This window comes from Myotis yumanensis, unplaced genomic scaffold (assembly GCF_028538775.1).
Source record: "Myotis yumanensis isolate MYYU_CA2020_CCGP unplaced genomic scaffold, mMyoYum1.0.hap1 SCAF_6, whole genome shotgun sequence".
NCBI lineage: Eukaryota > Metazoa > Chordata > Mammalia > Chiroptera > Vespertilionidae > Myotis > Myotis yumanensis.
Window position 1 is genome coordinate 86,337,611 of NW_027223757.1, and position 120,435 is coordinate 86,458,045.

General features: G+C 44.4%; 6 protein-coding genes and 1 pseudogene across 15 annotated transcripts in view; 4 read left to right on the plus strand and 3 right to left on the minus strand.

Moving 5' to 3' along the window:
- The window catches only part of TREM2 (triggering receptor expressed on myeloid cells 2), a 5,223-nt gene extending 191 nt beyond the window's left edge, over positions 1–5,032 (plus strand). The window contains exons 1-6 of the mRNA XM_070419400.1: positions 1–19; positions 474–577; positions 2,175–2,525; positions 3,826–3,916; positions 4,596–4,786; positions 4,911–5,032. The exon at positions 1–19 is cut by the window's left edge and continues 191 nt beyond it. Of these exons, the coding sequence (XP_070275501.1) occupies positions 1–19; positions 474–577; positions 2,175–2,525; positions 3,826–3,916; positions 4,596–4,786; positions 4,911–4,927 (773 nt within the window). The 3' untranslated portion in view covers positions 4,928–5,032. The remainder of the gene's footprint in view (positions 20–473; positions 578–2,174; positions 2,526–3,825; positions 3,917–4,595; positions 4,787–4,910) is intronic.
- Positions 5,033–8,149: 3,117 nt separating this feature from the next.
- TREML1 (triggering receptor expressed on myeloid cells like 1) lies at positions 8,150–12,528 on the plus strand. Its single transcript, XM_070419401.1, has 6 exons — positions 8,150–8,204; positions 8,393–8,725; positions 10,505–10,637; positions 11,020–11,105; positions 11,575–11,627; positions 11,983–12,528. Exons 1-6 carry the CDS (start codon positions 8,156–8,158, stop codon positions 12,283–12,285), a joined length of 957 nt encoding a protein of 318 aa, XP_070275502.1. The 5' UTR covers positions 8,150–8,155; the 3' UTR covers positions 12,286–12,528.
- An 8,906-nt stretch (positions 12,529–21,434) lies between these two features.
- On the minus strand, positions 21,435–62,046 carry LOC139012930 (adenylate cyclase type 10-like). Its single transcript, XM_070419128.1, is given in 33 exon segments — positions 21,435–21,463; positions 21,466–21,531; positions 22,040–22,253; positions 22,765–22,963; positions 23,404–23,521; positions 23,781–23,899; positions 24,485–24,581; positions 24,667–24,871; positions 26,915–27,071; positions 27,651–27,823; positions 29,523–29,648; positions 29,994–30,213; positions 33,082–33,145; positions 35,706–36,035; positions 36,866–37,138; positions 40,073–40,201; positions 40,859–40,995; positions 41,454–41,725; positions 43,134–43,220; positions 44,794–44,983; positions 45,146–45,299; positions 46,022–46,077; positions 46,550–46,739; positions 46,845–46,921; positions 50,716–50,837; positions 51,510–51,701; positions 52,274–52,362; positions 52,456–52,546; positions 52,836–53,041; positions 56,968–57,111; positions 57,849–57,887; positions 61,003–61,107; positions 61,890–62,046. Coding segments are annotated over 33 exon segments (4,827 nt in total).
- A 985-nt stretch (positions 62,047–63,031) lies between these two features.
- Positions 63,032–91,831, minus strand: NFYA (nuclear transcription factor Y subunit alpha). Of its 7 annotated transcripts, none has more exons than XM_070418627.1 (10): positions 91,749–91,831; positions 83,749–83,896; positions 81,941–82,024; positions 79,054–79,200; positions 74,344–74,475; positions 73,828–73,933; positions 72,217–72,383; positions 70,368–70,541; positions 69,064–69,165; positions 63,032–65,581 (listed from the first exon to the last, which is right to left on the minus strand). In XM_070418627.1, exons 2-10 carry the CDS (start codon positions 83,821–83,823, stop codon positions 65,528–65,530), a joined length of 1,041 nt encoding a protein of 346 aa, XP_070274728.1. In that variant the 5' UTR covers positions 83,824–83,896; positions 91,749–91,831; the 3' UTR covers positions 63,032–65,527. The 7 variants fall into 7 exon arrangements, with proteins under 7 accessions (XP_070274728.1, XP_070274729.1, XP_070274730.1 ...); XM_070418628.1 differs by having other exon boundaries at positions 81,944–82,027; XM_070418629.1 differs by having other exon boundaries at positions 72,217–72,365; positions 81,941–82,027.
- A 239-nt stretch (positions 91,832–92,070) lies between these two features.
- On the plus strand, positions 92,071–98,098 carry OARD1 (O-acyl-ADP-ribose deacylase 1). 4 transcript variants are annotated; one of them, XM_070418634.1, is made up of 6 exons: positions 92,071–92,261; positions 93,098–93,177; positions 93,496–93,640; positions 94,619–94,677; positions 95,677–95,789; positions 97,420–98,098. In XM_070418634.1, the coding sequence occupies exons 2-6, from the start codon at positions 93,139–93,141 to the stop codon at positions 97,520–97,522; spliced, it is 459 nt and encodes a 152-aa protein (XP_070274735.1). In that variant the 5' UTR covers positions 92,071–92,261; positions 93,098–93,138; the 3' UTR covers positions 97,523–98,098. The 4 variants fall into 4 exon arrangements, with proteins under 4 accessions (XP_070274735.1, XP_070274737.1, XP_070274734.1 ...); XM_070418636.1 differs by lacking the exon at positions 92,071–92,261 and adding an exon at positions 92,300–92,370; XM_070418633.1 differs by lacking the exon at positions 92,071–92,261 and adding an exon at positions 92,384–92,512.
- Positions 98,099–99,923: 1,825 nt separating this feature from the next.
- APOBEC2 (apolipoprotein B mRNA editing enzyme catalytic subunit 2) lies at positions 99,924–112,822 on the minus strand. The gene is made up of 3 exons (XM_070418632.1): positions 112,536–112,822; positions 103,044–103,607; positions 99,924–100,346 (listed from the first exon to the last, which is right to left on the minus strand). Exons 1-2 carry the CDS (start codon positions 112,682–112,684, stop codon positions 103,064–103,066), a joined length of 693 nt encoding a protein of 230 aa, XP_070274733.1. The 5' UTR covers positions 112,685–112,822; the 3' UTR covers positions 99,924–100,346; positions 103,044–103,063.
- On the plus strand, positions 104,480–104,657 carry LOC139013414 (U2 spliceosomal RNA; annotated as a pseudogene).
- Positions 112,823–120,435: the final 7,613 nt, after the last annotated feature.

The following is a 120,435-nucleotide window of genomic DNA, read 5'->3' on the forward strand; positions in this document are numbered from 1 at the left end:
GTGACTGCACACACAGGAGGTAAGAAGTGACCTAAAGCCACAAGTCTGGCTCCAGCCCGAGTTCTGCACGCTCCTCACTGCGGGGACGCCAGCCAGAGGGAAGGACTAGAGGGGCTGGGGCGGGTCCTGGCTTCTTCCAAGAGGAGACCCTTCTCCAGCCCTTGCAAGGCTGGAACCAGAGGATGCAGGCAGTGGCCCTGGAGGAGGGCCTGAGCCCGGCTGTGAGGTCAGTGATCCCCGGCTCTCAGCCTCGGACCCTGCCCAGCCCCAGCCATGCGGTGACCCTGGCTGGCATAGACGGAGGGGGCTGGCCCCTCAGAGGTCTGCAGCACCAGCTCCTCCTCTCCTCTCCTCCCCTACCCGCCACCCCTCCCTGAATCACAAAGCCAGACCCCAGTCCTGATTATTGCTCAACCCCCAGGAGCCAGTTCCTGTGGGCAGCGCCTGACTGCCCGACCCTCTCCTTTCTGCAGTTCAAGGGAAAGACGGGATCTTGCACAAGGCACTCTGCGTCTGCCTCCGCCAGGGCAGGCTGCCATGGGGCCTCTCGGGCTGCTCGTCCTGCTCTCCGTCACAGGTAGGGTCCCTCCCTGCCCCGCGGAGGGCTTCTTTCCTTCCCCTCCCTTGAGTACCTGGCAGGTGGGGGGGGGGGGGTGAGGGGGGGAGCACTGGGCAGAAGGAGGTGGAAGTCCCCTCTCTCCCACCACCCCACATCCTCCTGCCCCCCCCTCCCTCCTGGGCATCAGGGCCCGCAGTCAGAATCTACCATATGCACTGGCAGGTGTGAAGGCTGGCGGGTTCTGGCCGAGTGGGAGGGGAAGGAGTTCTGCTGGTGGCATCTCCAGCACTAGCTAGTGGCTGGGGGAGTTTGGGGGCACTGGTAAGAGCCCCGAAACTTATAAACCATGTAAGCATACGACTAGCCCCAGAGGAGTGGGGGGGGGGGGGGAGAAGGGGGGGAGGAGAAGAACCTGGGGCTGAGATTCGTGTCCTTTGGGTGCCCCCTTCCAGGCTCAGAGGGTCCTTCCGTCCTCAGCCCTGGGAGGGAGGTGGGGGGGGGGGGGCAAATATTTCTGTCTGTGAGCTGAGGGGATTGGCACCCCAGGTTCTTGCCCACAACAGTCTTTCCTCCTTGGGGGAGGGGTGCCTCTCACTCCCCAACAATAGGCAAACCTGGGTGGGAGGAGCCTGTCCCATGGAGACTGGCTCCTGCAGTTTATCAGCTGGGGGGCGTGGAGGAGGGGGGCACCGGCCTAGAGGCAGAGGGGTGAATGGGAAGACGTGTGGAGGGGCCACTGCTCACCAGGTCTCTCTGGCTCCAAAAGGCAGGCCACCAGCCCCCCAATCCTAGCTTTCAAGTGTCTGTCCCAGATGGGTGAAGATGGGTGAAGGGAGAAGGGCCGAGAGGGGAAGTTGAGGCAGAGGGCTCTGGGTGGCTCCCCTGCAGTCCCTGCCCTGGAAGTGGATGGGTGCTCTGAGCCCATCTCCCCACCCCAAGGAGGACCCCAAAATAGCAGCCTCGTGTCTCCCCCAAAATAACTCTGAGACGAGTCCATCCTGAAAGGGGAACAGAGCCACAGAAATAGGGAAGCTGGAAGCTAAAGGTCAGAAAGAGCAGAGCGCAGAGCCGGCGTGGGCAGCGGCACGGGAACAACATGGCCAGCGCGGGGTGCTGCCCTCCCCCGTGGAACCAGCTCCAGGCCCGAGAGGGTCCCCAGCCGTCTCTCTTGGGAGGGAGTGGGGTGAGGCGAAGCCTCGTTTCATGTGATGGGGAGAAGATGTGCAGAAAGAGCTGGAGAGGCCTCTGAGACCCAGTGTTTTTGGAAACAGGCCCTGAGAGGGTCCATTACTTCAGCAGAACCGCCCTCGGGCTTCCAGGGACCTGGGAAAGCCCCACCGAGGGCCCCGTGGGTGGCTGTGCGATTGCTCACTGCCCACGGGGCCCCACCCCACCCACTCCTCTGTCCAGATGACAGAGGCAGACCCGGACTTGGATTTCATGGCTCCCAGTTTCCCACAAACACAGCCTGGACTGCGCCCCCTTCCTCCAGCTTCTCTAGGAACCCAAGCCCCGTGAGGGCAGGATTTCTGTCTCTTTCATTCACGGCACATAGTAGGTGTTCAATTAATACTTGGTAAATGAGTGGAAGAGTGAAGGAATGTCTCCTCCCCAGAGCTGTCCCGAGGCCTCAACACCACGGTGCTCCGGGGCCTGGCAGGCCAGTCCCTGCGGGTGTCCTGCCCCTATGACTCCCGGAAGCACTGGGGGCGCCGCAAGGCCTGGTGCCGCCAGCTGGACGCCGAGGGCCCGTGCGGGCGGGTGGTCAGCACCCACAGCTCCTGGCTGCTGTCCTTCCTGAAGATGCGGAACGGGAGCACGGCCATCACGGACGATGCGCTGGGCGGCACGCTCACCGTCACGCTGCGGAACCTCCAGGCGCAGGACGCCGGCCTCTACCAGTGCCAGAGCCTCCGTGGGGGCGAGGCCGACACCCTCAGGAAGGTCCTCGTGGAGGTGCTGGCCGGTGAGTGGGCAGCGGGCGGCCCCTCGGAGGTCCCCAGGCCGGGCTCATGCCGTGGGTGTCTGTGCACAGGACCCCCCCTCTGGGGCCCGGGGCCCTGGGAAAGCCCCACCGAGGCCACCGTGGGGGCTGTGCAGGCTGCTCACTGCACCAGGAGCCACAGTCCCACCCGGCTCCCCCGTTCAGACCACCCCCTGCATCACCCGTAGGAGGGGACCCGTCTCTAATTCGCACAGGGCACCACCTGTGGTCCTCCTTCCATGCCCATCGGTGGGAAGTGAACACTGTAGGGGGTCCTGAAGGAGTAGGGGGAGATTCCTGAATTCCCTCACCTAACCACCCAGGGGACCTACCAGCATAGATTAAGCCCCAATCAGGTGCAGAAAAACAAGCAGGTGCAGAAAGGAACGGCCGTGTCCCTGGGCAGCGTGCACACCTCTGTAACCCCCCATTTTAAAGTGGAGATGATGGTGTGAGTCCTGCTGACCTAGGGCTCCTGTGAAGCACACGGGAGATGCAGTTAAAGGTGCGGGTGTGTGTGTGTGTGTGTGTGTGTGTGTGTGTGTGTGTGTGACAGCCCCGCCCCAGCCTCCGGCTGTGAACTGCCTGGCATCCTCACCCAGGCTTGCCCAGGTCCTCCCCACCCAAGCTTTGCCTGGGGGATACCCTCCAGGGAAGCCTCTGGGGGAGGGAGAACGTGAGCGTGCCCTAAAGGAAAGATCTAAAGGAAAGATCTAAAGGAAAGATTGGGGTTACCATTCCTTTTCTGACTCTCTTCTTCCCGGCTCCTCCCCCAGCATGTGCTTTCTCATGGGAACGAGGTTCCAGGGTAGCATTTGTCTGAGGAGGGAGCTTAGGGGCACTGTCTGCCCAGACCCCAAGCCCCACTTTCACCATCTTTCTAAGTGGGAAGAGGGAGTAGGGGGTGAGGACACAAAAGTTCAGCCTTATCTGGGTCTAAGGCCCAGCCGACCCCCTAGATGGTGGCAGAACTATGATAATAATAATAGTAATAATAACAATAACTCAAGGCTGGTGGCTTAGCACTTCACGCAGGACTTGCAGATACATCCATTATTCCACACGATCTTCCCAAAGACCCCGAGACTTACTGAGCGCTGGGAGGTGGTGGGCCCTGCGAAGGCTGTTCCACTGAGTCCGCAGCACTGTTACTGAGGGGGGCTCCTAACTGCCCCACCTCACAGGCGAGAGAGCGGAGGCTCAGGGGGCTAACAACTTGACCTCCACAGGCCTCACCCCACCCAGAAGGTCCTCCCCAAGGTCACCGGCTCTGTCTCCACAGACCCCCTCGATGGCCAGGACCCCGGTGAGCTCTGGACCCCCGAGCAGTCCCAGAGCTTTGAGGATGCCCAGGTGGAGCACAGCATCTCCAGGTACAGTGACAGGTCTCCCCTAAGATCCCGCAGGCCCCGCCCAGCAGAGGGCTGGGGGGCGGGGGGGGGGGGGGGTGGGCTGTGGGTCCCAGGACTGGAGTCCAAGGCAGTCAGAGCGGGAAGGGCCGGGGATGGGTCTGTCTAAACAGGCTGCCGGCCTGTGTGTGTTGGCCTGACTGCCAGGCACTAAAACGTTGAAATTTTTTCACAACAGTTTGTAAATAGCGGTGGCTCCAAGAATCCTGAATGGTCAGCCCCCTGCATCCCCACAATCCAAGAACAGTGAAGTTTTAGTGCTTCAGTACAAAACTGGGGTCCCCAGATCCGCTCTTTTGATGGGACCAGAATCAGTCTGATTGGCTCATGTCCATGTACTGGTATTAAACACATTAATATAACCATGGAGCACACGTGTGCCCCTCCACACGCTCACACATCTCATACCCCATCACGCAGGGCAGACACTGTGCAGCGAGGGAGGTGATGTGTTGCAATGCACTCGGCAGGCAGGCCCGGCCTAGAACTCGGGTCTCCTGACTCCAGGCTTCCTGAGCCCCACGGAGCTCCATCCCAGGGGTGGGTAGGTGGGGGTACTCTAAGCCCCGGAAGCTCCTGGTGTCTCCCCATCCTTCTCTGAGGCCACACCGAGGCCTCCCACATGCTCTCCTTGTTCTCCAAGGAGCCTCCCGGAAGAGATCTCCTTCCCACCCACCTCCATCCTTTTCCTCCTGGCCTGCATCTTTCTCGGCAAGCTGCTCGCAGCCAGCGCCCTCTGGGCTGCGGCCTGGCATGGGCAGACACGGGGGACACCCCCGGCCAGTGGGCCTGACTGTGACTCAGGTGACCAGCTCCAGACTGTGGCCATGACAGGTGAGCTTGGAGAGCAGTGAGGCTGGGTGGGTGGGGCAGAGAGGGCAGACGGGGCAGAGAGGGTGAGGTGGGGGGAGAGGGCGTGGTGGCTGAGAGGGGTGAGGGAGGACTCGGTGTGTTGCAGGGCTGAGAGACACCTGAGAGGAGAGGACCCCACGTGAACAAGACGCCTGGAGGGGTCTGCGGGGACCACCCTGCCTGTGCACTCGCCCCTCGGCCACCAAGATTCCTGGTTCTGCTTTGGCAAAACACCACTTTGCCTGTCCTCTGCTTCCCCGGGCCCAGGGCTGTGTGTGTGTGTGTGTGTGTGTGTGTGTGTGTGTGTGTGTGATGGACAGCAAACATTCTCACAAATAAATCTGAGACTTCATGTTTAACTGGTTGTTTGGGGCATCATGGAGTTCTCTTTTGCTTCAGGGTTAGGAGAATAAATCTTGATGAGGAAAAGCGACTGGCTCGTTGGGACCTAAGACCTTAGGGTACCCTGTCCCTCCATTCTCACAGGCTCCAAACAGGCCATCTTTCTGTTCTCTCTCCCTTTCCTAGAGCTGACTGCCCAGTCCTGCCTCCTCTGGGATTTCTCTAGCCTCGTCTCCCTCTCCTCCTCTTGCCTCCCGTCCACAAGTCCCCAGGATCACTGCTGGCCTCCCTGCCCCAGCCTCCCTCCTCCTTTCCCACCCCACCCACGTCCATCCAGCTCCCAGCTGACTCATCCCTTCTTCTCCCCGGAGCTGCACTTTCATCACGCTACTTCCCTCCAGGACTTGAGTCACAGAGGGCAGCACCCCAGAACTGGGAACTCCTGACCAAAACCCCTCATTGCACAGAAGGGAAACTGAGGCTCGCACGGGTGAGGGTTACCCAAAGGTCCCAGTAGAGCCTGGACATCCAATTGCACTTGGCGTTCAAGGTGCCCTCCCTCCAGCTCAGTCATTTATTCAACAGATCTTTTCTGTGCCAGGCATTGGAGACACAGAGCAAACAGAACAGGCAGTGATGTCGGCCCCCGAGGAGCCGAGTTCTAATGGAGGGAGAGGAGCCGACAGTAGACAAGTCGGTTAGCGGTCAGGGGTCCGGGGTGTGCAGAAGGGCCGGGCCGGTGCCGTTCTAAAGGTGGTCAGGACACTCTCCAGCAGTTACCGGAGCGTCACCACGGACACAGCGACGCCCTCCGAGAAACGTAGCAGAAGAAAACACCCGTCCACACACACACCTGTGCAGAGAGCTCACAACCGTGTGGTTCCCAGGTGCCAAGAGGAGAAATAACCCAAACATCCACCAACTAAAGCACGTCCACCCACACCACGGACTGTTATTTGACAACAGGAACGAAGCGCTGGCACGCCACAGTGTGGAGGAACCTTATGATCAGCGCATGGAGCCGGTCACCACATTGTACAATCCGTTGCTGGGACGTGTCCTGAAAAGGCAAATCCACAGGCAGGAAGGAGATGAGCGGTTGTTGGGGGCGGGGAGTGACTGTGCTAAGGGATGTGGGTCTTCTTCCTGGGGTGATGACAACGTCCTAAAATTGCGAGTGCTCTAAAAGCCACTGAGTGGTACACATTCAATGTACAATTTAAATGGATGAAAAAAAAATAAAGGTGTCAGAGGCAGCGCTGTGGGAGGTGAGGGGGTGAACCTCAGCTCTCCCGGTACCCACACCCACCAGGCCCCGAGGGATGGGGAGCCCTGGCCGAGACCACCCGGGAGGGCCTCGGGGCGAGGAGGAAAGGCATCCTTCACATCTGGGGTAGGAGCTCCCGCCCGCGGCCACGTGGCTGCTTTGCTGCTAACCGGGGCTGGGCGCCTGGGGCCCTGAATCCCTGGTGCAGCCTGGAACCCTGCCCGGCCCCGCCCAGCCCGGCCCCTCCTCGCCCGCTCCCCAGTGACGCAGCTCCACTGGTCCCATCTGTTTCCCTGGCCTCTGACTCGGGCAGGGAAACTTCCTCCTCATGTCCCCAGGCAGCACAGGACAGAACTGACTGGTGGAGCCCGAACTGAGCCTGGTTCCACCTCCCGGCCGCCCCTCCCCAGGCACCGCGCTGATGAGATGGCAGGGAGGCTGCCTGGTGGGTGGACCCGGGGCGGGCCCGGGCGGGGCGCAGGCGGACCTCTCCTCGCCATCGGACTCTCTGGGGGCACCCTGGGCTGAAGGGGGTCAGATACTTGGGTTTCAAACCTCAGCTTTGCCTCCTACTAAGAAACTTTAAGCAAGTTCCTAACTCCCGAGGCTCAGGGTCCTCTTCTATTGAAAACAAAACAAGTACCCACCTGGTACAGAATAATATGGAGTGTAAACTGCCATTGAAAAATAAAATTTAAGCAAAACCAAACCACCCCACCTTCCCCAGGGAGGGAGGAGAGGACGGAAGCAAACCTCGCTGGAGATGAGATGGTCTCTTGGCATATTCGCTACTCACCCACCTGGACACCCTGGTTGGGCCCTCGCTCAGGAGGCCCCGGCCAGGCAGGAACGGGAACATCTTTACAAAGAACTGTCTCCCCAGCAGGGTGGATAGTGCATTCCTGAGACAAAAGTGTGATCTAATGAAGAACTGCTTGGAGAACAGGAAATCTGGTGAATGAAGAACACTAAAAAAGAAAACTTTAAAAGCCAGTAGTAGAAGGGATGGAAGAAAAAGATGAGGCTATCTTCCAGAAATCAGAATGAAATGGACCACAAGAGAAGGAAAATAAGAGAGAAAGGGTATGAAAATGAATGCATTAGGTTTCATATCCAACTAATTAAGGAGTTCCAGAAAAACACGGGGGGAGGGGGAGAAAGAAAATGGGAGAGTCATTATCAAAGAAATAATGCACTTCCCAGAACTGAAGCCATGGGGCCACCTTGGAAAGGTCTCCCAGCGGACCTATCAAACAAGACAGGCCCTGCCCACATCAGGTGGGGCTTCTGTCCTGAGGTGGGACCTCAGGAGAAGGACAGTCTCCTGAGAGCTGGGGTGGGGACACTCACACAGAACTTAGGACCAGAAGGCCTGGGACCATGGGCAGGACACTCCCTCCGTCCCTCCCAGCTCTGCAGCCTCAGATTCTGTTTGGAAGACCCCAAAGTCATCTTTCCTCCTTCCCTATTGCCCTCCAGCTGCCTTCATCCTCCTGCTTATTCCTTAGCTGGGCCCAGCCCTGCCCTGCCCAGCCCTGCCTTCGGGGTGGGGACTGTTCCTGAGCACTGAGCCAACCAGGGTTAGGAGGCTCCTTATCCCCACCCATGGAGGCCCCACCAGTGTCTGTCTCCCACCCTGTGGTCACCGAGAGCCCCATGTGACAGAGGCAGATGTTTCCTGCCCCAGGGGAGTGCCGCGTCAGTGCCCAGCAAGGCCCCAGCCAACATTTCCCAGCCCAGCGATGGGTCCCAACCTGCTCCTGCTGCTGCTACTGCTCCTGGGACTAGCAGGTGAGGTTCAGAAGGTGCCGAATTCTGGGCCCCCCTATACCCTGCTCCATGCCTAGAAATCATTGACATGATTGTGGCAACAATACCGTGTGTAGGGCCTGAGGGATCCCTGTGCCCCTAGGCCAGTGGGTGGGCTGGGAGGTTCCCCCAACGCCTGTCTAACACCCCTACGTCCTTTCCTTCCCTAGGCCAGGGCTCCGCTGGCAGCCTCCCCGAGGAGCTGCAGGCGCGGGTGGGCAGCTCCATCCGGGTGCACTGTCACTACCGACCCCAGGACGGCAGGGCTCGGAAGGTGTGGTGCCGGTTCTTGCCGGAGGGGTGCCAGCCCTTGGTGTCCTCAGCCGTGGACCGCAGAGCCCCAGGGCACAGCCGCACCTTCCTCACGGACATGGGGAGTGGCCTGCTGCAGGTGGAGATGACCTCCCTGAGGGAGGAGGATGCCGGGGAGTACGGCTGCGTGGTGGAGACGGCCACTGGGTCCCAGACGGTGCACAGGGTGGCTCTGAAGGTCCTCCCGGCAGGTGAGTTGCCTATCCCAGGCAGGTGAGTTATCTAGCCCACGTCGCCAACATCAGACCTGCCCTTCCCACTCCCACCTGCAGCCCCTGGGTCCTTGAGGGTGGTGGCCGCTGGGGGAGAGGACTTGGGAGGGGACATCCTTCTGACAGCTGTGCAGGGAGCGGAAACCAAACTGGGTGAGCATCTGAGATAAAACAGCCAGTGCAGCCCCTCCCCCTCCTGCACAGGCAGGTCCCCCAGGAAGGCGTGGCCTCTTCCGCACCCAAGGCCTTGGCCTCCTGGGAGAATGAGGTCATTTTTTTCTTAGAAATGTAGTAAAGTTTGAATTCAGGCATGTCAACTTGAATTACTCTTTTATATCATCCAGGTTTGTGTAAATTTCTGTAGTAATGGGTTTGATGGCCTGAAATACCTTACTCAATCCTCTCAGTCCTCACGGAGCACCCAGTCCCTGCTCACCCACAGGCGGGGTACGTGCAATGCCTCCACTACCCCAACCATCCAGTCCGAAAGTGTCCGCAGTATGTAAGCGAATATTCTCCACCCTAATTTCAGTGGGGAAAGCACTTTATTTTTATAGGTTTAACTCACAAAGCCTGCAGCCATCTAACATCTAAGCATCAATTTAAAGAAAAATTTAAAGTGTTAGAAACTTTTCCCAGTAAGATGGGCTGTTGGGAAAAAGCTGTTCGGAGGGAAAAACCGTCAGCCAGCAGCTGTGGGGCAGAGGCTGCTGCTGACGTTCTCCCGCGGCTGCTGACAGTATTCGTTCCCACGGCCGCCTTTTCCCAGGACTTTGTGCCAATTCCCAAACAACACGAAGACAGGCGCTTTCCTTCTGCTTTCCCCGTCTGTTAATTAAGAAGGTGATGGAGTTGCCATGAGAATCCCTCCTTGCTGGAGTCCATAACCACCGTTTTCTGTTATAAATACACTTCTGTTCGTCCCCTCCTTCCCTGACACACTGAGGTCTGGGAAGTCAAGGTGATAACTCCTCTGTGGGACAAGACAGAGGCACCGGAAGAGGGGCAGGGAGGCGGGACCTGCAGTGGCAGGTGTGGCCCGACAGCCAAAGGTGGAGCCTGGTATCCAGGGAGGATGTGGGGCAGCTCAGACAAGGAGCTCCAGGGAGGCCCACCCATGGGGGCTTAGAAGGCACATGTGGCCAGAGTGGGCCTCAGCACCTCCATTTCCTGGTTTGGCCTGGGGTGGGGTGGGGAGTAGACACGGTGAATCTCCTGAGAACGGGTGAGGCTCCCATCCCAGAGGCTCTAGAAGGACTGGCCAGGCTCCCAAGGCAGATCACCGGGCTCAGAGGAGCCAATGCTGCCTGCCTCCATTGAGGACGTTGTCACCAAACTGAGTGTCAGGGTCCGAGCAGGTCCCCCAGCAAGGTCAGTTGGCATGTATCACCTTAGAGCTGACCCTGGAGTTCCTCAGGCCTTGAGGGTAGAGCTCGGAGGGGCTCAGGGGCCTGCAGGGGCCACGAGGCAGCAGGGGTGTTGGGAGGCCTCGCAGCCTGTGCGGAGGAGCCCATGTAGAGCCATGCAGGGGAAGCGGTGGGCGCTGGAGCAGAGGGGAGAGTGGCGTATTCACAGTCAGGTGAAGCATGAGGAATGCCATCCCCTGGCGCCCAGAGTGCATGCCGCTAAGGAAGACCCCAGCCCCTTCTTTGTGTTCCTTTCTCCTCAGCTCTCCCCCAGCGCTCACCACTCACCCCCACAGGACCATAAGCTCTACCCACAGCGGGTATGTGCTCATTAAATATTCCTTCTGCTCAGCTCCTGACCTGGCAGAGGAAGAGGAGGAAGAAGGGGAAGAGGAGTTCTACAAGGTTGCCAGTGAGACTGACGCTCCCTCCTCAGACCCCCTCAGCAGTGCCAGCCCTCTGGGGCCCAGCCAGCATGAGAAAAGGTACAGACGGGACCCTGGGTGGCTGGGACAAGGGTAGAGGTGAGGTTACAGCTTGTTCAGAGCCCCAGAGGAAATCAAAGGGAACCCTATGTTTTTTTCCTTTCCTGGGGAACTTCTGATCAGGTAGGTAGACAGACAGACAGACAGACCTCTTCGTTCAGTTCAACAGCGGTCCCTTCATCCCTCGGGGTCCACAGCCATCGTCCCTCGATAATGTCTCTAGTCTGCCCCGCCCGAGCCTGTCCTCCTCACTCCATTCCAAACACCTCCTTCTCCCAGCCATGGCCCACCAAGAACTGCACCCCGAGCCCCTGCTCAGGAGTCCTGGCCTGCAGCTCCCAGCCTGTCAGGGCCCAGCTCACCTGTCCCTTCATGTTTTCAGCATCCCTTTCATCTGGGGCTCTGTGCTCCTGCTGAGCCTGCTGGTGGTGGCGGTGGCGCTGCTCGCTGTGGTGGCCAGAAGGAAAGGTAGGTGGTGGTCCATTCTTCTATCCCAGCATGGCCGCCCTGGGCCTGTCAGCCAGTCTTTAGACCAGCCCGGGAATCTAGACCATCCCTTACAAAGGAATTGGCAAGGCTGCCCAGACTCTGGAGTTCCCATGGCTGAGGGGTGGAGGGGAGGAAGGCGTTCAGTGGGAGCAGGCCTGGGGGAAGACAGGACCTAGAAAGGGTGGGGGAGTGGGACTGAGGACAGGGGACTGGAGAGGTGGGGAAAGGGCTCTGGAGTTGGGGTGGGTGTCCAGGCAGGTTTGGCCGGGAGCTGTGGAGGCAGCAGGTGGGCGGGGAGTCAGGGCAGGCCGCATGGGGCTGTGGGTCCGAGGGGGAAAGGTTCAGTGGTGGGAGTGGGGAAGGTGAGCCTGAGGTTTCTGAGGGGATGAGGGCTAGGCTTTGAGCTGGCACAGGAGGCGGACTGTGCTGCTGTCCTCTGTGTTACCAGGGAACAGGCGTGGCGTCCCTGGCCAATCCCACAGCAGCCGAGGTCCAGGCATGGTAAGAGGGAGGCCTCTGCCGCTCCCAGCCAATTTGCCCAGGCTCTCCGCCAGCCACGCTCCCTGGGAGGTGCCAGGTTGCTGGGGTGGAGGGAGGACTGGGACCCAGTTGGGGTCCAAACCATTTTCCTAATGGTCCTTTGAAAATCCTTTGTCCTGCCAAGGAATAATATTGATGCATGGTCCCACCTTCCCAGACTTGGGGGAAAAAGTAGGACTTGGAAATCTTCAAGGAGTCCTCTTGCCCACTGACATATTCAGGATTCCAGAGAAGAGGCAGCGTGGTCCTGGGCTTTGCCCCAGGGGGCTGGGGCCGAGGAAGGCGTGCTCTGCCTGATTTGCCTGCTTTTTCACAGGCGCTCTCCTCAGTGGTCCACACCGATGACTCTGGACTGGCTGTAGATGTGCCGTTGAACGTACCATACGTCAGGCTCGACTCGCCACCTTCCTTTGACAGCACCACCTATAGCAACCTATCTCTTGAGCCCCCGTCAAGGAAACCCCCAGCCCCAGCCCCATCCTCATCGCCCCCTCTGCCTCCTAAGGTCCTGAGCTGCTCCAAGCCTGTGACGTATGCCACGGTCATCTTCCCTGGAGGGGAAGGGCCCTCCCGGGAGCCAGCGCAGGATCCTCCTCAGGGCCAGGCTCCGCCCAGCTGAGCTGCTCACCACACTGTGTGCTCACAGAGACCATCAGGGTTCTTTCTGTGCGTCCACCAGCCAGCCTGTGCCCTGCATCCTCAGTGTGTCAGAGCAACTAGGGACTTTAGGGTCCAATCTAATGTCTAGACTTCTGACCTGCAAAGTAATGACTGGTGTGACCCGGGTGTCTTGGGGGAGCCTCCCACGCTGGCACCTCTGCCATTACACCACTGGGCTAAATAAACTCTAAATGATGATCTATGCGCTCTTGGTGGTTGAGGGGAAAGGAAGGGCCTGAGTTTGACTATTTACTTGGCCTGTGAACTGAAAAGACTCCAGCTGGTGCTGCGTGATCTCCTGCCTGTCCTGCCAGGGGCGGGGGCTTCATTCCCTGGTCTGGACATGGCAGTGCAGTTGAATTCAAGGGGCACAAAGAAGGCTTTTTCAAAAGTATGTCCTGCCTTCCTCATGATACCTGAAAGTACAGATTCATTTCCTTGCAGCTAGAAATCTTTTCTGCTCCTGCTGTACACCTTGCAAACAAATGACATCTGTGTGACAATATATGAGAGGAGGGGGGTAATAATCCAAAGAGGGCGGGGGGTAATGATTCAAGGAGACTCAGGACAGATGGGGTGTGAGAGGAGGCTGAAAAGAAGCAGGAATAAGGACAGAAGTGGAAATAAGCATCAGTATTATTCCTGGATTTTCAAATGCCAGGAGAGAAGGCTCTTTGCAGACCTTGAGCAGAGCTGCCTCTCTCTTGGGGTGGCTATCCAGCACTATTCCCTTTGGCCAGAACTCAGGAGCTTGGGAAGAGCCCAGTGGAGAAAAGGCATGGGGGAGGGGGGCATGGACGGTAAGGCTGTGGTCATGGTTAAGTATAAATGAAAGCTAATCTAGGCTGTGGGTGGAGGGCCTTTAAGATTCTGCTAGGATTTCTCCTGAAACAGTTCAATTTGAAAACATTTGCCCATATTGAGATGAGAGACTTAAGTGGAGAGGAGGAGGTGCTCAGGAATCCAGTTTTCTTATAATCATGGAGAGCTAGGCATAAAGAGTTGCCACCATCTGGAGGGGCCCTAGCTTGTTCTAGGCCAGCTGTGGGCAAACTACGGCCCACGGGCCGGATCTGGCCCGTTTGAAATGAATAAAACTAAAAAAAAAAAAAAAAAAAAGACCGTACCCTTTTATGTAATGATGTTTACTTTGAATTTATATTAGTTCACACAAACACTCCATCCATGCTTTTGTTCCGGCCCTCCGGTCCAGTTTAAGAACCCATTGTGGCCCTCGAGTCAAAAAGTTTGCCCACCCCTGGTCTAGGCACCTCAGGAGAAGGGACAGAGCAGGGCTGTGCCCTGGGCTCCAGCTGTGGAAGCCTAGTGGTGCTATTTTTAGGGAGCTCTGGCAGGATGTTCTGAGTGTCCCTGATAGAGTCTCAGTTGGTGACAGAAGCTAAGTTTACTTCTGTCCCTTATGGAGGCAACAGTCCACCAATCACTAAGCCCTCATTTTTCCCTGGCTAAGACGACTGAGGACTTGCCTGGTGGGGAGGTGAGGGGGTAAAAGGTGGGGGGAGAATGAGGGGGAAGGGCAGAAAGAAGTCTAAAAAGAACTCTTCTGGGTAAAACTTACCCTGACCTAAATGTATTTTGAACTTTTCAGAACCCGACAGAGGCAAAAGCATATTTAGCAGTACAAAGGAAAATACTAAGGAAGAGGATCAACTGGCTGGGGGAGAAGAGGGAAGGGAAATACATTAATTCTATCATTGCTCATGATAAAGGAATTAAAAATAAAATTAAATTAAAAGTACCCATTTAATATAACAAAAGACAGTGGTGAAATAGAGGGGAAAAATTAAGACAAATAGAAAACGTAAGATGGTAGGCATAAATCCTACCTTATGAGTAATTACATTGAATGTAAACAGATTAAACATTCCAATTAAAAGAGAGATTGGCAGATGAATTAAAAACTACATGATCCAACTATATGCTGACTATAGGAGACAAATTTTAGATTAAAAAACACACGTTGGTTGGAAGTTAAAGGATGGAAAACATATCATGCAAACTAGTTAAAGAGACTTGGAATGACTATATTAATATCAGATCAAACAGATTTTAAGACAAAACTTTTTACCAGTGACCAAAGAAGTACAGTTTCTAATGATGATGGAGTCAATCCATCAAGAAGATATCTATTCAGATCCTCATCAGTTCCTCATCAGTTCCTAACCAGAGCTCCGACCAGAACTTTGGCTGGAGATCCTGGCTAGAGGTCCTGACTAGGCTGCTGATCAACTGAAGGCTGTCTTCATGTCATTCCTTCTTCGCTGACTCTGTCCACACCTTTGGGGACCCCTGGACCCGCTGGGGTTGGACCCCAGCACATACACACACACATATATATGAAAAAAATATATATTTCAGAGAGGAAGGAAGAGGGAGAGAGAGATAGAAACATCAATGATGAGAGAGAATTATTGATTGGTTGCCTCCTTCACACGCCACACTGGGGATTGAGCCCATAACATGGGCATGTGCCCTGACCGGGAATTGAGCCATGACCTCCTGGTTCATAGGTCGACACTCAACCACTGAGCCATGGCAGCCGGGCTTGATTGGGTTTGAGTTGAATCTATAGATCAATTGTGGGGTGAGGAGAGACATTTAACATCTTAACAATGTAGAGTCTTCTAACCAATGAAAAATGTGTATGTCTACATTTATTTAAATCTTCTTTAATTTCTTTCAGCAACGTTTTCTTGTTTTCATTATACAAGTTTTGCACATATTTTATGAGATTTACTCCTAAGTATTTCATGCTTTTTGATCCTATTGTAAATTATATTTTTAAATGTCACTTCAATTGTTTATTAGCATATAGAAATCAATTTAAATTTTGTATTTTGGTCATTTTTTCTAAAACTTTTAAACTCACTTATTAATTCTAATAGTTATTTCTGAAGATATCACTGGGTTTTGTAAATAGATGATCATGTTGTCTTTGAAAAAAGATAGTTTTATTTCTTCCTTTCCTATCTGGATACTTTCCCCCTTTTTTTCTTGCCTTAGTAAAGTAACTAGAACTCCAGTACAATGTTGAAAAGAACAGTGAAAGCAGACATCCTTGCCTGGTCCTGATCTTAGGGAAAAGCTTTATTTATCACCATTGTACTGGGATGAATTTTGTGCTTCCAAACCTCATATGTCTAAACCCTTAGTGCCAGTACCTCAGAATGCAACTGGATTTAGAGATAGTGTTCTTAAAGGAACAGGAAAAGTAAAATGAGGTCATATGGATGGGCCCTATTCCACTATGACTGGAGTCTTTAGAAGAAGAGGAGATTATGTCACAGATATGTACAAGTACAGAGAAAAGATCATATGGAGACAGAGAGAGGGCCATCTATAATCAAGGAGTGGCCTCAGACTAATACTAGATTTGCTAACACCTGGATCCTGGACTTGTAACCTTCAGAACTGTGAGAAAATTAATTTCTATTGTTTAAACCACCCAGTCTGCAGTATTTTGTATGGCAGCCTAGCAAACTAATACAATCATTCAATATGATGTTAGCTGTAGGTTTTTATGGATACTCCTTATCAGGTTTTAGAATTTCCACTATATTCTTAATTGATTTTCTGAATCTATTGAGAAGACCATGTAGTTTTTATTTCTTAGTTTGTTAATATGATGAATCAAACAAATTGCAACAGTGATTTAATATGCCTGAAAAATTCTTATGTGCAGAAATTAATGATATTTTTTAGCTCTTCTGATGGTATCAATGAATCAAAAACTTATTAGATACAAATGAGCCTATGTAGGTTTGGTAAAACTCTCAGTGGGGTTTCATAAACTAAAAAAACAGCAACAGTGAGATTGAGTGATAAATAATTATACCTAAAATTGATAGTAATATGAAACATGAATTAACTAAAAAATGTCTGCACTTGCCTTCACCATAGAAAGAAGATAATAGGAAAATAGGAAATATAGCAATGACAAATAAATCTCAAATATTCAAAAAAAAAAGAAGATATCTATAACAATAAAAGCATAATATGCTAATTAGACTAGACAGCCAAACAACCTTCCCAAAGTCATATGGACATCCTTCCAGATGAAGCCGCAACAGCGGGGCTGAGGCAGAGGTGGTTAGGGGTAGTCAGGCAGACAGGCAAGCAGTTAGGGGCCATCAAGCAGGCAGGCGAGTGGTTAAGGATGATCAAGCAGGCAGGCAGGCGAGTGATTAGGGGCGATCAGGCAGGCAGGTGAATGGTTAAGGGTAATCAGGCAGGCAGGCGAGTGGTTAGGGGCAATCAGGCAGGCAGGCAAGCAGTTAGGGGCAATCAGGCAGGCAGGCAGGCCAGCAGTTAGGGGCCAGCGATCCTGGATTGCAAGAGGGATCCTGGATTGCAAGAGAGTGCAGGCCAGGCTGAGGGACCCCACCCTATGCACGAATTTCATGTGCTGGGCCTCTAGTAATAATATAAATATATGTGTTTCTAACAAAACTTCAAAATACTTGAAGCAAAAACTGACAGAACTAAAGGGAAAAATAGACAAACAGTATTAATAGTAGACTTCAAGGTCCCATTTTCAATAATGGAAAGAACAAGTTAAGTGGTATATCAACAAGGAAATAGTAGACATGAACGACATCATAAATCAACTAGACCTAACAGGCACCTGTAGAACACTCTAACAACAGCATGTACATGCAGCATTCTCCAGGAAAGACCATATGTTTGACCATAAACAAGTCTCAATAAATTTAAAAGATTGAAATCATACAAAGTATGTCTTCTGACCACAATAGAATGAAGTTATAACTTTGGAAACTAACAAATATGTAAAAAATTAAAACATTTCTAAATGCCCTGAACAGGTAGCTCAGTTGGTTGGAGCATTGTCCTGTACACTAAAATGTTGTGGGTTCAATTCCCAGTCAGGGCACATACCTAGGTTATTGGGTTCTGTTCCTGGTTGGGGCACATATGGGAGGCAACTGAGCAATGTTTCTCTATCACACCTATGTCTCTCTTTCTCTGTTTTTAAGACCCATTGAAAAAGATCAACGAAATTAACAACCTTAGATACACTGGCCAAGAAAAAAAGAGAAGACTCAAATTACAAAATTAGGAATGAAAGTGGAGGAAGAACTACGGACCTTATGAGATAAAAAAGGACTATAAGGAATACTATGGACAACTGTATACCAACAAATTAGATAACCTAGATTTTAAAAACCAGTCCTTTACAAACTCTTCCAAAAAATAGAAAAGGAATACTTCCAAACTCATTCTATGAAGACAGTTTTACCTTGATGCACAAACTTGACAAAGAGATTATAAGAAAACATCCCTTATGAATGTAGACCCAAAAATCCTCAACAAAATACCAGTAAAAGAAGACCGAGAAACAAATAGAAAGGATTATACGCCATGAAAAGGACCAAAAACCACATGGTCATTTCAATAGATGTAGAAAAAGCATTTGACAGAATTCAACACCCTGTTATGATAAAAACATTCAACAAACTAGCAGGAAATTTTCTTAACCTGATAAAAGGCATCTACAAAAACTCACAGCTAACACCATACTTAAAGCTTTCCCCCTAAGATTGAGAACAATAAGAATGTTAACTCTTGCCACTTGTATTCAACATTGTACTAGAGGTCTAGCAAGTGCAATCAGGCAAGAAAAGGAAATAAAAGACATCCAGATTGGAAAGGAAGAAGTAAAATTATCTCTATTTACAGAACATAATCATATACACAGAAAATTCTAAGGAATCCACAAAAAAACTTAGGAGTTAGTAAATGAATTCAGAAAAGTTTTAGGGTATAAAATCAATATATAAAAATCAGTTTTATTTCTACACACTAGCAATGAATAATCCAAACCTAGGAGTTTGGGTAAGGGGTCCTGAGGAGTGACTACTAATGGGCACTGAGTTCCTTTCCTGGGGTGCTAAAAATGTTCTGGACTTAGTGGTGATGGTTGCACAGCTTTGTGATGTACTAAATTGCACACCTTGAAAGGATGAATTTTATCTCAATAAAATTCTTTTTCCCCCTCTTTAAAAATAGTTTACTGTTAGAAAACATTACCATGATATAGCACATCAAATGAATAAGGAAAAGAAACATAACTACATCTGCATAGATGATTAAAAGGCTTGATAAAACTCAACAAAAACTCATCAAGAAAGTTCACTTCATTCACATGTTAGTAATTATAATCTTTTAAACTAACACTTTTATTAAAGTGATTCAATATCTTATGTAAGATTATATTGCTAGTTTGTAGCAGGTAGAAATTAAGCCTTTGTTCGTTTCTAATCAATGTTATTACGATATCAAACAAATTATTCTGTGTATGTGGAGAATAAATTTCAGAATATAAAAGGTGGTAAAGAGTGGTATAAGCTGAAACCGGTTTGGCTCAGTGGATAGAGCGTTGGCCTGCGGACTGAAAGGTCCCAGGTTCGATTCCGGCCAAGGGCACGTACCTGGGTTGCGGGCACATCCCCAGTAGGAGATGTGCAGGAGGCAGCTGATCGATGTTTCTCTCTCATCGATGTTTCTAACTCTCTATCTCTCTCCCTTCCTCTCTGTAAAAAAATCAATAAAAAAAAATATAAAAAAAGAGTGGTATAAAATTTGTTACTTTTTAAATTAATTAATTAATGTATTTTTTATTTTTTATTGATTTTAGAGAGAAGGAGGGAGGGGAGAGAGAGAGAGAGAGAGGGAGAGAGAGAGAGAGAGAGATCGGTTGCCTCCGCATGCACCCTGACCAGGGATAGAACCCATAATCTAGGTATGTGCCCTGACCTGGAATTGAACCCGTCACCTTTTGGGTACCGGATGACTCTCCAACCAACTGAGCCACACTGGCTGGGGCTTAAATTTATTACTTGTTTAGAATAAAAATTACAGATTTCCTTTGTTTTTTGTTCTTTGTTCTTCATTGTTTTTCTGTTGTTTTGAGTTACTGATCAAGAATATGCTATGATGGAATTTGATAAAGGATGATGAAGGGGTTTGGAATTTTTTAACTTTATTTTTGTTGTTTACACTATTACAGATGTTCCCATTTTCAATAAAATTCTTTAAGAAATTTCCAAAAGGGAAATAAATGCAAAAAAGGAAAGACCAATGTCTTATTAGTACTGTTGTGGGAAAGAAGGGTGCAGCAAATATATACCGTAGCTTGCACGTGCATAGAATACTTCTGCAAGGACACACAGAAAGGGTAACACACCTCAGCTCTGGGGAGGGAGACTGGTGGCTGGAGGACAGGAATGGGAAACTTTCACCGTTACATACTTTTGTTCTTTGAATTTTGTACCACATAAATGTATTATCTATTTTTAAATATAAAAATTAAATCGATAACAGCTAAGATCTCTTGCGTGCCTACTATGTGCCAGCACTGTTCTAGCACTTTATATGCATTTAATTTTCACAATGACAATCTTTTTAATCCTTATTTACAGACAAGGAAAGTGAAGCATAAAGAAAATAAATTATATGACGAAAGTAACACAGCTAATATGTAGGATTTAAAATTTGACCTAGGCTGCCTGGCACAGAGTCCTTGCTCCTGACCACAACTCTATACTGTCTCTCAGAAATTTAAAGGAGTAGAAGAGGAGAAAGGAAGCGGGGGGTGGGGTGGGGGGGGGGGGGGATAAGAGGCGGAAAAGTGGAAGGGAAACAAGAGGGGAGTGGAGGGGGAGGAAGAAGAGTAACAAGAGGAGGGAAGAGGGTATGTGCAGACTAGACAGGACAATTTAAAAGAAGTCCAGGCCTCTCTTTCCCAAACATCCTTAAAGTTCTGACTGTGGCCATTTGAACAGAATACTGAAGCCTGGGCGCAGGGTAGGTCCCAGGAAAGCCAGTGAGCCTAGTGGTGAAGAGCATAAACTCTGGAATTAAATTGGAGTTGGAATCCCAGCTCCACCATTTTGTGGCTGTTTCTTAGAGCAAAACCTTTCTAAGCTTTGGCTTCTTCATCTATAAAATGGGAATAAAAATACTTGCTTCACAGAATTGATAATGGGATTTAAAGAATGTACTTCAAGCACAAAGTGAGGGATAAGTGGTAGCTATCATATCATTAGTTAACTGGCTTTATGAACACCAATGATTGAGTTATAAGCATAAAAATCAGTGGGAAGGTTGTACTCTGTGGAAGAAAGACCATCGAACAGATAAAGGCCAAAGACAGCAGCTCCAAAAGGGGAGAATAAAGAAAAGAGCTAGAGTCATATACCCTCTGGCAGTTTCAGTTTCTTATGGAAATGCCCAAATCATATACCACAAAGGAGAAATGAATTCCCACTGTGTACCTCAAGATTCTTTGGTTTCTTTTATATATATAATTTATTTTTATTTATTTGAGAGAGGAAGGGAGAGGGAGAGAGAGATAGAAATATCAATGATAAGAGAGAATCATTGATTGGCCGCCTTCCGCACACCCCCCACTGGGGACGGAGCCCGAAACCCAGGCAAGTGCCCTTGACCAGAATCGAACCCGGGACCCTCCTGTCCACAGGCCGATGCTCTAACCACTGAGCAAAACCAGCCAGGGCATTCCTTGGTTTCTTAGCAGCCCATTTCCACACCTGTGCCAAAGTGGTCAGCACCAAAGCACCCACACTGCCAGCCTTCCTTTGTAATGACAACCTCTTCATTAGGGCTCCCAGACTGCTGGTCTATCCCAGTTTTATTTCTCTACAGTTGTGCAATTGACAGTCCAGAGTTAAGAAAGATCTAAATTTCATGCTTCAGAAACACAGGCTTTTATATATATATATATATATATATATTTTTTTTTTTTTTTTTTTTTTTTTATTGACCTCAGAGAGGAAGGGAGAGGAAGAGAGGTAGAAACATCAATGATGAGAGAGAATCAATGATTGGCTGCCTCCTGCACGCCCCCACCCCCACTGGGGATCGAGTGGGCAACCCGGGCACATGCCCTTGACCAGAATCGAACCCAGAATCCTTCAATCCACAGGCTGATGCTCTATCCACTGAGCCAAACCAGCTAGGGCCAGAAACACAAGCTTTTATTAAAATATACAGTATCTTAAAAAGGAGAACTTGAGGCATTTCTTTGTGTTATATACAATAAGAGAATCATGATCCCTTCAGATGATTTTTTTTGTTTTAATATTACATTCTTGAGTTTCTTCTTCATCCCTGTTCTCCTTGACATCAGTCACTCTGTCAAACCCTAGAACCAGGAACATAAAGAAGATCACAAACACAAAGAATATTCTCAGCAATTACAGATTTAACTCATGACCCTGCCAAAGGAGCCGATTTGCTGGGCCCTGAGGCAAGATACCATATTCCTTCCCCTCTTTTTCTTGTCCATATCTTACCATTTACCTTCACAGACATTAAGACATTACACTGTGATTTCTAAGGCCTTCGTTCTCCCTTAGTGACCTTTGAGGGAACAATCTTGTGTAAGCTGGGACCGGGGAGGAACTTCCTACACTTAAGGATTCCAGATGCTGAACAAAGGCCTGGGAGAGGCTCTTACATTACTTAGCAATGGGTCTAGGCTGGGCCCAGCACTCGTGAGAAGACAGTAACCACCTCTGGAGCAAGGACTAACTCCTTACACCTGTGTGTCCCTTCTTACTTTGGAGGTGAAGCCTTTGGCTGCTCGTGAGTAGGAACTGGAGACTGTTCTGTGTGTCTCTCAGACAAGGGTTCCAGGAAGGAATGCTTACTCTGAATTGCTAAATTTCCATCAAAGGACTTGTTTTCCTCCAGGAATTCTCCCTCTATCCAAATACTGGCCAAGCAGGTGTCCAAAGGACTGATGATGTTAGTCAAGGACATGACTTCTCTCTTTCCATATCTCATTACAGAGGCTTTCAGCTCTGAGACCCACCGGTGATAGACAGGGCAGGTCACACATCGAGAGAAGAACTCCTTAAAGTACTGAAAGGAAAGGAGGGTCCATTAGCTCAGGGATTAGCACTTTCCCTCCCTCCACCCCACTCTGTCAGCACTTACAACAGCCCCCACTCAGCACGCTCACTCAGGCTGGGGGAACAAGGACGAGTTATTGGTGGCAAAGTAGGCACAGAAAGTTGGTTTGAACAGAGGAACTAGAAAGCAGGGCTGTAGGGAGATGTGCCAAATTACAGACTAGCCAGAATGGGTCCACTGAGAAGGGCTGATGGTTAACGTTTCAATGGTGTTGGGCAGTAGCTGTGCAAAGGTTTCTCCTGCCTTTGGGATCCAGTCCTGACCTACGTGCAGGAATATCCGGGAGGGTACGTGAGGTAGGCAGAAAGACTTTCTAGGTGGAGGGACAAAAGAATTCAAGGTGACAAAAGAGACAGGCAACAAAGAGAAGAGTAAGGGACAGATGCAGGTGGCAGAACGAGTATCACAGGGTCAAATGCTACCTTAACTGTTAGTTGAAGGACAGTAGAGAAACAGGTACCTTTAAGACCTGACTCGGAGTCTCTGGGGGAATGTGCATGAAGACACCCTCTGGCACTTTCTGTAACATCAGCACATGGCACTCTAGGAACCGGACAAAGCCGTGTGAACCAAACAGTGAGGCATTGGTTCTTTCCACCAGCTGGCGAGCCTTGGAGAAGTGGTACTCAAACAGGTTCCACTCTGAGTCCTGGGCAAACCTGGAGGGAAAAGCATCGCAGCTCTGAGCTCTGTCCCCTGCTTACTAACCATGGCTATTTCATAGAAGCCTCCTTTTCTAAAGCTCTGAGACCTTCTTGATAGTGAGAATTGTGATGCTGGGAAGTGGCCAAGGTTACTAATTCGAATATAAGTTACTTTCTTGCATGTAAGTCGCAAGCAAAACTTAAAAGGAGACTATTGATATTCAGCCTTGCCATGGGTTATCTAGCACTTACACGTAACCCCAAACTTAACCCTCAACCTATAGGCCTTAGACCTGTTGAAGAAAAAGAAGAAAAGAAGATCTCTTCTAATAAGATGGGGATGGGAGGTGACAGTATTTAGAAGTGGGTCAGAGATGTGAAATAATGACTTCATAGTGTCCTTAAATTTCTACCCTTTCCCACAGACCCGGAGTAAGACTGGCAACACACATTACCACATGGCCAGAGAGGAGTGGACCCCCAGCATCACATTGCTCTGAGAGGTTAGAACGCAGCTATGCTCATAGTATTGAATGAAACGTAGACACTCTCCAAAGGGTCGGCACAGCAATCCTGTGGACAGAGAAGGTAGCCAGGCTACTAGAAGCTGTCCATGTAGGAACAGGTTTCGAAGGTGTGTGGTACAGGGGAGGAGGTATATGTAAGGCAGACACCCCTGAATCACAATGTGGTTCCTAGACTTTGCAGAGCCAGGAGCTGGGAGCAGAGGCCATGCCAGGGGCCAGCTCATGACTGCCTGTGTTCCCAACCTCAGGCCCCATCTAAGGTCTGAATCCCTCAGGAGTACAAAAGAGCCATGCACAAGATTTACCTTTCCCGTAGAGCAGCAGATCTAAGCAAGCAGAATAGAAGCAGGCCAGGCCAAGGATATCATGACCCTGGGAAATGAGCGCCCACTGACTGTCCAGCACATGGACACACAGATCAAATCTGCCGAGAGACAGAGCCACTGGGACCAGCTAGGGAGTGGGGAGCACAATGCAGGACGGGAGGGGATCTTACACCTTCCAAACAGCCTAACATCCCGTGCACCTCCTCTCCACAGCTCTATTTTTATACAGAGAGCATCTGTACCTGGGACCAGAGCTCTCTCTAAGCAAAACAAGTGGGAAAATGCCTCTAAGACAGTTTCCTGAGTCTTGAACTACTGCAATTCTCTACCCCCCTAAAAGAAAAGAAAGAGAGAGAGAGAGAGAAAAAACTCATGGACATAGACAGCAGTGTGGTGATTGAGGGATTGGGGAGTGGGGGTAGGTGGAGGTAGAAGAGGGTATAGGGGGATAAATGAACATAGAAAAAAATAGAATGAAGAAAAAATTTTATTTTAAAAAAAAGGAGCTCAGACTGCACTTCCCACTGCTAACCCCCACACCTAAGACAGTGCTTCCTGTAGTAACAGGAGAAGAGACAGCTGTGGGAATGAACAGCTGTCTCTTCTCATCTCATCTTCTATGGGAGATCATACCATCCCCTCTTAAGCAATAAATAGAAATGAAAAAAAAATGATCTTAATACTTCTTCTTGAGAAATGCAGATCTAAAGAGAACGGAGAGAACCAGATTCTGCAGAGCTGGTTTCCGGAGGTGCCTGCATATCTCATGAGCTTGAAAACCTGAGGAGGTAAGAGCATTGTGAGGTGTGGCTGTGAGTCTGGCCTCTCTGAAGGCCTCAGGCCCACCAACCCCAAGTCCTGTTACCCAGCTTGATGGAGAGGTCAAGGTGGCCGAGACAGAGCTTGGTGTAGGCCAAGGTCTGCATGAGCTGCGCGGTGGCCAACAACCCCTCTCTGGAGAACCAGCACAGGCTGCTTTTCTGAATGGCCATCTGTTCGCAGTGCAGCCACTTCTCCGTGTCACCCACGTTCTGGGAGAACTGGGAGAGGGCCACGTAGGTAGAGACAACCTGCGGGGCAGAGCATAGGGCAAAACATTCTGATTGTGCATTTACACTACATTCCATCTCGTCCCTCTTCTGCATAAGTGCCCATGCTGGTGCCATGCTGCTCATTCGGTCAGGACTCCTGGTGTCCCTACACTCACCTCCACTCCAGCTATGAAGACATATCCTCCTCACCCTTACACTTCTAATGTGATTATTCTCACTGTCTGTTCTTTAGACAAACCATTTTCTCAACCTGCCCCTCGTCTTTTTCTCCAATCCCAGACTTTCCCTTGGAGAACACTGGCCAAACCTCATCAGTGTTGTCTCTAATTAAGGTCTCCGATTTTTGCTCTTTAGAGCTCTTCAGCATTGCTGCTAGGTTCCTGGTATAACTGTGTGCACATCTGACATGGTTGATGACTCTCTTCTCAAAGTAGTTTTCAGTAGGTCTTCAGGACATCATACTCTCTCAGTTTCCCTCTCGTTTCTCTGGCAACTTCTCAGGTTCTTGTGCTGGTTTCTCCTTATGACTGACCTCTTCACACTGGAGCTATTAACTCAGTCCTTGGACCTTTTCTCATTCTCTTGGTGATCTCACCGAATTTCCTGGCTTTAAATACCGTTTATACACTGATGATTCCATATTTCTATTTCCAGCCCAGACCTCTCTCATGAACCCACAGTTTATATTCAGCTGCCTACACATCTCCACCTGGATGTCTAATGGACATCTCAAATTAAATCTGTCCAAAACCTTGCAGCCAATCTTCCCCAAAATCTGTTCCTTCTACAGACTTCCCCATCCCAATTAAGAGCATTTCCATCCCTCTGGAAGTCCACACTGCAAATCCTGGGATTATCCTTGACACTTCTCTCTCACATCTCGGAATTAATCTGTGAGCGAATCCTGTTGGCTCTCTCTTGAGAGAAGACCACTCCTCCCCACTTCCTCTGCCACCACAAGCCAAGCCGACCATCTCTTGTCTGTGTTATTGTAATGGCCTCCTAACTGGTCTCCCAGCTTCCTCTCTTGCCCCTTTCAGTTTATTTTCAATATGGCAGCCGGAATAATCTTATTAAAATATAAGTAGATCCTGTCCTCCCTCTTCTAAGAACCCACCAAAGGCTTCCCATCTTCTTTACAATAAAGGCTGAAACCACTACAGTGGCCTATAGGGCCTGCAGGATCTGCCACCCACCTCTCCCTCTGACTCATCTCCTTCCTCTCTCTCATTCCCTCCTTCCCCTCTAGTCACACTGACCTCCTCACTGTTCCTCAAACACAGAGGGCATGCCCTATGCATTCACGGTGCCCTCTGCCTTACACTCTTCTCCCAGATAGCCATGTGGCTTACTTTCTCCCTTCTTCAGATATGCGCCCAAATGTTACCTACTCAGTGAGGCTTTCCATGACTACCTTATTTAAAACAGCACCCACCACTCCTAGAACCCCAGGTCCCCCTGCTTCCACTTATTTTTTTCTCCATGACATTTATTATCACCTAACGTACCATATATTTCACTTTTCTATTATCTATTTCCCTGGAACCAAGATCAGTGCCAGGACCTAATAGGTGTTCATCAAATATTTTTTTGAACAAATGGAGAGAGAGAGAGAGAGAGAGAGAGAGAGAGAGAGAGAGAGAGAGAGAGAGAGAAGCTAAAATTAGGAAGACAGACTTCTCTTCCTTCTTTTCCCTAAGTTAGCAATTCAAATCCTTTTTTTAGATCATGAACTTCTTTGAGAATCTGATGAAAGCTACGACCCCTTCCCGACCTTACACCACTCCCCAAATGCTCTTTTGAACACACACACACACACACACACACACACACACACACACAGTTCTACATTCAGTTCAGTGAGTTCCAGGCGGCTTCATGCCTGGAAAACGCATCTATAAACTGCAAGTTGAGAAACCCTGCTCAAACCCATGGTCAGTGGCGTGCTATTAAATGTGGGTCATTGTGAAACCATGCAAAACCCAGGAACTTGGCAGCGTCTGTCTCCCTAGCATTTCAGGTTTCTGAGTAGGTCTGGGGGTAAAGCAAGGACTGGTTTACCTGGGCTTCATTGGCAAACTCCTCGGCTGAATTCTTCTGCATCAGCGTGGCCAGGCAGGCAAACCTGCGGCTGCTGGCTGTGGCCTCCAGGTTATAGAGCTGCCAGAGCAGGGAGAGGCACTGCACCTGCTGCTGCAGGACTGCCAACTTCTTCTTACTGTTGTGAAGCACAGGGTGGTTAGCATGCCTTATTCTTCACCAGTGCCCAACTGTCCCTTCCCACAGAAATCCAAGTCTACTCCTCCGTGGGCCAGCTACAGACTTCCAAACTCAGAAATGTTTCTGGGATCCAACTACTTCTAACCTCTTAGACCTTTTTAACTCATCCCTCTTGACCAGGAAAAGTTCAGAGAAGTTTTTAAATAAAGGTTTACTCTTTGAATTGCTATTTTGATTAAATATATTTCTTTTAAATGACTATAGCTCAATAACTAGGTAGCAATTTTTATATCAGACAAATATTAAATTGCTACCTAGTTACATATCTGTATATCCATGTATGTACACACACACACCTATCTTTATTTGGAAGAGACAGGGTAACACCACACTCCCAAAACCAAAGTCCTCCTTCTGTTACATCTAATTGGCTAGAGAAGTAAGGCAGAACTAGAACTGTCTGTGATATGCTTAAAAAAAGGAGTCTGAGGTCAATATGGCAAAACTCTAGGCTGGGTCCTACTTTAGTTTCTCTGTGGCCCTAAAGGGGACCAGCACAACTTGGCCAGCTTCTCACTTCTCACTAGGGTTGTCTGCAGGTTGGCTCAGGGAACGGGGATGCCAATATTTTTCCAGGAATGTTTGGAAAAGGACACCAAACCAGGTCCAAGGGAAATTCTTTTTCAGCAGTCGGAGAGCTTGCCTAGCCAGTTTTTTGGCCAAGGTGATCTGTCCCATGTTGAAACAGACCTAGACATGGGAAAATAAGAAACAGTAATGCAAATGTGGGAAGAGCAACCTGGACAAGGTCGTTGATATAACACATTGGCTCTTCTATTTTGGGATGTGCACTTAGGGCTAATGAGGTGCTAGAGTGAGTGCATTGAGTTGGAGCAGAGCCTGGCTACTCTATCAAGCACTAGTAGGGCCAAGAGCAAATAAAGGAGAAAATAGGGTTAAGGAGAAAGTACCCCCCACATTGTCAGTGAGAAGTAGAAGAAGGTTCTGGTTTAGAAAGTGATGCTGCTAGACTGAGGTGGGATTGTCATTTGGGCAAGGATTCAGATGCTGCGGAAAGCACCTGAAATATCACCTCACATATAAAGATACATAACACTGGGGGAGGGACACTGGGGAAGGGACACAGTGGCTAAGTGACAGGGTTGGGGAGATTTTCAACTATATGGTTTTTTTCTTCTAGCTTTATTGAATATATTAATGTGGGCAATGTGATTTTTTCTTTATTGAGATCTAATCAACATATAACATTGTATTAGTTTCAGTTGTACATGATTCATTATATGTATATATTACAAAATAGTTGCCACAATAAGCTAATGTCCATCACCACACATAGTTAAAAATCTTCTTTTTCTTGTGATGAGAACTTTTGAGATCTACTTTCTTAGCAACTTTCAATTATACATCACAGTTTTATTAACTATAATCATCACACTGTACATTACACCCCATTACTAGGCAATTCACAGAAAAATCAATGACTAATAAACATGTAAAAATAATGTACCATATTTCATAGTTAAGATAACTTTCATTTATGTATTAGCAAGTTTTTAAAAGACTAATAGTATCTGATGTTGGTAAGGCTGTAAAGAAGTGTAGAAAAACTCTAATTGATATATTTTTGGTGAACAATTTGGCAATATATTTACTAAATGTAAAATCATATCTTCTGCCTTACTATTTCCACCTCTGGAAATTTCTTTTACAGAAACATTCTCACAAAAGGAGAAAGAGCTATTTCCAAGAATATTCACCATAGTGCACCTGAAGAATGAAATGGATAAGTAAACTTTGATATATCATACAGTGAAATACTTGGCAGCTACAACTGTGATTGATGTACACCAATATACAAATATGTTCAATCTTCATTATTAAGAATAAAAGTCAGCTACAGAAGAGAATGAGGAATATGATTCTATTTTTAAAATAACAAAATAATAACGATATGACTGTGCATATAGCCAGATTATTAACCGTTTGAGTCCCAAGCAGCGCGATTGCGCTGCTGAGATTTTATGTCGAGAAAACATACGATTCGTTTGAGTCCCAGGGGGTATTGAAAAAACACTGTCGAAGAATCCCAAACAGGGCAACCGCGCTTTCTCTAAATGAGTACGAAAAGATCCAAACAGCGTGATAGCGCTTGTTTTATTTTATGTCGAGAAATACCAAGCAGCTCGCGCTGCTTGGGACTCAAACGGTTAACTATGCTGGGGGTGGCATAGGATTATGAAGGTTGTTTCACTTTTTACATATTATATATTTTCATGTTTTGAATTTGTGCACCTTTTATCATATTATCACATTTATAACTGCACATACACAAACACACACCCAAAAAAATCAAAGGGATTTTAAAAGAAATGATAGGATAACTGTCAAGGAGAAATAACCCAAACTTCAAGGTCACCTCCGCTCTCACCTCTGACCGAAGACGGCAGAAAGTGGCCTCCTCAAACTGACAGATCTTCACCTTGTGCCTTTTCAAAAATGAGAATGCAGAGGGCTGGCCCCGAAGACTGCTTGCCTTCCTCAAATAAAAGAAGGCCTTCAAACCAGATAAGGGATGGAGGAACTGGATTAGGATTCAGATGATGCTAGAGGGGAAGACTGGAGTAAGGATATGATGCGGGTCAAGATATGCACGTCAATCAGGTTGGATTTCGAGTTAGAAATGGGGAGCTGGACTGCACATGGCTGGGGGTGGGGGGAAGAGGGGGGCAGGGCCGGCAGCTTGGTGTTCTCTCATTACCACATTCCCACTCATGTTTTCTCCTAAACCCTTTCCAGGTCTTTTCTCGCTCCCACTCTCTCTCCAGGTAACTTGATAGTTAAGAAACCCAATCAAATCCCCAAGTAAAAGGGCTCATCTCAGAAAGCAGAGCTTGCTCACCATGTAGTTATCTGACAGGTCCAAGGAGGCAGCAGCAGCCTCCAGCAGGTAATAAAACGCACAGGTGTTTTCTCCAATGACCAGGCAGTGCTGGATGAGGGGTGAGAGCACTAACTTCAGGATTTCCTCACAGCGACAGGGCTTCGTGGTCAGCAGGTCGTTTTCGGGGCTGGCCTGAGCCAGCTTCCTGCTCACTCGATCCAGGAACTCTTCCTCTGACCTTTGTGGAGAGATGAAGAAATGAGAGTGGCCAGGTGCAGCCACTTTTGTCAGGCATTACCGGGTCTCCAAGCCACTTTCCCAGGAAGCTTTCCTTTAGAACTCATTAATTCTATGTCTATCCTTCCCCTCCATCACTCTTAAAAGTCAGAGGCCTAATCTATAACGGCAAAGTTCTATTACAGATTTTTTAAAAACCTAAAGTCAATCTAATACCTCACAAACTAAATGGAGAAACGACCACACCTGAAGAGTAAACTAACAATGTGTTAAATAAATAAAATCACCAAAGTGATACAAAGCAATAAGTAATAATACATTTATCTCTTAATGTATTTGAACTTTGTCACAGTACATTTGAACATTATCTTATACTAGAGCAGCCGTGGGCAAACTACAGCCCGAGGGCCAGATCCGGCCCGTTTGAAATGAATAAAACTAAAAAAAAAAAAAGACCGTACCCTTTTATGTAATGATGTTTACTTTGAATTTATATTAGTTCACACAAACACTCCATCCATGCTTTTGTTCCGGCCCTCCGGTCCAGTTTAAGAACCCATTGTGGCCCTCGAGTCAAAAAGTTTGCCCACCCCTGTACTAGAGGCCCGGTGCACAAAAATTTGTGCACTCGGGGTGGGGGGTGGGGGGGGTGGGTCCCTCAGCCCGACCTGTGCCCTCTCGCTGTCTGGGACCCCTCAGGAGATAACGACCTGCTGGCTTAGGCCTGCTCCTGGGTGGCAGAGGGCAGGCCCAATCCCTAGGTGCAGCCCCTGGTCGGGCTCAGAGCAGGGCTGATTGGGGAGTTGGGGCGCCGCCCCCGTCATGCACAGAGCAGGGCAGATAGGGAGGTTGCAATGCCACCCCTAGTCACGCTCAGGGTAGGGCTGATTGGGGGGTTGGGGCACCGCCCCCTGTCACATTCAAGGCAGGGTTGATAGGGAGGTTGTGCCGCCACCCCCTGTCACACACACAGCAGGGCGGATCAGGGGGTTGGGGTGTCGCCCTCTATCACCCACAGAGCAGGGCCGATCAGGGGGTTGGGGCGCCACCACTGTCACACTCAGGGCAGGGCCAATGGGGAGGTTATGGCTCTACCCCATCACACACAGAGCAGGGCCCGTGTAGGGGGCGGGGGGTTGGGGTGTCGCCCTCTATCACCCACAGAGCAGGGCCGATCAGGGGGTTGGGGCGCTGCCACTCTCACACTCAGGGCAGGGCCGATGGGGAGGTTATGGCTCTATCCTGTCACACACAGAGCAGGGCCCGTGGGGGGTGGGGGGTTGGGGCGCCGCACCCTGTCACATACAGAGCCGCAGGGCGATCAGGGGGTTTGGGCGCTGCCCCCTGTCACGCTGATCCGGTGCCAGGGGGCCTCGTGGCTCCGCTGATCCCGGTGCTGGGAGGCATATTACCCTTTTACTATATAGGATAGAGGCCTGGGGGCCAGCTGGTTTGCCCTGAAGGGTGTCCTGGATCAGGGTGGGGGTCCCCACTGGGGTGCCTGGCCAGCCTGGATGAGGTGATGATGGCTGTTTGCAGCTGGTCACACACCCTTCAGGGTGGGGATCCCCACTGGGTGCCTAGCCAGTCTGGGTGAGGAGCTGAGGGCTGCTTTCAGTTTGGCAGTTGACTGAAGCTCCCAACCGCTACTTTTTTTCTTTTTCTTTTTTTTTATTCTGGGCCAGCTTTAGCTCTGGCTCTAGCTCTGAGGCTTCCGCTGCTGAAAGAAGCTATCTGGTTTGTTTGCATTCTATAATCGACACAATGTATAACTCCAGCTCTGAGATCCCAGCCCACTGAAAGCTGGTTTCTGGGGTTTTGTTTAGCTTCTTATTTGCAACATAGTACATAGTTTCTTAGAGTTGCAGCGCAGAGGCCGGCAAGTCAGGCGGGGAACGTTGGAGTCTGCAGTCACTGGAGCAAGCAAGCCTCATGTTCGCTTCCAGCTGCCTGGCTGCCGGCCGCCATCTTGGCTGACAGTTAATTTGCATAAGGATATGCTGATTAGCCAATGGGAAGGGTAGCGGTCGTACACTAATTACCATGTTTCTCTTTTATTAGTGTAGATACCACCACCATCTTATCCTGCAACAACCCTGTCATTCCAGCAGCCAAAAGTTACTACCGTTTTGCAGATGAAGAGACTGAGATTGAGAGAGCTTAAGTGATTTATATAGGGCCTCAAAACTCCTAGTAGCCCACCTCTCTGACTACTAGTCCAGGGCACTTTCCACAGGTACCATGAGTTCAAAAGAGATCAGGTCTTTCTGAGACGGAATGATCAAAAAAAGTGGGCACTGAGGAGGGCTTTGAAGGCTGGTGAACATTCTGATAAGTGGAAGGAGATGGAGGCCACTTAGTATTTTAAAAAAGGAGAATTGTGTGAGCCAGACACACAGGTGTGTGTGGAGGTGATTCATGTCAAATATGGATAGATTTATGTTTGAAAAGTAGAATATCAAGTTGGAAAAGAGAGAGAAGACTACAGCGTGGCTGGTGAACTCAAGGTAGGGACATTTAATATTAGTGGGACAGGCATTTGAAAACCAGAGGTACATGGTTGGGAAGTGTAAGTTCATTTTAATATCAGCTGGGGTCAAAAATAATTGAGAAGGCAAATTTATAGCTGAACATAAAAACCCCTGCTCTGTGTACAATGCATTTGAGAGCTATTGGAAGTTTTTCTTAACCACTAAGAAATAATTTCTCTACAAAGAATCAAAAATTGCATTTTGAAATCTCTATTAACTTGAATAGAGATTTTGGGTGTCAGATGCCTTCCTGGTCTGCAGGTGAGGTGAGCCCAGTCTCGTGGTCAGCTGCGTCTCACTTTCTGCCCCTCCAGCCCATTCTCAGCATCTCCATCTACCTGCAGGGTGCACTTGTGAAGGCCTCCTGACTTCTGGACAGTTCTGTCTGGAACTGAAAACTATCTATAGGGAGAAAAAGATGATTGTCTTTAGTATCTATGTTTGAATTAACTGAGGACATTTTAAATTCCTATCTTTCCTCTGCAGCTTAGTTCACGACATAATTTCCACACCCTCCCCATTATGATAATAAGCTTAGGTTTAATATTTGCCTGCACACAAAATTAGGATAATAGATTGCAAATTCCTTAAAAGCCACAATTTGTCATTCAAATAGTAACTCCTTTAGTTCTCAAACCTTCCAAGCCAGTTCTTAAATCCCAGGAGGTACTCACTATTGGTTAATAAATAAATATATAATGTATCCACTTGGTTTGATGGCTACTTCTAATAGTAGGAATCTCTGAAAATGTCGTGATTGGGTTTATGAACACAGAAGAGTGAACCACAAAACCTAAGACCTAGTGAGAAAATCATGAGGACACATGATGCCACAGTCCACTAGAGTCTCAGTGGCCAGCAGAAGTTTTCAACTTTACTTAGTTGGCATTCAACAGCCTTTATCCTCCAGATTTGACTCTTCCTCTACAGCCGCCTTCTCCAAGATAAAAAACAAAACAAAACAAAGACTGGGAATACACTGGTAATGATGTTGACATCTTATATAATAAAAGCCTAATATGCTAAGTGTCTGGTCGACTGGTCAGCCGTTCAACCAATCAAAGCATAATATGCTAATGATATGCTAAGGCTGCTCAACCACTCACTATGATGTGCATTGACCACCAGGGGGCAGACGCTCCAACCAGTAGGTTAGCTTGCTGCTGGGGTCCGGCCTATCGGGACTGAGTAAGACAGGTTGGACATACCCTAGAGCCCTCCTGTGATCCCTCCCTGGCTGGCCAATCTTCCGCGTCCCTCCCTGGCCCTGATCATGCACCGGTGGGGTCCCTCAGACTGGCCTGCACCCTCTCATAATCCAGCACCCTTTGGGGGATGTTGGAGAGCTGGTTTTGGCCTGATCCCTCAGGCAAGGGTGAGGGACCCTACTGGTGCACAAATTCATGCACCAGGCCTCTAGTGTTACATATTAGGGTTAGGACTCGGAAGCATGAGTGGTGGGATTGAAAAGGAAGGAGTCTAAGAGAACTGCTGTAAAGAGGACTTGTGTTAAGTAAAAGTACCAGCTCTCTGATGTCAAATAATGTCAGGTAAGGATAAGGTAACTAAGAAACTGGAGTTTGGCAGCACTACTGCAATACACAATTCCCAGGGCGCCTTCACCTCACAGCCTGTGTGAGCAGCACCCTCTCGATCTGTGCAGAACCTGTGCTGTATGGCCATGCACAGAGGCCTCTTCTGGGTTCGGCTGTGCTGGGAAGGAAGGTCTGGAGCCTTTCTCATATAGATTGATCAGGCTGTCTAATCTAAAGCTGAAACTGACCTCTTCAAAACAAAGGCCACATAGGAAATGTGAATGATAGTATAATGTCATCACAATAGTGGACTAGGACACTCACTGTTACTGTCCTCTTCCCCTCAGAAAGTGCAAAAGCACAAATGCTCATAGAGTTCATCAGTCATGACCAATTTCTCCAAGTTACTGGTCTACCTTCACAGAGTCACCAGATGTTACAGCTAGAAGAGGTATTAGGATCATAGATCACATCCTTCATTCTAGTCCTTTACCTCCAATACGTCACCATCTCTCTCATATCCCTCTCCCCTGCCAAAACCAATACCAACTTCTCTTCTATCAAAGTAGAAAAAGAGAAGAATGGTTGGATCTTGATAGCTGTCTTCAACTATAGAAGAAGACACAACTCTGACAAATGGGTGAAGTTGCAAGAAGGTAGATTTCACTCTAATAGCTGCTGGCAATGAAACAGGATGTCCTGTAAGGTAAACGAACCGAAAATGTTAAAACAAAGATGCATGAACTCTTATCTGAGATGTGGTAGAAGGGTTATAGGCTTTGGGGAACTTCTGTCCACTAATCCAACCTTCCTGAAGTAGCTAACTCCTACTTATACTCCAAGTCTAACTTCTGGCAGTATCTCCTTGAAGGAAGAGTCTTCTACTCATTCCTTGGGCCAGCTAACAGCCCCTTCTCTAGGTACCCAGCCCCTATGCATGCCATTTTCATCTCCTTTTCCATGTTGGAATTCTCTATATGTCTGTATCACCCCCAAAACTGATCATTTTAGGGACCAAGGCTCATTCATTTTGTATTCTTAACCGCATCTGATACACATTGACTCCATATATGTGTGCTGAGTGGAATAATTATAACAATAAAAAACAATAATTAAGATGTATGTGTACTAACCATGTGCCTGGCACAACAGCCCTATAAAATAATATTGCTATTTTTCTCAATTAACTGAGGTTAAGGAACTTACCAAAGATTACCCCAGATTGCCAACCCAAACAAGTATGACCTCTAAAGTTCCTTTTAATTCAGAGATTACACTTTTCTTATCTCTGGCACTTCAGGGATAAATGGCTCTTTCTACCTATTTTTCTACCTTAATGTGATTTTACCTTTTGGATGAAGAGATCTGAGCTTATGAATAAAGAGAGGTGCTGTCCATATATCCTCTTTCTGCCTGCCTGGGTTTACCTTGGGGAGAAGGCAGCTGTAATCTGTCTGTGATCACTTGTGTTAACACCGAGCCAGTATCCTTGTAACTGCAGAATCGGGATGACCCTCTGGAGCTCTTGACAGAACAGATGGCAAAACGGTGGAAGGGGACAAAGTCCCCGCCCCTGCAACTGCCACAGCGGCAGGCCAAGTGTCGGAGAAAGCAGGCACATTCAAGATGCAGGGCTCTCTGTTGTGCCTTGGGCCACAGCTCCCAAGCAGCTTCCCGTAATAGAGGCACATCAAATTCTAGCACCTCAGGAGGAGGTAGGAATAGTTCCTCTTTTTGCCTGAGAGGAGAGCCAGCATCTGAAATACAGAAAAATCTAAGCGAGAGCCTCCCTTAAAGTCCTTGCATGCTACCACGTAGCAAACTCCTAAGCACATGCTGCTAGTTTTAAAGAAATTTCATTTACAATTCCCATTTGCCTACTTTGTATAAAGGATTTTACACCAATCTGAGAGTGATAGTGACCATATCTAGTACAAAGTACCATGGCGAAGAAATAATCAGGGGTACTGAAGTAACTTGGATAGATTTCTTAGTTGTTCCTCCTAAAATGAGCTTTTGTATTACAAATTATTATAAACATCAAATCATCCGAAATGCTCTGTTCAAATACAAGGCCCAAACATATTTCAAAGTCAAAAAAAATTATTTTTGGATTATATGTAATTTGAGTCTTCTATGTCACAATTTTATTCTTTCATGTGGAGAATTTGAGAATACCAGTTTCAGTATCACATATATTTATCTTTGTGAATTTCTAAAATTAGAAATAGTTTATCCTTCTTTCTTATTTTCTCAACCTAGAAGCCAATAAAGGATTATGGCAATATTTTCTGAACCAAAAATTAAAACACAAATACTTGACATATGGTGCTAACAAGAAGTTAGAATTCTTGAAATTAAGACAATTCTGAAAAAATACAAGCTATTCATTCACTATAACCATGGTTCCTTCATGATTAAAATAATTATTTCCCCCATTTCTTAGTTATAAGCTTTAAGAGACTGAGGTCCTTGATAAATGATATTGATGCTCTTTCTCAACACAGATTCCATCCCCACCCCAACCACCCCCTCCCGATTCCCACCAAGGCTCTCTGTTCAGAACAAGGGACCAGCTTTTCCTCACCTGAATTTTTCATTTCCTCTTTGTTTTTTTCAATAATCTCAACAGAAAAGGGCACTGATCGTGGCTCAGCAGGAAGCTCCTGGCTCTGGCTGCACCAGCGAAGCACGTGCATATCCACAAGAGCCCTCAGCACCTGCAGTAGCTTATGTTTACCCCAGCCAGGCAGCAGGTGCTGCAGCAGATCGATGTGGAAGGAGTGACCAATGACTGCAGCACACTTAACCAGCAACTGTTCTTCTGGGCTCAGTTGATCCAGTTGGTTTACAGCTATTTCTAGAGGAAAAAAATCAGCAACGAACCAGCTTTCTACAACATATAATGCATTTTGTTGATAATCTGTTCATTTAACAAAATATAAAGGCTCACTTTTTCCGCTGAGCCAAACCGGTTTCGGCATAAAGGCTCACTTTTTGCCTACCCCTTCTTCCTCAGCCAAACCTCTTCAGAGAACCTTATTTCCATGTCCTCATTCGTTCTCAGGCTTCATTCATTATTCAACCAGCTATAATCAGATTTTTACCACATCACTTAAACTCTTCAACCATGGTCACGAAAACCCTTTGTTGGTAAACCCAAAGGTATGCCCTGAATCATTCAGCTAAACTAACAATTCTTCCCATTTTCATGTTTAATAAGTACTTAGACTTTTTCTTCTTACTTTGGACTAAACATGGAGGCCAGGTTTCCTGGTCCCAGAACTGCAATAATTATAAAGATGCTAATTAACTCTAAGCATTAGAGTAAATCTCTCCATATTATGACCCATATATTAAAGCAGTTGTATTGAACCAGTAAGTCACCAAGCCAAAAATCTTGGAATAATTCTAAACCTTTTTCTTTCCTTCACAACCAACTGGTCACCCACTTACCCTCCTTCTAAATGTTTTTGCATGTTTCCTCCTAAACAATTTTAGTATAAAAAGTCATTTTCACCTGGACCATTATATTACTCTTTTTTGAACATTTCCAACTTCTCCTCATTCTTATCCTAATAACATATTAGCTATTGGCAGAGTTATACACTTAAAGTACAAATATAATCATATCAATCTCCTTTTTAAATACTTTTTAAAAAATATATTTTTTATTGATTTCAGAGAGAAAGGGAGAGGGAGAGAGAGATAGAAATATCAATGACAAGAGAATCATTGATCAGCTGCCTCCTGCACAGCCCCTATTGGGGATCAAACCTGCAACCCGGGTATGTGCCCTTGACCGGAATCAAACCTGGGACACTTCAGTCTGCAGGCCTATACTCTATCCACTGAGCCAAACTGGCCAGGGCTTCTTTTTAAATACTTTTATAATTTATGTGGCCTTTCACAATATAGCTTTAGCCTTTCATTTAGATCAGGGAAATGTCTGGCCGAGGGCTATATAAGGCCTGCAAAATCATTTGGTCTGGCCCTGCATTAGGGGTGAGTTAATTAAATGTTTGACCAAATATAGCAGGCTAGTTTTTAAGTTGGAAATTCTGTATGACCTACAAATGATGTTATCAATATACAAATGGCCCATGGCAGAAAAAAGGTTCCCTACTCCTGATTTAGACCAAGGCTTTGCAGACTGAGCTATTAATTTTAGCTTATGAGCTAACAAATCCTTTTCCCTTCTCTGTGGACAGTGCTGACCTTGGATGCACTTCCTAGCACTTTCCCAGGATCCTGACAAATGGCACCTGAATTACCAGGTAACATTGCTTACACTAAAAATGACCCCGGATTGGAAGCTGGATTTGGATTAAGAAAACTGAAGAAGCTATAAACACCAGGGGTAAACCACAGCTTTGGGCTTCCTTGGGGGTAGTAAATCGTTTAATAGGTTATGTCCCTGTAGGGCCTGGAAGTTATGCGTACGGGGCTGTTACAAGAGATACCAGTTTTTAGCTGGGGCATGGGGCTTACATGCACCCATCCATCATGACCTCCTTCCATCACACCTAAGCTATTCCTTGGGGCTCCGGAGAGTAGTGGTAGAAACTGCTGTGAAGACTCCCTCTGAAGAAAACCACTCACTACTGTTCTGCTAGCATGCTGTACTTCCTGACTTGGTCCTTCTATGTTAGTAAAGCCATTGCCAAGTGTGGCCTATCATGGCTATAGCAGTATGAACTGTCTACATGGATTTAAAACCTCCAGAGTAGCTTATAAAAGTGGGCATACAATGAATATTTATAATGTACCATGATTTATTTCATTTGATCCTTAACTAACCCCATGAGGTAGATAGGAGCTATCATTACCCTCATTTGAGTGATGAGAAGACTAAGATTTACATAAGTCAATTAATTTATCTAAGGTTCCACAGCCAGTCAGTGAAGGAACCAACAGCACCCAGATTTTTTTGACTCCAGAGTCCTGGCTCTTAACTACCATGTTATTTCATATGTATGTCTCATATTCTCAGCAAGACCACCTTTGACTTGAAAGTATGTTTATTCATTATCATATCCCTCCAGAGGGCTTCTTATAGCACAATGGCCATCAAACACTTGAATATTAAAAGAAAAACTCATCTCTAAAAAGAAAAACATCCCTGTCTAATCATGCCTACCTAATGCTTTATCTTGTAAGTCATTATGAACTTACTCGGCACTCTTTTTATTAAACTCCTGCTATGTGCGTAACACTCTCTCTTCACTAGCACCAGAGTTTCTTAAATTTCAGCAACATTTTCTCCCTTGCTTATTGTTCCCTCCAGCACAGGAATATGCACAAAGAGAAACTCAAGACATGCTTTTATTAAACAACTAAAAAAACGTTTCTGTCATCAGTCAGTCCCAAGGAAAACAATGGGCTCACTTAAGTAAACCATTATTCAAGGAGCATTACAATTACTTAAGGGGTTCTTCAGGGGGTAATGTCAGAACTTCTTTCTGGAAGGCAGGTTTCCTTTTTTTTTTTTTTTAGAAGAAAATAAAACTAGTGCCTGGCTGGCATGGCTCAGTGGTTGAGCTTCAACCTATGAACCAGGAGGTCATGGGCTCGACCCCCAGTGGGGGGCATGCAGGAGGCAGCCAATCAATGATTCTCTCTCATCATTGATGTTTCTATCTCTCCCTCTCCCTTCCTTTATGAAATCAATAAAAATATTTTTTTTAAAAATGAAACTAGCATGATAATAAGAGACCTATACTCAGTCATCCACAAAGTTACTAATTGCAATGACATCTGTTATTGGTTCACTTGAGTTATTTGAGGAACATGCCTTTTAACAATGGTGGGAGAAGCACTGTGTCCAAGTTCACCTCATCCTTGACTGTGCAGACATAAAATTTCTGGTCTTCTTCAGAGCTGGCAGGAGAGATACTATACATTGTGGATTTCGTGGCACTGGCTGCAGGGAAAGAACACTATGACTGAGGAAAGCACCATGCTCAGTGACTGCAGTTTTAAAGGCACAAAAAGGCAAGAATTTAGTCAAGAAACTGAAAGGATGAAGATGAATGGAGCATATCATGTTTTAAGTGGTTTACCCCACCCATCCTGCCTGTTCTCTAATTTTCTCTTAGAAACTAACATTTTCTGCACCATGTGGTACCTGACATTCTCACTCTTCCTGTTTACCTGCCAATAGCCCTTACTTCTATTATACCACAGTTCGAGGATGTCTTTCTCGATTTACACATTCTTCTTTTCCGCCTCTCCTACCATCCTCCCTTCTCCCATTTCCCCCATCCAACTCTAGTCATACCTCTCTACGTAATGTGCAATTCTCATGTTTAGAAATTCTCTCTAGTGGACTGTCATGCTGATAGGCCCCATTTTTCCTATTCCTATCTCCTGCGCTGCTAAAAAAAGGAATTATAGTAGATTGATTGACTCAAGTTATCTGAGGCAGGTAATTAGTATTTTCACCATAGTTTCATATTATTTCCCACTTAGCTAGGGAGGCCTAATCTTACCTATAATGTCAGCAGAGAATAGGCATGTACCTTATAAGGGCTGGGAGATGCAGTTGGACCAGGTTAGAACCCTGGCAAGCTCAGCTTACCTGAGAGGGTCTCCCACTTGCTGTTATCCTCCTCTCCCTTTTGTAGGTCATGAAAGAGTAATATGTCCTTAGAGAGAAGGTCCCGACATAGAATCTTACAGTAGAGGGGGTTTCCCAAGCACCTGCGAAGAAGGTAGCTGTAGAGAGGGAAGTACGGGATTGCTAACTAAAGATGCCCACTTGAAGAGAGCCACGCATAAGGGTATTTCGTAATAGGAATATTTCTTCTTTTGTTGAAGTCAGCACTCGATATACAATAACAGAGGGAAGCAGCAACCCAGAAATGTAAACAAAATTCTGATTGGCTTTGAAAGTTATATTGGCAGTAACTTTTCTTTTTTAACTATTTTGCTTCTATTGATGTTAAAAGGAACTAATGTTCCCTTGCTAAATGGCCTGGCAGAAACTGGCCTGACCATATATAACTGACGCATTAAGCAAGCCATCCAAGTCCTATCTGTTCTGTGAAACCCTGGAGGATAGCCCAGGGAAGTAGCCCTTACTGGTTTATAGGACTGTCTACCCTTACATCTCATCATGGTTACTAATGCCATTCCTCCCTTCATGAAGTGCCCAGCTAGTCCCAGCCACTCACATCTGCAGCTCTTGGGGGATGCTCACCGCCCCTAGATCCCAACATGCCATTTTCAATAGTGAGTTTGCTGCTAACTTCGAAATGGGCTTCAGCATAGCCTGAGGGCTCTGCAGGACGTGCTGGGCCCCACCACACAGGGTGGAGGTAGGCATCAATGTCATCACCATGATGATGGGCACACTGGAGAGTAAAGTTCCCAAAAACTCCCAGGAAGCTGCATCCATATGCTGGGCCTCGTCAATGAGGAAAATCAGTGGTGTTTCCCTCACTGCCTGGAAATAACAGCAAAGAGACAATGACAACATCTGATTAGAAATGAAGTCCCCTGACTTGCAAATCTACCATGAATTTCTCATCAATAATTTAAATAAAGTGTCAATAGAGCCTGGGGTTTTCAGAGTAAAATGTAACCTAAGTCCAGGTAGTATTTTACTTTACAAATACAAAATGTAGCCTGTATATCTAACTTCTAAAGAAATGTACTGAGTTTCTTTGGACAAGAAAATACTCTAACAAAAAAGTAAACAAAAATATTCTCCAAATGAAACTTAAAGCTTTTAAATATTTCCTTGTGCAAAGGGAATTCATAATTCTTTAAACTAGTCATTTCCAAACCAGGCTGCAAATCAGAATTTCCTGGGAGTACTTGCTAAAACTACCAATTTCCAAGCCCCACTCATGTAGACTTAAAAAATGTATTTGGTTTTATCCACATTCCCCACTGCCACATGTAACTATTTTAATGTTTTAATCATTTAACCTTTCATTTGTATGTTGTCCTTGTAAATACAGTGCATACTTGTTTTGTCAAGAATATTGTTTTTATATAAATGGCACTATAGTACAGATTCATTGTTTCTCTTTGTTAAGGACTGTTTTTAAGATCATTCTGTGTCACTATGTTTTCATCTCTTCCCTTACTTCTAACTTCTGCAATATAGTCCACGGTGTTCATCTCTGAGTTCATGCCAATGTCTCCTTAGCCTCTACAAACAAACACTACAATAAATAGACTCCCTGGAATATAAATCCAGGAGTGGAATTGCTGGGTCTAGAGAATGCATGTTCTTAAAATTTGACTTGTTACTTCTAGATTGCTTTCCAGAATGGCTGTATCACAGTTATTGCTCTTATAGATTCTGTAATTTGGGGTAGGAGGTCTAAGTATCTGTATTTTTAATAGCTTTGCACCTGCATGTACAACCCACTGTTTTAAATCAAGTTGTTAAAATTTCATTAAGAAACAGGATCAGAAAGAAGCGAAGACCTGTATTGTATGCTGTGCTATATGATGGATTCAAGGTTAAAAATAGATACAATGAAGATATCTTTCAAGAAGGCTAAGAAATGCCTAAGTCAAGGTGTGAGGTGGCTAGATTAATATGAACATAAGCCACCCTAACTGGTTTGACTCAGTGGATAGAGCATCAGCCTGCAGACTGAAGGGTCCCAGTTCAATTCCCAAGGGCATGTACCTTGGTTGTGGGCACATCCCTGGTGGGGGGTATGCAGGAGGCAGCTGATCGATGTTTCTCTCTCATCGATGTTTCTCTCTATCCCTCTCCCTTCCTCTCTGTAAAAAAATCAATAAAAAGATTTTAAAAATTCATTAAAAAAATAAAATGAGCATAAGCCATCTCCACATATTAAGAGTTAATGGTATGTAGCAAAAGTACCCACCTCCTGTAGCACTTGAAAAAAACACTCTTTAATCTTCTTTTGTCTGGCCAGGTCATCCATGTGTGAAACTTCGAAGGATAAGGGAAACTGAGCAGAAAAATCACTCATATATTAGCATTCAAAGTGACAATCTAATAAAAATATAGATTCTCAAAAGGGAATCGAAAATTATTCTATTTTGAGTGAGAATGAATTTATACAGTATTGAGCATAGTGTTACAAACATCAATATATAGTTCAGAGGGTACATTGGTAGGGAGAGAGAGATAGATCCTTTCCATACTAGACTCTGGAAAGCTCTTAAAGGGTCATGACTAAGGAATAAAATGACAGGTCGGACTAGCAATGTCACTTTGGACTGCTCCAGTACCCGTTATTCCAAGCATACCAGGTTAATGTGTGCATAAGACTTGTCAGAAACAACTGCAATAGACATCACCTAACATTGTTACCTTGCAAGGCCAAGGCACATTAGTTACCATGGACCTGAGAACCAAAGTGGGGCTACTCCTTAACCACTTTGGCACGGCCAGAGCTAGAGCCCTAGGCAAGGCCTGTCTTAAGACAGGGCTATGTTAAGGGATTGAACAGATTTTAGTTTTCTCTGTTTTCCATTAAATATATGCCTCGCAAGCTGGGTAGATTAGAAAAAGTGATGAAGGATGAAAAATAGAATGTGGACCAGGGAATTCTTAGCCTACACTCTATTGGGTACCACGTGCACCCTGGACCACTGGAAGCCTTTGAGATTGAGATGCTGGTTCAAGTGACATCTTCCATGGCCAACGAAAGGAAAGGTAGGCTTAAAGAGCAACACTTGCAAACTGACTAGAGAGGACATGGATACAACTGCAAGGGATGCTCAACTGGTCAGGATCATCTTGATGGATTTAGCACTTTCACACTTACAACGCAACCTCTTATATACCATCTCCTTTAAAATCCATGCAAAAACCCTATAAGTACGGAACTCATTTTCACAGGTGAAAAAACTGAAGCTCAGCGAGGCTAAGTGATTTGTGCCAGGACATACAACTAGCAAGTGTCAGAGTCAATCCTAGAATTCACTCTCCTCAAAAAGGAGAAAGCTGGGGTTTTGCTGTCAAAAGGGTTTCAAACTTCACTTCCACCATTGCTAATTATGTGTTCTTAGCCCATATCCAATATAATAAAAGCCTAATATGCTAAGTGTCCGGTCGTCCATTCAATTAATCAAAGAGTAATATGCTAATGATATGCTAAGGCTGCTCAACCACTCATTATGACGTGCACTGACCACCAGGGGACAGACAGTGGATGGGTTGACCAATCACTATGACGTGCACTGACTACCAGAGGGCAGACGCTCCAATCGGTAGGTTAGCTTGCTGCTGGGGTCCAGCTGATCAGGACTGAGCCAGATGGGCCAGACACACCCTGGAACCCTCCTGCGGTCCCTCCCTGGCTGGCCAACCTCCCGCACCCCTCCCTGGCCTCAATCATGCACCAGTGAGGTCCCTCAGCCTGGCCTGTGTCCTCTCGGACCCCTTGGAGAGCCAGTTTTGGCCCAATCCTGCAGGCGAGGCCAAGAGACCCCAATGGTGCATGAATTCACGCACTGAGCCTCGTAGTATATATATAACATCAGTAATCCAATTCAGAAAGCCACTGCCTTCCTTACCTTTACAAAGAAGAGGTCATTAAAAAGGCAGTGAAGTGGTTCCTCCACTTTCCCACAAAGCTGTTTATGTAGGCACTCTTGCCGGTAAAAGGCTGGGCATGTATCAATTTCAAAGAAGATGGCCATGAGGGTCTGGATGGCATAGAAGTGTTGCTTGGAATCTGCTTCCTTCAGCTTCAATGACAACACCCTGGGGAATGTTACTATGGTCACGGGAAGGCCGTTGACCCATGGAGAGGTTACTCACTCTACCAGCCCAAGGATGTGGAATCTAATGATACAAGAGTCTCACCAATAAAGGAAAGGAGCCCCAAAAGCAGCACATGTCCAGTCAGAAAGCAGGTGTCTTTACCTGTGCTCTTCTTTCTGGGCCAGCAAGTTTATTTCAGCCAACAGCTGACTTTTTCCATAGCCCTTTCCACCTTCATACAGAACTGCTTGTCCCTTCTTCTGGTGCAAACATCCCTGCTGTGCCATTTGGAAGGCTTCTAGTTCTTTCTCCCGGTCTGTAGAGAGACAAGGGAGCACCTAATACTCCTGTGCTTCTTAGTAGACTCATTTATTTGAATTAATTTGAAAAATTAAGTCTCAGAATGCCATTTCTCCCCAAGAATTCTTGGCAGAATCCCATTCTTTGGTGAAGCTTCACATATCTTCCCAGAAAGTTAACTTTGGCCTCTACAAATGTGTGCTGGGCATGGTGGTTTGCTCTAGAGCCTAAGTAATGACATTCTGGACAATTAGGTACCACATGGATATGTCTTAGCTTTTTGTAAAAATTTCTATAATAACAATTTTTAATCAAAGTCCGCCATTGCTATGTAAAGATAATGAACTATCTAATATATACAGATAAAAGAAATATAAAGAGAGAGAATTTACAGTGTAAGTGGCAACCGTCTTGGTGCTATCTTTACTGTCTAAGGATGAAGAATTTCCCTCTAAAGGTGAGCCACAACAAGCTGGTCAGATCTCAATAACTGAACTCTGACTTACACAAATTCTTACTAAATGTTGGTACTTCTCAGGCCAAGTGATAGGACTCCCCCTGAAATGTAAACATTCAATGTGGAAAAGAAATGGCAAGTCCTCTTCAAAACGAACATAAATATACTAAGAAGGCTGCTTTCTATTTTTGATACAACTTAGAAGCATTTAATCTTGAAATTTTAAAATCATAATCACCATCTATAGCTGAAAAATATACAATTTAAGATAGAAAACTCACCTAACAAAGGGTGATCTTTATTTCTCACTCTGATCAAATGTCTCTTCCCAAACATGCTAGGAAAACAAAGGGAAATGTGTCTATTAAAAATAGATAGATAATATACCTCCAATTAATAGAGGAAAAATTGTCCTCATAAGTATTTTCAGATAACTCAAGAGATACAGAATTATGTAAAAAAGAGTCTTTAAAAAATTTAAAAAATTTGGCAGAAGGGAGAAAGAAGAATTATTGATTGTTCTAGGTTCAGGGAAGTATGAAGTACAGAAAGAAAAAAATAACACCTAGATTAATGACCTATTGCTATTCTCTTCCTGTTGGATAACAAGTTCACTGAGGAACTAGCGAAGAGCTAAACATAAAAGCTGAGGATCTCAGGAACAAAGCCCTTTTCTTATGTCTCTTATTTCAGCAGGCCGGTCCTAGAAGCATCTTTCTTTCTAATGTCAATACAATCAAACACTGATTACTCCTATGCCCTGATTCTGTAAAAGAGATGGGAATGAACTATTACACAATGACACTCACATACATCTTCTATGGCCAAGATATTCATACGTCTTCCCAGGATTGGAGATGTTTCTCATCATTTTCTCAGGGAGTTTCTTGAAGTTGTAAGCAGGTAGCATGGATCTTAGATATGTTACCTCATCACAAGACACCAAACCTGGATAAGCAGTTATCATTCTGGCCACAAGGCTCACTTTCGGGCCAATAACTGTGTCAAGGGGACAGAAAAAAAAAAGGATGCAGAATTCTTGGATCACCTCCTCCAGCTTTACCCCCTAAGTCAGAGAACTAACAGTCCAGTGTCCTATTCTACCTGTATATTCATGTCTTGCTACTGCCCCAATCATGCCACAGAATACTGGTCCATTGGTGATACTGATGGAAACAAGCCTGGGGATCAGAAAAGCAACAACACAGTCAGAAGCCTTCAAGTCAAGCACTAGATTGGCCATTACTCAGATCCAGAAGGCTAGTGCTAGAGCTCAGGATGAAAAAGGCCAGAGGCTGCTGTCAGTCTACATCACATGATGGGTACAAAATAATGAATATTAGGGAAATAACCAAGAGGAACAGAATGGCCCCCCTACTCCAGGAGTTTTACTTGGGGAGTAATTATTAGTAAAATGGCTAAAATACTTTATATCTGTCAGATACTTTATATATGCTTTTTGAAGTTCTTTCAAATTGACTACCTCATCTGATCCTTTAAGGGATAATGAACAACAAACATGTGAAATATAAAGGGCAAATATTTGGACCCCTTTTGACCACCACCACCACCAACAACAACTAAAAGTTAATTCACTTTCCCAGAGTTACACAGCAAAGTCAACAGAAGAATTAGAATGAGAACCCAGGCCTTCTGACTCCTAGACCAGTGTATTTCCACTACACCACACGGCCTCAGATAAAACCTGAAAGTTAAATAGATCAACCGATGTCGGAACTGGATTAATGGATCAAATAATGCTAGCATGTCAGAGTAAAGGAATAACCAAAACATCTGGCTGCTGATGGAAGGCTTCCTGAAGCAAATCAGACTTTAGGATATACATTTTAAAAATAAGTAATATTTTTTCATTCATTCACACATGTATACATTCATCCATTTAATAGGCATTGAGGAGTATGTACAGTACCCAGAATTGGGCTGGGTTTTTATTTATTTTTATTTATTTTTTTATTTTTTTAAATATATATTTTATTGATTTTTTTACAGAGAAGAAGGGAGAGGGATAGAGAGTTAGAAACATGGATGAGAGAGATCCATCAGCTGCCTCCTGCACGCCCCCCAGTGGGGATGTGCCCGCAACCAAGGTACATGCCCTTGACCGGAATCGAACCTGGGACCCTTGAGTCCGCAGGCCGACGCTCTATCCACTGAGCCAAACCGGTTCGGCTGGGCTGGGTTTTTATACAACATGGACCTGTACAAGAATACCCTTCCCTGGAAAAGTTCAATCTGAGGAGTAGAGTGATAGGGATCGAGGAAGGAGAAAAGACATAATTATAGGTTAACAAGACAAATACTACATATTAGAGATCAATACAGCAAATTAACAGCGCCAACAGAAGGGAAGCATTAACTGGAGAGTTAAAAAAAAGTATTTCATAAAGGAGAAGACATATGATTGGATCTTGAAAGTTAAAGTACTGCCAAAATGGGGCATCAGCATTCTGTCTAGTGGGAAAAGCATAGTCTTTGAAGAATCTGGTGTGCTTCTGCAAAACTAAATAGTTCAAGAAGGCTAGAGTGTAATAGTTCAAGAGTAGGGAAAGGTGAAGGGAGAAGTGGTCCTACCTAGTCCATGGATGAAAAAGTACTGGAAATATGAATTATTTTAAGAGAGGTCATATACTGTTCTAGTGAGCAAAGGTTCAAAGGTGGCAATGAACAGAGAATAAGTAGATTTACTTAACTGACGTAAAAATTTCCTGTGAGAAATAACAAGATATGTGGATGGAGAAAGAGGGTGCAGTGAGCATAGTTTTAAGTTAAATCTACAAATAAACAATTTTCAGTGGTTCATAGAACATGAATTGTAACAATAATCCTAACATTATTGTCTCCTAGACATTAAAATTCTCTTGCAGAATTACCAGAATGACAGGAGTGAAGACTCTTACCATTCATTCACTGGGCCAACTGCCCAGGGCGAATAAAAGAGACACCCAAAACAAGAACCAGGCAGTTGGTTCTGCTGCCATAACAAGAATAAGACTAAAAATCTTATAATGTTTCATTATGTTTCTTTTGTTTAAAATGCCTTTCCCCACTTTCTCCATATACTAAACTCCTTTTATTTTCAATCTGGCTCAAACTTATTTCTATAGTTATGACTTCTTTGGAATCTCTGGTGAGAATTAACTATTTCTTTCCATAGCACTTTGTTGCAGCTCCTACAGCACTTTATTCCTGCAGTTAAATTTCATTGCATTAAAGAGAGTGGTTTACTTAGCTGCGGTGGTAGTGCCCCGTTTCTCTTTATGTCCATCAAACCTAGCACTTTTGAATGAATATAGTTATGCATGCAAGAAACTCAGCTATTAACAAGACAATGATAATTAAACAAATAACACTTTTCTCCCTTGGTTACTTCTTATTTCTTTCTATTATACTTTATGAGCCCCTTTGTTCTTCCTGGAAGTCCATGTTCCTTCCTTCTTTTAAAAATGCTTTTGCCCTGCAGGTGTGGCTCAATGGTTGAGCATCAACCTATGAAACAGGAGGTCACGGTTCAATTCCTGGTCAGGGCACATGCTCAGGTTGCAGGCTGGATTCCCAGTAGGGGGTGTGCAGGAGGCAGCAGATCAATGATTCTCTCTCATCATTGATGTTTCTATATCTCTCTCCCTTTTCCTTTCTCTCTGAAATCAATAAAAGTATGTTAAAAAAATTAAAAATAAAAATGTTCTTCATTGATGAAGAATATGTTCTTTCTTCAATATATAAATATATAGGTCAATGCAAAATTCAAGAGCAGAACAGACCAGCACTGGATGAGAAGGCCCAGCACACCCATAGTGGAGATAAGATTTGAAAGCAGGCTGTAGAAGCATCTGTAGACCCCACCATGCCTAAAAGAAGTGCCAGCACATATCTATCCTGGGCTAAGAGTCGGAGTATATAAGAAGCAACTGTAGCATCTTTTATCTGTAAAATAAGGAGTTGGATTAGATAATGTAAATTTTAGTACTAACATTCTATAATTGCCTCTACAATTATATCATATTTGTAATATATGCTTACTTTTTTGGAGAGTATTTATATTTTATAAGAGGCAGTTGTGGGGTAATGAAAATGACAGAATTTGAGGACAGAAGATCTAGGTTTCATTATCAGATCTGCTATATGCTAATAATTTATCTTCTGTGGTCTTACTTTCCTCATGTATAAAGACAGAGAAAATTTTCACACTGGTATCGTATATTACAGTATTCTATAAAATTTAAAGCATTGTATAAACATGTGACATAATTTTATTCATCTTGATTAAGTATGGCAAGCAAATAATCTTTGACTCAATGCTAACATTAGATATAACTATTTTTCAAATTGATTCATGTATACACTTTCCCCATAGTTTTCTAGTGGGGAAAAAGATGTCATTTGAAAAATTCCAACCAACCCTGTCATAGTGCAACTAGTGGGAAAATGGAATTTTCTATTAACTAGGACTAGGGGTTTATAGAAGGCGGGAAGGCGAGGTGAATGTAGAGGAGGGTGATCATATCAGTGTGAATTCCAGAAAACTTAATGGGTCTGGGAAAGACCAAGAGTGAAAGCCAGAAGAAGAGCATTAACCAGCTGTGGTTACTTCCCCTCCTAATAGGTAGATAGACAACCTTTGTTCTGCATTCCTTCCACATACATATATACTATTTGTATTATATTAATGTACACATTTGCAGTGTTCTTCAGTCTTGCTATGTGCATTCTGTTCCTCCCCTTCTCCCACCCCATTGGACAGAAATTTATCTTCATTTGCTCTGGGTATCTAGGACACTGTTCTATAACTAGGGATTTCTTAATAGATTTTGTTTTCTGACTTCCCTTAGCATGTTCCCTCCCCGTTAGGAAGATTCTGGATGTCCTCAAACCCTGCTACTTGTCACAGCCTCCTACCATGCCGAAGAGCCCCTGGGGCCTGAGGAGCTCCTCTCTGCCCCACCTTCCTCCTCACTTGGTCTCAGTAAGATTCTCCCAGCAGAAGTTGAAGATGCTGACTGAGCTTTCCAGGGCATGTGCACACTCATCTGGCTTCTTATCCCCAGGAAGGCCAAACACACAGAGGAACATGCAGCCCTGGGACAGAACAAGAAAGAAAAGAGAGTTTATCTGGGAAAGGAATATGGCTTGCTGCAAATGAACCAACTCCCCTGAATGAAGCCAGATCCTTTCTGGTCTTCTGTTAGGAATATAGGATTCTATAAGATTCATGAAATGAATGCTCTAGGCCACACCAACATAGAGATTTAAGAAGAAGAAATAAAATCTTAATTTAACTATCCAAAGAATTAAAATTAAAAACTTAAGGAAATTTAATGGCAAGCACTTCAAAAATTCAATCTCTAGTGCATACTTTGAGCTAAATCTATGTGCTTCCATTTTCTTCACCTTTAATGTCAAGTATTGAAACTACTCTTTTTCAAGCTCCTTAATTATCTAAGAAAGATCTTTTTACATTTACTCTACTAGTAGAGTCAGAAGAACATTCTTTATGCTTTCACAAGGATTTTCAACAAGAATTAAACCAAAAAGGATATAGAGAGTAACCCTTGATTTCTCTGACAATTAACCAGAACATTCCATTCCTTGACTAATACTAGTTGAAGTTTTCATGTAAAATAGCACGTTGCAAAATAAGTAGCAGGGTATATGACTTATGCCTGTGTTATGTGAGAGGCAAACTGGTCATACAAGACTATTATTTTCACTCACCTTTAATGCTTATGGCTCAGGTCCCCTTGTACTTACTTTCTCAAACATAAAGATCTGGCTCAGCTGGCCACCCCCTTTCTCTATGACTGTGGAGATGTACAATGCAGCCTCCTGGATAAGATGACACAAACGCAACATCCATCCTGTCTTGTGAAATTCTAGGCTGACCAAAACCATAGTCACGGTACGAAATTCAGATATATACTCCATAGGCTGGCCTTCGTCAATCTACAAAGACAGTGAGTTACCCTGCCTGTATTGCCAACTGCCAGTATCATGTTTAGGAATTTTAATTCTACTTTCTGTGGTGAGTAGGACAAAATAAGTTAAGGGTATCAGACCAAATCTTAAAAGAAAATTCAGGTTTGAGAGATATATAAGATATACAAACCAGTACACTTGGAATGAAAACGGTTTGACTTTAAATCTAATTCACTGCTGAAGCTTGTTAAGCTTTTATATTTTCTAAGAGTTAGTTTGATATTTCCAATTCCATTAGCCATTACATATGTTTATATATACACACTTAGTCAACACATATTAATTAACTAAGTACATACTTACTCTATACCCTGCTATACAGTATATTAGTTTCTTGAGGGACAAACTGAAAAACAAATATGGCTTTTACTTTCTAGGATTGAGAAATCTAATTAAAATTATAGGACAGGTCATCACAATAATTGGTGCAGGAGACAGACAAACTGGGTCAGTGCAAAAAGGACATCACATATAAATGCACACTTGTTCACACAAACACATGCACAGTCTACACGATGACTCAAGACCTAGAAAATAACCTTCTTCAAGAGGTTTTTCATTATGTGCTTCCGCAGAGTTTGCTCAAGTGCAGAGTCTGGTTCCAACTCCAGGGCAGTTCTTAGAGTATCTGAGAAAAGGAAAACAAATGAAATGTCTCCAGCCTTGTTGAAAATTAATCTTTAACATTTTGGGCTTGCGTAGAAAGAACAAAGTCACTTACTAGCACTTGTCCGGTAATGTGGCAGATAATTGAGGCACTTGTCAAAATGCTCATCAAAATCAAATGGGTCAGTGATCCGCATATCTCTTAACTATAGAAAGAAAACTGCTCAATTCTGTGCCCACCCATCAACTGAATTACCGTTGGTTCCTTAACATAGGGGCCGAGGATGCCATCTCCTTTGTTTATTATTTATCCTTTTAGCCTTACTGTTCCGCCTCATCTATCTTTCTGGGGAAATATCCCCCACCTCCCTCCAAAATAGAGTTCCAATGGTTGCTGTTTTGGTTAGGCAATATGTGACCACCACCAGAGCACTGCCTGCCATGTGCAGTAGAAAGGCCTTTGCAGAATGGGAATGGATGGTGCCAGCCTCCTACCTTCACAGCTTCATCCTCCTTCATGATTTCCACTTCAAACATGTACTGCTCACAGAGTGTCCAGCAGTTCCAGGACAAGACAATCTCATTAGCCTGAGCCAAACGTTGAGCTAACTGGACATCATCTACATCCCGCCCAATCACCAAGAGGTACTGTCGTTGTTCATCTCCAACAATAACCTGGGAAATCCGACCTGCAGATAGACCTATCCAGAAAAAAGGAGACAAGTGGTAAATAGCCAAAATCAACTGAATATACAAAGGGAGGGGTCTGGAATCCTCACACTGCTCTCTGCATCATGCCAATCTTGTTATTGCCCATAGTTGCAGAAATATTAGATGAGCTCAACTTGAAAACTAACACCTTGCCTCAGATTTCTTTCTGTCTCAAACACAGCTAGAGACAGACACTCAAACAAGTCAGAGGTGTATGGGGGAAGAAACAAAAGATCCTAGGCTTCTGAGAGTCTTGTCTCTAAATTGCTCTTCTAATGGACAACTAGGGCCTGCTGGCAGAGACCTAATGGTTACGCTCAGACACTGCTGTCACAGTGACCACACCATCCCTCCTCGCATGTAACCCGGGCTGATGAATAGATAATATTTTAACAGACATGGGTTAAGTCACCTAATCCAACTAAAAACAAGGGAAAAATGGCAGAGACATATGCTTTTGGACAATATGGACAACATGTAGTGAATTTACCATAATGTTCAGAACTAATAAATTGGAAAAAATACACAACATAATTTTCAAGATACTGGGATATCAGGTAATGGAAAACAATGATGCCTGAGAAATGGGAAAACAAGGTGAACCTTCTGATACCCCAACTACTGTCAAGTTTCCAGGACACATCTCGGGGAGTAGAAACCCAGGTGCAGCCCAGAAGACTCCCTGAGTTGGAGACAAAGCTAGGAGTCTGAGTAGGGCAAGGTGGCTAGAGGCAATAGGGCACTGTGCCTACTGATGAGAAACTCCAGCAATCTGTACAGCGTCCCTCGAGCTTTTAGCTGAGTACTAGTAAGTGCATCAATATGAAGAAACCACCTGAGGCTTGGGAAAGAATCACCTGAAAAGATTAGAAGGAACAATCCCCGATATCACACAGGGCTGGGAATAGTTCCTGTCCCCACTGGCCAGAGTGTCAAACTTAGTAATTCTCAGGACATTGAAGGGGCTTGCCTCAGGAATGGGGCAAAACTAGCCCTAGACTAAACACAACTCTGGTCCCATCCAACAAAGTTTAAAAGTGAAACCCTAAAGGATCAAGCTACCCACATCTCAGAATGAAGTTCAAGAATATTATGGCAAGATTTTATAAATCTAGCACTCAGCAAGGTAAAATTCACAATGCCTGGCACACACTAAAAGTTACCAGACATGCAACTTTTTGGATAATATGACCCACAGTGAGAAAAAAATCAATCAATCAAACATAACCCAGAATAACACAAAAGATAAAATTAGTAGACAAGAATATAAAAAGAGTTATAACTATATTCCATATATTCAAGAACCTAGAGAATAGGCTGAATAAATAGAGACATGAAAGATAAATAAGGACCTAAATCAAACTTCCAAGGATAAAAACTACAAGGCTTAAGATAAAAAATACATAAGGCAGGAATAAAGGTAATTGCAAAAAAAATTGCAAATCTGAATAAACAGTAATAGAAACTATCCAAAATGAAAGACATGGAAAAAAAAAAAAAACCAAAACAGTGAACACAGCACCAGTGAGTCATAGGACAATTTCAAGCAGTGTATAGCTTGTTGTATTGGACAGAAGAAGAGGGAAACAGAAAAAACTCATTCATGGATAATAAAGACCATTACAAACTTTTGAACAATAATAGATACAGAGGCAGAGCTGCCTCAAACTGATTGTCAAACTGCAGTGGGAAGGCCAGAGAGGGTTGGGGGGCAGAAGGGAGGGGAGTAAGAGATCAACCGAAGGACTTGTATGCATGCATATAAGCATAACTAATGGACATAAGACACTGGGGGGTAAGGGAGGGCAGGGGATTGTCAAGGGTGGGGGGGGGGGGAAGGACACATATGTAATACCGTTTGTAATACTTATTATAATATTTTTTTTAAAAAGAATAAAAAAAAAAGAAAATATCTTTCAAAAAAAAGATTTAGCCCTGACCGGTGTGGCTCAGTGGATAGTGTTGGCCTGTGGACTGAGGGTCCTGGGTTCGATTCTGGTCAAGGACATGTATCTTGGTTGTGGGCACATCCCCAGTAGGGAGCATGCAGGAGGCAGCTGATTGATGTTTCTCTCTCATCGATGTTTCTGACTCTCTATCCCTCTCCCTTTCTCTCTGTAAAAAAATCAATAAAATATATATTTTTAAAAAGATTTAAATAAAGATTTTTCCAGACATACACACACTGGAAACACATCTCCAGCAAATTCATACTATGAGAAATGTTAAAGTTCTTCAAACAGACAATGACAAGGGCGTGAAGAAATTAGAACCTTCATTCATTGCTAAAGGGAAAGTAAAATGGTACAATCACTTTGGAAAAAAGATTAGCAATTTCCCTTTTATTGATTGATTGATTTTAAAGAGAAAGATAGAGATCAATTTGTGGTTTCACTTATTTATTCATTCATTGTTTGATTCTTGTGCCCTGACCTGGGATTGAACCTGTAACCTTGGCATGTCTGGAAGATGCTCTAACCAACTCAGCTACCCAGTCAAGACAAGATTAGCAATTTCTTAAAAAGATAAACATACATCTACCATATGACCCAGGTCCTCTACTTCTAGGTATTTACCCAAGAGAAATGAATACATATGTCCACACAAAGACTTGTACACAGATGTTCATAACAGCTTTATTTGTAATAGCCAAAAATTGAGCACTCAATTATCCATCAAAAGTGAGTAGATAATGGCTCTATGAAGCACACCCGTACCTTTCCCCACCCCCTTCTGTCCCCAGGGCTCTCTTCCCTGCTGGAGCATGCCTGAACCTCTTCTTTGTCTTTCATTTTTCAAGGAGCATCTCTCTCTCCCCACTAATCTCCAAGGGCCTTTTTGCTAGAACTTGTTTCCTGAGCCCATTTCTTCTACAGCTCACTTCTTCTACCTCTGTGACTTTCTAAATAAAACTTACTCTTATAATTTGAGTCTTGGCTCTGAATTGTTCTCTTAGCCAAAACTTTAAAAAAACTGAATGGAGAAACAAATTGTAGTAAATCCATACAATAAAATACTACTTGTTCTCATATATATTTTGGAGATACTGCTTTATCAGAACATATTTTTTAAGTTGCAGAGAATCTCATTGAGTAGACATATTTAATGCTTAGTCAGTCTCCTACAGATGAATTGTTTTCAACCTTTTATTATAAACCATATTGCAATCAATAATCTTGTACATATGACATTTCATGTACCCTCAGGTATTCCTATAGAATAAATGTTCAGAAGTAGGATTGCTGGGATAAAGAATAAATACATTTGCCCGGCTGGTGTGGCTCAGTTGGTTGAGTGTTGTCCCACGCACCAAGAGGTTGCTGGTTCCATTCCCAGTCAGGGAACATGCCAGGGTTGTGGGCTCAATCCCCAGTAGGGGGCATGTAGGAGGCAGCTGATCAATGTTTCTCTCTCATTCTCTCCCTTCCTCTTTCTCTAAAATCAATAAAAATATATATTTTAAAAAATAAATGCATTTATAACCTTGATAGATTACTGAATCATCTTCCATGTAAGTTGTATCATTGTTGATTCCAACCAGTACCACAGAAGAAGGCTTACTCTTCACAGCCTCAATAGTATGTTTAGCATCTGAATTTTTTAGATGAGAAATGATCTCAACTGGCATTTTTGTTATTATGAAATTGACCATCTTATGTATTTCTTTGTTTATGTACTATTTATTCATGTCAATTTTTCTCTTAGAACATTAGTTTATTTCTATGTGTTTTTTATTTCTCTGTGTTCTTTCTATGTTAAAAAATTCATCCTTTGTCTACATGATATAAGTTGCAAATATTTTTACCCAATTTATCTTTTGAAATTTTTATAGTGTGTGTGTGTGTGTGTGTGTGTGTGTGTGTGTGTGTTTCTGTAGTTGTTGTTTTCTAATTGGATATCTTTTAGTAGCTACTACCTATCTTTAGCTGCAGGTCCTGGCCTTCTCTGGTATGGTAGACCCCAAATTTCTCCTGTATCTCCAGACTGCATTTTGCCACGAGGGTAATGATGTCACTCAGTTGATTCTGTTCCACTGTCCAGAGTGCCAGGAGGACATTCCCTGCAGAGACAAAAGATAGGCTGACAGACGTCAAATATCTAGACTCACTTGACCAGGACAAAGACCCCAATAATGCAGAAGGTATCATGCAAGGTGTCAGGCAAGGTTTCTTGGCTCTATATATGATGCTTGCTTAAAATATTGCTTTAGATCCTCAAAATGACTTGAGCATATAAATGAAGATGACTAGGTAGAAGCTGAAATGTTACTAAGGTTTAAGGATAGTTTAAGGGTAGTTTAATAATAGTTTTGCAAATCTTCCTTCCACCAGTATACTAAAAGGTGAGGGGTACTTCATAAAATGTAGGTTCATATTCAAATATAATTTTATGGTTGGTTTAAGTTTAAATAAAAAGATGGTTCAACAGTGTGGCATAAAGCTGTTAATGACCCTAAGAGTTCTCCAGATAGGAGACTTTTTACTCCTCCCTATCTTACATTTAGTTTCTGCTACTAATGACTAAGTTTGTCATTAGTTTACTCACAAATACTCTACAGGCACTTGTTTTTCTGTCATTCAATCTAAGCAAAATGTAAAGCAATGTGAGCTTAATATGGGCAAGGCTTTCCCATTAGACTGGGAGACCCCAGAGATTGTGTCTTTCTCATCTTCGTTTCTCCAGGCCCAGCACATATTAAATAACCAAACAATGTTGAATAAACAAATATGCCATACTCCACCTAAATATAGTCTTCCTCATGTAGTCCACAAAATATTCAGAAAAACTGAAATATACCTGTGATATTTAGGATATCTCCTCCAAAACAGAGTACATCTGAAATTGAGTAAGGGAGAGAGGAAAATAAGTCAAAATCAGAACTATACCAGATCATAGAAGAATCATATGTGATCAAAGAATGACCTACTGAGTTTTTCCTTATATCTTTTCAGGTCTCTGTGTGTATTTCAAGGCTCAGGTTCCTTCTCCCTCTCTTCTAGCTTCTCCTCAAATCCACCTTTACTTATATCACTTTCTCTAAAATGGCAGAAATACTTCTGTTCCTTCAAAGCTACCCCTTTATTTGTCCTCTGGATCCTCGCCTGGCTTACCCTCTCAAGAACTTCACTCCCTCCCTTATCTTCTATTGGATCATTCCTAGAAATTTTTTTTTTTTAAATAAAACACAACAAAACAAAACTAACCTACTTATTTTTGACTTTAGCTTCTTCTCTAGCTATTAGGGCCATTTTTGTGCTACATTCCCAGTAAAAATATTCTCAAGAGTTGACTATATACAATTTTCTCCTCATATCCTATTCATTCAATTTTTTTCTCTACCATTCTCTTCTCAGCTTACTCCAATCTGACTTACATCTCTGTCACTTCACTAACATTATCAAAATCATCAACAGCATTCATCTTGCTAAATTCAGTATTTTCTGATCTCACTGTATTAGGCACCTTTCATTTTCAACTCAGCTAGCCACCACCTCTTCTTCTAGAAACACTACTTCCCCTTTGGTTACGTAAATACCACAATATTCTACACCTCATTGTCTGTCTTATAGACTCTTTTGTAGGTTATTTCTCCCTAATCATAATCCTCGCCTGGAGTTTTTCAAGCCTCAGTCTTAGGATCTTTCTCTTTATTTATATTCTCCCCATCAACTCACACTTTGATTTCTCTATTTGAATGATTTATTGACATTTCAAGCTCAATATATTAAAAAAGAATCCTGATTTTCTTTCTCAAAGCTCACACTTTCTCATTTTGGTAGGTGATGCCACCATCAATTCAGTTATGAAAGCTGAAAACTTGAGAGTCCCTTTCCTCACTACTTCCCACTGAAAAAATAATCAGCCCGGCTGGTGTGGCTCAGTGGTTGAGCATTGGCCTATGAACCAGGTCACAGTTCAATTCACAGTCTGGGCACATGCCGGGGCTGTGGGCTCAGTCCTCAGTGTGAGGCACGCAGGAGGCAGCCAAATAATGATTCTCTCTCACCACTGATGTTTCTACATCTCTAGCTCTCTCCTTTCCTCTCTGAAATCAATAAAAATATATTTAAAAAAAAAAGAAAAGAAGAAATACATCAGCTAATCCTGTCTGTTGAACCTGCAAAATATACAGGGTGTCCCCGCCCCCACCAAATGTATACACACTTTAACAGCTGGTAGCTTAATTTTAAAAATCAAATTTGTTTTAATAGACACTGTCTTTATATAATTATTCAAAGTATGTGTATATGTTTTTGGGGGACACCCTATATATAAAATCAATCCATTGCCATACGACTCCACTGCCATATCTTGAGATCAATATTTTCAACCTTGACTGCGCAATGGAATTGCCTGTAAAACTTTTAAAATTCCAACTCCTGGGCCTACATCAAGGTAGTATGATTTAACTGATGTAGACATCAGGACTTTGAAAAGCTCCCCAAGTGGTTATCTAACATGCTGCCAAGGTTGAGAACCACTACCCTAGTAGAAATCTCCATCATCTTTCACAGCTGTCCCAATGATCTCTTCCAGCTTCCATTCTTATTACCTACCCTTCTTTAGCTCCCTATAATCCAATCTCCCCGAGGCAGCTAACTTGAGCTTTTAAAAAATGTAAATCAGATCATACTCCCTTGTGGGAAGATTTCTAGTTTCCCTTTGTACTGACATGTATAATCCAAACTCCTTACTATGGCCTATACAGCTTCATGATCTCCAACCTCACCTCAAGCCACTTTTCATCCACTAGCTATGCTCTAGCCCAGGGAGGGGAACCTTTTTTCTGCCAAGGGCCATTTGGATATTTATAACATCATTTGTGGGCCATACAAAATTATTAACGTAAAAATCAGCCTGCTTTAATTAATTCACTCCTAATGCCTTGGCTGGGCCAGATCAAATGATTTCCTGGGCCTTATGTGGCCCACAGGCCAGATGTTCCCCACCCCGGCTCTAGCCACACTGGCCTTCTCACTTCCCAGAATATGCCAAGTTTTCTCCCATCTCAGAAACTTTGTACTTGGCTTTCTTCCATCTGAAATGCTGTACACTTGGCTCTTCACAAGGTGTTCCTCTCATCATTTACCTCTCAGCCTAAACACCCCCTCTGATTACCCTAATATAGAAACGCTCACCCTATAATTCTTCTTTTTAAACCATCACACCCTATTTATTTCCTTTGTACAATGTATAGTCTATAATTGTTCATTATTTGTCTATCCCACAAGGACAGGTACTATGTCTTATGTACCTGTATTTCTAGTACCCAGAAGTTCCTGATGTTACAATTCCTAATTCATAACTTCTATCTCCTCCTTTCATCTACACTTGGTGAGAAGAATTGTAAGACCTTTAACACTTGCTCCTCAGGGGTTAGGGGTCGGTCAAATAATCATTTCTAAAGGAGACAGCGCAAAGTTAGTATTTCAGTGACTCTCAGAATGATGGACATAATTGCATGGGGCACCGTCCATCAAGAATGGGAATATTATATAGGCACTAAAGGGTATAGGGCCAGAGTAATTTCTGTTGGGTAGGCCTAACACGAGCTTAATACATGGCAGAAAATAAACACTCATTCCTACCTCACAGGACCAAAATGCAATGCTGGCATGGGAAGGTGTTTTCTAAATTATATTTGATATATAACCATGAGGCACGTTACATTATTGTTAGAAGAGACAACCTGAGGAATGCTTTATTTTGAAATAAAACACAAACATGCAAAGTTAAAACTAGCTGTTCTTCTGTTTCTGAACATTGAGTCAACGGGATGTGAGACTGGACAGAATGGCAGATACAAAGATCTAGTTTGTCGGAACAAATGTGAGTAACACTGAAAGAATGGTCCTTCAGTGTCCCTTCTAAGGTACCCCAGGACCCCTGCTATCGCCAACCCGCGGGAGCCCAGGCCAGGCCTCCTTGCCCCCCTGCAATGGCCACTCACGCTCGATGATGTCACTAATGTAATAACTGAAAATGTGGGCCAGTTTGTCCAGGTCATCTTCCGACTTGCAGGTCAGGCTGAACCTGTCCATCAATGCTGTGAACCCTAGCCAACAAAGCAGAGATGATTACGTTAGCTGACAATCCTCAACTTTTATTGCCTCCACGTGTCAGACCCGGGTAAAGGGAGCAGATGTCTTTTTTTTAAAAATATGTTTTATTGATTTTTTACAGAGAGGGAGAGGGATAGTTAGAAACATCGATCAGCTGCCTCCTGCACACCTCCTACTGGGGATGTGCCCGCAACCAAGGTACATGTCCCTGACCGGAATCGAACCTGGGACCCTTCAGTCCACAGACCGATGCTCTATCCACTGAGCCAAACCGGTTAAGATGGGAGCAGATGTCTTGGGCTTTAGCAACCCCACCGTCCTTTCAGGGGGTGGGAAAGTAGGGGTTCACTGCTCCAGGAGCTGCAGACGGTGAAGCCAGTGTCCCCTCGCCCAGCCTTCCCTGAGGCGCCCCGGCCGAGGGACCCCCAGGATTTCTCCCCATGTGAGAGGCAGGCAGCACACGGGAACAGGTTCATGCTTTGTGGAGAGCTCGTAGTTTGAGCTCCTTGAATCTCTCATCTTCATGACACACACGCTCCCTAGACACCCGTTAAATGAACAGACTCTCAGTGTTGAGTCTCAATGTCATGCTTTCTGAAGAGAACCCAAGGGCTAAGCCAAAGCATCCCTAGCGGCGTCCTCCTGCACGGAAACGGCGCTGGTCCCGCGGGCGACCGACAGAGAAAGGCGCCTGAGCTCCCGGGGCTCTGGGAGCGGAGGCCCAACGGCCGCCGCCGGGGCGGGCCGGGGAGCGACGCGCCTGCCCTACCCTCACCCGTCACGTGGACGCCAAGGAGGACGCCCTGGGCCGTGGCCAGCTCGGGTTCTGGTGCCCGGGGCTTCCGGAAGACCAGCAGGTCGGGAAGTAGCGCCGCCAACCGGGCCTCCACCGGCCACAGAAGCGGCGCCCTCTCCCGGTCGCCGGTCGCCATGACGGCGGCGGGGTTGCCCGCCGACCTACCGGAAACAGGGCCCCCCGAGTAGCAGCCAATTAGCGTGGCGGTCCTGGCGGGGCCCTCCCACCAACCAATCAGTGTGGGCTTTCTTGCGGCACCGCCCCACCTGCCTTCGGCCGTCGCTGCCTCTGCTCTGGGTTCCGGGGCGGAAGGCGGGGCTGCTAAGAGCAGGGCTTTCAGAGCCGCAATGCCCTCGGGTTTTCATGAAATATGGCAGTGAACTTCCACAAAGAAGATCTGGGGTAAATATAGTAGTGGTCTTTGCGTCATATCACGGGTAGAAACGGGTCATCTCTGAATTTCTAAGGACAAGTTCCTTAGGCATCTGGCTAAAGCAAACTCAGGATGGTTTTTAAACTAAACAGTTACACTAAGGTTATTTTACTCTTGGCCCAATACAAAGAGTAAATTGTTAGGGGAGAGAGTCTTCTATTTCTGTGGTCTGCCAGGATTGGTCAATCCGGTCTCCCATGGGAGGGCTCCCAGTGGCTGTTATTCTCTTAATTCCTGACTTCGGTATGATAATGACATACTTAAGTTTCCAATCTGTTGCTCAGATTCCAAGAGAACACAAAGCAGTACAACTATGAGTACACGTGGATTTTTAACAATCAGAAAAGTATTTTTGTCTTTCCTGCAGAAATAAAAATCTAAACATTTTCATTTTCACTATAGTTCTACAACACCTAATAAATCAATGACATTTTGGTGGGTTAATTTTACTCAGGGTATTCTTCTTTGCATTTTGATAACACTTCCAGTAAGACCAAGTATATGATCAGCCCACAGATGACAGAAAATACCTGTCAGCAGAGTGGGAAGGCCAAAGGGGAAGGAAAAGAGATTAAAGGAAGGAGCTAGGTAAGAGGCCTGGACACTACATATGTCTTGTCTACAGAGATCAATTTCAACATTATAAACAACCTAGAACCCAGGGGATGTAGACTTCTCAAAATTCAAATCACTTTCTCATAAATTTATTTTTAAAAATAACAATTGCAATGACATCAATGATCAGATCACCTATACTCCCCCTACTGCTGAGGGGAAAATATATATAATTGAGTCCCAAAGGAAAATCAAGACATTATTATCAGGCACTCAATAGCCAAAAATGTTGTTGGTCCAGTGATATAGACACTGACATGTTCAATGTACCAATACAATTAAAATATATACAATTATCCTGCAAAAAAAAAAGCATTCATGAAGTGAAGTAACTATTAAGCCAATTATTCACTCATCCATTCACTCTATATCTAAAAGTCATCACTACAGTCAAAATGAAAAATGAATAGAAGAACTTCTAGCAACAAATAAAGAAAAAAATCCAAACCTTAATCCACCTCACCCCCACTTTGTGGGTTATTATGATATGCTAAAAATGACCACAATAAAAGGGCCATGAATTAGCTGAAATGCAATGACAATAATGACAACTGAAGCATTAAATTTCAAGGAAAACTCAAATGCATGAAAAAATTCCGCAACAATGAGATTGGAATTACTATGTACAAACTTACAGACACAAATAAATAGCATTTTAGAACTATTGGCTTAAGTACTAGAAATTAGGTCTGAGGAATCTCTTTCTGAACTCTGCATCTTAAAGATTCCTAAACAAACCAAGGGCTATAAATTTCTCATTGCTTTTAGTAATCTGTCATTTGACAAATTTGGGGATTACTGGATAAATTAATATCTAAAACTCATGTAATGAGCCAGAAGTTTCTAGTGAGTCTACCAAAGAATAAGTCTCCATTCCTGACATCTGGAAGCCAGGAGATGATTCTGTTTCAGGAATTAGAAATATATTTCATTTCCTGTTTTCTTTGCATAGCTCTGTACCTCTATTTAGACCATTACAATGCTTATGATGTTTTCTTTAGAGAGTGAAATACTTTTTATCTCTTAATACAATTAGAGTAAAATATAAAAAGAGCCAATCTTTACTCTTGGTTATTAAGTCAAAAAGAATTAAGTTTTCCTTCTTTGTTTCCAGAGTAGGCAGAAACTCTTCTGAAGTATCACCTTACTTCTACCAGGGTTCAACATCTAGAAAAGAAATGAGACACAACCCATTCTGGGAACTGTGGCCCAATTCCTTACACTACAGGCATCTCTAGTTCCAGTCTGTAATTTGTCCCCAAAATGTAGATGCAAAGTGAAAACTTTCCTGCAAAGGCATATGGAGAAAGGGGGAAGCAAATGGAAGCTGGCACCAATGAGTCAGCTGCCATGGGAAACATGAAAATGTCCATTTTCTGGGTCCAGCACAAAGCACTTGCAGGAGTGAAGCCAACATCCACGTTAAGTTCTAGGAAGTAACCTGGAGAACGTCTAGGACAGCTTGATTGAACAGTGCTTTCCAGAAAGTGTCAAAGACCAAATCTGAGACTTCTCTCTTTCGGTTGTTAAAAGATTATAGTGTAAATGTAAATTAGTCTCTTCATCTTAATGATCCATCCCAGGCATCCATCAACTGAAGAATCATGCTATATGACAACACATGGGTATATTACCTCTCTCTCTTCTTCTAGACTGAAACACACACAAACCCTTCTATTTTCCAAATGCTGTCACCAAGCCTATGATTGAAAATCTCTAGTTTGCCTCTCTGTTTAGGAGTTACTACAAATGTCCTCAGCACTTCAACATAGTTGTATTGTTTTGTTCTCTACTTAGGAAAGGAAGTTTCAAGGTCCAATACCTTCTAAATTGTCTTACAAGTAGCCATAGTAAGAACTATGGTCCAGATGACCTGTCAACAGATGGACAAGCAGACCACAACTGGCCAAAATGAAAAAAGATTCAGCAATTATTTTTAGTGCTTGATTCTTTTATCATTCTATCCCCAGAATTAGCTTTTTCTTGGCTTGAAGTCCAAAAATACCAACCTATCATCTGCGCAGACAGAGATTCTTATTATTACCACAGATTAGATGAATGTATCTCAGAGAATTTATTATTTCCATGAGATTGAACTTCCATGCCTGGAAGTCATCTCTGAATACAGTGTTCATTCACTTAGCCTGAGATGGTGTTTAGAGTCCATGGGAAGGAGTGGGCTTCGGCTTCCCGGATTGTAGTTTAGCTTGAGAAGGTTGTTCTCCCCTGCTCAGACGGCTGGCTGGCTTCACCAGTCAACATCTAAGTGCTGTGTGTGGTACTGTTGGGCTGGCATGAGTCCTTCGCATCATCCTAGTCCATGAAACGTCAATGTCATCAACAGTCTAAAATAGGTCCTGACTGAAAGGGTGAGACAAAGCCTTGCAACTTCAATTTGCCAGACACCGCTGCAATTATAATACCAAGCCACTTTGAAAAACTAAGTGGGTTTCTGTCCTGTAGAAAAGGGCAGAATGTGATCATCAGTGTCCCATCGGAAGAAGTGATCAATTTCCTGGAACAGTGGTGAGGAACATGACCTTGATCATCTCCATCACATGGCCTGGGGTTAGGATACTCGGATGATCTGTGTCATTGCTTCTTCATCTGCTTGGTTTGGATCCTAGAGACAAAGAAAGCATAATAATGATTAAAGTACTTTGCAAAAGCAACAGGAACTGTGGCTCTCACTACTTTATCACCAAGGACATAGATACAACTTTGCCAAGAAAACCAAAGGTCTGCTTGCAAGTCTGCATAAATGGATTAAAATGCAGCTCCATTTGGAAATGAGACAATAAACCTTATTCTTAAAAGGATTAAAAATCTGATCTGGCCTGCCAATCCATTACTGAACACTCCAGAGTTGATAGCACACCTATGTTGTGCTCTACCTTTACTGTTTAAGGGTCCTTAGAGGTGGCTAAGAGAAAGACCAAGAAAAGCCATGTCATACTATATCTATACTAAAATATATTTTTACTAGAGGCCTGGTGCACGAATTTGTGCATAGGTGCGGTCCCTCTGGGTGGCCTGCAGGGATCGGGCTGAAACCCACAGTCCAACGCTGCCTGCAACTCCTACCTGCCACTTCCGCTCATCCTGGCCCCACTGTGCCTGCTGTGTGCTTGCGCCCAATCAGTCCCGGGACAGGCTTGCGCTGCCATAGCAGCGCTCACCAGCCATGAGCCCTGCGTCTGGCGCCCTCCCAAGGGGAGTAGCCCGTGGGATTGGGCTGAAACCGGCTCTCCGACATCCCTGAAGGGGTGCGGGATTGTGAGAGGGCATAGGCCAGACTGAGGGAACCCACGGGTGCACCATCAGGCCGGGGAGGGACCGCGGGAGGGCTCCAGGGTGTGTCTGGACCATCTTGCTCAGTCCTGATCAACAGCAAACTAACCTACCAGTTGGAACATCTGCCCCCTGATGGTCAGTGTATGTCATAGCAACTGGTCAACCAGTTGACTGTTTGCCCCCTGGTGGTCAGTGCACATTATAGCGAGCAGTTGGGGATCCTTAGCATATTACTTTTTTTTTTAAAAAAAAAAAATCTATTTTATTGATTTCTTTTTACAGAGAGGAAGGGAGAGGGGTAGAGAGTTAGAAACATCTATGAGAGAGAAACATCCATCAGCTGCCTCCTGCACAGCCCCTACTGGTGATGTGCCCTCAACCAAGGTACATGCCCTTGACTGGAATCGAACCTGGGACCCTTCAGTCCGCAGGCCGATGCTCAACCCACTGAGCCAAACTGGTTAGGGCGCATATTACGTTTTGATTGGTTGTTCAGTTGTTCTGCAGTTCAGTCTATTTGCATATTACCATTTTATTATATAGGACTGATTTCAGAGAGAGAAGGAGAGAGATAGGAACATCAATGATGAAGTAGATTGCCTGACTCCTGCATGCCCCACAATGGGGATCGAACCCACAGCCCGGGCATGTGCCCTGACTGGGAATCAAACCGTGACCTCCTGGTTCATAGGTCGAGGCTCAACCACTGAGCCATGCCAGTCAGACATGCTGTGTGTGTGTGTGTGTGTGTGTGTGTGTGTATATATAAATATATACTTTTTGGTCATTATTTTCTGATCATTATATTTAAATGCTGAGCACTTAGCAGAGCTAAGTGACATTGGGATTTATTTACTTTGACGCACTTTGTTAAAAGGTCACAGTGTACCTAGAAGTTACAGATAAACCTGATTCCCAGATGGGTATAATGATTTGCTTGAACTAGAATCAATAAGTTACTCAGGAACCCAGCAAGAACTAACTCCCAGGTCTCTGGTACCCATTTAATATTCTTTCCTCTAAACTCTGCCTGCTGCCTCTCACTTACAACATGCAGTGTTAAGACAAGGATTTGTCTGTGGAAGCTTTCTGCAATACTCATAGTAACCACCTTCAGTTCTTTCACACCAAGGCAGTGAAGTCTCAATTAGCATGATCCAAGGATAAGCTGAATGATTTCTGAAGGTGGTAGGCCTGGAGCTTGGTCTTGATCAATGGGTGAGAATACTAATAGCATTTACTGAGCTCTCACCATGCACCAGGCTAATGTGACTTACCGCATGACATTCTCACAACATTCTTGTGAAGTATCAATAGCACCCCATTTTACAGGTGAAGAAAACTGAGGCTAAAAGAGGCTAAGTAAACTGACTGAGGTCATATTGTTAGCACTCAGAATTAGGAGAGTTCCTTGAGTGAAAAGCTTTACAAATTGGCTATATTGAAGACAAAGGTCCTAATCAGAAGACAGAACAATGCTATAGCAAGAGCATAAAAACCAAGAAGTAGGAGGAAATGAAGCCAGAGGTAGGCAGGAGGAGCTTGATCATTCAGGACCTTGTTGGCCAAGGTAAGCACTTTAGATTTCAGTCTTAAGTGTAAATGAGAAAGGGCAGGGTAGAAGGAATTTAAGCAAGATGGTGATGTGATGTGATATACATTTAAAAATATCACACTAAAATGTGGCTAATGGACCAGAGCAGCACAAGAATGGAACAAGGGAGACCAGTTGGCAGCTGTTATATTAACTGAACCAAAAGAGAGGGGATTAGACTAGGCTTACATTTGGGAGGGAAAAAAGTAAACTGGCTCAGATTATATTTTAGAGCTAAAATCAAGAGTTGGATAATTCTAGTAACTGGGTGGATGGACATGTTGAGATGAGTGGTTGAGGCATTAAAAAAAAAAATCAAGAGTTCTACTTTAGATATATTGACTCAGAAATGTCAATACAATAAAATCAGTAGAATTAGATGTAAGAACCAGTACAATATAGTAGTTATGGAATTGTACTGCTTGGGTTTGAAATTCAGTTGTACCACTTTATTAAGTACTAGTGTCACGGTGCACGGATTTGTGCACATTGAAAGGAAATTAATTAGAAGAAATATTTTAATATCGCTATTTGTGTCTTGCTAATGAAAAGAAAAAAGGGTTCTATCAAGTCTCCTATCTACCTACTCCAGGACTTCTGAAGATCAAATGAGATGAAGCATGGGAAAACACTTCACAAACATTTGGTTGAACTGTAAAATGTTTGCACCTGGCTATAAAGCAAGTTATGTTCCTGGGGTGAAGAAACTCTAAGGAGGCTAGTCACTAGGGAGAGGAAGCTGGGCGTTGCTATGTGACGTCATTACCCGGCACCCACAATGACCGTTTCCAGGCTGGGCTGTGGGCCGCATTTTGCACTATGGGATCTTCGCAGCGTTGGCTGCGATTTGGTGGGCTGTTGCTCCAGGGTGGTGCTAGGGCCTGTGTTACACTTGGGGGAAGCTGAGTGTTGGTTTGTAAGTACCAGATCCATGGTGCTGTTTATTTTTAAATAGCCAGTGCATGCCATGGCAGCTCCTGTTTTGGGCATCTGCCCCCTAATGGTCAGTGCGCGTCATACCTACTGGTCGGACAGACACTTAACTATATATATATTACACCTTAGGCAAACTATTTAACCTGTCTAAACCTTTGATTCAACTGTAAAATGCTTACCTCCTAGAGCTTTAGGTTGCTGTAAATATTCAGTTGGAGGAAAAAGCTTAGACAATGCAAAAGATTCCACCTGAGAAAATACAAAGTAAGAAGTCTTCTTACCTGCATATGAGGACTATCCTTTTCTTTTGGAGAGAAAAATCGCCCACCTTCACCACGCTTCCGTGCCATGGCATGACGGTGCCGAGACTCATGCAGATATTTCTAAAACCAGAAATCAAAGCCACCAGAGGCACTTAGGACTTTGAATTATGGAGAAAGCTTTGGGGAAAACAACTAGATAGCTAACCATATATAACTACCATAAGAAGTAAATGCTAAACGAATATAATAAAAAAGACTCCCCTCCCCAAAGGTATCCCATAGATAACTAACTATCTCTTAATATATATATATCCTCTCTTTTGCTTTAATAACAGACCAAATTTTTGTTGGGCAAATGGCTGCTTAGTAAAAACACTGCACTTCCTTGCCTTATTTGCAGGTAACTGGCCATGTAATTAAATTTTTGCTAAGGAGCCTGGCCGGTGTGGCTCAGCGTCGACCTATATGAACCAGGAGGTCACAGTTCAATTCCTGGTCAGGGCACATGCCCATTTTGCAGGCTCAATCCCCAGTGTGGGGTGTGCAGGAGGCAGCTGATCAATGATTCTCTCTCATCATTGATGTTTCTATCTCTCTCCACCTCCCTTCCTCTATGAAGTAAAAAAATAAAAATAAAAAAAATAAGTTTTTGCTAATGAAATATAAAACTTCCTAAAAGTTTCCTTAAAAGAGAGCTGTCTCTTTTGTTCCATTTGCTCCTAGGCTGGAGCCCAAGCAGCCATCTTGGACTACAAATAGCAAACTGAGAAATTAGAATAAGACAGGAGGAGAATAAGTCTTGAGAACTGTGGAAATGTGCTACCAGCCCAGGACAATTTATCTCTGGGCTTCTTTTATGTAAGAAAAATTAAAAAAAAAAAAAAAAATTTAAGCCAGTGTTATTTTTTTGTTTCTGTAGTTGCACCTACATATAGCAAATGATAACTTTTATAAAAAAAAAATACCAGCTATCAGCCCAGTCAGTGTGGCTCGGTGGTTGAGCATCAGACCTATGAACCAGGTCATGGTTCCATTCCCGGTCAGGGCACATGCCTGAATTGCAGTCTTGATCCCCAGTGTGGGGCATGCAGGAGGCAGCCAATCAATGATTCTCTCTCATCATTGATGTTTCTCTCTCTCCTTCCCTCTTCTTTCCTCTCTGAAATCAATAAAAATATATTAAAAAACAAAAACAAACCAGCTATCTACCTACCTTCAGTTGTTTGGAAGGAACCCAAAACAAACCATATAAAAGGTTTTACTTATTCCTAAAGTAGAAGCCTGGTATTCTCTTCCTACATCCTTCCCTATGTTATACATACCCTTCTTTCCTTTGGAATTTTCCCTTCTGCCTCTAGTTTGGCTCGGGCTTGCCTCCTCTTAAGTATGCGGTGATACTGTTTGGCATTCACATAGAGCGGCTCTTCTTCGAGCATCTCTGCCCCAGGTAGAGGGATTCTTTGGATAGCAGGCACAGACCCAGCACCAGGCACCATCTGTGTTGAGAGAAAACCAGTTTATTAAATAGTGACATAAAGTATAGACATAGGAAAGTTTCTTAATCTGTGTTAATCTATTTTCTTCTGAATGCTACTCAAGAGTAGCTTTTACAGGGCATTCAGTTAAATGCATTTCCTGGAGAACACTTACACTAAATGCATTTTAAACCAACATTACAAATCTATCAATTGGGGGCCCAGGAGCCACACTTAGAAATAACATAACGTGGTCCAAATTCTTGTCCACGCATGGCTCCATTCTCTAGGAATGTCTGCTGCCATCCAGACAGTAATCATCTATCTATCTATATATATGAAAGGCTAATATGCAAAGTGTCTCTAAAGGAGTTTGACTGGGAGACTGGGAGTTCTATCGCTCGCTATGACGTGCACTGACCACCAGGTGGTGGCATGGAACGAAGGGAGGCCCCAGGTGGCAGCCAGCAGCTGGGGAAGGGAGCCCTGACTGGCAGCCAAAAGGCCCCAATCAGCCCTGATCGCTGGGCCTAGGGACCCTACCCGCGCAGTAATTTTGTGCACTGGGCCTCTAGTATGACAATACTGTAGAACAGTTCAATGGAAAATAGGTACAAATTTACCAAGTGCTACTGAATGCCTATAGTTATACAACTAATTTAGTTAACTTACTATATAATTTAATCCTAATTTTTCTAAACAAACAAAATGAAACACTGTACTAAATGTATGATGAAACAAGTCCCCTTTGCTACAATCCCTTCCCAACGTTAACTTTGAATGTCTGTATTGTTTCTTCTGGTAGCTTTCTTTCTCTCTGTGCAGTCTTCTGCTACTCAATTCTTAATTTATCCATTTTAAGTACTATGTACTGACATCATATTTTGACATATGAGGATTTAGCTTTCACATACCACCCAACCTTCCTTCCCTATCTTTTCACTGTATTTATATCACACATTTTTTTGGTTTCTCTTATTATAACCTAATTTTTAGCTTATTTCTTGTTTCATCCACTAGACACAATGTATTGTTCAATTGCCAAAGATCAGCAGCCTAACTCTCCCTTCATTATTTGAATTCTGAATAAGATCACATAAAATCATACATTTAATCTGTTTAATCACTACTATATCTCCAGCACCAAGAATAGTACCTGGCACTAATAGGTCCTCACAATGAATTATGGTTCATTGTAATCTATACTAATAAAAGGCTAATATGCTAATTAGACCAAACATCTTCCGGACGTCCTTCTGGACAAAGCCACAGTGGCGGGGGTTAAGGCAGAGGCGGTTAAGGACTATCATATTAGGCCAGCAGGGGAGGGCAGTTAGGGGGCGATCAGGCCAGCAGGGGAGCAATTAGGGGGTGATCAGGCCGGCAGGTAGGTGAGCGGTTAGGAGTCAGCAGTCCCGGATTGTGAGAGGAATGTCTGACTGGTCACAGATTGGAGAGGGTGCAGGCAGGGCTGAGGGACCCCTCCACCCCTGTGCACCGGGCCTCTAGTGTTTATTATAAAAGTAGATCTCTGTAAGTGCCTTAAGGATCAATCTCAATGCCAAGAGGTCAACATTATTAACAAGCTTTACGAGAGACATCAAATTGCAAGTTCAAGAATTTTGCAAAGACAGAGAGATATGTAGAAAAAGAAATTACAGATGAGAACAGTGAGCTGAAGAATCAATATTCTTACCATGACCATCCCTCCTGAATTGACCACATTGCCTGCCACTGGTAGTGTCACAGTGACAGTCCCTTGTCCACTGCTGGTTGTATTGGTGTTGGCTCCTGTCTGAACAATCTGTGCTCCTGCCAAACTGGCTGCTGGGATGGTGATCATGCCTGAAACAGGGACTGTAACTTTAAGAAAATAAAACATAAAACAACAAACAGGTACACAGAAAGAAGGGAACACAGTTAGTTCCTCTTCTATCTGGCACACACTCATTCCCCCTGGAAAAGCATACTAAACTGAATAAGGGGGGGAAAAGCACTCAACCACTCTCTGCCTGGTTTACTATATAAAACCCATGTAATCACAATCTTTGAAACTCTATTAACTTTCTCGGTTATAGCTCTGAATAAATCTATCCTTGAAATAGATACTTTCCTGGGCATTACTATAATAGTTTTCAATAGGTGGCGAGACAGTTTGCAGTCTTCCTCTTCTATGGGTCAGAGTATAGCTATACCCAGTTTTTGTACATATCAACAATCTGCTTCAGGATGGAAATTTTATAAACTTATAAATTGTTCATCCTAAACTGACAAGGAATCAGCCAGTCGCAGGTCTAAAGCTTAAACCAAGCATTCCAAGTCCCCAAACTATCAACATCAGCACCGAGGAGAATGTGTTTACCATTTCCTGAGTTCCTGCCAGTGCTCATTCCAGTTCAGGCCCTCTCCTGAGTCATAACAAAAGCACACTGTTCCTACATCCACTGGATCTTCCATACTGCTAAGTCTTAATCACAAGTCAAACCTTTAGTCATGGAATCTAACTGAGATGTCCTTTTTGGATTTAACTATCAGACAAATGCTTCCAAAAGCTCTTAAGTTCAGATTGAGCCATCTCCTCCTCTCTGAAATACATTCTCCTCTCAAGCCCTATTTCTTCTCTACCTTCTGTATGCATTATTTATTCCTAGAACATTCCTCCATAGGATTCTGCACTATGTTTATTTGTTCACATGTATGTCTCCCTTGTTAGACTAGCGTTTCTTTGAGAAGCTCTTCTTTCTTAGCAAAGTTCTACATACATAACCGGCACATAATAAGTGGTTTTGGAATAAATTAACAAAGAAGTGGCCCTGATAAAAATATACCTAAGCAACAACTCCTATTTCCAATCTTCTATTTAGAAAGTGTTAAGTGTAAGATTAAAGCTTATATAATCCTTATGAGCAGTCCTTTTTTAAAAATTATTTTTCAACTACAGTTGACATACATTATTATATTAGTTTCAGGTGTACACCGAGTAATTAGACATCCCCATAAACCTCGATCCCATCTGACACCGTACAGTTATTAGGATATCACTGACTATTTTCCCTATGCTGTACTTTACATCCTCATTAGGCTCAATGTTTTAACAACCACTTAGGGATTCCTACAAATGGAATTGATGTTGGTCATGTATTAGTGATAAGGACCTAATAACAATCAATGAAGACTTACAAAAAATCTTATTTTTTGTTCAAAAACATGTCATGTAGAGATCACCACAAAATTTCTGAAGCATCATTTGCTCAAGGGATGAAGATGAGTTCCCCAAAAGTAGACGGAAATGAATGGGCATACTTACCTTGCTGGAGAATGGTACCGTCTGCATTAACTGGCTGATAAACGATGGTTTGCCCTTCAGCAGTCTGTGCCACTTGCTGCCCCTGGACAGCAATTTGCTGCTGCGTCTGTAGGAAAGAAATTATAACACAATATAAGAGATTCTAAAATACCACAAAGGGCCATGTAGTCTTTTTCTCTTTTTAAAAATCCTCATCCCAGGATGTGTCTTGATTGATTTTAGAGAGGAAGAGAGAGAGAAACACTGATGTGAAAGAAACATCAATTGGTTGGTTGCCTCCTGTATGCATCCTGGCTGGGGATCGACCCCCAGGCATGTGCTCTGATCAGAAATCAAACCTGCAACCTTTTGGTGTACAGGACGGTGCTCTAACCAATCGAGTTACCTGGCCAGAGCTAGTCTTTTTTTAAAAAAAATGATAGTTTTCTAACTCATTTCTACTACACGTGAAATATATGGTTCAGCTGTCTGACCCTTCTAAATCAGCTGTGCTGTGTTCAGAACTAGTGGAATTACCTGGGTCTGGCCAGCAGTAACAGCTGTCTGGGGCTGCTGGATGATGATCTGCTGGGTTTGGCCCTGCTGGCCCTGCACCTGCACAGCCTGCCCACCCTGGATCTGGATCTGTCCAGGTGGGACCAACTGTATCTGTGGAAGACAATACAAAGAAAGGTTAGTACCGTGCAGATATTGGTATCTTTTGGTCCTAGAGTATTAGTTATCCATATTCCTCTAGAAAGCGGAAAATGCTGTGAAGAGGAAAAAACAATAAAACAGAAGTCCTCTTCTGCTTTTTTTGTTTGTCTGTTAATCCTCACCCGAAGGATATTTTTCCACTGACTTTTAGAGAGTGGAAGGAAGGGGAAGAGACAGAGAAATATCATCGATTGGTTGCCTCCCACACATGCCCCAACCAAGGCCAAGGGATCAAGCCTGCAACCGAGGTATATGCCCTTGACCAGAATCGAATCCTGGACCCTTCAGTCCTTGAGCCAACGCTCTACCCACTGAGTCAAACCAGTTAGGGACTGCTTGGCTATTATTTGTGAGAGATAATTTGTTTTCCACTTATGAAACAATGGGGAATTCTGACTACTGCCTTGATACTGGGTATTATAGTAACAATGTCAGTTTTTTAAAGATGATAGTGCTGGCACGGTCACATTATTTTTAAAGCATTTTTTACAGATGAAATGACATTTTATATATTCAAAATAATTCTTGAGAGAGTAGGTAAATACAGATGAAACTAGGAAGACTGATTATATGCTGATAAATGTTGAAGATGGGTGTGGTGATTTATCAAAGTTTTCTCTTTTTTGTCTATGTTTGAAGTTTTCTATAAGAAAATGTTGGGGGTGGATATAAGTTATTTCCAACTTTTCCAACTCTAAGCTGGGATTGTATAAAAATGTATAAAAAGTCCTTAAACATACAGAAAAATTGAGACTAACTTATCAGACACACCTGCAGTCAATATTCAGATTTAACAAGTTAGTATTCTGCCATATTTGCTTCATTTAACCTTCCCAACTAAAAGGTAATCACTATATTAAAACTGGTTGATACTCCTTACAGAGCATATTTTATACATGTATATTCATAAAAATATATGGTGCTGTTTTATAAGTTTATAAATTTTACATAAATGACACCATATTGTATCTTTTTACAATTTGCTTTTTTAGTTAACATTGTTTTCAAGATATAGCCAGTTAAAATAGAACTAGTTCATTCGTTTTATTTGGCATGAAGTATCACACTACATAATTATACTACAGTTTATTCATCCATTCTTGTTAACATTTGGGTTTGGTACTATCCGTGGTTTTTGGTGTCTAGTAGGGGTCTTGGAACATATTCCCCACGAATAAGGGGGGGGGGGGGGGGGGGGGGCTACTCTAGTCTAATCAAATTTTTTAAAATGTCTTTAAGAAATCCTTCTCCACCCCATTGCAAAAAGAAAATTCTCCTGTAAAGAGAATCTAAGGTTTCCCAGTATGCTTTTTTACATTTAGATCTTTAACAAGTATTTTTGTATATAGTATGAGGTAGAGATTTTCTGTATCATTTTTTAATTAAAGTTTAGTTGATATACATTATATTAGCTTCATGTGTACAACATAGTGCACATACAGTGTCACTATAAGTCAGTCTAATAACCATCTGTCACCATAAAGTTATTACAATATTATTGATTATATTTTCTATGTCATACATTACATCCCCAAGACTTATTTTATAACTAGAAGTGTGTACCTCTCAATCCCCTTCACTTTTTTTATCCTTCCCCTGCCACCCTCACCTGTAACAATCATCTCTTGTTCTCTGTATCTATGAGTCTGTTTCTGTTTGTTAGATTCCACATATAACTGAAATTATGTATTTGTCCTTCTCTGTCTGACTTACTTCACGTAACATAATACCCTTTAGGTCCATCACGTTATATATCTATTTCATTTTTAAACAATTTATTCACAGCTATTTTGTACTATTTTTGTTATATAACAACTTCCACTATTCTTGACTCTCTATTCCAGTTCCATTGTCTATATTAAGCCGGGGATCCTAACCTAAAATTGTATGCAAAATGTTCCATTTATCTGGACATCTACACCTTTTCTAAGAAGAGGGCATAGGATCTCACTGGAATTCTAAAATAGAGGATCCAATATAATAAAGAGTAAGAAGTACTCTTCTAAAAAAGAATTGAAATTTTATGCATTCTAAGAAAGGCTATGGGATCTTACCTAGAGCTTTATATATGTTAACAGAAAAGAATTTTTCTAGGATGGTTTGATTCAGGGGTCCTCAAACTACGGCCCGCGGGCCACATGCAAATACAAATATTGTATTTGTTCCCGTTTTGTTTTTTTACTTCAAAATAAGATATGTGCAGTGTGCATAGGAATTTGTTCATAGTTTTTTTTTTAAACTATAGTCCGGCCCTCCAACGGTCTGAGGGACAGTGAACTGGCCCCCTGTTTAAAAAGTTTGAGGACCTCTGGTTTGATTAGTTACATACAGTCCTGCTTGGAGGGAGAAGAATGAAATAACCCTGTCAGAGACTCTTAAAGGTAGGTAAATAAATAAATATCATAAAAGCATAGAATTTAGAACTGGAATGAACCCTAGAAATCACCTGATATAAACTGCACTTTCTGATGAGAAAACTGACATATGAAAGCTTGCTTTATGGCAGACCTGGGAATGAAAAGTCAGGTCACTGCATGCCCAGCACACGGCTCCTAACACTGTATCACACGGTCTCCATTCAGGAGAGGAAAGGAGTTGTGGCAAGGGTATGATGAGGAGGCAACAGAAGGACAGAAATTAAATAGTGTGAAAAAGAGTTAAAGTACACATACTGAAAATATATTTAAAGCCTCATACATTTATTCATGAAGAAATGTGGAAACTATTTTAATCCTAACTACAACTCTATTGTGGCAAAAATATGCCAATAGTTTTAAAAATGTTCCTATTCCTTCGCCAAGCAATTTCCCTACTCCAAAGAAACTACCCTAAGAATTCAACTGAAAATAAAACTATCATGCTCAAATAAATTTATAGTAATCTTACCTATAAAGCAAAAATAAAATAAAATAAAGTAGGCAGGGCGGAGGTTGGCCGATTGATGTCTCTCTCTCACATCAATGTCTCTCTCTCTCTGTCCCTCTCTCTCATATTCCCTTCCTCCCTCCCTTCCACTCTCTCTAAAAATCAATGGACAAAATAATCTCAGGTGAAGATTTGAAAAAACAAAACAAAACAAAACAAAAAAACAAAGTAATGTGGAGAAATTAGAAGTCTGATTTATCAAGCAGTGTGATCAGGGCTTTTTTCAACTTGTGTTAAATTCCTGCAGAGAAACTAAGACACCAATGAGATCACTTTAACTATTAAAACAAAATCTATATAGTAAAAAATTAATAGTTCTTCCTCATTCCCATTTCCATGCTAACAAACACTTATATTACACAGGGGTTTGGCTACTAATTACAAAGATAATATCACATAGTGTATGTTTCCCTGCAAATTATTTTTCACCAGAAGTACGTCAGTATTAACCACCATCCTATGTCAACAGTTTATCCTTTTTAACAACATAATATTCCACATATGAATATTGTATGACTTATTCAACCACTTCCTTATTCTTATAAATAGGCATTCAGGTTACAATACAGCTCTTTTGGTAGCACAATGCTGCAATAAATGTATTTGTACATTTCTCCCTATATATCAATGCTTTTCATCCTATAGGATTCTCAAAAGTGGGATAGGTTTACGTATTTAAGAGTAAGATGCCTTCCAAAATGACTTCAGAATTTGAAATTACCTAAGTAATGAGTGTATCCTTTCCTCCACACCCATTGTAGAACTGGATATAATAATTCTTTTTAATTTTTGCCAAATTGATAAAAATCCCTCTACTTTTAATATTAGCATATAATATCCAGAGTTGCATGTAACAACATCCTACCTACTTCTGTTAATCTCTTCTACATTTTTGTCCTTTTTACCTTTTTTTCTGTTTTGGAATCGGTCTTTCCAGTGGATTTATCTATTTTATTGATCTCTTTAAGAATCAGCTTTTATTTACCCTTTCTACATTTTTGTTAGTTTTATTCTTCACTAATTTTAACCTACTTTTTGCTCATTTTGTTCTTTTCCTAAGTTCCTATGAGAAATATTATCAATTTATTTTCAATTAAAAAAAAAAGGCTATTAAGTTTTGCTCCAAATACAGTGTAAGGTGTGTGTGATGTGTATGGACCGAAATATCTTTTTTTCATTACTTGCTAGATGATTCAAATTATTAATTACATGGAAAGAAATGAAAAGGATAGCATTTCTGAGCAAAAACAAGAACCCCCAAAGCAGATTATAAATTTCCTCCCTTACTGACATAAAATGCCAACAAAGCTCACTCAATGAATTACTTTTATAAAACTAGATTCCCATCTCTTCATGTTCTTTACATTGATTCAAAAATCATGCCTAATTAGTCCTTACCAGAGATGTACAATTTCTGTCTAGTTCTGCTTTATCGCTGGTACTACAAAGATGGACTATTGACTAAATGCAAATAGAGGGTAGGAAGCAATTAAATGCAACAATATCAACTGTCAAATAGCTTGTAATAACTATTCTATAAAAACCTCTACTCTGACATTCTGTCTAAACACTTTTTCATAAAGTGTTCACTTTTGCACCACTCACCTGCTGCAAACCCTGGGACCCAGATACAGGTACTTGCATGATGGTTTGACCTTGTCCACCAGGGACAGCCTGGACCATGATGGGTTGGCCAGTTGATGTGATTAACTGGCCTCCACTGACCTGCACCATTAATGGTTGCCCCTGGACCTAGAATGAAATAAAGTAAGTACAATGAAATAACGTAAGACACAAAATGGTTTTTACTAAAAGACAATTACTGGAACTATTTTGCTGCCTTGCTAGAGGGGGGGAAAGGCAGGAGAGACCCCACGATAATAAGTCTCAAGTCCTATCTTCTTCAAGTATCTTTGGTATTTTTGACTAAAGGCCAAGTTGAATACTTTAAAGTCAGATATAATGGAGTATATCCAGGCTTTGGGAAGTCTCAATAGATATAAGGCATTTATCACCAAATATAGGCTAACTCCATAAGAAGCATTTAAACAAAATGTCAAGACTGTTTGCCTTTTTAGACTAATATCCGGGAATGATCTCTAGTGAGGGCTGAAGAGGAGGCAATGAGAAGGGTAGCTAATGGCGGTGATGATGTTTAAATGCAAATTCTAAATAACCTGGAGGGAGTAAATCAAACTACCCAGCAATACAGGAGGCTGGGTAGCAAGCCACTCTGTAATTTTATGTAGAACACCCTTTCTCAAGCATAAATAAAATGTACATATTTTACCCTCTTCACCTTATATTCTGGGAATTCTAGTCTGGTTGTCGTTGAAAAGATCCCACGACTAAAAATTGCCTAGAAATATTTTCTGATTAGTTTGTAGTATATGCGATGGAATTCCTCGCACTGGGCCCTGCAATACCTGCAGTTATTTTAATTTTAACAGAAGCAATGACAAATATGGAAATTATACAAAGCACTCAAGCATATAAAAAAAATTCCAACTTTGAAGCTCCCATGAATAAACAGAAAACTCTAGAAGGCAGGCCATTATAAATGCTCTGTTGTACCATTTTGAGTCCCAATAAAAAATACCTAGCTAATAGAATGCTTTCTAGAAACCAAAAAATAAGCCACTTAAAAAGTGAAATGGAGTGAATGTTCAACAGAATAGCTAAAAGTCAAAAACTCATTTTCAGATTCTATCTTTGAGGAATTACTTATATTATAAAAGAATATTTGTATGACTAAAATAGGCATTCTTAATGCCAGTGAAAAAATGTTCAAATGAAATTATCAATCAGACCTAGAGGAGTAAATTCGATATTAAACACCCCCTCCCAAGAGTTCCAGAATCTTTAGAAATATTCGAAATCCTAGTTTTTGTGAAACTGCTCATTGAGAAATTCCAGTTTAATATTAAGAAGTTTACAATCTGATTCCCCTGCTTTCTCCTTCCCTTACTTCCCCACCCCAAATCAAATCCCCTGTTACACCCATGTCTGCATATGTTCTAGCAGGAAAAGATTTTTTTCAGAATATTTATTGCATGAATAACTAAAAGAACTATTTAAAGTTTTCCAAAATAATGAGACCTTTAAGGAATAGTTTCTATCATTTCCATAAACTGTCTCCACTTCTTTTAAATAAAATCTACATATGTAGGGAATACAAGTTTTAAGGCGTAACTATTAATTTTCTAGATCTCTGTCATCTTAACTTCTCCCCTTGTTGACATGCTGTGAGTGCACATAATAAACCATTTGAGACTCCAAGAAGCCCACTTGCATTTACAACATACGAATGATTGCAAGGATACATGCATCAGACAAAAAGCCATACAGTTAAGAGCATGTTACATTCCCATTCCACAAGTGGTTAATGACAATATTATTTCATACATCAGTAAGATGAAGTAAGCATGAAAACATAAATACAAGCTGCTGAACTCTGAGATTTATAGTTTGGGAGAACCTACAAGTTCATGTTCTTTCAGGTTAATTTATGTTCAGAATTGGCATCATCAAACACTGTGTGTGACAGATGTGGGGGTGGGGCTGAATCGGTAAAGTAAAATGATTACAATAAGGGGTAGTTAACTGCAGGATGTTTAGCGATTCTACATTCTAGGTCCTATTTTGAACTATTTCCATTTAGTGGACGAAAAAAGATAGGGCACCGAAGTCTTACCAGTTTCTCAAAAATACAGTCATTTTAGTCAAAGCAACCTACAGACACAGAAAAGACTAATGCTCCTGCTCCTGATCTTATATTGAAGCTGGCCAAAATATCACGCCAAGTTTGGATATTTAACTTAGCCAACATGTTAGGGAACTGCATTGGCTAAGTAAGAATTCTTATCGTGGCTATAACACGTAAGACCTATAGAAAGTATATCTATCCCAGGTATGTCCAATCTAGAGGTATGGGATAATCTTTGCAGATCCGATAAAAAAAAAAAACAAACAGGTCACTATTTTCCCAGAAAATAGTAGAGGCAGCAGTTAAGAGATTAACAGGATTTAGTGATTAGATAAAATTTGCCAAGTACAATGATTATTTTGCACCTGATTTACCCTTTTAATAAAAACAATCTATCCTAGCTAATGTGCACATATTTTCTCCTCTACTATTATAGTAAAGTTCATGAAATTTTATCTTGCAATCTGACACAGAGTTTGAACTCTAAATAGTTTTTGATGTCACTTGTAAGAATTTCTTCCTATCCCTTATGACAATTCTTTCCAAGGCATTCCCAAAGAAACGTACTAGCCAAATGCTGTTTTCAGAAAATTCACACTGGAGTCACTATATGACTTGGCATGAAACATTAGAAAACCGGCATGGTATAAGTCTCAAAGACAAGTTAGCATCAAAAACATGCAACTGACTTTGCCATTCCTCCTTGAGATCCTACCACAAACAGCACCAGACATGAGGAAAGGAGAAGTTCATGCAGTGCTTACAGAGAATCAGAGAGGGCACCACTACCTGGAGGGTCTGGACTTGCTGGCCTGAGGCGGATGCCACCTGGGCCTCAGTCTGCAACTGGACAGCAGTGACACCACCCTGCTGCTGAGAACAGGAACAGGAAGAGCTTGAAACGTGTCAGGAATAAAATGTATGGTTCAAGGCATGAGATCACCTTACCTCTTATAGGGGAGGGAGAGATGTCTTTCAACAACCCCACCCTACACAGAACTTTCAAACTGTACAGACTCCCTATCCTGAAGCTGTTTGGTTGAAGGTAGCAGGACTGAAGATATTAGCCCTTTGTCCCCAGAGTGGAACTCAAAACAGACTCCCATGACTCAAAAATGTCAGAACAGTTGTTATCGTTAAAACAAAATGTTAATGCAGTCCTTCTCTCCAGAAATAGGTAACTGATTCTTTTGCCTACAATGTTATTTTAATGTGTTCTTTTTTTAATTTCCTCAAACGAGTTCACAAGAACAAAGGTCTTAACAACCTTGAAGCTACAATGAAAAATTTCTGGGGCTTAAATGCAATCATCAGAAAGGAAGAAAAAAGCAATCACTGTGAATCAAAATCATTTTCATGAGGTTACTGTTCCCATGTCCCCAAACTAGGATTACTTCTACTCAATTGGACTACCTTAGAAGCAATTTCAACCTAATTTTTATGTTCTGTGATGGCAAGTTCTGACAGAACAAAAATTCACCCACCAGGGTGTGGGTGTGAACGAAGGGCCCTTCATGGAATCCCCTTTACAAAAAAGGCAGGTGAAGTTAACTGCCAGAGCCACAGCAGCTAAATGGAAGGAAAGATGAGTAAAGGAGTTTAAATAACTTCTCTATTAACAAAGAGTAGCTCTTTCCCTTGATCATTAGATAGAACTCACCATCAAATTTTCCTTTGCCCTCCCTACAAACTACTTTTCTATATTATCTAAGATCCATTTTAGAAACAAAATACTCCTAATCTTGGCCTAAGGTTAAATTGATACATGGTAATTTCTCCTATGGAGAAAAACAAGAGAAGTTTCACTAAAATAAAGCCACCTATAAAGCATCAGAAAATGTAAGCTGTGTATAAATTCACGAAAGTAACCCATTTAATTAGGGGATTGCTTTCTAATATGTGTTTATCCAGAAGAATGGCTGTCTATTATCCTCATGGTAAACTAGAACTTTTCAGAATAAACACTGTAGTGGATCAAGTCAAACAGCAGCAGACTTCTTAGATGCTGACTATCTTGATTTGTGTATTGTGGCCAATACCTTAGTAGATCACACACTAGCTTAATCAAGTAGAAAAACAACCAAATTGAATCCAGAGAAAACAAAAACTCCAAATTTCCATCTGAAAACAGACTAGGTGTTTTGACTTTTAATAAGATAAAAAGGGGCAATTTAAGCCAAGCCAGGCCAGTGTGACTCAGTGTTTGAGCTTCAACCCATGAACCAGGAAGTAACCAGTTTGATTCCCGGACTCTGTCCTCGGTGGGGGACCTGTGGGAGGCAACCAATGGATGTGTCTCTCTCATTGATGTTTCTATGTCTCTAACCCTCACCATTCCTATCTCTAAAATCAATAAAAACATTAAACCAGGCTCCCATGAAGAGCAAATTCTCAGTGGTCACAGGCTGGATACAGAGTTCTAAACACGGAAAACAGCAGAGAAATCACAAGTTTAATCTTCAAAAGCACTTCGTTAGCACAAGTCATTAGACCCGTTCTTTATAAGATCTGGGATCTCTGAAATAATTCTCCAATTGAGTAGTGCTGTTATCAGCTCCATTGCTGTGACATTTAAAGCAGTTTTACTTCCATACCTGCTGCTGAATCGATCCAGCCTGTACAACAATCTGCTCCGTTGAACTATTGCTGTTCGCTGTATACTGCTCCATGGTCCCTCCAAGTTAGAATCCTGTACACAGGGAACTTCACTCCGGAGATTATAGAAGACTGTGAGATGCACTCCTATTAAAAATGTTGGGGGAAAAACAAGAGTAGAGATTGTCATTACACTATGCCAGATGATTAACTTTGAGACTTATCACTGTATTTGTAAGAAATCAGCATGAGAAAATAGAAAATGTTTATGCAGTGTCATTTTTAACTAGGGTTACATGGTACAATCATGACAACAATATCATAATTCTATTTCATGTTTTAAAAATGCTTTTTGTCATTTCACTGGCAATCTTACCTTTCAATAATAAAAAAGCAATACCTGTACCTTAGAAATACTCATGAGTTATAATATCACTTTGTCACAGGCTTATTTAACACTGATTTTTAAGTCTGCAAAAAAATGTACTTTAGAGAAGAAACAGTTCTTTAATTTATAACACGTGTTGCAAGCCAAACATGTTACTCTAGTTCCCTACATATTTAAAACTTCAGGGTTTATTATTTAGTAAGTAAGTAAATTACCCAGACCTGAAGCCAAACATTTATTTTTCTTATCAAAATCTCCATTAAGTTGCGCCAAGTAAGAAAGCCCTAGCAACGATTTAGGAGTTTTCATTTTAATCCAGAGCAAGAAATAAAAATTAATTATACTAACGCCAAAAATAATTCTTTACAGATTAAATATAAGGAAAAATTTTAAATGGCTATGGTTTTCTCTAAAAAGACCTTAAGTTTTTTCTAGTCTTGAATTTGAATGCCTAATAACATGCCACCCTTTATTGTATCATTTTAACTTATTATGGGAATTTTCAAATATATACAAAAGTAGTGAGAACATTATAATAAACCCCCATAGCCATAATCTAACTTCAACAATTCTCAACTCATAGTCAATCTTGTTCCACATATATCTCAACCACTTTCCACCATCCCCTGGATTATTTTGAAGCAAATCCCAGACACCGTATTATTCCCCAAATCCATAAACACTTTAGCATCTGTCTCTAAAGAGACTCTTTTCTCTTTATCATTTTATAACAATGATATTGTCTCTACTATGTCATTCAAACATTAAAAAATAAATAAGTCTGTAATATCATCAAATAGCTAGTCCATGTCCAAATTTACCATTCTCATATACTTTAACAGTTGAAATAAGGACACAATTAGGTAAATTGAAGTGATATTTGATAACCATGAATAAAGACTTGATTAAAAAATTTAAGGGAAATTTTCCTTGGAAATACGGGGGAGGCACAGGTATATAAACAAAATGCAGATAAATCTTTTTTCTCTATTTTTCTCTAGGCCTTCATAAAGCCTAAAAAGTGAATAAGATTATATGTGAGAGAACTAAACTGCACATTTTAACAGCAAAGCAAGGCACCACTCTCTATTAATCCACACATAATGGATGAGATCACTTGCAAGGTGTCTCAATATTTTGTGAAAGAAATAGAAATATATTCAAGTGCATACCTAAGTATTTAGGAAGAAGTGTATTAATGGCAAAAATTCACTTTGAAATGCATCAAAAAATAAGACTGATGGATGAATGGGTGGAAAGATGAATAAGACAAGTATGGTACAATTTTAATGGTAGACTCTAGGTAGTGAGTACACAGGTGTTTATTGTAAAGTTCTTTTAACTTTACTGTGAGTTTGAACATTTTTATACTAAAATGTTGAAAGAAAAAAATCTTAACAAAAATTAAGCTTATCACTCATAACCAAAATGGTATATAGTATAGAAGAGCCATAAAGGATAGGATGACTGTGTCATCACAGCATCACGTACCAGGTCATACAGTTCTCCAACTCACTACCATTGCTCTAATGAAATACTCACCAAGCAAATATGTAGTTTTAATTTGGATTTACATATATATAGATTAGCCAATAAGGAGTATATATAATCAGCAACACAAGTAAACTTGATAGCTATTTTCTCATTACCCACTGACAAAATGGCACTCTGATCTCTACATCAGTCTCTTCTGAATTGGTTGACTGAGTCAGCTCCAAAGAGACACTGGGAACAGTATAGAAAAATCAGGTTTTCAACCAGGCTAAGTGGCTCTGCCAGGGAAGTAAACAATTTCCCTAAACTCTATCTTGTTTCTAACTGCAGTGCACACAATAGGACTAAAGAATTAAGTCATGATACAAAAGCGTAGATGTGATTTCATTTATTTAAACCCTGAAAGGACAACAGTAATCGAGAGATAGAAAGTAGATCAGTGGTTCCCTGGGACTGAAGAAGGAGGTGGTGAGAATAAGAGAGGAAGGGGAAAGTGGGAGGTTGATTGGGATAGAGCGCTTGGACCTTTTTGGAGTGATGAAAATGTGTTGTTGTTCAATTGGTTACTTGCTGCATGCACCATGACCAGGACCTAGGGATTGAAACTGCAACCCAGATATGTGCCCTTGACCAGGAACCGAACCCACAACCCTTTGGTCCAAGGGCTGACACTCTTAACCACTGAGCATATCAGCCAGGGTATGATGAAAATGTTTGATATCCTCACTGTGGTGGTAGTTACATAGGTGTATAAATTTGTCCAAATTCATCCAAACGTAAATTTAAAATAATTACCCTTTGTATCTAAACTGTTTATCTCAAAGTTAATTAATAAAGTTGATTTAATGTCAGAAACATTTGTCCTAACCGGTTTGGCTCAATGAATAGAGTGTTGGTCTGCAGACTGTGGGGTCCTGGGTTAGATTCCGGTCAAGGGCATGTACCTTGGTTGCGGGCACATCCCCAGTGGGGGATGTGCAAGAGGCAGCTGATCGATGTTTCTAACTCTCTATCCCTCTCCCTTCCTCTCTGTAAAAAAATTAAATATTTTTTTTTTTAAAAAAAGAAAAGAAACACTCAAACCTGTGAGGAATTTTTGTGAGTTTATTTGAGCCCAAACTGTCAACAATTGCAGGGAAGCAGAATCTCAAGATAATGATCCGGAGAATGGTAGTTTTGCACCTTATTTTACATTATAATCAAAAGAGGAGACTTATGTGTGTTACATGAAATCAATTGGTGCTAGATTAGGGAGGCGGGAGAAAGCCAAGGGGGGAAACCTCTGGGACAGGGATAAAGAGGAAAATGACAGACACATGCATCTTTTGCATAGGTGGGTGCGGGATAGTTAGCAGTCAACAATTAGCTCAGTGACACTGAGGGGACGTGTGGCCTCTGCAGAGGGTGCCTGTGCTTTGAGGGGTCCGGAAAAGGGCGAATTACTTTGACATCCAAAGATGTGTTATCGTAGATGCAATAAGACAATAGACAGGCTCGGTTAAGGTAAAGATTGACCTTTTTCAGGGAAGATACGGGCCTAGGACATGACTACTCACCATAAACCGCTCTTAGTTAAAAAAGTTTTAATTTCAGACCATTCTTTGTGGTTACTTAAGTTCTCTGGGTTTGCAAGGCCACCATGCAGACTTTCACTGAGCTGGTCAGGTTAGCATGTGACTCCTTTTCGTCCACAGTATCATGAAGAAATGTCCTTTACGTTTCCACACCTCCCCTAACCCAAATCCCCTTATTGTATGAGATTCTTTTCTTGACCACTAATTTCCAGAAATTTGCATCTTACTCAAATAGCATATGAATTACTAATAAACAGGTCATGCAGATTTTCTTAATTAATTTATTCCATAACACAATTGCTCCAAATTAAAAACATTTAAATCTACTCTACTCTGAAGGGTAAAAAAAAGAGCAGTTTCAAATCTAATAGCAATCCTTTCTCATATTAATGTGAAAGTGATTCATCCTGGAACATGATATTGAGATTGCTAATGGTGAATTCAGTAACACAACTGGCTTCAGTGAAGCCCTATGTCCTGCTGCTGTGAGCCTCAGTTAGCAGAACTGTTATAGGCAGTTAGACAGACATGAGCAGAGCAAGGACAAAGGGCTAGTACAGAAACTCCTGAGGGCAGAAAGCCCTGGATGCCTAGCAAGGGGCAAAATTGGGAAAACAAAGAATCTCACCCCCAGGGTAACCTTTCCTTCCCCGACTTTTCATACCTCTAGTTATGTGGTTTAGACTCCTGACCTTTTCCTCCCTAAAGATAGCATCTAGGCCTCTGTTGTATTTCAGCTCCAGGCCCAGAAAAGCAGCAAAACCAGACAAGCATGCCATGGCAGCCTCAGGACCAGCTGCACTGACTAATGACCTCTTGCCCTGGGGCTGATCAATCAGTGGAGACCAGGACCATGAAAGAGCACACCTGGAAAACGGATGAGGATTCTATTGAGACCCTCCCCTGAGATTCCCACCTGCAAGAGAGAAATACCCTCAACACAAAGGATCCAGTGCCTGCTCGCCCCCAGGGCACCACACCCCCACCATTCCCTGACCCTCTTCTTCCTTGTAAGAGACCCAGTGAGACATGCAACCAGGGGAGTAATGAGCAGCAGCAGCTTGTCCCAGGCTAAGCCCCCAAACCTGTCTCTGAGGCCCCCTTTTCTCTGATTTCTCAATGAGCCAAAGCAGCGCAGCTAGGCTCCTGTTACTTCTATGCCCTTCCTTGACTCACTGTCCTAAGTGTGTTTTTGCTGGCTTTGTTGCACTTTGTCTCTTGATCCAAATCTTTCCCTCAAGAAGAACCAAGATCTAGTCCTCTCACCAATAACAGAACTGTAATAAACCTGACATTGTCTTTCCTCAAGTGCTACTCTGCCCAAGATTCTGACAAAATTAAGTCAGCCAGATTTAGTCTGTCTAGCTCTTGTTTCTAACTCAAAGTTTTGAATGTTTTTCCTCAGAGAGTGTGTGTTTATTCTGGCTAGCATGAAAATTCTCTTCTTTCCACTTCAAGGCACAGAACCTGAAATGTAGCTAATTACTAGGAATACATTTTATGTGGACCCACACATATTTTTAAAGCTTAAACTTCTAGAGTCAACTCTAAGCATGTAAAAGCCCTCAAAATTATCCTATTTGACAATCACTAGCAGGAAAAGTCTAGAATAGAAGCTTTCAAACTTCTTTGACCACAATTCACAGTAAGAAACACATTTTCTATCAAACATTTAAAAAGTAACTGAAACAAAAGTTTCATGAATACTTATCTTTTACATATATACCCCCCCCCCCCCAAGGGAAAGATAGAAACATCAATGATAAGAGAGAATCAATGATTGGCTGCCTCCTGCACGCCCCCCACTGGGAATCTGAGCCAGCAATCCAGGCAAGAGCCCTGACCAGGAATTGAATCGTGACCTCCTGGTTCATAGGTCAGCGCTCAACCACTGAGCCACGCTGGTCAGGTGATGAATACTTATCTTTTTTAATATAAAATATAGACTTTGATATTTTCTATTTTATTATAAAAATCACCAGCATTAGCCCACTAAGTTGATTTTACAACTCAACAATTGGGTCCTGGTTCTTTGATAAAAGACTAGAACTAACAGCTGTCCCGCTTCCTTAATGTTCTGTTCAAGAGGTTTCTGGATTAGAGCTTCGAATTTGCTCCTTTTCTCCACTAATGATGTATCATGTCCCAGACACTGTCTTAAAGGTTTTAGAAAAAGAAACTCTAACAAAGATTCTAACTTCAAAGAGTCTTTAAGTTTAGTAAAGGAGTAAAAATCTGTACTGGAATCTAAGAGAAACAAAGTAATAAGGCAATCTGGAGGAGAGATTTCTTCTACTGGGGAGAGACAAATCAAGGAAGACTTTAGGAAAACGTGGCATCTGACCTGGTGGTAAGTGCAAGCAAGATTTATATGTGATGATGTGGGAAGGCGTGGAGTACTCCAAATGAAGAACCAACATAGTAACAAGGACACAAATTTCAGCATATCAACAGCAGACTGAAAGGCCCCGTACGCCAAGTGAAAGATACTGTCTCTCAAAATTCCAAGTGCTTCTGTAGACAGGTGGGAGCTCCAGGTGTTCAGCAAAAAAGTAACCAGATTATACAACGATCTGTGAGGTCCAAAAGGTTGGCAACTGCTGTTTTAGAAAGTCTAGCCAAGAGTTTGGTGGCTTTAAAGTGATCAGATAGCCCGGCGGTGAGGGCACATGCTGGGTTTTGGGCTCCATCCCCAGTAGGGGGTGTGCAGGAGGCAGGCAATGATGATTCTCATCATTGATGATTCTCTGAAGTCAATTCCCTGAAGTCAATAAATACATATTTTTAAAAAGTGGTATGTTTTAAAAAATATCTAAGACACACTGCACATCCATTAATGTGGATAAGAATGAAACAACACTGGATTAGTTGTTTTCTGAAACCTACCGGTTGTATGACCTTAGTAAATGTGATTAGAAAAACGGGCACCATCTACTGAAGGCCTACTCTGCGTGCTAGGGACTGCACTAGGTGCTTCACGTAAGTAAAAACTTTTATCAAGTCCTAGGGAAATCTCCCTTTCTCCCCCCAAAGAAGCCGTTTTGGGACAGAACCCCGCAAGTCAGAACCTTGTTTTCCCAACCTTAGACTCTCACCACTGCCTACTCTGTCCCCACGCCCCTCTGACAGCACCTCGGTGCCCCTGCTCCTCTCTCCTGTCAGAAGGAACCCCATCATCCCGAGGCCCAGCAAAGGGCGGCTACAGAAAGCTTCCAGGAGGCTGTGAGCAGCTGCCTGCACAAAACGGAACCTGGCCCCATTACATCACTGCCCTTAGGTCTTGATTAGCTGTTCACCTGTCAATCTCCACTAGGCAGGGGAGATTCTTATTCACATCTGCCCACTCCTTCCCCATCAAACATGCCGATGCCTGGTACACACTACTACCTGTCCCATACTTGGTTGTCAACAGAGATGTCTTCTTACCCTAAAACCCAACAATACCTCCTGAAAAAAACACGTTAATATGGAATTGGAAAGTATATTAGAAAAAATAAACCAAGAGTAGCTGTGGATTGAACTAAGACACGTTCAAAGTGACACAGAAAGGTGAAAGGAAAAGGAACGCACACTGTCAAGGGAGGACGAGTTCACGGGCAGAACTAAGTGTGAAATGCAAGTTGTGCGGCCTCCGGGGAAAGAAATGCGAAGGGCGAGCCATCTCCCAGGAGTGAGGTTCCCGGCACGAGCGGGCCGGCCTCGGCGCCGGGCAGGAAAGGGGAGCCCGCCTGGTCGGGCTCCAGGACTGAGGTGTGCGGTGCGGCCCTGGCGAGCGCGGCGGGGAGAGGAAATGACGAGCCAAAAGGGGGTGGCAACGGCGCCGGCCCGGGCCCCCGAGCCGAGCCCGATGGAAGGAAGGAGGGGCCCGGCAGAGCTGGGAGGGTGGGCGCACTAGCCGACTCCCCGACCCCGGGAAACGGCGGGGGCGGCCCCGCCCGGCCCCCTCTTCCCGCCGCACGTCGGGGCCCCGTGGCCGCGACGCGAGTCTTCCCCAGGCCCCCCTGCCGAGCCCGGAGGGCAGCGGACAGACACGGCTCCCGGAGGCCCGGGGGACGCGAGCCCCGCGGGGGCAGGTTCCCGTCCCGGGGGCCGGAGCGCGGTGAGTGTAAGGACTGGCTTCAGTGTGAGGCCGGAACGACCCGGAGGAAACCGCCGAGCCGTGCGCACCCGAGTGTAGGAACATTCATGACAGGCCAGCCCGCCACTCCCGAGCCGGAGCCCCGAGAACCTCAGCCTCAGGGTCGGGGGCGCCCGGACGCATCCCCAGCTGGCACTGGCACCCTGCAAGGCACAGGACCCCGAGGTGCCTGCCCCCCGGGGCCCCATCCCCGCTCGGGGCTGCCCTCTGAAGGCCTCGGCCGGGAGTGCCCCGCGGCGCTCGCAGGGTCTGGGCCGGGGCCGCCAGCCGCCCCGCTCGGCTAGGCTCAGCTCGACTCCCCGGGCTCGACGGGAGCCTGGGCCTTTCCTGAGTGGTCAGCGAGACCCGCCAATCCGGGCGCTGGGGCCGGCTCTGGGCCGCTGGATATTGGCTCCTGATACTCACCGTGCCTCGCTCCCCCGGTTCGCTGCCCGCGCTGATTGGCTCCACTACCGGACTCCGAAACCCAATCAGAGGCTCCAGCCACCGCTGCCGCCGCCACTGCCGCTGCCTCGCAAAATGGCGAATCTGAACAAAGGGGAATCGGGCCTCCCTCCAACCGCCTTCGCGCAGGCGCTTCTGAAACCACGCCCCCTAACACCCTGCTCGGGGCACGCCCCACCCCTCGTTGAAGGAGCACTGCGCAGGCGTCCCCGCAGCCACGCCCACTTTCCGGAATAGCTACCCCGCCCGACGGAAAAAATACGCCGGCGTCTTCTAGACGCGCCAGGCCTTTCGACTAGGACACTGCCCTGAACATATTACTACGCAGGCGCTAACTAGCTCGTTGGCCAACTTCCCACCCCTTTCTTTGCGGCCACGGGAGGCACACCCCGGGCTAATGCGCAAGCGCCATTCCTTCCCGTTCGCGGTGGCGGTCTCGTTACGCATGCTCGGGTGGCGGCGGGAGACTGCACGGTATGCACCGCCGGAAGTTCGGCGGCCATCACCAAAGAGTGCTGGTCGGGCTAGCTTGCTAGAGGGGCCCGTTCCCGCGTCGCTCCCGGGTGGTGGGCGGCCATCTTAGGTGCGTACTGTCCAGGGCCGTGGCGGGATTGGTTCCACGTCTGGTGTCGTCGGCCGTTCCCCACCTACCAGGGCCGGGTCTGGAGCCCTTCCCCGCGGGGCGGGACCTTCTAACGGCCGACTTCAGGTGAAGGGTAACCCCGGTACGTTGAGGCTGAGAGCGAGCCTCCTTGCTCCTCCCCACGGGACCCCGGGACAGGCTGTGCACCCTCGCTGACCCGCCGTGGGGTAGGAGACGAGGGTGGGAGGCTCCTCTAGGCTCCGCCCTCCTCCCCCAGCCGAGGGGAGTGAGCCTGGGAGGCCGCCTTCCCTCTCCTTCCTGCGCGGGCAGTACCCTCCCCTGCGCGTACGCTCCCGAGTTGCGGCGCGAAGTCCCTCCTATCTTCGAGGCCAAACCCACCGAGTTTCGGGGCTGCCCTAGGCCCGCCAGGCGCCGGGGAGGCGGAGGCGTGTCCTGGGGCCGCCTTTTCTTGGAGGGCGGAGCGGGCGCCCCGGGAAGGCGCGAAATGCGAGCGGGCCCGCCTGCCGTCCACCGAAGGCATTGCCCCCTCCTGGCCCCAGGCGCCTTGTGTGATTTCCCACGGGCCGGACGAGGTCACGTGCAGGGAGGTCACATGCAGGGATAGGAGTTTAGGGGGGAGAAGGGGAAGAAGTGGGTGGTCAGGGCGATCTGAATGTAATATACTCAGGCTGCCTGAGCCTTTTTCTTGACTTTTCCCTCCTCATAGCTGGAGAAGCATTTAAATCCTGGAGATAGCAACTCGGCGTCATGGCCAGCAGCCCCAATGAGGATGCAGAAGGAAGCAGAGTGCGTAATAACCATTCACTTACAGTGAACTGAAATTCGGAATAATTGAGGTCACAAACATAAACACTTTTTCATGAAACCAATAATTGAATTGTCTCCCCCCGCCCCAGCTGATTTATGTTAGAAAGGCTAATGCAACCTAGACAGAGACCGGCCATCACTTTCCTTTGACATAGGCTTTAATTTGCGTGGTTAACTGCTTAAATTCTAAGGAGTTGGCTTTTGATCAAGAAGGTGGGGAGGGGTGGTGGGTAATGTAAAGGAAAACTAGTATTTTTCTGTAGCTAATAAAACATTGTCCCCCCTTGCACATTTTAGATCACCTATGTGAAAGGAGACCTTTTTGCATGCCCCAAAACAGACTCTCTAGCCCACTGTATCAGTGAGGATTGTCGGATGGGCGCTGGGATAGCTGTCCTCTTCAAGAAGAAATTTGGAGGGGTGCAGGAACTGTTAAATCAACGTGAGTTTTGAAAAACAGTTGAACTCTTATTCCCTGGCTGGAGCATCTTTTGACCTCGTTATACTCATTAAACAAGATATACATGTAAACAGGAGGTTCCTGACCACTGAGTACTTTCATTTTACTCATCAGACTAAGTTTTTCCTCCACAAAAATAGCCTCTAGTTTGGGTCCTTATTACGCCCAAAGTTCTTGTAAAAGTTTCTCTTCTTTCCTTCCTCTACCATAAAGCTCTATTGATAATACTCCACTTCTCTGGAAACCTTAATTATTCTGAAGTGCTTAGCAAAATCCACAGTTACTAGTGTGGCATTCAAGAGCCTCTGTTTACCCGTACTGCATTTAGGAGTTTAGAATCCTCTTGCTTACATACCTCTCCTGTCACTTCCCGCCAGTGATTTAAAACCAGAGTTGTGTAGTAGAGTCACATGGAGCTTCTGAAGCAGTCGCTCAGACCACAGTCCAGGCTTATTCAATCACCTCCACCAGTGGTTCCGATCCTAGCCTTCAAAAAAGCTATTTCTTGCTGCTTTGTATTGTAGTTGTATATGAACATGACACTTTTTCTTGATGGAAAGCTTATAATTAGAAACTTTTTTGTACACTTATGTTCCCCATAATGCTTAAACATTAGCTCTTTGTATGTAAAAATGAACATGCATTTGGCAAAGGAAGAATGCTGTATATTCTAAAACAGTTCTAGGCAGTAGACAAAGTTTTTAAGCGAACAGTAAGGGTGTACTTGAAAATAGGAGCAGGACAGGAGATATGGGGTATGAGGAAAATAGGGTTGAGAAAACATGATTAAGGAAAGCTGGATGCTAAGGAATACAGTATTTAGGAAGGCTGCTGAGCAAAGTGTTCATAGGCGACAATAGGTTTAGGTAAACCAATCTAAAGATTTTTTTAAAATCTAAGAATGGAGATCAGTGTTTTGATTTTCAATTTTCTTTCTACTATTAAATGATTTTTTCTTAGAAAAGAAATCTGGAGAAGTGGCTGTTCTGAAGAGAGATGGGCGATACATATATTACTTGGTAAGATGGGGCCTATTCTCAATATGTTCTAAGGATTGGTGAACAGATAGGCTGCACTGAATTTGTGTTGATCATGATAGTCCATTCTAGACAACCAAAGATGTCACAAAGCTGCTGATCCCATGCCAGCTCAGGTCCCGTGGGGAGGCTGTGTGGAGCTCCGGGTTAGAAGAGAAGCATCCAGCTCCGTGGGAAGGATAATGTGACGTCTTCCCAAGGCCTGTGCTCTAAGACCTGGAAAAGTTAGGGATGCCTCTCGTACTTGAATTCCTTCCTCCTCATAGTGAGATGGAGAAACTATCATGTCTTGAGACAGATTGCCCAAAGCAGTTTTTCATCCTCCATCAAATGCACTCAGCCGCTTGCCTGCCTGCTGCCTCAGTGGGGAGTCTTCCCCTGGCCACATGGTCCTCAGCCCCAGAAAGAGTGGCTTTTTGGTGATGGTGCTGGGTGACTTCCATCCAGCCCACTAAGAGCTCGGTGTGGACAGCGCACTAAGGGTGTCATGTCTTTGAATGCTGTCTGTAAGGCTGCTGGGGCTTCAGTATTATTTGGAGCACTACCAGCTTGTCTCTGTTCTTTTATAGAGAAACAAAAGGCAAGCAAGCATAGTTTCTAAGTAAATAAACTTAGGATGCTTTTGGGTGGTATGGGTTCTTGTTACAGATAGGCAGCTTATCTCTTGGAAGTGGCACAAAGACTTTCACCTACTTTGCTTAAAAACAATACACAATAGGCACAGCCTGTTAACCTCCTGGGCTTGAGAGAAGGAATGATTATTACCTGGCAGTGTCTGGATTTTTCAGGCCCTATTTAGTTGATTTTCCTGAAGGCTTCCCATAACTGGAAGGGACAGTATGACATTTGTCATCCCTGTTTTAGACTGTTCTATAAAAATACACTTTTTGTTTTAATTATCAGGATGTTGGGAAATGTGATGGCTTTTCTTTGGCTATCATTTTGGACTAATAGAAGTTTGAATTCTTTCTTTGTACTCAGATTACAAAGAAAAGGGCTTCACACAAGCCAACTTATGAAAACTTACAGAAGAGTTTAGAGGCCATGAAGTCCCACTGTCTGAAGAATGGAGTCACAGACCTCTCCATGCCCAGGCAAGGAAATCCAGGGCCCTAAGTGAAGACCTGATTGGTGGGGTTTAGACAAATGACTTACAAGCTTAATCCAAAATACAGACTTAAAGGTGGGCAAATTTCAAAACTTTAAAAATATCACCAGTGAACCAGTTGTCAGACCTTAGGCCAAAGCATATCCATTTCTTAGCTTGGGTTGAGTGACTCAGGATAATTAAAACCCACACCTGCCTCAACCTATGTAGGCAGGAACCTACATAGGAAGGAACCTATGTAGGGAGGAACCATTGTTCAATCACATTTGTTAAATTTCTGTGTCCTCCGCCTGAATCTTAGCTTTGATTCCTGAAAGCAATGTAAGCTTAAGAACCAAGACAGAGCAATTGTGATTTCCCTCTGGGCCACTGCAGGTGTCCCAAACCTGTTAAACCTGCCCCAAAAAAGCTGTAAAGGATCTCTGCCTTTTAAACTGCCTGCTTGTTGATGGTCACCTTGGGCAGTAGCCAGAGGATATATCCCTGAGGTAATGTCTTAGACCAGTGATGGCGAACCTATGACACGTGTGTCAGAGGTGACACGCGAACTCATTTTTTTGGTTGATTTTTCTTTGTTAAATGGCATTTAAATATATAAAATAAATATCAAAAATATAAGTCTTTGTTTTACTGTGGTTGCAAATATCAAAAAATTTCTATATGTGATACGGCACCAGAGTTAAGTTAGGGTTTTTCAAAATGCTGACATGCCGAGCTCAAAAGGTTTGCCATCACTGTCTTAGACCCTCCCTATTGGGAACTTAAGGAATGACATTGGGGTTTTTCAGTAGGTCCTTTGTATCCTTTTCAGGAAATAGGCTTGGGCTCACCTCTCTTTCTGTCAGTCTAGTTTTGAGTCAGTGCTGACCATGCATGTGGGTTTATTTCAAGCTCTAAGTTACTTAAGTGACTACAGGGTCCCTTGTCTTACACTGGTCTTTAATATACTTAAGGATTATGTATCATAAACTTTTTTAAATCACAATATTTTTTCAGGGACTTAATCATCACATTACATGAGATTAGCATTTTAAAGCCTTTCTTCCCACCCCCAGAGATGTTGAGGATCAATAAAGCAACATCTTAGAAGAAAAGTGCTAGGTAATAGAGTTTGTGGGTCAATAAAGGTTTTTCACCAGGGTGTTGCAAAGAACTGAATTGCAGTCAGCTTGACATTTCTCAGCATTCCATCTTCTTTCTTTGCAGAGATCCTGTCCTTTGTCCTCTTTTTCTTTTATCTTGCTTAACTTTCCATGATCATAAGTATTTTTAAAATGCCAGTCTTTCCCCATCCTCCCACAGTTAGTTTTCATCAGCAGACAGAAGGATAGTGTGTGTCCCGTGTCACAGCAGTTATACCTTGCTCAGTGTTGCTTGGACAATGGGGAAGTGGTAACAAGTAGGTAAAAGAGAAGTGACAGCTGTGGGATGGTGCTGTCAGGAACAGCCTTGGGTGATTCACAACAGGAATTCCAAGCTTCCACCATGGCTGCCTATAGTGCGAGATCAGATCATTGGTTCTCATGCTCTGGGGGAATGCAGCCTAAAGGAAGAGAGCGGGATTGATTTCCTAGACACCTTCATGGCAACCAATGGAGATGTTTTATCTTTTTCAGGATTGGGTGTGGTCTTGATCGTCTGCAATGGGAAAATGTATCCACAATAATTGAGGAGGTGTTTGAGGCAACAGACATCAGAATTACTGTGTACACACTCTGAACAGATGAGCATTTTGGATGTGACCATGTTTTCCTGTGTCATTCCTACTGGGCCACAGGACTGGGCAAACTGACTTCAAAAATGATCAGAGGAAAGTTTCATGTGAAATTGTCTGTGTCACAGGCCATGCTTGGGTTTCTGAATTCCCATGATTGGATTGGGACTCTGAAGGAGGGATTGCTTGGGAAATGTTGCTGTGATTTTTTTCTTTTCTTTTCAGGAAGGTAGGTAATAGCCTGATAATATTAGGCAGGGAACCAGGTGTTGGGCCCTATGATCCTTTTTTTTGCCCCAGGATGCTACCTAATTTGTTTGGCTTGCCACTAGGTGGCAGCATTGATTCTACTTCTCTGCTGTTTAAGAGAAATTTCAGGAAGAATTAACTCAGTTAATTTTGCATTTTTTGTCATTTGTGCATTGACTTTCTATTATCCGTATGTCCTCAAATTCATCCTAGGAAAGAATTTTGAGGTGTGTTTCTTTTGTTTAAATTACAAAAATGGATTTTTACATTGTTAACAAGGAATTTGTGGGGGGGAAAGTGGGAAAATAAATATCTTCTTGGGCTACAGTGAAGTTCTGTACACATGTTTGTGTTGTTCTAGACTTGGATAACGGAGGATTCACCTATAATTTAATTTGGAAAAATCAGACGGGTCTAGTGGGAAGGCAGCAAAGTGGAAAATAGGAATGGATGGCATCTATGGGTCAGCTCACTGGTAGGGCGGGATTTTAGAAACCACTCATGGTGAACTCTTCTGTTTACTACATAGTTTGTGATTGAACCTTTCTGAATTCAGTCATGAAACATGAAATAATGTATGGTAAATGCTTGGCAAAGTGCTCACTGAGGAGTAATGACTTCTCAACACAATCCATATGAATCTTCTTCAAAAAAAGACTCACTTCCAAAAAAACTTCTACTTTGGTAGTAGGGGGGTTAGGGAAGATGGCCAGGTTTCTTTGTTTTTAAGCTCCAGAGGACACTAAGGTATAACCAGCTGGGAGGGAGAGCAGTAAATATTAATCCTCTTCTTAAGCTAAGAAAGCAGCACTTTATCTACTCTTGTTTTTGTGGTGGGAGAAGAAAGTTCATGAGTTTAGCCAGTGGTTCTGTATCAGGGGTATTGGGAAAACAAGTGGAGTTTTCATCTCTCCTCGCCCTCCCCCCGCCCCATCCCCCACCCCCGTCCCCTGTACTGTGGTGTTATGAGTTAAAACAGCTAGACCTACTATTGATTTTCTCCCTTCAGTGAATTCTGGGCCTTCATGGGACTTGCTTTCTCAAGTGGACAAGAAGTGGATTTTAGAATGTGCTTGTTGAAACAGCAGGAGAGCACTGGTTAAATATAACCTTTGTACTTTAGACTTGTGTTCTTATCACATTGCAGCCTGATATGAGGCAGCAGTTTAAAAAAGTATTCCACATCTTTTGTACCTCTGTGTGGAACACACAACTTCTCCATGTAGTTGGGGTGGGGTAGGGCAGGAGCAAGTTCATGATCAAACTTTTAGACTAAGGCTTTTCTTGAAGAAGCTTTGCTTCTGTTCATTACTAGTGGTAAAACTAAGGGGGAAAGAAGGGAAGGAATGTCTCAATACACAAAACTGAAAATGAGAATGGGTAATAAGAGAAAAATCAGAATTAAATTATTTTGCAAACTATGCACATAAATCTTAACACTTGGGTGAAAACATTGCTGCTTCTATATAGGGCAATTTTTTCTCATGGAGTAAGAACTTTCACAATTCTTTTAACAAAGCTTAGTTTTGTGGAGAACTGGCAGTAAGTGAAATTCCTGGACTCAGCAGGGATGTGATAAAATGTTTTGTTATTTGTAGATAGTGTTGGGGTCAAATTCCGATGACTTATCACACTCAAAGCCTGGAGAAAGGCATTGCCTGATAATCAGAATGAGCACATTATTCCTGGAAACCTAATTAGAGTTTGGCAGCCACCCAGCGATTCACATGTGAAATTTTACTTCTACACAGGACTCAGATCTTTTAAGAAATGAGACTTTGACATCATCCTGCCATCACCATCAAGTACCACATGTTGACTCCTCATATTGTGTGTCAACATGAAAATCCTACTCACCTCTAATTAATCAAGAGGCTAATTGCTTATTAGTTGGCTGTTGGGACATGGATATTTTAGAAGTATTTCCCATGCCTTTTGTTTCACCCTTTACTGAGGAATCTTGGAAGGAAATATTTTATGAAGGTCAAGACCAGGATGAGAAGTCTACATGGGAGAGTTAGTATCCTGTGTTGCCTAGCCAGGTTCTGATTTAAGCTTCCCTCCCACTTAAAATGTAGCCTGGGAAATCCCTATTCCTGGGACTTCAGTGCTGTCCATAGTTAACATCTAAATGTCCAAGTTTCTTCAAAAACGTGGTCACAGAAAAATCACGCCACTTTTATTATTGCTGCTTATTTTTCTTAAAAAAAAAAAAGACCAACTTAACATAAATGCATTTCTGGACATATTTAAAAATCTGCACAGATCTTGGGTCCGAGGCTTCTTGCCTTAAGCAGCCCATTTGGGGGAATAATTAGGACCCTCAGACCCATGATACCTGGTGCCCATATATGTTTGCTATTTCTCCTTGCAACTCTTTTCTTTCCCAAGAGCAGCCTTAGAGAGAGAGGCACCGATAAAATGATTTATAGCATGAGAAGTATATTTTGAGTCCTTAGAGGGCCTTGTGCAGTGGGATTGGTTGGTGTTAAATGTTGTCCAGCTCCACGTGGTATTAGGAAGTCAGGCGTGTCCCAGATGCCCATACATGTCACCGCCATCTCTTGGCAGCAGGCAGACCTTGAGAAAACAGAAAACATGTTACTGAGAGCCGTGCTGGCCCCAAACAATGAAGAATTTTCTGTTTTAACTACTGTTTCTGTGTGCCTTCCCCAAGTCCCAGAATTTCTCCATTGTGTCCTGTGACTTCTGGTTTACCCAGGGTTGGATCTATTCCATTCATGTTTGGTATGGTTCACACAGAAAAACCCCAGAAGAGATCTGCTTTAACTTTGTTCTTATGAGTTGAATACATGGCTAAATCCTAGTCTGTCATTTTTTAAAAAGATGGAATAAGAAATATGAGGAAATTTTTCTTTAGCAAATGCCTATTTCTTGGGATTATTTTACTAAAGCATAGTTGTTTGTTAGGTCTTTTAGGTAACAACCCTTTTTTTTTTTAAATTTAGTACATTTTAACCTTTTCCTTCAGGAACATGAGCAACTCAAATAGAGTACTGGGAAGCTTGTCAATAATGGGTCCAGATAATATAGCTATGTCCACTAATGGAATGAGGCTTATAATGTGGAAAATGTCCAATAATATTTTAAGAAGAATTTGACTTAGAAATGGACTTTTTCCATCAAGCTGATTTATCAATTTACTTCTGTTTAGATTAGCATAAGGTACAACCCTCAATTATCTAAAATTAAAAGCTCTATTTAATCTTCCCTGAAATGCTTAATTTTTATAGCAGATTTAGACATCTCATTTGACTTAATGAGGGAAAAACAACAACAACATACACAAATCCCTGAGGACTTGCTAGTTAGGCAGCTGGAAGAAGTGGCCCATGACTCTGAAAGATGTTTAAGAAGTATACTAGGGTTAAAAGTTAAGCTACTAGTCTTTCTGTAGAATCTATGTAGGGTTTATAATTACCCTAATAAAATCTTCAAGGAATTTAAAAGCTAATTTTGTATCTTCAAAGGTCACCCTTAAAAATCTGATTGTATTACTATGTAAAGTGGTGTCTTATTTTATATGCGTAGAGTACCACGTGACATTACCTGATCATAGTCTCACTGAATTGAATGAATGGGTCCTGTTTTTTTTTTAAGAAATGGCTGAAAATTGTGTCTTTATGGATTGGCGAATGCTCATCTGGAGCAGCGGTTGCCAACCTTTGGGACCTCACGGACCACCGGTTGGCGACCACTGATCTGGAGGATGACCAGGCACCCTGAGTGCATGTCTAATAGCACACTCCTGCCAACATCAACCTCCAGAAATTGATATTTTCAAAACGTGTTTATGAAGTGAGTCTTAAGTATATTAAGAGAGACACCAAAAATGAATAACTTCATGGAAGCATGCTTCTTTTGTGTTTTAGTAATATGTTATTCCAAAATTAAGGTTTCTTAAAGAGGGTGGTGAAGACCCATTCCCTGTTACTGGAGGACTTTGATCAGTAACTCACGCCTAGTAAAGGGACTTAGCCATACATAGCATTGCTGTGGGAGCAAACTAGAAAAGACCAAATTAAAACAAAGATAGTAAAGAATTCTTTACCCTCTTTCCTGAGGGTAATTGGCCTGTTTCTGTAAGAGTCTAATTTACCCTCAGCAAGAGGCCAAATCGGCCTTAATTGTGTCCTAATTATTTACTTAAATAGCTAATTTTTACCTCCAGTTCTCCTATTACATCTTGATATCTGTAGGAGGCTACTTCTGAGCGGCTGCCTAATTTACAAACATTTTTTAACCCTTTAAACATTCCTGCATGGAAGAGTGTGTTGCTATATTATCCCCATCCCTGCAATCAGCATTTTTTTCTGAGTTCTGCTGTCTTTTCAACACTGGGAAAATGTTCTTGCATTATACATTCACACAGCAAGTATTGGTCTCCCTCAAAGCAGAATCATTTGTTTGAAAACACGAAAGTTGCTCTGGCCAAAAATTGGGGAATTTCAAAAGTCTCAAAAATGAAAAAAAAAATTACCCCCAATAGAATGAAACACCTGCTTTAGAGGAAAAAATGGAATGGTAGGATTGCAAATGGAGGTGGGAGCAAGGCATCTACATTACTAATTCTGGATACACGCCCATGGGGGCATATTTAGGGGACTGAAATATATTCTAGGCTGTTTTCCAGTAGTAGGCTCTTGTGCCATCTAAACCTTAATACAGACTTTCTCATGAAAGCTTTCAGATTCCTGTCAACCCTATGATTCCATGTTATAGGGAAAGTTAGTCTGATATAAAAGAGTAGGAGGGAACAGGATTTAGGGAGAGGAATTTAGAGGAAATAAAAGGAGAGAGGATCTTCTAAAACAGTGGTTCTCAACCTTCCTAATGCCGCAACCCTTTAATACAGTTCCTCATGTTGTGGTGACCCCCCAACCATAAAATTATTTTCGTTGCTACTTCATAACTGTAATTTTGCTACTGTTGTGAATCGTAATGTAAATGTCTGATATGCAGGATGTATTTTTGTTGTTACAAATTGAACATAATTAAAGCATAGTGATTAATCACAAAAATAATATGTAATTATATATGTGTTTTCCAATGGTCTTAGGCGACCCCTGTGAAAGGGTCATTCGACCCCCAAAGGGGTCGCGACCCACAGGTTGAGAACCGCTGTCCTAAAATGTTTTTACAGTCAACCCAAAGCAGAAAAATCAAATCTTTCCCAAGGAAAATCTAACCCCACTGGTTCCACCTGGGACCTCCAGCCTTCAGCCCTGTTACTGGAGTAATGGTGCCATGACTCACGTGAGGCTGAGCGCAGTCGCCTACTTCAGGATGTCGGCCAACTTTTCCTCGTAGTACAGGAAGTTCTCCTGAATGTCCTCCCAGGGCTCAAAGGCCTTGGATTCGCCCTCTTCCTGCTCCACAAAATTCTGCCAGATGTACTCGAAGTCCTGGGGCTTCATGATGCGCAGCCTGCAGCCAGCCTCCTTCAGCTTCTTCAGTGCAGCCTGCATCTCGGGCTCCTCCCACATGAAGAGGCGCCCCACCAGGATGAGCAGGCGCAGGTTCTTGGTCTTGCTAAGGGTTTTGATGATGCGGTCGGCGCAAGCTACGCAGGGGCTGGAGGACACGTACCAGGTGACGTTGTAGCGCAGGGCCGGGTCGAAGGTTGGCACGACGGTGTTGAAGAAGGCTTCCTCCGCGTGGGCAGTTGCATGCTCGTCCTCGAGGTAGCCCCGGGATGCCTGCACTTGGCCTCCCTTGTCCTGCACTTCAATCACATAGCAGAGGAAGGTCTTGTTCCGCCCCGAGCTGTACTCCACATTCCGGAACTGGAACTTGAAGTAGTTAACAGGCAGCCGCTCCCTGTGGGGTCGAGAAGACAAAGGGGCAGGGAAGAAGAGAGAATGATGAGTTCTTCCTAGGGCCAGACCTCCTCAGCATGAGGGACAAAAAGGCATGAAAGCATCTCACAGGGTTTCTCTGGAGGTGCATTCTGGTCACCCCATCAGGAAGGGTCTCCAAACAACCACCAACACTTGCTGTGCACAACACACACCTACATTTCTAAGTCAATGTCTCTTTAAGCTGGCTCTACATTAGAAGCACCTGGAAGGCTCTGCCAGTAATGCCTGGGCCCCACACAAAGCCAGTTAAATCAGAACATCTGGGGGTAGGAGGGACCAGGCATCAGCATATTAAAAAGCTCTCCAGATGATCCTAATTTGTGGCCAGGTTTGAAAAGCAGTGTTCAAATAGTAATTTTACAAAGTAGCAACCGTATACAATTTCTCATGACAGCAAGACAAAGATTTCGCAGAACATTTCATGCTTCGTTCCTCCTCCTTGTCATTCATGTATGTTGCATCTTCCCTCAGAATGGCCTACAGTTTGCAGTGCCACCACGCTCTCCTAGTGACTGTTTCTCAAGCCTGTCTTTTCCCTCAGGTGAAAGAAAGGTTGTCCTAGAATTTTTATCTTGGAGGCCACACTACCTAAGGGTATCTTGATATGATTTAGCTTCTAAGATTTGGCCTCTACCCTCCAGATACTTATAAACTAGCAGCTAGATTCTAGCTGGACAGGAGAGATATAAATAAGACAGCTGCAAACAATAGAAAACTGCTAAAAAGGAGTAGGTAGAGTGAAGGACATATCAAGGCTCTTGAAAGTTTAGCCTTGATTCAGGAGGCAATAGAGAATTGTTACAGGTTCTTGAGTAACAAAAGACACAATAAATTGCTTCTCTTTGGCTAAGATCGAGTATAGTATCTGTTGTTACCATTTTAATATCGGATATGGCCTCTACCCAAGGATGATATATTAAATGAATTTTTGGAGCAGGGAGGTGGAATAGGAGCTTGCTCCGTCTATTCTGCTTATCTGTTGCAGTACTTCCGGAATGGTGCACAGAAAAGAAAAGAGAGAAAGACAGTAAAAGTCATGCCCACAGAAGAGGGCTGTTGTGGCTTCAAGCAGACAGAGTGAAGCTGGAGAAAGCCTGAAATAGAGACAGCCCACTTGGAGTCTGAGGAAACCAGACTTGGTGGTGAATATGTTCAGTGGCTTCAAGGGGAGATGGACGACAAGGAAAGGAAAGCAGCAGAAAAAGGCTGTGTTTTTTTGGTTTTTTTAAAATAGATTTTTATTGATTTCAGAGAGGAAGGGAGAGGGAGAGAGAGAGAAACTGGGGATCAAGCCCACAACCCAGGCATGTGACCTCCTGGTTCATAGGTTGACGCTCAAACACTGAACCACTGCGGCCAGTCTTTGAAAAGTTTAGTAGTAAGAAGAAGGGGAGAAAAGTGCAGACAGACTACTAGACAGGACATCAGAGTTGAAGGTTGTTTCTATCTTTATGTGGAGGGGAGTGTTTTTCTAAAATAGGAAGATTTGTGCAGGTTTGAAGGCCAAGGAGCTAGAATAGGAGAGCGTGAAAGTGCCAGAGGGAGAGCAGGGGATGACTAGCACCAGCTGGACAGGTTGAATGTTTTCTTTTTAAAAAATGTCATCTCTGGGGAGCATTTGGGATCTTGCCCCCAAGCAGATGTCATCAGTTTGGCTCAAATAAACTCATAAAAATTCTCAAAATAAAAATAAAAACAAAAATGCAATGTCTCTGGCTGCCCCAGAAGATATCCCGAGGCAACCATTAACTTCTCTGCTGCTTCTCTCCCTGCCTTCTGTTTCCCCAAAGAGGTCAGCTAACTCCCTGGGCTGCAGGGGAATCCCTGGCATCCCAGGGCCTTGGCTTGTTAGGGGTAAGCAGCAGGTGCCAAAGAGCTGAGTAAACTTGAGCTGTTGCCCTGCAGTGTGCCCTTCCTCCCATCACCAACTTTATTCTCCCCAAGTTTCCGTGTCCCTTGCTGGCAAGTTAAGTTTCCACTTCAGAGATGGATGTGTTTGAGGACCCAGCCCCAGGAGTTCCTTTGGGTGCTATACTTAGCTCTCTAAGCCCCTCTGTCCCTGGTTGGATGTGTTTGTTATTGACTTAGTATTCTGGGAGAATGGATGACCCGATGCTGCCCCTCTCCTCTTTCAGCCCCTGCTGGGATTAGCTCTCCCTAATAAACTCACCCACCAGACCACTCCTGAACTTCGCGGTTGCTAAATGACCCCTTCTCTTCCCGAGTGGCTTTTCCCTTCCAAGAAGCACGGAGCTTACCTTTCTCGCCCAAGTCCTTTTTTGCTCTTCAAGGCCTTTTGCCAGACCACGCCACCCCACCCCGAGTCTAATCCAGAGCCACCTGTATGATAGATTCTCAGAAGTCCTCACTTCATGTTGTCAATAAATTCTGCGACTTTAACCAAAACAACATATAAGAACCCAATTTTACCATAGGCTAAATGATATAAACAAGATTTAAGTTCCGATGGCATCTCATCAATGTTATAATGAAATGTTGAAAAAGACGTGGTTATTGGAGGACCTGCTGTTTTCATGACTTCGTGATTGGCTTGAGGGCTTCAGCAATGGCTGTCAGTGGTCCCTCGGGTTTCCTTCTGGAACCCCCAGAAGTATTGCACCAACTTGGCCAAGTATAGTCCAGCCTAGAGTATGAATTTGGCCCAGCGTGCAATTGCCAGTTGGCCTGATGGTCTGAGACTGCTGCTTTCTCAGCCCCTCTTAAGCTCTGGTGTTTTTCCCTCGTCCTTCCCTGGGCAAGGGGAGAGGACCAAGAGAAACGTGAAACCCAAGGGAGAGGAGGAAAGTTCACTTCTATAAATATCATTTTCTAACCCCTCTGGCCAGCAGCCTCATGGTCTGCCCTGCCCCTCAGCAGAGACAATAGAAAGACAAAATAGATGCCTCAGAGAGGGAAGTGCTTTCAAGGGGGAAAGGATAGTCAGGGAAGGCCTTGGCTCCCAGCCTTTCCTTTGGGCTTCCTCAGAGACTGGGTTTGCTTGGCTTCTCCAGTTTGGTCTTCTGGAAGGAGCATAAAGATCAAGTGATGTTCTTTGGGAATTCCCACGGACTGAAAGAGCTGGGCCCCTGAGGGAAACCAGGGCAACAGAGTTGGTAGAGCTCTGAAACTTCCCCAGGGAGCTAAGACAACATGTTCATCTTGGGTGACATTACAGAATCACAAACTAAGCCAACACGTTATGCCCACTGGTAGAAGGGGAAACAGTGACACTTCTTACATTATCACAAACATTTTTTTCTAAGTAGTATGATATGCCGGTGGACCACATTTACTTATACTCTGAACCCCAGCAGATAAGTTACTGCTAAAGTGGTGTGTGTGTGTGTGTGTGTGTGTGTGTGTGTGTGTTGGAGTGGTGGTCAGGAGAGAGATGCAGATGGTAGAATTTTTTATACCTGGGCTCAGTTGCTTCTTCAGGCACAGAAACCAACAGCATTATTCTTACCCCCAGCCTCTTTAAGTACCACTTTCTCATACTTTCTGCAGTCAAGGCCATTCACATTTCATCTGCTTAGACCCAGGGTATTGGACTGGGCATTGCAATTCTCTAGGCAGGAAACTGAGACTCCAGATATCTAGAAAAAAATTGGGATGATGGTCTGCTTGGTGGAAGGGAAGGGATGTGAGTAAATGTGTGTATATATACATAGGTGTGTATACATATATACACATGTATGTATGTATGTATATACACATATATATGTGTGTGTATATATATATATGCACACATGTCTATAATAATAAAAGCATAATATGCTAATTAGACTGGAAATCCTTCTGGACGAAGCCACAGTGGAGGGGGCCAAGCCCCTTGCATGAATTTCATGCATTGGGCCTATGATATATATATCTTCCCATGTTCACATTTAAAAACATTTGCGTTTTCTAAACAAAAATCTATACAGTGAAAAGAAGCAACCTGGAGGGCAGTAGATGCTGGTCTGAGATTAAATATTTGCTCCAAGATAATCTAGGGAATGGAAAATCCATTCACTGGTAACTGAGTGTTGACTCATTTCAGCTTTCTTTCACTAGACCTGTTCAAAAGAGGCAGAATTGCCAGTTTCAGGTTCCTTTTCCATTTTCAGACAACTTTCAAAGTGAATGCTAAAGTGGGCCTCAACTGAAGGAGGAGTGGAGAGAAGCTGAGAGTTGGAACAGACGACTTCCTAGCCCTGAGAAGGGGTGTGGTGGGCTGCCTGCTCCTGATTGGCAGTTCTGGATAGGATTCTGACCTAGGCAGGCCCTGAGTCCACGCCTTTTTCCTGAGCAGCGCCATCTTTACACTGAGCTCTGACCTTCCACTGGCCCTCATTGGAGAGGAGACCAGGGTGGTCAGAGTCAGTGCTGTCTTCTATTCTTTTTAATATATATATATTTTTATTGATTTCAGAGAGGAAGGGAGAGGGAGAGAGAGATAGAAACATCAGTGATGAAAGAGAATCATTGATCGGCTGCCTCCTGGGGATCGAGCCTGCAACCCAGGCATGTGCCCCGACCAGGAATCAAATGGTGACCTCCTGGTTCATAGGTCTACACTCAACCACTGAGCCATGCCATCCTGTCTTCTATTGTTTATGGACCAAACCTTCCCAGCATGCTCCAGAGTCCAGGGTAAGGGGTGTGGGGCTTGTGGCATTAACAATGGTGTGAAGGCCCCTCACTCCTTGCCTGTCCCTTTCCTTTGAACCCTGCCTTGTCCCTCAGCCAGAGTAAACTACTGGAAACTAAAGCAGTGTCCGGAAGGGAAATCACTGCATGTGCCATTCATCTCTGTTCCATAATAACCCCTTGATAGCAGGTTCAGCTTCGTGCAAAATCATATACAAATAACTAGAGGCAAAGACAAACACACAGGTGCTACCAGGCTAAGCCACAGTCAGTCACCCATCACTGGATGGAGAGATGGGACACAACCAATCCTGGTGGCCTGGTGCTTCCCTAGAGCATGCTGAGTCCAGAGGCAGCCGGGGACCAGTGAAATCCTCTCTGGGCCTACTGCTGCTGGATCTTCATACATCCTGAATTTCTCTCCTTTAGAAGTTCCCCTGCAATTAATTCCCTATCCCAATGCCTTACAGAGAGCCCGGCACACAATAGGTGCTCCTCATTAGTTCACTCCTTTATTCAACAACAAATACTTATTACCAACAAATACTTATGGAAGGAAGGATCTCCTTCCATAGCGAGCTCCTGGAACCAAGGACTCTGCTGGCCCGAGGCTCTCGGCGGCCCCTATGTCTATATTCATCTGTGCCCATTGCTTTTTTAATCCTAGGTGGAGGGTGGCTTTGGTTGGGCATGGGCTGAGTATTATTCTTGGTGCTAGGGACAAAGCAGTTAAAAGGCAACATCCCTATCCTTATGGAAGTTAAATAGTAGTGGAGGAAACGGGCAGCAAATAAATGATTCCTACTCAATAAATATTTGTTGACTACAAATGACTCCTCTTTATGGCTTTTTTAGACACGGCGTGACAATTTGGAGTCAGACAGTCCTGGGGTGCACGCCCCACTCCATCCACTAGCTTTGGGCAAATTACTCATCCCTCCAAGGCTTGGTTTCCTCATCTGAAAGATAGGTTGAGTAGCTGAACCCCTCAGGTTTTGATCAACTACTGATGCTCAAAAATTAGACTTAGCATTGATGGATGGGGCCTTTTTTTGGCCTCAAATCTTAACCCTCAGAGCCCATCTTAAGCACTACCAACCTCAGCCCTTCTCTACTCTTCCTATCACTTTCAGAGGCTCCTGTCTTTCAGTGGTGTGCTAGCTTAGCACCCAGGAAACTGAGAGAAAGTGAAAAGACCCTCATTTCTAACTTTGCTGACTTCTGTAGTAAACACTTGCATTACTGCGATTTCAAGAACTCGGATTTGGGAAGAGAGATGCACAGTTGACTCTCAGCCAATGTGAGCTGGCGGGGGGCCCACCACTACAGCTTTAGATCCCCTTCTAACACTATCCTCCAAGTTATTGGTAACTAGAGGCCCGGTGCACGAATTCATGCACCAGTGGTGTCCCTTGGCCTGGCCTGTGGGATCGGGCCAAAACCTGCTCTCTGACATCCCCTGAGGGGTCCCAGATTGTGAAAGGGCACAGGCCAGGCCGAGGGACCCCACTGGTGCACAATCAGAGCTGGGGAGGGACATGAGAGGTTGGCCAGCCAGGGGACTGTGAGAGAGCTCCAGGGCATGTCTGGCCCATCTTGCTCAGTCCTGATAGACCAGACCCCAGCAGCAAGCTAACCTACCAGTCGAAGCGTCTGCCCCCTGGTGGTCAGTGTGTGTCATACTGACTGGTTGACCAGTTGACTGTCTGCCTACTGGTGGTCAGTGCACGTCATAGCAAGCGGTTGAGAGACCTTAGCATATCATTAGCATATTATGCTTTGATTGGTTGAATGGCCTACCAGTTGACCAGACACTTAGCATATTAGGCTTTTATTATATAGGATGGTCTTAGGTCTCCTTCTATCCTGAGTGCCCTCTTCAAACCAGAATCATGACAAGCAGGTATCTCTCTCTATTCCTACCCAGTACTCCTTTCTCACCTCAGACTCTTTGCTAAAAAGCCACCTGCTCTCTGCTAGTTTGTGACACTTCTAAGGAGTAGTATGGACAGACTCACCCCTGTGGCACAGGCTAGGAGAGGACCTGCTTGGGACCCCTTTGACTCTAGGGCATCTGGAGAAGAAAGGAGAGGAAAGTCACTCCCTCATCCTGTCCCTGCATAGACATAGCAGCACCTCTGGGCTATTTTAAGCTGCCTGTTTACCCCTGGGGCCCAGGAGACAGCTCTCCACAGCTGTCACTTGTGGCCAGGAAACACTCAGGGCTCCACCTCCCCCCTGAGCTGCCCAGAAAGCTGCCCGACCTGTGACCCTTTTTCTGAGCCACAGGTCAGGGAAAGCCTCTGAACCACGCTGCCCTGCAGATGGAGACAGGTGGAGCTCTGCTTGGTAAACCTGGGAACCAGAATGAGTAAGAGAACAGTGGAAAGGTCACTTGGCTGGAGTCAGACGACCTGCCACTTACTGGTTCTGAGGTCCTGGACAAGTCACTCAATCTCCCTCGCTCAGTTTCCCCGTCTGAGAGTGACAATGCTATAGCTCCCTCTCCTAGCACTGTGCTGGGGGTTGAATGAGCTCATGCATGTGAACGTTTGCCATGCTTATAAAGAGCTGGACAGATGTTACACGAGAGGACTTAACCCGTTAGGACCCGCCACCCTGGGACTCCAAAGCCTATTTAACTCAACAAACACAGTCTGATTCTCTTCAGAGCCTACCCTGTCCCTGTGTGGGGAGATCACAGCCTGCACCGAGTAGGCGCATGTGTGCTCGTCTGCGAGACCAGGACAGCGTGCACCAGCGTGCTTAGGGGACAGAAAAAGGGTCTCCTTCCATAGCGAGCTCCTGGAACCGAGGACTCTGCTGGCCTGCGGCTCTCGGCGGCCCCTATGTCAATATTCATCTGTGCCCATTGCTTTTTTAATCCTAGGTTGAGAGCGGCTTTGGTTGGGTATGGGCAAATGCTCTACCCTGAATTCTTGCCTCTGGAATTAGGATGCATTTCCCTAAGGTTCGCTTAGAAATTGGAAAATTCCTGAGCTAGAAGGGAGCTTGGAAATCAGCTAGCGTAGCTTGCTCATGCTACACATGAAAAAACGGAGGCTGGACTGGAAAGTGACTTGCCAAGCTTAAAGTGGCAGGTCACATTGCCACCCAGGGATCCTTCTGCCCCTTGAAGGCACCACGCCCCTTAGTGCGACTCCTCTGCCTGTGCGCCTTGCTGGACCCCAGGGGGGAAACCTTGGTTCAGGAGGAAATGTGGCCCCACGTATCCCCCTCTTATTCTTCGCTTAGAAACTTAGCAGGGTCTTCTCTTAAAGGGACACAGAGGGAAGAGGAAGAAGACCCACTTGGTGCTAATCCTAGAGACGCACAATGTGGACAAGACAGAAGGACCCTGTAAGCAGCCCCTGCGTGGGGCCTCCTCACCCTTTGCTCTGGGTCCTGGCTCCTCCAGGCTGGGCTGTGGCTACAGGGGTGGGGTCCCTCTTCTGTCCAGAAGCTCCTGGCCTAGCCTCTGTTATCTGTACTGTGACCTGTTTCCTTGGGGGTGGAGGTGGACAGGCCCTGGGGAAGCTCAGAAAAGACTGAACAAGGACAAAACTGCTTCTCACTCAGGCCTGGGGAAGGATGATCCTATTTTAGGATCTTCCCCTCCTGAGGGAGGCTCTAAAGCAGTGGTTCTCAACCTGTGGGTCGTGACCCCTTTGGGGGTCAAACGACCCTTTCACAGGGGTCGCCTAAGACCATCGGAAAACACATGTATAATTACATAATTGTTTTTGTGATTGATCACTATGCTTTCATTATGTTCAATTTGTAACAGTGAAATTGGGGGTCACCATAACATGAGGAACTGTATTAAAGGGTCGCGGCATTAGGAAAGTTGAGAACCAAAGAGGGAGACATGCAGATAGAGGAGAGGCCTACTGGGAAGCAGAGAGAAGGGAGGGAGGAGGCCCTATGACTGGGGCCACATTTAAATGTGCCAGTGTCCTTACAAGGTTCCCTGGGACTGAACAGAGAGGCGGGTGATGTCCCAAGACCAGGAGGCTTCAGCGGTGGTTGCACTGCCTCCAAGGAACTCCTCCTACCCCCCCTGACTAGAGGGTCCAGGGTGTCACCTCAAGAAGCCAAGCGAGATTGCTGCTGTGTCTCCAGCAGCCCCTACCTTGCACACCTGCGCACGTTCACAGTTGGACCCTGACTCCTGCTATGACTGTCCTAAATCCCCCTGCCTGTCCCCAGCCCCTGCTCCTCTAGGGAGGAGGACCCAGGCCACACCAGCTCTCACCCCGTGACGATCTCAAAGGGGGGCAGCTGGATCAGCTCCTTCAGCTTCTCGGGGTCATCCAGGTTCTCCAGATCCTCGCCATTCTGGGAGGCAGGCACAGACTCCTCGGTGGTGGTGGCGGCAGCGGCAGCCTCTTCTTTCTGGGCCATGGTGGGGCTGTGGCTGGGGAGTCACTGAGAGAGAGGAGAGGAGGCGGTCTGGGCCAGGGCCTGGCAGCAAAGTCCTAAGCAGCTGTCAGCAGCTAAATCTGCTGGGGATGACAGGCAGAGGACTGGGCAGGCCTGCTGAGTGTGCTCACCCTGCTACGCGACAGGCTTTATAAGCAGAGGCTGTCTACCCCTCCCCCAGGCCCTCTCCTATCTTTTTTTAATTGAGTGACAGAGGGCGCCAGGATGGGGAGGAATGGAAAATCTGGCCATGAGTATCCCTATTTATCAGTAGGCAAAGACAGGAAGCTGGCAGGTGGGGATGGCTTCACCTACTCTCTCTCCTCTCCCCCGCTGGCTGGTATATGTATTCATATACAACCCCTCTGGTAAACACCATACTGTTGTCTGTGTCTATAAGGTTTTTTGTTCTTGTGTTTTTTTGTTTGTTTGCTTTTTCTTGTGTTGCTTTGTTTTATATTCCACATGTGTGAAATCATATGGTTCTTGTCCTTTTCCATCTGACTTATTTCACTTAGCACAATACTCTCAAGATCCATCCATATTATTGTGATTGTCAGTATTTCATTGTATCTATGTACCACATCCTCTTCATCCAGTCACCTACTGGAGGACATTTAGGTTGTTCCCATATCTTGACCCCTGACAATAATGATGTAATGAACATAGGGGTACATATGTCTTTATGGATAAACTAGAGGCCTGATTCATGAAATTCATGCAAGAATAGGCCCTCGCAGCCCTGGCTTCGTCCAGAAGGTTGTCCAGACAGTCGTTCCGCTGTTCAGCCATTCAGTTGATTTGATTATTATAGATGTTTTCAAATTTTTCTGGTAGGTACTCAGAAGAGGCATTGCTAGTGATATGGTAGCTCTACTCTTAATTTTTTGAGGAAGCTCCATACTATTTTCAATAGTAGCTGTATCAATTTACATTCCCACCAGCAGTGTATGTGGGTTCCCTTTTCTCCACATTTTCTCCAACACTTCTTGTTTCTTGTCTTATTGATAATAGCCATTCTGAAAGGTGTAAGGTGGTATTTCATTGTGGTTTTGATTTGCATTTCCCTTATAGCTAGTGGAGTTGAGTATTTTTCTTATATCTGTTGCCCATTTGTATGTATTCTTGGGAAAAGTGTCTAATCATGTTCTCTGCCTATTTTTACTTGAATTGGTTGGTGTTTTTGTTGTTATTGAGTTGTATGAATTCTTTATATAATTTGGATATTAGCCCCTTATCAGAAGTATTGTTTGCAAATATCTTTTTCCATTCAGTTGGTTGCCTTTTTGTTTGTTGATGGTGTCTTTTGCTTTGCAGAAGGTTTTTAGTTTGATATAGTTCCATTCATTTGTTTTTGCTATTACTTCCCTTGCCTTTGGGGTCAAATTCATAAACCCTCCCTGAGACCAAGGTCTATAAATGTAGTACCTATGTCTTCTTCTATGTATTTTATTAAAACCCAGGATTTTTACTCCAGAGGCCAAACGTTAACCACAATGCTATGTTTCCTCTCGGTCAGTTCTTTATTCACTTAAAAAATATTTATTGAGCATATATGATGTGCCAGGTGCTGTTTCAGATACCAGGGATATAGTAAAGAACAAAACAAACGAAAACCAAGCTCTCACAGAGATTGAGGGGGTTGGACAATAAACATGATAAGTAATACATATGATCTATTTGGCGAGCTAAATGCTAAGGAAGAAAGTAGGGAAGGGGGACAGAGTGACAAGGGAGGGTGTTACATTCTCATAGGATGGCCAGGGAAGGACTTTGAAAAGGAGAGAATTGGGAAAAGATCGGAAGGAGGTGAGGGAAATAATAATATGGATATCTAAGGGGCAAGTGTTTCGAGGAGAGAAAGAGCAGGTGCAAGGGCCCTCAGAACACCTGTGTGTGTGGAGAGTCCTAGGAGATGAGGCCGGAGAGATAATTAAGGGCTAAATGGGCTGGGGCCCTATGGGCTGTTTTTCTCTGAGTGAGTTGGGGAGCCACTGTCTTTGAACAGATGAGACGCATAATCTGACTTAGGTTTTCACAGAATTGCTCAGCCTGCTTGGTTGAGAATAGACCAAAAGTGGGAAAGAACACAAGCAGAGGGACCAGTCATAAGCCTATGGGAACTAACGAGAGATGGGGCGCCTCGAGAAATCCCTGAGCTGGCACAGTGTCGGGAGATGGATGGATGTTTTTGCAGGGCTCACCACAGGTCCTTAGCAGGTGCCACAGGTTTTTCACATCGGGAACAGTACAAACATTCTAGAACACTCTCAGGGCAATGGAAGGGTGGGGAACTGGGCTGAACACAGCTCCCAATAGGTTTGGCTGGTGGAGATAAGAAGGTGGGGGACCCTGTCCACAGTCTGACTGGAGAATAGGAGTCAGGATGGTTCGGAGGATTTGGGGCGCTCTTCTCCTGAGAGCGCCGAGCAGCATGGTGCCCAAAGGTGCCCAGGTAGTTTTGTTTGCCTGGGATAGTCATGGTTTATACCTGTTGTCCAGGCATAATTCCTACCAGTGCCCCTTTCGCTCCCAAATTGGCCCCATATAGACAAAAAACTATATGGTCACCCTACCCATTGGGTTTATTACGAAAGGCATTCTTATCCAGAGATTAATTTTTTCAGGCATTTTCCAGGGGTAAAAGCACAGGATGGTGATAGGAGTGCCTGTGTCCACAAGGAAAGGAGGCGCTAGCTGATAAACAGCAAGCACACATTATTATCATCATCATCACACAACACACAGCACTGAAATGCAAAGATTGATTCATTCTTCCATCGATCCACATTTATTGAGGGCTCCTATATGCCAGGCACTGTGGTAAACACCAGGAACACAGAGACGAGGAAAGCGAGGCTCACCAGGTGCTCCCAGTCTCTGTAACCTTTGGGCACCATCAGGCAGCTCGTGGTGCATGATCTCACTTAGTCCTCTCACCCTTCTCACACGGGGCGTGAATTATGGGCCTTGTTTTGGGAGTTAGGGACCTGCGGCTCAGAAAGGTGAAGGGATTTGTGCAAGATTACACGAGGCAAGTCCAGTCTTCTGAGCCCAGGTCCTATTTCCAGGGCTGCACCCAGCTAGCTCTGACGAGTATATCTCCACACCGTTATCAACAGCTACAGTGATGTGCTCGGGCAAGGGAGGAAGAGTCCTTTCTGTTCCCCGTCCCCCTGACTTCTTCCCTGAGGACAGGTTCTGATATTTTGGCTGTTGCGTGTAACCCTCGATTGGGAGGGAAAAAATCCATGTTTAATCCCCATCTCAGCCCTTGATTCACTGTGTGGTTTTGGCCAAATCACTTAGCACCTTTGGGCCTCTGTGTTCGCACCTTCCTTTTCCAGGACGGTCCAAGGGAGGGAAATGAGGAGAGGGCTGGCTCCCAAGCATCGCAGGGTGGAGGCGAACAGTGTGGCGCAAATGTTCTGACCCAGTGACGTTGGGAGGTGCAGAGGTGGTCCCAGGCTCGTCCTCTCTGAAGAGGTGACCCCTCGCTTCTGCCACACCCATACACAGTTTTTCCTTTGATACTTGAGTGAGCTCCCTAGACCTTCCCTTGGACTGATGACTGACAGCTTCCTTTTTCCACTGCTCCTTTCCAGCTCCCCCCCGCCCCCCATCTCTGGAGGCCCTGGACAGCTCTGGCTATTTATGGCACCTCCTGGGGACCTGAATTCCTGGCTGGTCCTTAGCTCTTCTTTCCAAGCCAGACCCGTTCCCCCGTCGGCCCCAGAATGCGGCAGCTAATCTGGGGGATCAGATGCCAGGAGCCTGCGTCCTCCTCCTGCAGCTGCTACTACACTGTTTTTAGGGCAGGCATTCCCACCCCCACGTTAGCACCACTGAGTAAGTTTCTATCAATATGACCCTCCTGCATGGAGGACACTGGGAAGTATGGCTTCTACTTTAAGATCATACCAGGAGTCAGTGGGACGCTGGGATCTGAACCCAAGTCCCATGCTTTCCCCATTGTGGTATCCTGCCTGGAATTCACTTACAGTGAGAGCAGACGCGAGCACAGCCCGACTGGGGCCTGAGACTGGTTACCCAGGCCCCATAAATGAACTCCTCACAAGGATGTCGGGTAGGTAGTAGTATTATCCTCATTTTTTGGTGAGAAAATTAAGACCAGAGAGGTTAAGTGACTTGCCCAAGGTCACGTAGCTAGTGAGAGCTCTGTGCTTCCATACACACGCTCTTAACCCCTTTATTCAGCCCTACTGATGCCGGGACTTGGGGGGGTCAGGCTCTGAGGGAGGAGGGGCACGAAGGGGACTGGGGGAGAAGGGGTGCTCAGGGAGACTGGGCTCTGGCAGCAGCTGGTATATGTGTGTAGGGGGATAGGCATAGAGACAGGCAGCTGATAAGTGGGAATAGAAAATAAAAGGGGAATCTCCCAGACTGCCCCTGTGGGCCCCAGCCCTGCTCCAGGCGGCAGAGGCTAGATTAGAAGGAGCTGGGTTAGGCCCAGAGGAAGCCACAGCCTGCCTCTCCAGGTCTCATTTCCCATGGTTGGTTCAGGAAACATTCGGAGGAGCTAGGAGGTGGCCGAGGAGGAGGGAACAGGGCCAGGCTCGGCCACTCCTTGGGTCTCGGCTGGATGCCGAGCTGCCCTCATGAGGAAGGGAGTAGAGAGGCCAGGAGGCGGCGGGTGGAAAATAGCAGCCTCACCAGGGGAAGGTTTAAATTCTCACTCGGTGCAACAAGACACCGGAGCAGGTTGATGGAGCGGGTGCTTTATGTGCTGGAACAGCTGGGACCCCAACAGCGCGTTGCCCCAGAGACCCAGCTCGAGAGTGCCAGCCCCTCGGTCACTACTGAGACGAGGTACACAAACAACGGGCTGGACACCCCCTGCCGGACGGGAGCCTGCCCCTCTAGCAACCGCTCTGTTGACATAAACATGGGGGTGTCCAGAGCTTTGGCTGGGTAGGCGGAGGGGGCCAAGGGTCTACCCCGAGGCTGCGGTTGGGATCACAGGAGAGGCCAGGATTTTCATTGTCCCGCAATGCAGGACACAATGCTTGGCTTGCCATGCAGGACACATTGCTCTGAGCCAAGTGGTGACACCCAGGACTTTAGTCCTGGTCACCTCGGTCCTCCATTCCAGGGGCCGCTCCCTTCCCGGTGTCTTTGAAGAAAGTAATCTGATAAGAATCATACACCTTATGGTGACTAATGCTCTTTCCTCTTTGAAGGGGTGTTCGCAGGGCCAAAGAACCTACTGGGAGAAAGTGAGAAACATAACAACCTTTGAGAGGAGAATGTCTGCCCTTAGCGATGTGTTGGAATCGGTGCAGGTGGAGGGGAGAGGGCTTTTCTGTGCTCCCCTGAGCAGATCACTTCTGGGGGTGCTGGGGACCTCGGGCATAAAGATACTGGAGGGACAAATGAAGCCGAGTAGACGCCACTGGTGCTCCTGGTGCGACAGAGGGCTTCTCCGGGCCTGCAGGCTGGAAGAGGGGCCCACGTGTGTGAAGGGTCACTGAGAGCAGGAAGGGGAAGGGGCCTCTGGGGACTCCTGAAGACGAAGGAGGGAGTCCAGATCCCAGGTGTCCCGTCCAAAGCCAGGCTGTGTTTGGAAGGGTAACTTGTGAGCCACTATGGAGGGTCAGCAATAAATCCTTAGAACCAAAGGGGCCTGTGCTTGCTGTCTGGAGCTACAAGAAAGGGGAACTCTGGGAAGACTGACCTGGGGCTTGGGGTGCAGGAGAACCCTAGGAGGTAGAATGGCTGGTCACCAGCACAAAGGAAGACAGACTTGGGAGCCCTGGCCTGGGCCTGACAACACAAAGTGGGGCCTCACCTTCTACCACAGCATCCCCTCTACCTGCCCGCAGGCAGGAGAGGCCAGGGATGCACAGAGAAAACACTTCCTGCCCTCTGCCTACCCTCAGCTCCCCAACCTTTGTCCGTGCACATACCCCTACCAGTCTGCCCTCCTTACCTCGTCGCTGGGCATCTCCATTCTGCAGACACTGGCAAAGGGAGGAAGAATGAAGGGCTCCGGGGAGGAAAGGAGGAACCAGAATATACAGTGGGGCCTTGACTTACGAGTTTAATTCGTTCTGTGACGGAGCTCGTAACTCAAATTACTCGTATGTCAAATCTTAAAATGAACGAGTGAGACACGTGATGCTGGGCTGATGTTGTGGCGTTCACTGTGACGTTCGCTGCGCCAACTAGCGGTGGTGTATCTGAAGCTGGCTCATAACCCAAATTTTAGCTCGCAACTCAAAGCAAAAAATCGGCCGAGAGACTGCTCGTATCTCAAAAAACTCATTAGTCGGGACACTCGTAAGTCAAGGCCCCACTGTAGTAGAAGGGGACAGACTGCCCCTATTTTACCTGGTGCCACTCCCCCACCTTCCAGACATTGGGTGGGACAGCGGCATGTGGGAGAAGAGCTCTCCCCCACCCTCTTCAGACGCCATGTGCCCACTCAGAGGCAAGTGGAAAAACACTGCCCAAGGACAGACGCACCCACATGATTTGGGTGGTGGAATCCTGGGACACATCTGGCAAGGACAGAAGGCAGCGCTGACCCCGTTTAGGCACAGCTCTAGGTAACAAGAGAGGAGGGCTGAGGGCAGTGTGTTCCAGGCCAGGTTCAGGATGGGAGGTGGGTAGAGCAAGAGGCCCAGGCGGGCTGGGAGACTGGGGAATAGAGGCTCCCACCCAGGAACCCAGGAGCTGGTGCAGACAGGATTTTAAGGATGACTTTGGGGTCAGAGGATGAGAGTTTGGGGTGGGATCCTGCCTTTCCAGCTTTTCCTGCACACAGCCAGGAAGCCCTTTAGTTTTGCTCATGCCATGTCAGACAGTCAGGCCACCCCAGGGCTTGGGACACTGCCAAATCAAGCTTCCTTCTAGGGCCAAGTTCCTGAAACCAGAGGCCTCCAGCCCCCTGGGTTTGTGGCATGAGTTCACCCTGGAGAGGTCAAAGTCACGAGATAGGCATGGTGCATCTTCCTGAGGGTCCGTTTAACTTCTAGACTTAGTTGGTGCCATGAATAAACTGGGTGGCACATATTTGTAATGCTTATATGAGATGATGACGGTAATAATAATGACAAATTCTTGTCTAAGCTCACACAGCGATAGCGGAGGCAGGATAGGAGCCCACTCAGTGTGGCTTCCAAACCACCCCCAGTCAATCTTTATAGATTACCCTTATCAATTTAAAACAGTCACATGTAACAGCAGCAGAGTCGCGCAGCGGAAGCGTGCTGGGCCCATAAAACAGTCACATGTATAAAGGGAGTTATAAATTCAACTACAACAGCTTTAAAAATGTGATTGAGGTGAAGACACAGTCCACACGAACGTGTAAGATGCGGGGCCAGGGATTTTGTGTGTCTGGCACTGGTCAGGCCAGTCCACAGACCTGAGGGGCAGGCCCTTTCTCTCCTGGCTCGGGGGAAGTTTGGGAGTTCTGTTGGGTCTTGAAGCAGGGTAGGACTCCAATGGTCTCGTGACTCAGAACCGTGTGTGCTTTTTAATGGGTGGCCTCTGAGGTTCCCCTCCTAGAACAGCTAACATTGGTTAAGCACTTCCTCTGTGCCAGACATCTTTCTACTCATTATTTCATTTATTTCCCCAACAATTCTAGGAGGTTCCCATTTTACTGGTACAGACGAGGAGAATAAAACACAGGCAGTGAAGGTGCACCGGTGACCAGTTAATAAATGACAGAGTCAGTATCCAAGCCCTGGGCTGTTGGTCTCCGG

Coding starts and splice junctions, on each gene's coding strand:
- OARD1 (XM_070418634.1), top strand. CDS start 93,139: ATGGCCAGCAGCCCCAATGAGGATGCAGAAGGAAGCAGA. Junction 93,641..94,618: donor GCAGGAACTGTTAAATCAAC/GTGAGTTTTGAA, acceptor ATTTTTTCTTAG/AAAAGAAATCTGGAGAAGTG. Junction 95,790..97,419: donor ACAGACCTCTCCATGCCCAG/GCAAGGAAATCC, acceptor TATCTTTTTCAG/GATTGGGTGTGGTCTTGATC.
- TREML1 (XM_070419401.1), top strand. CDS start 8,156: ATGGGTCCCAACCTGCTCCTGCTGCTGCTACTGCTCCTGGGACTAGCA. Junction 10,638..11,019: donor CCCAGCCAGCATGAGAAAAG/GTACAGACGGGA, acceptor TCATGTTTTCAG/CATCCCTTTCATCTGGGGCT. Junction 11,106..11,574: donor TGTGGTGGCCAGAAGGAAAG/GTAGGTGGTGGT, acceptor CTGTGTTACCAG/GGAACAGGCGTGGCGTCCCT.
- APOBEC2 (XM_070418632.1), bottom strand. CDS start 112,684: ATGGCCCAGAAAGAAGAGGCTGCCGCTGCCGCCACCACCACCGAGGAG. Junction 103,608..112,535: donor CCCTTTGAGATCGTCACGGG/GTGAGAGCTGGT, acceptor TCGACCCCACAG/GGAGCGGCTGCCTGTTAACT.
- NFYA (XM_070418625.1), bottom strand. CDS start 83,823: ATGGAGCAGTATACAGCGAACAGCAATAGTTCAACGGAGCAGATTGTT. Junction 73,934..74,343: donor TTACTGCTGGCCAGACCCAG/GTAATTCCACTA, acceptor TCTTTCCTACAG/ACGCAGCAGCAAATTGCTGT. Junction 65,582..69,063: donor AGGATAGTCCTCATATGCAG/GTAAGAAGACTT, acceptor CTTTGTCTCTAG/GATCCAAACCAAGCAGATGA.